Source organism: Anolis sagrei, chromosome 6, assembly GCF_037176765.1.
Source record: "Anolis sagrei isolate rAnoSag1 chromosome 6, rAnoSag1.mat, whole genome shotgun sequence".
Lineage (NCBI taxonomy): Eukaryota > Metazoa > Chordata > Lepidosauria > Squamata > Dactyloidae > Anolis > Anolis sagrei.
Genome location: NC_090026.1, coordinates 25,870,110 through 25,982,281, shown reverse-complemented (window position 1 = coordinate 25,982,281; position 112,172 = coordinate 25,870,110). Strand labels below are relative to the sequence as shown.

Sequence of the window (112,172 nt, the reverse complement as noted above, 5' to 3'; positions counted from 1 at the left end):
TCCAATTACGTGCACTTTGTTTAAGACCATAAAGACTTTTCTTAAGAAGATAAGTCCCTTCAGGAAGGTCAGATTCAAAACCTGGGATAGCAGATATATAAACTTTCTCCTCCAAGTCTGCATGAAGATACGCAGTATTCACATCAAAATGTTTGACTTTTAAATTCCTATTACTGGCAATTGCAAGGGTTATTTTTAGTGCTTCCCCAGACACTGTGGGGCTAAATATCTCATTAAAATTTTCTCCATATATCTGTTCAAAACCTCTAGCAACTAACCTGGCTTTGTACAAAAAACCACCATCCTTTGTTTGTTTACGTCTATAAACCCAACGACAACTTAGAACCTTTACATTGTCAACTGTTTTAGACTTCTCCATGACTTGCAAATCTTTCAAAGAATCAAATTCACTTTGCATTGCTTTTAACCAAAGATTTCTCTCAGTCTCATCTCTTTTCAACATCTCTTTATAACTTTGAGGTTCAGACCAGTCATGTTCTTGTATTTTCACAACTTCACAATGGTATCTCTTTGGAGGAATACCCTTAGTTGTCCTAGAACTGCGCCTAGGAATGGTCCTAGTACTATCTCCTCCATCAGTCTCATCAGTTTCTGAATTACTAGAGCTAGTACTTTCTGAACTAGAAGATTCAGCTTCAGCTTTTCTCTTCTGAGGTTCTGTCCTTTTAATTACAGGACTACTGCCTTGTAACTGACTAGAAACAGATTCTTGCTTCACTTGCACTTGTGTTCCAAACTGTGTATCTTGAGATGTGCTTGGTTGTATATTTTGCTGTGCAGTCTGTTGTGAAACTGATTGCACTTGTGTAGCAGGTCGCTGTGAAACTTGCTGTGTAGTTGGCTGTGTGGTTAGTGGTGTGTGCATTTGAGTAGTATTGAAAGGCAGAAACACTTCCTTATTTGAATGAATCCTTTCCCAACCACTGTGTTGTTGGAACTTCACATTTTTAGAAACTAACACCCTATTATTACCACACCAAAATCTCCAACCTTTTGACTCAGAAGCAGGGCCTAGATATTTCAATTTCTTCCAAATAGAATCCTTTTTATGTCTTTGTTGAGAAGGAATTAAGACATATGAGTCACTTCCAAAAACTCTGATTGAACTCAAATCAGGAGTTTTTCCAAAAAACAACACATAAGGAATACTATTGACACTTTTGCAAAAAGAACGATTGAGCACAAAGGTGGCATTTGCCACGGCTTCAGCCCACAATCCATCAGATAAACTAGCATCTCTTAACATTTTTCTAGCCACAACCTTTACAACACCTATCCACCTTTCTGCAACCCCATTTTCACTGGGTGAGTAAGGATTTGTTAACCTGTGAACTATGCCAAACTTTTCAAGCAAATTTTGCATTTGTTTGGACATAAACTCAGCACCACGATCACTCTGAAAAGCTTGTACTGGGTACTCAGGAAACTGTGTTTGCATTAGCTTCAGCCAAGCAGAAATTTTTTGAAAAACTTCACCTTTAGTTCTTAGAAAGAAGGTGAACTTCAACCGTGAAAAATCATCTACCAAAATCAAAAAATATTTTGACCCGCCTACAGAAGTAGGATGAGGACCAGATACATCAATATGGACAAGCTCTAAGACCCTTTTTGAAACTCTAGCACTGTATTTTGCTATAGGAGCTTTCTTAAGATTTTCTGCTGCACAAATTTCACAATCTAGAAAATTCTTACATCCTTGAATAGGAATCTCACACAACTCAGCTGTCTGTCTTAGATACTGCCATGACAAATGACCCATTTTCCTGTGAAATTCATGAATACATTTGTCGTGTAATGGCCTGGGATTATCAGGTATCTGCTTAATGCAAGCAGACACATTTGTAGCAGACTTTAAAACAAAAAATCCCTTTTCTTGTCTCAGTTGCACTTCATTACCTTGAAGATCAATTAGCATAGACTTTTCTTTCTTTAAAGACACCTCAAAACCTTCATCCAAAAGTTTGTTGACACTGAGAATATTATACATAATTTCTGGTACATAGTACACATTCTCAAGAGTACATTTCAGACTGTCAATATAAAGATCACCACAAGAAAATACTTTAACTTTTCTATCATCTGCCAAAGAAATAAAGTTTATATCAGAGTCTCTCACATTTGTCAACAGTTCTATAGTTTTTACCAAATGCTGAGAACAGCCTGAGTCAATAATGAAAGAGTTCATTGTATCCTTCTTAGAGGTCACCAGGAAAGCATGCTGTAAGTCCTTTGAAGAACTAGGTCTCTCCACTTGCTTGTTTCTCCATTGTCCTGGATTCTGTTTGCAATTCTTAGCATAATGCCCTTTCTTTTTACATTTAAAGCACACAATTTGTGACTTTGGCTTAGCAACACAAGCAGTGTCATTAGAAGCAGTCCCAGAACTTGAACTCTTCTGCATAGGAGCAAAACTTCTCAATTTGCGTTGAGCTTCAAATTCCATAATTTTCCCCGAAATAAAAGGTATCGTGAGATCCCTGTCTGGAATTCCATGAAGAGAGTCCATAAACGCATAAAAAGGGCGAGATAGAGATCCCATCAAGATTAACGCTTGTTGCTCAGGGGGAAAAATAATGTCTCTTGCTCTCAATTCCGAAAAAAGAGCCACAACTTTTGTAACATGAGTTTGAACTGGAGTGCCCTCCTCATGTTTGAGGTTAAACAGCTGTCGCATAAGAATTATCTTTGAACCACTTGATTGTCTTTGAAACATATCTTTAAACAGATTCCACGCAGTTTGTGCATGAGGAATATTATGAAGGTGAACCAACAAAGAATCTGACACAGACAACTGAAGAAGCGCCAAAGCTCTTTCATCTTTTTGTTGATCCGCAGGAGTTAGTTGAGCTGGCAAATTCTCAATTATGTCCCATAAATTCTGGGAAACAAGATAAGCTTTAAATCTGATGCTCCAACTGAGCCAGTTACTATCAGATAGTTTATCAAAAGGGAGTGAACCAACTTGAAGAGGCGGCAAAGCCATTTTGGTATTTCACTTTAAAGTCCCAAAGTTCCAGAAACAAATACTTACTGCACCAAAAAAGAAAGGACCCCCAGTATACCCGGGTTTCAGCCCAGCCAATTTATATTCACTTCTTCAAGTAAAATTGGCTTCTAGCAGTCCAATATCTTTCAAAACTTTGCAGTAATTCTCTGGAATTCAAACACAGGGTCTGACTCACAAACTGTTTGCTTCTTCTTTTGGCTTCAGAAACATTTGCTGAAAAAACCTTTTGTGCAAGGCAAGACAGGAAAACAACATAGTTGGCCCTTGCTGCTCAGGCACGTAGAAGGCAAATTCTCCAACATAGCAAGCCATAAATCTTCTTGATTTCTCTGAAGGCAAATCTTCCAAGGTTTAGTGTTCAGCAGCAAGCTATCACTTTAAACCTCGCTGCTCACCAAAGCAGCCAGGAGCAGAAGACTCAAAAATGCCTTCAAAAAACTTCTTAATGTTCCACCACATATTTCAAAAACAAACATCACCTCAGACACATGGATTATGCAGCGTATCTGGGCCCATAACCTGTCAGCAGAGTTATAATATCAAATAAAAAATAACAATATTACAGCAGAAGCTTACTTTATTATAGCTTCATAGTGGAAACTCAGAAATCAGACATCAGACCCTAAACAAAAACCTCCAACCAAATCCAAGACCAAGACCTAAAGACTGCAGGCAGATGCAAACCATTATAACAGCAGCAATGAGATCCACCTGCACCCAATTGACCAAACCCAAACCACAAGCATTTCAGCAATTAAAGGCACAAACTTACTTACACAAATATAACCAAATACATACAATGAACAATATAATTTTGCACATTTTACAATACTTCTAACATTTTACCCTATTTTAATTGCCATGACTCAATGCTTTTTAATTCTAGGATTTTTATTTTGGTGAGGCATTAGCACTGTTTGGTAAAATTGCAACTGCCATGATTCCATAGCATTAAGCCATGTCAGTTAAAATGCTATCAAACAGCATTATATTTTTCAGTGTGGAGCCAACCATAGGCCCCAAAGCACCAAGAAACCAGCTTGCTTTATCCTCAGTATGAAGTAGCAATGTCCTCAGTTTGCAGCTCTCACCATGACTACATCCTAAAATAAAGGGTTGCTAAAGGAAAAATGCTGCAATATTTCCATAGAAATTACTCTTGTCCTATACTTTATTTATTTATCTATTTAGGGTATTTATTCCCTACTCTTTAGCCAAAAAAGACTCATGGAGAATATTTCCAGCTCTTGATGGGTTCCCATTTAGCAAAGCTTTCAATTTTCTGTTACTATGGAAAAAAACCTCCTGGTATATAAAAAATTAAGTGTTCCTTTTGATCTCTCTATAACAATGACATGTGACAATAGTCCCAATATTGCTTGAAATGTTGATCTGTTAAGCTGTAGAAAATTTGTGGTTGTATGACTGTGTTTGTCATTACATCTTGTTCTCTTTCCCTCCACACATATTAGCTTCATTCTTTCATGAGACAAATCCGATTTAATAATTCTGCAGGTGAAGAAATAGCTTTTGATGAGAATCATAATTTGCAGTCTGGGTTTGACATATTAAACTGGGTCATATTTCCAAACAATTCTGCAATAGCTACACAAGTTGGGAGTGTGGAACTTCAGGCTGCAATGGGTCCCACCATCACCATCAACGACGAATCTCTGGTGTGGAACAACAGAGATAACCAGGTCAATAACCTTGTTTTTCGCATCTATATTTTTAAGTATAAAAAAGTAACATTAAGTTCAGACTGTAAGACGCAAATGGTAAATGGCTTCCTTTGAATTCAACTATTCCATTTATTCTGTGGATTCTGGTATTTCTTTTTCTTTAAAGTAAAGCCCATGCTCTAAACACTGGAAATTTTGCATACCAATTCCCAGAAAAAATTCCCTCCAATGGATAAAACACCTAAACATTAGAAAGAACTTCCTAACTGTGAGAGCTGTTCAGCAGTGGAACTCTCTGCCCCGGAGTGTGGTGGAGGCTTCTTCTTTGGAAACTTTGAAACACAAGCTGGATGGCCATCTGTCAAGGGTGCTTTGAAAGCAATTCTCCTGGTTCTTGGAAGAGGGTTGGACTACATGGCCCACAAGGTCTCTCCCACCTTTATGATTCTATGATTCAGGAGGATTACCTGTGGTAGTCCAACCTTCTTCCATATTATAAAACCTAGAAATAATTAACATTGATGTCTAGTTGCTATTCATTTTTATGGATCAGTGAGGCTGTTTCAGCTGAGACTAGCAATTCAATTTAGACCAGTATGGCAGAACAAATTGATGTGGTTGCAGTTCAATAAATATTTTGCTTTAGTTGCTACTTTTGTGCTGTTAAAAATGAATTTTAATAATTTTAATATAAATAACTGATAGTTGTGTTCTTAGATTCCAAGTTCTGTGTGCAGTGAAAGTTGCCACCCTGGATACAGAAGATCTCTTGTATCTGGGAAGTTATCATGCTGTTTTGATTGCGTTCCATGTACAAAAGGAACAATCTCTAGCCAGAAAGGTACGTGCCCCGATGTAAATCTTTGACTGCCAAGATACATCAAATGTATACTGGAGAGGCCTGGTGAACAATTAAGACATCTAATACAGATAAGAACTGCTATGAAGGATTGGTTGATATACACCATCCCAATTATCTGTATTTTGGGTCTCTGATTAGAAATCAGCACTGAAGTGCATTGTTTACTTTGCAGTGTTACTCTGCTGCTCTACCAAACTGCACATCTATTTTTCTTCTTCAACAGTTTCAGTTCTACAGGATGTATTTCTGACCTTAGTCATTAGGTTAGAACAGTGGCTCTTAACCTGTGGGCCGCAGACCACCAATTGGCTGTGAGGACGAAAATCTGGTCTGCAAGCCTCCTTCCTCTTTATTTTATTTTATTTTATTTTATTTTTGCTCATTTCACACCACCTGTCACTCCTTCCCAGTCGCTGACCATGACATAGTTCTGTATCAGAAACTAGAGCTGATTTGGTCTATCCAATGCAATTTTCTGAATCAGCACCCCAAACTGAATCTAAAATTGACCAAAACTGATTTGTAATCCCTTTGGTACTAATGTTGGAGAGTGGTCCCTGGTCAAAGTGGTCCCTGGTCAAGTTGTTCCTCTTAAAAAAAAATGGGAACCACTGGGTTAGAACTTCACTCTATTTTACCAAAGCTATGATGTATGTGAGACAGCTATGCTTTCAATATGTTCATTATATATTGACTCTACAGGAAAAGATATTATCACAACAATTACCTCAAACTCTCATATAATATTAGTGGCATAAAAGACCCTTTTGTTGGTTTCTTTGTAAGTTTTAAACTGTGTCAGTGTTTTCCTGCCATCTTTTGTTAGTGTCATATTGTGAAACTTCTTTTTTCTTCACACATGGCCATTCATTGCATTTTCTGTATGTATTTTCCAAAAAGTCCACATTTATTTAAGCTGCACTCATTAAAGTATATATCTGCACATTTTTCAGTTGTGTGCATCTCTATCTATTTGTTTTAACCACATTGTATCAATATGAATTTTATCTTTCCAAAAACATAACAAACTCCATGCAAATCTGAATTGAATGCAATTGGATGCAATTTTCCTGCTTCTTGTCAGGGGGTTGGACTGGATGCCCCATGCAGTCTCTTCCAACTCTATGATTCTATGAAATATCATTCCATTACAAAATATGTGACACCTCCCACAAACATTTAAGCAAGATGTGGAGAAGTGAAATGGATAGTTTTGATGAAAATCTCATCTTCACAGAAATGCTTGACCAGAAACCAAAACTAGCAGAAAATGTGTTCATAAATTTGAAGCCTACTTAACTTTATTATGAGCATTCAATTGCATTCTTAATTTTTCTAAGGACATAGATTTTAATGCAGATGAGCAACATTATATTGCTTGGACTGTGATAAAAGTATTTTTTTCTTTTTTTTCTTTTTTAGATATGGATTACTGTGAAAAATGCCCAGAAGATCAGTATCCAAGTGACAGTCATGATAAATGCATTGCAAAGTTGATTGTGTTCCTTTCATATAATGAGCCATTGGGAGCTCTTTTAGCTTTTATATCTGGTTTTCTTTTCCTTGTCACAGTTTTGGTTTTAGGAATATTTATCAAGTACCGGGACACACCCATAGTGAAAGCCAATAATCATGATCTCACATTTATTCTTCTCTTTTCCCTCCTCCTCTGCTTCCTTTGCTCTTTGGCATTCATTGGTCAGCCAAGTAAGGTTTCTTGCCTCCTACGCCAAACATTTTTTGGCATTGTATTCTCAGTGTCTGTTTCATCCATCTTGGCAAAAACCATCACAGTAATCTTAGCTTTTTTGATTAAAAATCCAGGAAGCACTTGGCAACATTGGACAGGGAAAAGGCTGACAAATTCCATAGTTTTCTTCTGCTCTTTTATTCAGGTTGTAATCTGTGGCATTTGGTTGGAAACATCTCCCCCCTTTCCAGATATGGAAAAACCATCAGGGCAAGACTATGTCATTCTACTTTGTAATGAAGGGTCTGTTTCCATGTTTTATCTTGTACTAGGCTACATGGGCTTTCTCGCCAAAGTCAGTTTCATTGTAGCCTTCTTGGCCAGAAAGCTGCCTGGGGTTTTTAATGAAACCAAACTAATCACCTTCAGCATGCTGGTGTTTTGCTCCGTTTGGTTGTCCTTTGTGTCAACTTACATAAGTAATAATGTCAAATTCATGGTGGTAGTGGAAATTTTTGCAATCTTGTGTTCCAGTAGTGCTTTACTGGGCTTTATCTTTTTCCCTAAATGTTACATTATCGTGCTGAGGCCTGAGTGGAACAGAAAGACAAATATACTTGGAAAATCAAATTCCCACTTCAAATTATTATGAAGTGAATGTTTCATTTACCAAACAGATTTTGTTTGAAGTGAAAAATTTAAAAATATACCTTACTTTAGGCAATCTTGCCGGCCAGGAGGTAACAACACAGGCTCCTTGGCTTGAAAATTGAGAAAAAAGCACCTTCCCAGAACTTGACATGAGCACCTCTTCCAAAAGCCAGAAATGAAAGGAGAAGCCTCTGCCTTTGTTTGTGTTTTTCTGTCCCATTGTTTATGATTGTAAAGGCACAGAATGTTTGCCTATGAGTCCTCTAGTGGAGAAGGGAAGAATAAAGTGTATTGTTGTTGTCGTTGTTGTTGTTATTACTATTATTATTATTATTATTATTATTATTATTATTATTATTAGCTGTCTCCTGCCACATGTTGTGGTGGCCCAGTCTGGTGATCTGGAAAATAAAGTAATGAGAAAGTGTTGGTTTCTAATATATGTAATTTTTATGCTTGTGGGTAAACAGTATTTCTTGCTGTTTCTTTGTCAGTGTTGATGACTTGTTTGCCTACTTTGGAACATGCAACATATAATTGTCCTTCTTTAGGGGTCTCTTTCAAATCTATGATACTAAATCTGTGTGTGTGTGAATCATATATATATATATATATATATATATATATATATATATATTAGGGCTGGGCGGTTTCGTTCGTTAATTTCGTAATTCGTTAATAATTCGTTATTTTTTGGGTAAACGAAGCGATAACAAACCATCCAGGAGCAACTAAAAAACGAAATGAATTTTTAAAGCTATTTCATAATTGTTTTGTAATTGTTTCGTTATTATTTCCGTATGTGTCTGGTGCAAGTTTTATAGTTGTTTCCCTCCCCTCTCCCTGGTTGCAAGCGGTCGGCATTTACCCCACTTCCGGGTCCCTGGCCTCTGCTTAAGTGGATCAAATTCTCCTCTCCTCCTGTCGTCACCTCACCTCATTCCTCACTCTGGCCTGCGTGCATTGGGCAAAGAGACACAGCAGTGCACAGCACTCAGAGACCTGCCTGTTGCCTGCCTAACCTCTTTCCTTCTCCAGGTTAAAACTATTATATTAATTATATTAATTATATTTATTATTATTATTAAGAATGGATGGCCATCTTTCAGTACTGCTTTCACTGTCCCTTACATTCACGAAGGCAGAAAGTGGTTTGTTTCACCCCTCCTCTCTCTCTCTTTCCCCCCTCTTTCCTTCTCCGAGGTTAAAACTATTATTTAAAACTATTATTTTCACGTCGTTCAACCGCGTCCACCATTATAACGAATTGATTCGTTAATATTAACGAAATTTTGTAAATACCGAACTTTTTTAAGGGAAAATTTTGTAATTATTTTAAATATCAAAACAAAAAAAACCCCAAATACAAATCGATTTTAGAAACAAATTTTTCCGTTGTTACCCAGGCCTAATATATATATATATATATATATATATATATATATATATATATATATATATATATATATATATATATATATATATATATATATCGGTGGGTGGCTCTTTGTCAGGAGGGCTTTGATTACATTTTCCTGCTCTGGGAGTTGGGGTTGATGGCCATAAGTATATTCTGTGAAGGGAGTTGGACTGGATGGCCATAAGTATATTCTGTTGGTCATGGGGGTTCTGTGTGGGAAGTTTGTCCCAATTCTGATGTTAGTGCGGTTCAGAATCCCAGTAACTACAACTCCCAAATATCAAGGTCATTTTCCCCAAACTCCATCTGTGTTCATATTTGGGCATATGGAATATTTGTGCCAAGTTTGGTTCAGATCCAACATTGTTTGAGTCCACAGTGCTCTCTGGATGTAGATGAACTACAACTCCCAGACTCAAGGTCAATGCCCAACAAACCCTTCTAGTGTTTTCTGTTCATCGTGGGAGTCCTGTGTGCCACGTTTGGTTCAATTCCATCATTGGTGGAGTTCAGAATGCTTTTTGATGGTAGGTTAACTATAAATACCAGCAACTACAACTCCCAAATGACAAAATCAATTTTTTTGAGTGATGGTCACTCCATGGTTTGGTAGGTGTCTTGTGGCCAAATTTGGCAGCAATTTGTCCAATGGTTTTCGAGTTATATTAATCCCACAAACGAACATTACATTTTTAATTTATATAGATTATTAAGTATTATTTAAAAATCTGCTTTTTTTTTTACTTCAAGAGGAACTATTCAAATCATGCTAAAGGTGACTTGACTTTCAAGAAACCGGAATTGTGGTGCAGCTGGCTGAGTGTCAGCTGCATTAAGATAGCTCTGACCAAAAGGTCATGAGTTCGAAGCCAGCCCGGTTTGGAGTGGGTTTCCAACCAATTGTGTAGTCTGTTGTCGACCTTTGCAACCCGAAAGACAGTTGCATCTGCCAAGTAGGAAAATTAGGTACCACCTTAAAGTGTGGGGAGACTAAATTAACTAATTTATGGGGCCATAAAAAAGACTCCAGCAAAGCACTCCAGCAAAAAAGCATGTGGGGAATGCGGAAGTACTTCATCAGTGTCGCAGACGGACGATGAAAGCAACAGCTCCCCTGGTGGCCAGAAAAGTTAGCCTCTGTGTATGTCTGTATATGTTGTATGTCAAAATTGGCATTGAATGTTTGCCATATATGTATACACTGTAATCCGCCCTGAGTCCCCTGCTGGGTGAGAAGGGCGGAATATAAAAGCTGTATATAAATAAATAAATAAACCCACTCTTACTATTAGGATTTTCTTACAAATCATAAATCAGAGGTCACTGCACCATAAAAAATCCTGGTTGTTTGAAGTGGTGGAACCTAAAAAAATTATGAAGTGTTTTGAGACAATTTTAAATTAGCTGTAATTTTAATGTCTTTCAAAATATAACTTTAAGCTCATTCAATCTGCATCTAAGACAATGTATTGTATTATATTTATTGTATTATATTCTGTTGAAGTTTATGCTTACAATTTTGCTCTTTGTTTGGAATAAAGGATTGCTAGCTTCAACACATATTTTAGATATGTATGTAAACTGGATGCAGTCAGCTCTGTAAAAGATGCCAATGGACAGTGTGGGATTTTGAGTTTAAGTGAGTGTTGAGACTTGAGTTGCACAGCACAATACATAGGTTATTCAATTCCACTGATAATCATCTCCAACTAGAGATGTGGGTTCTGACTGGACTTGAAATGTCCAAATGCTTACATGAATTCTATGTAGAAACAAAACAGACTGACGACGAAAGTATATGCATGTTGAAGAAGAAACAAAAAATAAATTTGAAATAAGATGTCAAAGACTGAAAAAAACTTAGTGGATGAAATTAAAAAGAAGTAAAATTGGAATCAGTGCTGAAATATTAATTAATAATGCATAAATAAAACAAAACAATGGGGAAAAAGGTCAGCAGTCCTTTCATATTACAAAATGAAGATGAATGTAGGTGAAGAAGTAATATAATAACATGTATAAGAAATATATCAAGAAGCTTCTTCTGCGTATTGTCGAAGGCTTTCATGGCTGGAATCACTAGGTTCTTGTGGGTTTTTTCGAGCCATAGGGCCATGTTCTAGAGGCATTTCTCCTGAGAAATGCCTCTAGAACATGGCCCTATAGCCTGAAAAAACCCACAAGAACCTAGCTTCTTCTGCATTTGAGATTTAAGCATAATACATTTTCATGCTTTCAGAGCACTTGATGAACCAACTTGGACATAGAATATTATTTGAGAACACAGAAATGCTGGACCACTCTGACAAATATCATGTCAGTCTACACAGATAAGCCATTGATATCCACAGGCATGTGAACAATTTCAACAGAAAGGCAGAAACTATGAAAATGAACAAAACCTGATTACCAGTACTAAAAAAGCACCAGAATCAAGACAGTAAACAAAGAACACCACACATTAAGAGGGGAATTCCAGACAGCAAACATTCAAGTGCCAGTTAAACAAAAGATGCCTCCAGGCAAACAACAGCCAGGCTATCTCTTGGCAAATACCCCCACTGGATGACCTTGCAGCTGCAAAGCTACTCAATGCTAATCAAGCTTGCTAATTGCAACATTCACATTTCAAACAGAGAAGGGTTCTTTCTCCCACCGTGGACATTTCAGATATACATATACTCCAGTGGCCTCATTTCCAACAGACCTCTGAACATACCGGACACACGAAATGCCAAGAGAGAATGTTGTGGAACATGGCCATAGAGTCCAAAAATCTCACAGCAACCCAATATATAGTTTATTCCTAAGACAACTGGCACTTTCATTTGTCACCAGTTATTAACATGGGTATCTCTCAGTTCTTGTGGGTTTTTTCGGGCTATATGGCCATGTTCTAGAGGCATTTCTCCTCTAGAAATGCCTCTAGAACATGGCCATATAGCCCGAAAAACCCCACAAGAATTGAGTGATTCCAGCCATGAAAGCCTTCAACAATACATTGAACATGGGTATCTGTTTAGCCATTGGGAGCCAGTTGCTTGTGGTCAATTTGAGACTATTATCCAAAAACAGATCAAGAAAATAGGCAGCAGCTAATGTGTTTGGAAGGATGGGTCAAATTAATTGCAGATGAGAATACAAGTTCAAATGTTATCCATGAGAGTACTGTGGACTCAAACAATAATGGATCTGGACCAAACTAGGCACGAATATTCCATATGCCCAAATATAAACACAAGTGGAGTTTGAGGGAAATAGACCTTGACATTTGGGAGTTGTAGTTACTGGAATTTATAATTTATCTACAATCCAAGAGCATTCTGAACCCATCCAATGATGGAATTGAACCAAATGTGGCACACAGGATTCCCATGACCAACAGAAAACACGAGAAGGGTTTGGTGGGCACTGACCTTGAGTTTGGGAGTTGTAGTTCACCTACAACCAGAGAGCACTGTGGACTCAAACAAAGAAGCATCCAGACAAAACTTGGCACGAATATTCCATATGCCCCAATATGAACACAGATGAAGTTTGGGGAAAAATAGACCTTGACATTTGGGAGTTGTAGTTACTGGGACTTATAGTTCACCTATAATCAAAGAGCATTCTGAACCCCACTAATGAGAGAATTGGAGCAAACTTCCCACCCAGAACCCCCATGACCAACAGAAAATACTTAAGGCCATCCAGTCCAACTCCCTTTACCAGGGCAAGAAAACATAATAAAAATCCTCCTGACAAAGAGCCATCCAGCCATAGATATAGATAGATATATATGACTCACACACACACACAGATATAATATCATAGATTTGAAAGGGACCCCTAAAGAATGACCATTATATGTTCATGTTCCAGAGTAGGCCAACCCGACAATCTCCACATCAACGCTGACAAAGAAACAGCAAGAAATACTGTTTATCCACAAGCATAAAGAAATTACATATATTAGAAACCAACACTTTCTAATTACTTTATTTTCCAGATCACCAGACTGGGCCACAGCAACGTGTGGCAGGGGATGGCTAGTATTCTTTAAAATTTCCACCCCAGACTCTTATCTCCATCAAATGGTATGCATCTGAAAGAGAAATACTGGTATGTTTTTTAATTGTGTTTGTTGTGGGCATATAAGCACATTTAAAAAACAAATGACCAAGATATTGTTAGCAGAAAGTATAATTACTATACACACGAAATATGTAATCATCCAACTCACCAAAACTTCCTTTTTATATGTTTTATTTAAACTGTATTATTTGTGTCTAGACAGAATAATTTCAAAAATATGATGGTATTATTTGTCAGCACCAGTTTCCCATGTAGGAACATGAGAGAAGCCCCACACAGGATAATAAAGCATTCGGGTGTTCCCTGGGCAATGTCCCTGCCTATGACTAATTCTCTCACACCAGAAGTGACTTGCAATTTCTCAAGTTGCTTCTGACATTTATTTATTTATTTATTTATTTATTTATTTGCTTCATTTGTATACCGCTCTTCTCAGCCCTCAGGCGACTCAGAGCGGTTAACAACCAGTTTCAACAACACAATACAAAATCATTAATCAATTAAAACAGTAGTATCAATTAATTAACACCAAAATATCAATACAACAGTACAGCACTATAACAATCCATCACGTCTCATCAATAGAATCAGCATCCGAACTCATTGTCCATTATTCCATTCCAATAATCAATCAATTGCACTGCTTAGTTGAAAGCCTGTTCGAAAAGCCAGGTCTTCACACTCTTCCGGAATGCCAATAGAGAGGGGCCGATCTGATGTCTGTAAGGAGGGTGTTCCACAGCCGAGGGGCCACCACTGAGAAAGCCCTGTCTCTCGTCCCCACCAGGCATGCTTGTGAAGCCGGCGGGACCGAGAGCAGGGCCTCCCCAGACGATCTTAACGTCCTAACTGGTTCATAGGAGGAGATGCATTCGGATATGAAAAAAAAATCTTACCTTAAATGTATACACCATCACAGCAGTAAAGGAATTGTATCCTCATGCATGCAATCCCAATTTCTACTATCCACATTTTGGCTTGTTTAGATCACAACTTAATGTTATGTCCAAATACAGCTACTGGGTGCCATTTGTTCTTTTCATTGAACCCAATTAATATCCTTATAGTCTTTCTCAAAGATTCCTTCACTTCTTTGTTTCTCAGACTGTATATAAGAGGATTAACCATGGGAGTCAGTATGGTGTATGGGACTGAAAATACCTTTTTAAGTGCAATAGAGTTTGGTAGTAGGTAAACAATCATTAGTGTTCCATAGAAAATGGTGACCACAATAAGATGAGAAGAACAAGTAGCAAATGCTTTTTGTCTTCCAGTAGTGGATGGAATTCTCAAAATAGCACTAATAATGCAAACATAAGACATGATAGTCAATATAAATGGGGGCAGGATATCAAATGACCCAAATATAACAGCTAATAATCTAATGTGGGTTGTGTCACTACAAGAGAGCTGGAGTACTGGACTGAAATCACAAAAGAAATGGTCAATTTCTCTGACACCACAAAAGGATAACTGTGACATCAAAGATATGATGACAATTAAAATGGATGTTGCACAGATCCATGACATTGCCATACATTGAAGAATGACCTTGCCATTCATAATAGTTGCATAGTGAAGCGGTTTACAAATGGCAACATATCTATCATAAGACATCACTGACAGGAGATAACATTCAACAATTACAAGACACCCAAAGCAAAAAAGTTGTGTGAAACAGCCCAAAAGAGAAATGGATTTGTCACCAGTTAGAAGATCTATCAGCACCTTTGGCATGATGGTCGAACTATAACAAACTTCCAAGCAGGATAGATTAGCTAAAAAATAGTACATAGGAGTATGAAGGTGTGGTTCAAATACAACCAGAATGACAATGAGAATGTTTCCAAACATAGTCAGGATATAGATCACAATGAGTGTGAGAAAAAGAAACATCTGAAACTCCATAAGGTTTCCAAATCCCAGCAAGATGAATTCTGTCATATCTGTTTGATTTTTCCATGTTTCATAAATAGTGAACTGCATCTGTTGGAACAAACAATGCAAATGGATTGTGAACAGAAAGATAGGAATACCGTCTAACACTTTTTAAATGTTGCAATACATTTATTATCTGCTTTATTGGACAAATGTAAAACATTTCTGAAATCAGGGAACTCTATATACTACTCTGATCTTTTTGGAGGGAAAGTGGCTTGAACTGTAACATTATAAGGATGACATCATAAGCTAAAAATCCAAAATAAGTGCATGCTGAGGAGGAAACATAATAGATTTAATGACTAAACTTTGTGGAGTGTATAGAAAGAGTTAGTCATGCCCAGTTCTTATTTTAAGCTGTTGAAATGTGCCATTGTACATGCCTTCTATAACTGGGATGTTGTCCTCTTCCACCTAGCGCACAGCTTCTGGGTGCGGGGATACACACATGGAACAGTAAGGGAGGAAGGGGAACACACACCTAGCCTGCCAGATCAGCCAAATCAACCCTGGTAAATCAATGGGGTGACAGATATCACAGCCAGATTGCCCTCACATCCAAAATGTTCCTCTCAATGAGGAGTAGACCTAAAATGTCATTCCATGTATGAAAAAAAATATTTCTTGAACATTTACCTTTTAAACTGTGAATGTGAAAAAATCCAATATCAGAAGCTGGCAATTATATATTACAGGTGGAGAAATGAATTTCACTCAAACAGATATTGCAGATGGGAAAAAAAGTCCACATGAAAGCAAACTGAGCTATTACAAGACTGTTTGTAACACATTTTCCCCTTTTGTCCCTGCTTGCAGAAGAATTCTTTTTATAATATAGTCAGTATCTCAGAAGTGGTATGTTCATATCACAAACCGATGCTAGAAAAATAGACTTCACTCCTGCCTCAGAGTTGCATCAAACTGGAATGACATATTCTGCAACATTACTGAAGTCCCAATGCATAAAAGGCAAAAAAATATTGGACAGATATCCACCAGGAAACAAAAAAAAAATTAAAAATTCGAATGAAGCTGGAACCAGAATATCTACTTGGGATGTTAGATCTAGAAAAAGAGAAAAATAAAGATATTCTTTTTTATTTGTATACAGCAGCAAAGATAGTGTATGTAAAAAACTGGAAGTTAAAAGAAATACCGTCGATAGAAGACTGGCAGCATAAAATATCAGAAATAATGAATATGGATAGACTGACATTGGATAACACCAAATCAAGGTTTACCTAAAAAAACAGACCAATTGGGACTTCGTAATAGACTATTTTAAACAATCAAGATTGAAAAGAACACTGAAGAAAAAGAAATAAGAATCATGAGTGAAAGTTTCTCAAGATATTAACTGGATAGGCGGGTTCTTTTTGTATTTTACTTTTTTCTCTCTTTGAAGTATTAAGAAGATAAAGCAGCAGGAAATTACATGAATACCCTACCACCGACGTCACAAACAAATATTTTATTTATTTTTCTCTCTCCTTTATTCCCTTGCTTTTTCATTTCTTACTTTTCTTATAGATTATTGTTCTCCCACATTCTTTGTACACAAAAATATACTTCCCTGCCCCCTTTTTTTCTTTTTTAATCCCTTTTTAAATTTTAATAAAAATCATTGAACAAAAAAAAAAAACAAACTGTAATGACATATTCTGCTTTATCAAGCAACACTACTGAGGTCCCAATGCATAAAAGTAGTACAGTGAAATTATACCTGATGAGAGGAAGGGCCAAAATGTATTTTGTAGTCTTTTGCATCAAAGAGCCACAGGTGAAAGGCTTCTTGAATCAACCTTCTTTGTTGTTTCTAGAAACATTTAATGTTTAACAGAGGGAACTGATTATCTGTGTTTCTGAGCATACAGGCTCACAATGGCAAATTCTTGTGTAAATACTTCAAATTGTCTTCTTCTCTCCCATGTGACCACCCATCTTCATACCACACTTAAAATTGGCTTCCTACATAATTAGAAACACATCATAACTCAAGGGCATTTCTAAAACTGGGAGGGGAGGCAAGAGGCAAGAGAGAGACTTCCAGGAAGTAATTATAGTACAAAACTGATAGAAGAAATAGAGCAAATCTTGGCTAAATTGGTATTAGGGAAAACTACCCTAAAAAAACAGAGCACCCCCCAAAAAATCAATCAGGCTATACAAAGTTGAGCATCAGCTCATCATCAAGCAAAGCGAGAAATGCCGTGCGATATGTCTATAAATAATTTAGACAGACATAGATGCAGAGTCCAATCTTTAAAAAATAACAAAAGGTTTATTTACAATAATAAAGAAATAATTACATTTCTTCATTGTTAAGATCTGGGTCTGAGCTGCTCTAAATCCTATCTCTTCTAAAATTTCAAGAGAGGGGAAAAACACCAATCACTACATCTCTCTGACTCAAGCACAGAGATCTCAAAGCACACAACACATGCTCTCCATACTAAAGATGTAAGAAGGCAGAAGTCAGATTCAAAAAGCTTGCAGTAGAAAAGTATCAATTTTAAACAACCAATCAAAATGAGAGCAGAAACACACAGAGAGAACAAAATAGATACCTTTCCAACTGAGGGAAGGGAAACCCTTAGTTCAAACTGTTCCTCATTGAGGACTTGAGTCTTGGGCAGTGTGGGGTTGAATTCCAACAACTGGAACCCTCCAGGACTATAACTAAGAGCTGGACAACAACTAAGGATGTACTTACACTGACCACTCTGATGGTTTTTATGTGAATCAACCTCATAGTAACTAATCACCACATAGGGCTGAACCAGCATAACATGGGAAAGGCCACCTTAATGCAGCCTTGCTCCAAGTCAGGCGTAATTCTAATTCAGAATTGAGGCTTTTCCCCATCTTGGGCACTGTAGAGACAATTGGGCCAGTTCTTAACTGGAAAGAGCTGTAGCCTGTTACTGTCTTCATTACCGTCCTGCATTCTCTGGGCTCAGGTAGTCTGGGACATGGGATGGTGGTCCCTTGTCATTACACGCCTCCCTTCATGTATTGACTATTCCCAGCCAGAACAGCCCACCTACCTTGTCCTTGGTGCTTTGGTCAACATCAGCCAGAGTGCCAGGGAGCAGTTATGTGGCATGGCATGGCTTGGAACAGTGGAGACATGAGGGGCAGGAGGGAACTCCTAGGGTAGCTGTCCACTAGTGCTGAACCATGTTTGGTACAGCTAGGCAATTGGAACTCCCTCCAGCCTCTGAAGTGGTTAGGGAGACCCAACCAGAACATTAGGCAGAACTGACATCCCAAGCACCAGGTTGGGCCCGCACTGCCTGCCATAGTAGAAGAGCCCTGAGAGCTAGGGAAATTGATAGTGTAGAAAGCACAAAGTCAGAGATGATTGACCTGGAGCAGGGAGACCTAGCTGGTGTGAGAGACCAGCAGTTATTTTATCCCCAATGTACCAAGGACATTGCAACATTTGTCTTTTTATTCCAGGAAACTCAGCGCCAATTTTGGACAATCGGTGGTCCATGGAACACCATTTTGAATATCACTGAGGCCCTTTCTACACTGCCATATAAAATCCAGATTATTTGCTTTGAACTAGATTATATGGCAATGTAGACTCCTATAATTCAGTTAAAAGCATATAATGTGGAATACTTGCTTTAATTATCTTGATTATATAGAAGTGTAGAATGGGGCCTGAGTAAGCCTTTTAGGATGATTCTGTACAATTAGGCATGGTAAACATCTTCCCAGGCATATGGCCGGGGAGGGGGGCTTGAGGTGCTTCAGACCCCCCCCCCCCCCGAAATTCTCATGGTGGTTCGCGAAAAGGCCTTACTGGTACATTATTTAAACTGTTATGTTTATTCATATCATGATCTGATCACCATACTCAATATATCCCATATGCATGGGGGTATTGGGGTAATGATACAAAAGGTTTGCTAGGCTAGACCCTCTTTCACTCAGACTCAGCCCCCCCCCAAAACTCAGCCCCCCCGAACCCCCCCCCTGAAAATTTTTTAGCCCCCCCCCCCCCCGAAACGAAATCCTGGTTACGGGCCTGCATCTTCCCCATTGTTGAGATTCTACTATAGTTGATTGTGGCCATCCCAATAGAGTGGATAGCATTTTGAATGTTTTCCAACTGCTTTGAGCGATTTCTCTCCAACATGAACTTAGATGTAGTTTTTGTCAACATTTCTGTAATTTGTGCAAAATATATTTAGCAAGAATATCTTACCTTTGGAAAAAAACCTAGAATCTTGGAGATTGTCTTAACATTCTTGTTATTCTTGTTAATGATCTAATGTACTGGATATCTCTTTTAAGTTTCAGATCTCTTCCTGTCAGCACTAAGGAATGGCGATGTGACAGAATCACAGCATCTCTTAATGTATTTTTGAATACATTTTAAATTGGTGTAAGGATTTTAACTGTTCTTTTGAAATTGACGTTTAATTCTATTTTAATGTTTGTATATCTTTGGGTCTTAAATCGTATTGAAATGCTTTTATTATAAGTCACTTTGAGTTTCCTTTGTGGAGAGAAAAATGGGATATAAATAACAACAAGAACGACAAGAATGAATTTTGAAGTTGCCATTTTATCAGTTTGCAAAAGAAAATAAATATGCTTTTAGTTTTGATTTTTCAAAGGATTAATTTGATTTTAATCTGAATATCTCTCCAAAGGACAGAAAAATGTTGTTAAAAGCCTCTCCGAGTTCAAGAACCTACATCCCTTTTCGTTTTAATAAAACAATATTATTACTTTCTCCCAAATGGGAAATGATTTTCATTGAATAGAAATCACATCTCAACGCAATTATTGCTCTTGGGGGACTTCATGGTATTTTAAAAATAAAATTGGATGATGTAGTTTTGTTCAGAATAGGTATGAATATACAAATATAATATGACTGAAAGAACTTTTTGGAATATTCTCTTCTCAATAGAAGATACAGGTACACAGGTAAGGCAAAGATTTTTCAACTGGCCTTTTAGAGATCATGTAACAATGATCCGTCTAGGATCTATATGTGAGTAAATTGATTAAACTAATGTTTTTCAAGGGACAGTATTGAGCTTTTGAAGTAGAATGGTCATTCTTCCAGTACGTTTCTATGCAATTCTCACACACATGAATGCACATTCACAAACACATATTTTCTCTCTCAACCATGGACATCTCTTATATGGGTTTCCTTTTACTTATTTTGATGCAAGTGTTTTCACAGCATTCCATATTAGGGAAATGTACTATTTGAAAATATTGTTTTTCCTAACATTATTTCATCTTGTCGGGAGGATGGATAGCTGCAATGAAAAAGTCTATGTGTTGGATAGAAGGTTTAAGAGTTATGAAAAGATCCCTAACTTTTCATATAATCATAGATTTGGAAGGGACCTTATGGTTCATCAGGTTCAACCTCATGCCTAATTAAGGATTTCCTTGTGTTTTTTATCCATGTCTCTTATCATCCTTCCTCTGAATCTGTTCCAACATACCTATATTCTTCTTTAAAATGAAGCACCCAGAACTGAACACAGACCTCATTTGGATGCCTGACAGTTGCAAAAAATTGTGGGACTATTATTTATTTATTTATTTATTTACGGCATTTATATGCCGCCCTTCTCACCCCGAAGGGGACTCAGAGCGGCTTACAATATATATTTTCATACAATATATTATATTATTAGCATAGTACGATATCAGTATATATTACTATATTGCACTATACCATTATATTGTAATATTATTAGTAATATTACATGTAATGTAAATATATAATTATAATTATAATATTGGATTATTATTACTAGTATTATATTGTATTACATTATAATATTGTAAATATTATATGTATATACAATATACTATATTATATTATTAGTAAAGACAAGATGGAAATGTCTTCTGCTCCCTTCTGTCTTCGCTCTGGCCAGAGCAGCCGTTGGTGCCAGAAGGGCTTCCTTTGGCTTAGAAATTATGCTTCTATTAATTCAGACTAAGATAAGAATTGCAGCAAGATCACACTGCTGGCACATATTCCATTTAGGATCAACAATAATCCCCATTTCTTTTCACATGTAGTATATCTGAAGCAAGCACCCTCCCTCCCTCAAGCCCATCCTCCACATGTGCATTAGGATTATGTGTCCTAAATGTGGAATTTTGCACTGGTCTTATTTTATTTATTTCAGTCAACTTACCTAGTTTATTAAGGTCTTTTTGAATTCTGATCTTATTTTCCAATGTATTAGCTACCCATTCCAGTTTGCTAGGGTTGTGCGAAATGGCAGAAATCCATTTTCAGGTGCCCCCCTCTCCCATTCTGTCTTCAAGAAGATTCTGGGAGATTAGGAGGGGGCTGTTCAGATTTGCAATTCGGGATCTGGAGTTCTGTTTCAGGAATAATCTTCCCGAAAACAGAACTGGGAGGAGGGAGGGGGACAGATCCAAAAACAGAGCAAAACAAAAATAGATTTCTGCAATTTCACATATCCCTAGTTTGTATCATCTGCAAATTTGATAAGGCTATCACCTGCAAATTTGACAGTTTTTTAGATTGTATTTAATTTAAGAAATATGCTTCAAATTCAACTACTATCCAGGATTTGTTCAATAAAGGAAATTAGTCAACATGGTCTATATGCATTTCCATAGGGTAATCCTTGTGTGCCCATTGTAAAGACACCCCCTTTCCTCAAGTCCCCATACAATATTTCTTTTCTCAGATTGAGAGGGGGGGAAAATCCAAAACTTTTTTTGGCAAATTCTATCCTTAAGACAATTGTTTTCACAAGCACATGGTTCTTGATTTTCTTTTCATAAACAGATTATAATGATACCAAATACTGCGTGTGTAAACCAAACTGGTATCTCGGAATTCATCATCCTGGGATTTGGAACACTGAAGGATTTGCATTTGCTGTTTTTCCTCTTTTTTCTGGTGATTTATATGACTACCATGGTTGGAAACCTCACCATTATTCTCCTCGTGGTGTCCAGTCAGCATCTCCACACACCAATGTACTTTTTCCTGGGAAATCTATCTTGCATGGAGACATTTTACAGCTCAACTATCCTACCTAGGATGCTGGTTAGTTTACTAACTGGGGACAGGACCATTTCCGTTACTGGCTGTGTGGTGCAGCTCTACTTTTTTGGATTCCTTGTGTGTACAGAGTGTTACCTTCTGGCAGTGATGTCTTATGATCGATATCTAGCAATTTGTCAACCACTGCATTATGGAACCCTAATGAATGACAAATTTTCTATTCAGCTTGCAGCTGGCTCTTGGATAAGTGCATTTTTACCAATTAGCATCATCATAATCTTAATGTCTTCTTTACTTTACTGTGGCTCTAATGAAATTGACCACTTCTTTTGTGATTTCCCTTCAGTTATAAAACTTGCACATAGTGACACTCAGTTGATTCGGGTTTTAGCTGTCATACTCTCTTCCTTTGATATTTTTCCCCCATTTATTTTAACGCTGACATCATATTTTTATATTATTGCCACAATTCTTAGGATCCCTTCAACTACTGGAAAGAAGAAGGCATTTTCTACTTGCTCATCTCACCTCATGGTGGTTACAATATTTTATGGCACCTTAATAGTTGTATATGTTTTACCCAAAGGTGATGCTCATGGAGATCTGCACAAAATATTTTCCCTCTTTTATACTGTTCTGACTCCCATGGTCAATCCTCTCATCTACAGCCTAAGAAATCAAGAGGTCAAAGAGACTCTGAAAAGAGGAATTAATAAATGGGCAATTTTAAAGAGAGAGAGAATGGGATCCAAAAAGTGAAATTTAGTAACTTTGAGCTGAATTAGGGAACATTTGTCATGTTAGGGAGAAGGTTGCAGGTATCAAGGTGGCATGAACATCTGAAGAGTTATAAACAGAAAGGATATGAATATAAAATGTGTGCATTTATAATGAAAATGTATAACAAATGTAATCATGAAAACAATATGTTGTCAAAATTAACACTACACAATCCACAAGAAGCCAGAAATGTTTTGCTAGCAGTCCACAACAGTGGCCAATATAAATATGAAGTTCTTGAATATTTCTTCCAAACAAAAAGCAACCCCCCTCCCCACCCACGGAACTGATCTCTGCAGTTTAATTTATCCACATCTGACAAAATTGATCCTAAAGGTAAGGTAAAAGTTTTCCCCTGACATTAAGTCTAGTCATGTCCGATTCTGGGGGTGGTGCTCATTTCCATTCCTAAGCTGAAGAGCCGGTGTTGTCCGTAGATGCCTCCAAGGTCATGTGGGCTGCATGATAGCACGGAATGACATTACCTTCCTACTCACATTTGCAAGTTTTCAAACTGCTTGTTTGGTATAAGCTGGAGCTAACAGTGGGAGCTCAGCCTGCTCCCCGGATCTGAACTGCCATTCTTTCAGTTAAGCTAGGCATTTTTAAAAGTTCCTCCTAAGTAAGTTTACAGTATTATTGGGTCCTTCTTTTTAAATAGTTTATTATTATTCATAATTATCCATATCCACACAAATCCCCATGAATATGCAAGTTGATTCAGACCATCTGGGAGAAGAATGTAGAAGATATGGCCTAGAGGGAAGCTATGCATTATTTCATGGCTCAGGTGTTGACCTGAACCAAAGGAAAATTTGGTATACTTAAAGATTTGCTGAAGGTTCCACCTTAGGCACCCGTAAACCTACAACTAGAAAACAACCGACTGCTTAAAACTAGGATAGCTGCATGAATAGTGTCCACATAAATGTCACATTGTCAAAGCTTAATGTTATCATTGTAAACTTGTCCAAAAGCTGGCTCATGTTTAAAATGGTTCTGCAAATATCTAGTTATAGATTTCACCGAAGCCCTAGCTTTGTATACTAAGAACAGCACCTGCATTTTTGTTTATATTAATGTTTTCTTATTTCAGTTGTTATGTTCATGGTAAAGAGTACACAGGTTTTTTGTACTGGTGATGATAGCTGTAACTGTGGGGAATATATTCAAATAATTATCATTAGATATAAATTGAATTAAAATGATTTTTGCACTCCTCGTCATAGCCTTTCTTGCTGTTGTTTGCTATTATATAGGTGTCCTGGAATATGGACCAAGAAATGTTTAACCAGAGAAATCCCCCCATCTTTATCCTTTTGGATTTTGACAATTATAAACTATGTACATTGTTTTTTGGGTTATTCCTGTCTATCTACATTGTTTCTGGGAATGTCCTAATTATTATTCCACTACAAGGCAAGTGGGACCAGACCTCTCAAAGCGGATTTACCTGCAAATGACTTCCCATAATCCTGACCTTTCCCTGGATGTTACTGGATGATCTGAAATTGGTCAAGCTATTTTTTTTTTAAAAAATTGAAACTACATAAATCTACATTTTAATCCACCCATGTATTTCTTATTGGGAAAATTGGCTTTCCTAGAGACTTGCTACAGCTCAGCCATCATGCCATGGTTACTAATCTTTTGAGTGGGAACAAAAATCACATCTTAAGGTTGTTTTGCACAATTGTATTTCTTTGGCTTATTTGCTAGTACAGAATGTTATTTCCATGCAATGATGGCATATGATAGTTATTTAGCAATATGCAAACCTCTCCATTATGGCTCATGAATGCCAAAATCTGCAATGTCCTGACTGCAGGATCATGGGTCACTAGCTATTATTCTCATAATTTTGTTGGTATCTCAGCTACGTTTTTGTGGACTCAACAAATTTTTTCTGTGATTTACCCCTGTGATAAGACTGCTCCACCAAGATACTGTAGTAGTTGAAATAGCAGCCTTTTTAGTCTCCTCTTTAGTCACTTTGTTTCCACTTCTAATAACCCTGGACTCTTACATTTGCATCATCAAGACCATTTCAGGAATGCCACCCACCATTTTCTCTATATTCTATGGTCTATATTGTTTCCTGTCCTGGTAAATCGTCTTCTGTCTCTCACTAGTTTAATCTGGAAGACAAGCCTCCTAAAAACTATTTGACAAGATTTCAAACTACTTGCAGGTCCTTTCTAGATAGATCACCCAGGGTTAATAGTTATTATGTGATTTATATTTCCATCTCTTTAACTTAGTCTGAACCAAGTGAATTCACCAATTAACATTTTACTGGATGTTAATTGGCTCAACTACACTGGCCAGTTACTCCTGAGATAGTTTGAAACAGACATTCTCCAGATTGGCCTTGAATCTACAGATTGATATCTAGCCAGTCTAGCTGGGCCCAAATAACATCAGTTGCCCACTTTGCCACCTATGTGGCCTTAGTTCTTCAGTATGGTCACAAGCTCCATGTGAACTCCTGGTCTCTGCAGGCACTCCTTGCTCACATCAGTTGAGGTGTTCTTACAATCCGGAAAGCTCGTGGGGGGGGGGGGGGGGTATCATATTTAAAGTCATCTATGATAGTGAGAGCCACATGGAAGGTAAGTGATTGCTCATGCTGCCAGTCTATTGTGTGGACTGTAGACTGGTTAAATTCAATCTGCTCCTTCTATCCACACTGCACCAAAACCATGAGATTGTTAAAACTTCAGGGAAAGTCTGTAGTGTTTCCCTACATGTTAATCTGGTTTAATGTCAGGTTAAATCAGATTAACCTGTTTTATCCCATGATTCCTACCAAAAGTGGAAGATCAAACACACACTGAGCAGATTAGTCTCATATAGATGAGCCCATTGAGGTACTTTAGGGTTTTTTTTGTTTTGTTTTTTACAGCCAGTGCTATGTTCTGCATTTCATAAATAAATAAATGCAAAACTGATAAAATAAAGGGAGCACAAGAAGCTAAATAATTTTAGATGAAAAATGGGCAACAGTGACCACATTGTCTGTAGCTTTAAACAGTTCTTCCTCTGTGCATGAGGCAGGACATTATGGGCAAACATACAAATGCTGAGTTGTTTGTTCTACTCCATAATCACACAAGGTAGAGGATTCTTCTAGGTAGTGCCATTTTGCTAGGTTGTCTTTTGACCTGCCCACTCCACTTCTGACTCTATTCAGGGACTTCCAAGTTGCCCATTCTTGGTTTGCTCCTGAAGGAAGACCCTCATAGGGGGGCATCCAGTTGGAATGCCTGATTTTCTCTGCCCATAGGGATATTCCTGCAGTAGCTAAAGCAGGGGTCCTCAAACTAAGGCCCGGGGGCTGGATACGGCCCTCCAAGGTCATTTACCTGGCCCTTGCTCAGGGTCAACCTAAGTCTGAAACAACTTGAAAGCACACAACAACAATCCTATCTCATCAGCTAAAAGCAGGCCCACACTTCCCATTGAAATACTAATAGTTTTATATTTGTTAAAAATGTTCTTCATTTTAATTATTGTATTGTTTTAAAATTTGTTTTGCACTACAAATAAGGTATGTGTGGTGTGCATAGGAATGTATTCATGGGTTTTTTTTCCAAATTATAATCCGGCCCTCCAACAGTTTGAGGGACTGTGACCTGGCCCTCTGTTTAAAAAAGTTTGAGAACCCCTGAGCTAAAGGAACATTAAGAGGAGTGATGGTTCTCATGAAACCTTTCATTGATTTAAGTCTACTGGGAGTAAGCTGATAGCCATACAGTGGGTGGCTTTACTTGCAATTGACAGCAACATCCCAATTACAGCATTTATTTACATTATAGAATATGAGACAGGGTATGTACAATTGACACAACTATAAAATAAACAGATAACAGACCCATTCAAGAATATATTAATCAGGCAAAAAAAAGTTATAATTATTATTACCCTCATCTCCCAACTCTTGTGCTTTCCAAATGCATGAATATGGACTTCCTAGCAAAGCAAGGTCTGAGTATGCGGTATTTTCACAAACAAAATGGTGGATCCAGTAAGACAGGAACAAAGAAGCTCTGTACAAGATTATAAGACAAATAATTGGCCAAGAAGCACATTTAATCACTTGTGAACCTTATGTACCCAACCTTTCTAGCATCTTAGCATCTTTTTTCCAATCATGTTGACAGGATCACGATCACATCAAGTATACATAACATTCGAAGGGCCTGAAGACTGGTGATTATACTGGGTTTTTTTTTCCATGTCAGGTATGGCTTGAGAAACTGCAAGTTGCTTCTGGTGTGAGAAAATTAACCGTCTGCAAGGATGTTGCCCAGGGGACGCCCGGATGTTTTGATGTTTTACCATCCTTGTGGGAGGCTTCTCTCATGTCCCTGCATGGGAAGCTGGAGCTGACAGAGGGAGCTCATCCATGCTCTCCCCGGATTCGAACCTGCAACTTGTCAGTCTCCAGTCCTGCCGGCACAAGGGTTTAACCCATTTCACCACTGAGGGCTCCTTTTCAGTGTTATTATACTTTTATTATACTGGTTAAGAACCTGATAAGTACGTATATGCTGGACCCACATTTTCTATTTACTTATTATCTACTCAACACTGAAAAAGTTTGTTTTTTCCTAAAAGCAATGGGTTCCTTTTGAAAATGAAAGAATGGCATTATCTTCTTTCACCAGAAAGGAAGTTAATTTATTATATTTGGCAAGACAAAAGATCTGCATATTTGCTTCACACTTAAAGGTCAGAATCAAGGAAGACAGGAAACGTTCAGGAAACACTGTTATGCTCTGAGAAGCTTAAGGACGTGGCAAGATGGCATGAGTAGCAGATGAAGTTCTTATATAAATATATTGTCTTTTTCTGTGTGATCATTAATTTGTATAAGATTGAAAGTACAAGAACAATTTCTCTCCTTCAGATTATTTTTGTCTTTCAAGAGCATGTGCATAGATGTTGGAGTTGGCTGGAATAAACACACACAATTGAGGCAACAACTTGAATTCAGTCTCATGATAGTTTCATATTTATTTCTACACTGGGAAAAGAAACATTACATCTTTGAAAGCATTTTTACAAACAACCATAATAATAAAGTAATAAAGACACCCCCCCTTCCCATTACAGTTTATGATGCCATTGAAACATATAATACTAAGAGGAAATTATGTGTATATTAGATCATAATTTATACAATATTTAGTCAATTAAATAATAATTTTATACACTACAGGTATATAGATATAATATCAAGGTAATAATACATGCATTTGAAATACTAACAGACATTTGAATTAACTGTAAACAAAATTCCACATTGACAATTTGGCAAAGATGCTGTCCTAGTAGATGCTGAATGCTATATAGCAAAGTGCTTGTATGACTATAAAGCAATTATTGAAATTGCTCTTTCTGATTCATACACCCTTCAGTTAATCAGTTATGATAGATGCTTCTCTGGACCTCTTCACACAGGCATATTTGCTGTGATGGGTATTTGTAAGTTTGACCACTGAGCCCAATGGCTCCCATCACACCCCAGAGAAGTACTTCAGGGTGGCTTTGTGGCCAAACTGCAAAAAACAAAACAAAAAAACTCTGCTGCTGCCAAAAACAAGCCAGCAGCGGACAACGGGAGGCTCCTTGTTTTTCCATTGGGAAAGATGGGTTGATCCAGCTTAAACAGGCTTACCCTCATGTGATGAGGTGTGGGAGAGGAGCTGGGACAGTGTTGGGCAAGGGACGACAGGTCCCCATGCCCCCTGGGTGGGCTCCACTGAGATTCACGGTGATCCATGGCGATTCCATCACAGCATGTGACAAGGTAGTAGGTCGTTTTCTCTTCCTTATTTTCTATATTTCAGCCATTCTTTCCATTTTCTGTCCAGAACATCTCAGTACAGTGAAAGATGTATTCCCCAAAATGAACATATTTGGAGAAAAATCCTTGAGAACATATTTACATTTTTATAGTTTTGTCATTAGAGAGATGCATGTAAAAAGGCAAACAAATTGAAAAATGTCCATGTTCTTATATCAGGAGAAAAGCAGGCAAAAATAAATAAACACATAAAATTAAAATATAGAAAAATAAGGGGGGGGGGGGGGGTTGGGAAAAAGAGAAGCATATGCAAGTGGTATAACCTGAAAAAAAGATGTGGAAAGAAGGCAGTGGAGAGAAATAGATTACTAGATGTTCTGACTTGGTTCTATTTCACTTTGGCTGATTATTTCACTGAGACAAAAGAAAGAATATGATGCTAAAAAATTAAAGGAAAAAACAAGAAAAATAGATAAATTTAAATATTCTATAAATAAAGAAATGTTCTGACTTGTCTTGGTGTGTTCTTACAATGGCTCAGTTGCCACAACTTTCAAAATACATGTTTTGTATTTATAAGCCTTCTCAAAGCTTCCCGTACTTCCCTGTTCCTTAAGCTATAAATAAGGGGATTAATCATGGGGGTCACAATAGTGTAGAAAATGGAAAAGATCTTGCTTGTATCTATAGAATGTTTTGCAGAAGGAACCACATACATTGTAATTAGTGTTCCATAAAAAGTTGTAACTACAATGAGATGAGAGGAGCAAGTAGAAATAGCCCTTTTAGAGCCAATACCAGAAGATTGTTTAAGAACAGCTGAGAGTATATAAGCATAAGATATTATAGTGAATATAAATGGGATCAAAGTTAAACTTGATGAAAGGATGAAGGAAGTCTTTTCAAAGAGATAGGCATCTGAACAAACAAGCTTCAGCAGTGGAGAAAAATCACAAAAGAAATGATTTATTTCATTGGGGCCACAGAAGGATAAGTGAGTCATAAGCAGCAGTGTAATCAGGGTTATTAGAAAACCAGAGATCCAAGAGCCAGTTGCTAGTAAAAAACACATCTTATCATTCATTATATTTGCATAATGGAGAGGGTTGCATATGGCAATATAGTGGTCAAAAGACATCACTGATAGGAGGAGACATTCAGTACCACCCAGTGACCCAAAGAAATAAAACTGGACCATGCAGCTAATGAATGAAATGGATTTGTCATCAGAGATCAAACCTACCAACATCCTGGGAACTATATTAGATGTATATACAATCTCAAGGAAGGAAAGATTCCCTAGGAAGAAATACATTGGGGTGTGCAGGCTGCGATCCACTGACACAGTGATCAAAAGTAATGAATTTGCAACGAGAGTAACTAAATAGAAACTTAGAAACGTAGCAAACAAGAAATTTTGCATTTCAGGGATATCTGAAAACCCTAGTAAAATAAATTCAGCAACTGGTGTCACATTGCTTGGAACTAGGAATGCCATTTGACTTCAGTCTAGCAGAAACAAGAAGAACAATAAATAACAAATCTTTTTTATGCACAATACAACATTCAGTCCTGTGAAATCAGTCAACTTTACTGCCAGAAAACATTGCAAAAAGAAACACACTGAATTCCATTGGCAGAATGAGGCCTTTCCATCAAAGTTTTGAAGCTGAGGTTTCTGATAAGCCAGTCCTGAAGATTTGGGGTATTTCCAGAACAGCATTTGACATGGTACTGGGTTGGAAGAGAAATGACAGGAATCAGATTTCATTCCTGACCTTACTGGAAATGCAACTAGATCAGTTCAATAGCAATCAATATTCTGGTATGGATTACGATCTGAACTTTTTTTGGGTTGAAACCGGAGATGAGAATGTGAACAGGCACACGTGTACAATATTTCTAAACACCTATAAATAAACTTAATGATCTGAATACAAATATCTGCAGAGTTGGAAACTCAGTAATTTCACGGGATCTCTGAATCTACTCATCTGATTACGACAGCAAAGCTTTCTACACTGCTGTTTGATGCAGTTTGAAATTGCATTATATAGTCAGTAAAGACTCATATAATGCAGTTCAGTGTGGTTAAACCATAGAATCCAGTTTCAACCTGCATTATATGGCAGTGTAGATGACACCTAACTTACATCCAAGTCTAACTGTGCTTAAAGAAAGTTTGACTGGAGCGTATGGGACATCACATCCCCAGTTTTGGTCTTACATGTTTTCAGGAAAATACTTCAACATGCCTAATCTATAAAACATACCATTAATTTAAGGAGTCACCTGTGACATCAAATAACCATTAAACTTAAAGAAATAACAGGCTTGGGGGAAAACCAGGGGTTTCAGAAGTACATAAGTGTTTTAAAGAGAACCCATCACACACATGAACACACCCAATGAGCTTGCTGTGGCATTGTGATGTATAGAAATTAGAAGATGGAAACATGGCCAAGAATGGAAAGCCGTTTGTTGAAAGAAAGCATGTGTTATTCCACACACTGCAATAAGTCTAACAAGACGATAATATAAGATAAAAATTGCTGTTTGACCAAAAAAGACCAACAACAACAACAACAAAAGGATTCTGTGTTGAAGTAGAGAGGAAATTATGAGTTGAAACACAAAACAGGTGCATACTTGTTCTTCTTATTATTTATATTTAAGCCATGCTGAAATGGTTGAGTCATTCAAAACCCATGAAAGTACCCATTCTTATACTGTGTTTTCAATTATGTGGACTCGTCGGCCAATATATGGGTGCAGGAGATGGAAATACTCACAACATTGTCTTCTTTATTCCATATAAGGATAAATAGAGTGGCATTATTATCTTGCAAAGACTCTTTCAGAAGCTGTTATATTAGTTTTAAAACCAAGTGTTTAACACTTTGCCTTTTAAAAGTTTGATGTACTAGTGTATCATCTCCCTTGCTGACTTATATCAAGGGATGATTAGTTAGCTGTGCTGAAAAAATTGATAATCCTTCCTGTCTCTTTGAATTTAATAGACTTCAAAAATAACAATGCCATTATTGGATTATAACTGCTACAAGTCCCTGCCTCCAGGGAACAGGGATCTTGATAATGTCATATGTTGGCATTTATGTGTGTTCTTTAAAAAAAGATACACTTTGATATTTCCTAGGAACATAGAAAGCTGCATTATATTGTGTTAAGTCATTGATTGTCTAGACCAGTGGTGTTCACAATAACTAATAGAAACTTTGCATGGTCTTAGAAGGGAGGTTTCCATTTTCCACATCTCTTTTAAACCAGGATATCAGGGTCTGGACATATGTAAAGGATGCATTCCTCTTTCCCCTAAAATCCTAACCTTACTATTGAAGCACCACCTAATTCCCAGTATCATAATCTAGGGGCTTTTCTACATAAGCATTAAAAACCAGACAAACCCTGAGTTGGCTCCTGACTAACTTCATTGCATTACTCCTCTTCCAATTAAGATCACAGGTTCTGCTTCAGGAAATTTCAGGGGATTGTCAAAGTGTACATAAAATTCTTTGGCATGTAGTGATTTAGGAGCAATGTGGATAACTGGATCTGGCTCATTTTGGACCAGTTCATTGTTCACAGAAGGTACCATTATCAGTTTGAGGGAAAGAGGATGGATCACTCTTGTGATACCTCCATTGTCATTCACAACTGGCTGTAGAATTCACTTGGGCACACCAGCCTCACATCAACAGAGGCACTCGATGACCAGAAAGAAAGTGAAAAGATTGGGTCCCTTCTTCCTCTTGGCCACTCAGATGCCACTGGTGATTTTGGAATAGGTCATCCACAGCAGCCAGGAGCTGACAGGGAGCTTTGTAGTCAGCAGGGTCTGTGTGGACTCCAACCTTAGCATCCCACAGTTGATTTGGAAATGTGTAGATTTGGGAGCATTTTTACTCTGCACTGGTCCAGAATTTATCAGCTAGTGTAGACATAGCATAATTAAAACATGAAAGAACATGGACTGTAAGGGGGGGGGGGGCTGAGTCCAGCTGACACTCCCATAGGCATGTAGGGAATGAACCTTGTCTCTAGTTTCACAGTTTACATTTTAACCATTAGACCACAATGGATCTTCAAAAACAATTCCACTTAGCCCCAAACACTGGTAACTGGATTAAATATCAATACAAAAAAAGAGTGTGAGAGGGTCAGAATAATATGGCATCCAATGGGCATGTGGCAGACTCTGATTGGTTTACTTTCCTTCATATGGGAAAAAGTTACTGAACAACAATTGAATAACAAGATCTGACACAGAGAACTGGATTGAACAAGGGTACTTTATTTAACCTAAAATGTATTCAAGCCATGTTGCAATGAAAAGGAGCAAGAGGGAAGTTGTAAGATCATCTGCCACCCTTGATTTCCTTCCCAGCCTCCCCTGGCAAAACATCTGAACCTTGAGGGCAATCCAATAACTGGGGTGCCCCCCACTGGTCATCTACTGGAAGGCAGACTCAAGACACTTTCCCAAAGTTACAGGATTTAAAGTGTGAGCAAGACCTCCAGGACCACACCTCCAGACTCCTTCTCCACAATAGGGTAACAGAACTTTGCCCTTCATTAAAAGAGTGCCAAGGTATTCAGAAAAAACTCTTATTTTATCTACTCCCATCACTTACCATGACTGCTTAAATCCAGTTTTTGAAGTCCCCTGGAATACGGTGTAAAGTAGGCAAATAAGCCATAACAGGTAAAAAAGAGACCAGTGACACTGCCCTGGAGGATGTCCAAAGAGGCTGCATGGAGGTTGGGGCAGGGAGACAGATTTTAAGAACCTTCCACCTTGAGACACTATTTATCAACATTTTTTTTTAAAAAAACCCACACTTTTGAAAAATTGTATGAAAATAAGTTTTTAACTCTCCTAAACTGACCCTAAGTAACAACAACTTTGTCATATTTTTTTCAGGATAATTGCAGCCATCTTTGTGAAATGAGAATCTTCCAATTGGTGTGGAGGAGATAGTATTTGCATGAAATTGGCACACATCAGACAGTTGACCCCAAAAAGGGATACCTTAAAGTTCATGGAATATAGGTGTAACAGTTAAGCAATTCTGGTTTTTGAAATAACTTTAAGCTGCTTTGAAAAACAATGAAGAAAAAGGAAGGGATAAATTTCTACTACAGAAGTAAAATCCTTAATCATAAAGGGACTGAGTCATTTTGAGTCTCCTTTGTTGCAGAAAAAAATGGAGTATAAAATAAATAAATAAATAAATAAATAAGAAGTAACTGATAAAGTTAATTGGAATGTAGCCCTTTCAGTGATCTCAATTACCATCCTTCCAGGAAAGGGAGGGATCATACTTTGTTCTTCATCTGCCCTTCTTTTCTGAATCTTAACTCCACATGAAGCTTCCTCTGGTATACAACTTCTATTACAGACAGTCCTTGAATTACAAACCTCCAACTTACAAATGACTCATAGTTAAGAACAGGGGTGAGACAACAGAAAGTGAGGGAAATCTACCTCTTGGAAGTGAAATTCACTCATGAAAGATTTATTGTGGGGGAATGGTGTCTCAGCTGAAGCTTTATCACCAATGCTTGTTTCCACAACAAGCCAAATTTTTTGAAATCAAATTATCACAGAGACAGGAAGTGAGGTGAAATCTTCTGAAAATGCGTCCAGACAGCAAAACAAACATTAGAGGGATATTGACCTTTCCCGTTGCTATCCAAAGCTTTAAAAGATCAATTTTTTGGAGTTGCACTTAAAATGCGCTTTCCATACAAATTCATCTGAAGAACAAACCTACAGAGTGTGCCTTGTTTGTAACATGGGGACTGTCTGTATATGAGTCTTCATTGAAAGCCTGCTTCGCTTAGGAAATGACCTGAAAAGGTCAAATGGGGTCTGACTCAGCTTGGGCTTTGTCCAAATTGGGTACAAATTGTAATATCTAATCTGACTGAAGTTTTCTTTTTCTTCATTTATACACTGCTTAAAATTATTTGTGATGTCTGTCTTTAAGTCATTACTGACTTCTGGTGGCACCAAGGTGAACCTATCATAGGGCTATATGACAGTATAGATGGGGTTTCAGTGGCTAAAATCCTGTAGATGTCTTACTCAAGAACTGTATAAGTTTCTTTTGCAGAAACATTCTATCTTTAAAAGGAGTTTCTACACAGGAGGTACCCTTGTGTATCTAGATGTATCTGGTGCTCCTTACAGAGAGAGGTCAACCCTTCTGTTCAAGGAGCTCCACTGACTGCCGTTTATTTTCCAAGCCCAATTTAAGGTGCAGGTGCTTACCTACAAAGCCCTGAACGGTTTGGGACCATCCTACCTGCGTGACCGCATCTCCGTTTACGAACCCACGCGTTCACTTCGTTCATCTGGAGAGGCCCTGCTCGTGATCCCGCCTGCATCGCAAGCGCGTTTGGTGGGGACATGAGACAGGGCCTTTTCTGTGGTGCCCCCCCGACTCTGGAACACCCTCCCCAAAGATCTTAGACAGGCCCCTACATTGGCAGTCTTCAGAAAGAACTTGAAGACCTGGCTGTTCCAATGTGCCTTCCCAGAATAGGAAATCTCCAATACCAAGTCCAAGAAGCACTTTATTAGAACTAAGATTGCCGCACACTGCACACTGCACTTGCCCTATAATGCCTTACATACCACCTGTCACATCAGCACTTTTAATTCTGTACCCATTACTCTGGCCCGGCCCAGTTTTTATTGTGTTTTGATGTATTGTTTATTGTTTGTTATTTTGTTGTTTAATATTGCTTTAATTGTTTTTAATTTGCTTTAGGTTCTGTATTCTTATGTTGTGTATTGAGGCCTTGGCCTTTGTAAGCCACATCGAGTCCTTCGGGAGATGCTAGCGGGGTTAATAAAATTAATAATAGATGTGTGTGCAGAAATGGGATTGTGCATGCTCAAATACCTTCAGGTGTGTATTCAGTTGTGTAATTTCAGCATTAAAGGTTGGATAGAGCAGTCAATGTATTACTTATAAGATGAGATTTACACTACACAATTCCAGTGTAGGATTTCACATAATATCCCACTGTAGAGGCTTGGAAGTGGCAGGTGGACAAAGAGGAGGATTAGACGTTCATGATCTTTTTTTTTGTTGTTGCTAAAATTACTTTTAAATCATGACATTCTAAGCTGTAAAAACACTTTACATTTTCTTGACCTGAATGAACTGATTCTGTATGAAAATAAATACTATTTGACAAATCAAACAATTATCGGCAGTATTTTATTTCTAATTCCATCAGAAGCATTCCTAAATTGATTTTATTGTTTTGAGGCCACATTTACAGTAAAAATTAATCTCTGAATAGTAACAGAAATAGCAATAGAAATGAAAGGATACAAATGTTCACTACCACTATACCTGTTTTTTGAAAAATTCTCAACACAGAGTTATTAAACACACACACACATATTCTGCTTTCCCACAAATTTTCTCAATGCTTCCTTTATATCTTTATTTCTTAGTGTATAGATTAGTGGATTTAACATAGGAGTCACTATTCCATAGAAGAGAGAAATGGACTTGTCTATCTCCCTTGTGCTCTTAGTTTGGGGTTTAACATACGCAAATATAGCAGTACCAAAATATATCAACACAACTGTCAAGTGGCATGCACATGTAGAGAAAGCTTTGAACCTTCCATTTGTTGAGTGGATTCTCAGAATTGTCACAATAATCCTCAGATATGAGAAAAGGATAAAGGCAAAGGGGACAAGCAGTGAAAGGCATGAAGTGAAAAACATAAGTAATTGGCTCAAACTGGTATCTGAGCATACAAGCTTAAGAACAGCAATGAGTTCACAAGTAAAATGATCAATCACATTTTTTCCACAAAAACGAGCTGGGATGGCATAAATGGGAATTACCCCCAAGAGCATGCTACATGTCCATATTCCAGTTGCCAGCTGGATACACAATCTTTTGCTCATAATTAGCATATAATGCAATGGACTGGAAATTGCTATGAATCGATCATAAGCCATAATGGCTAAGAGGAAACATTCAGTTATGCTCAGCCAAACTGAGCTGCTCATTTGAAGGTAACATCTTGCAAATGTCAAGGTGGGTTTGTCCACTAGCAGGTTTGTAATGGATTGTGGGATCACAGCTGATGAATGTCCAATGTCAATAAGGGACAGGTTACCGAGGAAAAAGTACATGGGGTTGTGAAGACGAGGATCAGCTGCAACTAACAGGATGATAAGACTATTTCCCACCACCGTTACACAATATGCAATTGTTAGGAAGACAATTAATCCAATCCTTATCTTTGGCCTACCGGCATATCCAATGAGGATAAATTCAGTGACCGCAGTCTCATTTTCATCTTCCATTTTCACAGTAGGCTGTTCTCTACAGTGGAAATACCAAAGGAATTATAAATCGCATCATAAAACTGAATATAACAGGGATATCACAAGAAAAGAATATAAAGAAATAGTTAAAAAAAACACAATGTGAAATCTAATCCAAATGAGAATAAAATGATAGAAATGCAGAAGAAACTGACAGTTAAAAGTGTTATGTGATAAATGAGAGCTATAATTTCATTTACTTATCTGCAACAATATAGATAAGTGCATATATATTTAATTGTTTGGGGAAACCATTTCAATATATTTACAAGGTTCTTGTGGGTTTTTTCGGGCTATAGGGCCATGTTCTAGAACATGGCCCTATAGCCCGAAAAATCCACAAGAACCTAGTGATTCCAGCCATGAAAGCCTTCGACAATACGATATATTTACAGTCAGTAAAATGTTCGCTAAGAAAAAAGAAAAAGGATGAGAAATTGTCTATTTACCATATTTCTTTAATTCTAAGATACCATCAATTATAAGAAGCACACTAATTTCAGTACTACCAAGAGAAATATGTGTGTGTGTGTCTGTGCATGCACCTGCAATTCTAAGACATGCTCTGTTTTAGAAGATTTATATGGAAAGAAAGTTTATCTTAGAATTGAAAAAGTACAGTATTCATCTTTGTCAATAACTTTAAAATAAAGGTATATGAATGGCAAATACCTTTAAATGTCTCCATCCTTGTGATATTGTAGAATTCATTCATCAGCAGCAACACTTTGAAGCAGTAAAGCATTGTTTTTAATCTGGTGGATCAGGATCAACTGCACTGGCAAAGGCTGAACTGTAAAGGTTTATGAGAGCAGTGGTGCCACCATAAAATACATAGGAAAATATAAACAATGTGTTTCCAAATGGACGATTGAGCTAAAAATAGGATAGTGATCTGAAAATGTTGAGTACTGCTTTAACCTGATAAGATATAGATCTACATAGTAAAACTTTTGTATCAATAAAAAATCAACACATTTCAGACGCAATCATGCTAGTCAATGTAGAAGGCAGATTCAACGTCTTTTATTTTTCCAACATCAAAGCTAGTGAAAGCAAAAATCTAATCGTCTTTATTTTTCAGTGTAGCCAGTCCAACACAAATGCAAATATTTTCTTTGCTACCAGAAATCTCCTTCAGCAAGTGAAAACTGTTCCCTCTTCAAATTGCTAATATACCAACAGAACCATCACCTGGCTAGTTAAATTCTAAAAATCAAAAAAGAGACAAGAGAAGAGAAAGCTTGAGGAGCTAGACTACACTTTCTTTAACCCAAAACTATGATGCCAACACAAATTTAGGCCAAAGTGAAGGCCATCCTCAGTCATTTCTAACAGCCCTAGTCTGTATTATTAGACTTTTGAACATCTTAACGATTTAGAACTGCATCTGTTACATGATTGCTTGGTGCTTTAAATCATATTCGTTCTCTGCAATCTAATTCACACATCATCCCAAAGGAATCCTTGGTTCAATGCCCTCAAGAAGATTCTGCAATGAAAAAAATACACATAGCTTGGTTTTTCAGGTGCAGGCTTGGAAGACGGGACATGGGCTACCACCTCTTTTTTCAAATGTCACAATTGTTGTGTTTCATGGCACATAAACGGAATCAGTTGTCTAACACAAGATACTCAATGCCTCCTTTGAAGAGTGACAGTTTCAGTCATCTTGACAGAGAGTATGTCTATCTATACTGTAAAATTAATGCAATTTGGTACTACTTCAATTCTAGAGTTATCATGGGGGCTGTACTTTGGTGAGGAGTGATACTATTTTCCATATATACAAATCCAAGGATTCTACAGCATTGAATCATGATAGCTAGTGCTGTCAAACTGCATTAATTTAACTGTGTAGATGCACCCCAACTCTTGGACTTATAAAAGTTCTGGCTCCATGCATGGGCCAGACCCTGATCTGACACTGATTTAGGTGTCAGGCCTGGAAGCAATTATCAATTTCCTTATGTATAGGGAGTCAAAGAAAGACATAGTACTTTACATAATTCACCTACACCACCAAATCTCTGTCTGAAAGCCTTTCTCACCTGGATGCTAAGATGTAATTGACAATCTCATGGATATCCCTGTGCCCTACATTATGATCCCAGTGTTTTCAACCAATTGAAATAATTCCTTTCTTGGATAACAGTTAGAAATCCTAAGGTTACCATCCTCCCACAGAATTAGTTCAGCTGAGCAATAAGTATCAATCTCTTCACTCTCAAAGATTGCATCCATGCTACAGAATCATTTGACACCACATTGACCACAATAGCTCAGTGCTATGGAATCCTGGATTGTTTTTTGGGTTTTTTTTAAGGTGATGACCTCATCAGTTGAGGGCAAAATTGGCAACATGCACTGGTTTGCCTTCTCTTTTATGACAGAGCCCACTGACTCCCATTACATGATGCAGTGCAACCTCCGCCGGGTGAACCAGTGCATTCTGCGGCAACATGGGAGACTGGGATCAATATTGGGAAGTGGGCAGCGGAATCTTCCCCTTGTGAGATGGGGATGTTGGTGAGTCGAGCAATGTGAGGCATGGGGCAACAGCTTCCCCATATTCCCAGACAGCCAACATTTGAATTGCCATGATCCCTGGCAATTCCGGTGTTACGTGTGAAGAGGTCCCGAGTAAGATATTTGTCTTCTCTGTCATAAAGTTCTACTAATCCCAGATGTTATGTGTGGAGGTTGGTATTATTGTCCAACTTTTGCAATATTCCAAAACCCTCCCCTAACTCATTATTTAGCTGGTGAATTTCAGTCTCATTTCAGGTGTTGTCTTCAAGTCAGCTATCAATTCATGGTGACTCCATGAATTTCATAGGGCTTTTAAAGAAAGAAATGCTAGCGATGCCAGTTCCTTTCCCTGAAATATAGCCAAGAGTATCTTGATTTCATCGGTTTTCTCCTCCCAGTATTAGCCAAGGGTGATTCAGCTTATTTTTCAAGATCAGATGGGATCTGTTGCAAACCATCTACAACAATTCTGTGGCTGGTGGATGGTGGGGGTAGGATGGGGCAGGACTGGAGAAGTCTTTGAATATATCCTCATAGATAACTCTTTCCCCCTGCCAGGGGAGCTGCCAAGATCCAAGGACCCTGCCATCTGGATGATGCTATAGAGGTCAGAGAACAAAACTGAAATTCTTGACCCAGATCTCAGTGACTCACTGGAGATGTAGAACAGTGGTCTCGTTTTATTTTTCCCAGCTATATAACTGCAGCCACGATAAGCGTTGCTGCCTGATTCCCTCCCTGTTCATTAGGTAAGAGCTAAAGTATCACTTCCAGGGCTTACCAGATATCTGAGAAAGCAGTTGAGTGTTAGACAAAGAATTAGCAAATGGGCTCTAACACAATGTCCCAAATGCTCCAAGTTACCCATGTGTATGTCACTAACAGGATTCCAGCCTTTTTTTTTTTTTTTGCAGTTTTTTTCATGTCAAGTTGCTCCTGACATGAAAAAAAATATCATATTTTTCTTCCTCTTTTTTCTCCTAAGAAATTTAGCTATTACAATTTTCCCCAAGTTGTATACAGTTCTAGGCACTTTGAGTTAGGTTGAGATAAACACTGTCTATGCACATTCGAAAGCAAATCCCACTGTGCTCAGGGGGGCGGGAGTTAAATCACAAAAAAATATTCTCATAGCTAGCCTACTTCAATTAATGTTAATAGAAATTAAGTGCAGCTTTGGGATTGACCATTGCTTATACAATGAGACACACTACTGAAGTCTGAAGGGATTTCTAGTCAGGTTCTCTGAATGTAGCACTCCATTCTACATAACAGTAATCCCTAACATATGTAACGTAGCAGACTTGTTTTCTCCTATGTGTCCAAGGGATCATTATTTTATTTGTATCTAATGATTATAATTCTTCCTTCTTTCCTCTCTTAGAATTATACAGAGACCGGGAACCGATAGTTCCTGGACCTGAACTTTTTGTAGGACTGCTTCACAACAAATTTGATATAAAATATCACTTTAAAAACAATAGCAATCTGCTGCAATTTAATGAAGTACAGTTTATCTGTCACAAAGGAAAGGAATTTAAAATACTTATGCATGTCAACCAACGAGCCAACAAGACAAAATATATGAAGATATGCTTAAAAGTCACAGTACAAAGTTTAAATCAAGTTGCCAGCTGGGTCTAACGTGAATAAAACAGGTAACTATATCATTGGATTGTCTTCAGAATTAAAGAAAGAAAATGCTAATGAAGGTAAGAGTCAATGGGAACATCTTTAATCATAGTGAGTAGAAATTCTAAATTTGTAGACATTGGCATGTGTGTGTATGTGTATAATCTCTCTCAGGTATCTGATATCTGTATAGGTAACAGAAACTACTATACACTTAAACATTCAATATAAAAAAGAGGAGCTGAAACATACATTTTTGAGACCCGTACATATTTTATGTGCTGTAGAAAAAAACAAATTTGTGGATAATTCGTGATTACATAAAATATTAACTTCATAAATATCTCCTTTCCCCCCAAATTAGGACATTTTAAAAGATGGTGTTGTACGTCGAAACAGGACAACAATGACTTTTTTAATACTCCGTGGGTTTGGAAATCTACAAGAACTTCAATTTCTTATCTTTCTGATGTTTTTAGGAATATATGTCTTAACAATAATTGGGAATTCTTTCATTTTAGTAGCTGTCTTCTTTAATAGGAGACTCCACACCCCAATGTATTTTTTTCTCAGCAACTTGTCATTCCTGGACATATGGTATACTTCAAACATCACCCCTAGGATGCTGGCCGATTTATTGAGAAAGGAGAAATCCATTTCAGTTACAGGTTGCATGATACAGTTGTATGTTTTCTGTGCCCTTGGAACTGTTGAATGTTTTCTTCTACTGCTTATGTCCTATGATCGCTATCTTGCCATCTGTAACCCACTTCACTATACCAAGTTGATGAATTGGAACATTTGCTTTAAATTAATTGTCTGTACATGGTTATGGGGCTTCTTCTCAGCTGCTGTTTTGAATTTGATTGTATCCTCATCTTTAACACTTTGTGGTCCTAATCATATTGATCATTTCTTTTGTGACTTGACACCTTTGTTGAAATTGTCTTGTTCTGACATCCACCTGGCAGAAGTAGCCATCTTGGTAGCATGTTTTGCAGTGTCCTTGTGTCCTTTCATCTTGACCATCACATCATATGTCTGTATTATATTGTCTATTTTCAAAATACCATCTTCCTCTGGAAAGAAGAAAGCCTTTTCCACTTGTAGTTCTCATCTTATTGTGGTAAGTACTTTCTATGGAACACTAGGAATTACATATGCAGTCTCTACAGGGACAGAATCAGTAGAATTAAATAAAATACTTTCCTTACTATATACTGTCCTGACTCCCATGTTTAATCCAATCATATATAGCTTGAGGAATAAGGAGGTTAAGGAAACTCTGAGAAAACTACTCAACAATATTTCAGCTACCATACACGAGTCCTATACAATTCCAAATTATTAAATTGCCATCCTGTCTAAAAATTTGTTCAGCTGGAATTTTTTGTGAGCAAGTTTCGACACACAAAAATTAATTCTTCATCAGCAATAAATTCTAATATTGAACCTGACACTCAGAATGGAGGAACTGAAAATGTTCTTTGCTACTACTATACTGAGTTCGGTGAAATAATCAGGAAATTTTTTGTAATAGGAGATTGTTAGAAATAGGTTCAGGCTTCTGATGGAATGCAACAAGTCACATTAGAAGGACGTTTTGTTTTAAATAACCCCAAATTTGCCATTTATTTTATGGTTTACTTATTTTTAATCTCCATGGATATGAAGAATTTGTTGTTTTGCCATATTTAACTATTATAAATATGATTACTTTAATATTTTTAAGTATTGAACATTGTGTTTGTGTTGTTGCTTTTAATTGTGACTATATATATCACTATCCTTTGTATATATCACTGCTTTTTTATTGTTTAATTATTGCATGCTGCTCTGAAAGATTTAGTGATAAAATGACTAATAAGTGGTATGAATGCATTCATTTTATTTTATGGGTATGCTAACTGAAAAATTCCATTATCTCTTACTTTTTTATAATTAGCAGTATGCTACTGAATTTGATTCTTTGTATGATTTATTTTGTTGTTTTAATATCTAAGAAATAAATATCCATGCAATGTTTAATTATGGTTTATATAGACTGGAATTCAGGAGTCTTTTGCTCAATTTGTAGATTCATTAATGATGTTGCTTAAATAAAGGAAGTGGAATTATCGTGCATGCATATGTCTCCCCTGTTGTGTTCTATGGTCTTCATAACATAGACAGAACTGTATTTCATAAAGTTGCTTTCTTCATGAGGAGATCTACAGAAACACATAAATTGGGGATAGGCCCAGCATACTTGTGTGTGCATATGTGCCTTCAATCACCTGTTCATTTATAGTGACTCCATGCATTCTATAAGATTTGCTTATGTAAGGAATACTCAGAGGTAATTTGGTCAGCTCTTTCTTCTTTTTCTCTGTTTTAGACCACTTAAGTAATAAATACTGTCATAGGATTTGGCTTGTGGCAACTGATAACTTCTGTGTCTCTAGATGGTGAATGTAGGACCCTTCCAGACAGGCCTTTAATGCAAGACTTGTCTCATTTTTACCAGAGGCATCCAACTGACACCTCCAGTAAAAGTGAATTAATACGAAGTAAATCAGATTTTACAAGTTTACTCCACATTAATTGAACACCTCGACAAATCTGAATCTTACTGAAAACCCAAGTTTGTTGGGATGTTGGGCTTGTGGGGACCAACTCCTGGGACTGCTTCCTCAATCTTGGAATTCAGTTCCCATTGCTATCATGCTTCTTTGGCCTCCTAAAAGTGCCCACCTCCAGTTCCCCATTTGGGCTCCAAAACTTACCAGAGAACCTTGCTAGCAGCACAGACCTCTCCCTACTCTCCTCCTGGTGTGAGTAAATGGTGCATCAGAAGTTGCGGGGGGTGAGGAGGGATTTCAGGGTGGCTTCATGTCATCCTGATTTGACTCAGGATGGCATGTAGACACCCTCCCCTAGGGAAAGCCAGGGTTTAAGTTGGGAGTAAGGACTAGAACTGACATGGAAGCAAGGTATTTTAACCCATTTCTACATGGGTTTTAGCTACGTCTGGAAGCACCCGTAGTCCACATTTTATTTAATGGAATGTGTCTAGAAGCTGAAGCCATGCAGTCTGATTCCAGACATTAGGCTGTTGAATCCCCCAATGGTCCTCCAGCAAGTTGTGAGACCACTATAGAAGTATGCCTCCTACTCCCCTCCTAGAGAAAAATCCCACAAAAATAAACTTTATAAGGGCATGATTTGAGCCTAATGGCTAGGTTGTTGAAATCTCCCTTAAAATCAGACCATCCTCCATATGTCCACTGGCAAAAAAATAGATTCAGGGTACACCCTGCCTCATATGTTGGAACAATGATGTGTTGAGGCAGTGTCATGTCCTGAGCCAACCCCATAGAAACAGCCTGAGTGTGTATGTTGAAATCCCCCCACCCCAAAAAATTTGCAGTCCTAGGGTTTTTCAACACAACCTCCAAGATCAGCCGAACCAGGGAAGTAGATGGCTGGGCAGCAGGGTGTGCACGATACACTAGCAACATCACTGTTCTGTCTTTCTGGCCCAACACAAGGTACAACCCCCCCCCCCCAACAGATTTCTGGGTGGATGTATTTCCACATATGGAAGATGGAATTCTTATGGATTATGGAAATTTCTTCCTTTGGCCCTCCAAATTCTGTTGATACTGTACTAAATATTCAGGTGGACAAAGCTGAGAGAGATTAATTCCTCCAACCCATCCACCTAGGTCTCTGTATATATAGAAGGTTGGCCCCTTCATTCACAATCATGTCATGAGTCATAGTTGGTTTTCTGTTTTTTTTTAAAGACTCACCTATCATTCAGGAACAACACCAACAGATTAGAAGGTGATCTGATATGACAACCTGAATCTTAAGAGGAAATGAGAGGATGACAGAAATATAGAACATATCTGAAGTATCTTATCTTTCACTTCTCGTATGTCCAGCTCCTGGCAGCATACTTTCATCTGCCCAAGACTGCCTCTCATTCCTCCCCCAATCTGGAGATTCACCAAAATGTAGACAAATTCAAAGTGCTATCTTTAGCCTTTAAAGCCCTAAACGGTTCTAGCCCAGTTTGCCTGTCCGAATGCATCTCTTCCTATGAACTATCTAGGTTTTTAAGATTGTCTGGAGAGGCCTTGCTCTCAGTCCCGCCTTATTAGCAGATTTGATTGGTTGGAATGAGAGACAGGGCCTTCTCAGTGGTGGCCCCCTGGCTATGAACACCCTCTTTTGGGGACATTAGATCAGCCCCCTCCCTCCTGACATTTTGAAAGAGAGTTAAGACCTGGCTGTTCAGGGAGGCATTTGCAGACGCATTATAACTGATTAATTGAGACTCATGGAATGATATGACGATGTGATGGAAAATGATTTTAATGATGAGATGCTGAGAACTGTACTTTATGGTTTTAATAAAGCTACGGTGGTCCACACTCTTGTCACATCCTGAATAGATTACTCCAATGCGCTCTACGTGGGGTTGCATTTGAAGACTGTTTGGAAACTGCAATTGGTCCAACGGGTGGCAGCTAAATTACTCACCAGAGCGTCATACAGGGAGCATACCACCCCCCTGTTGTGTCAGCTCCACTGGCTGCCGATCGAATTCCAAGCTCAATTCAAAGTGCTGGTCTTGACCTATAAAACCCTATACGGCTCCGGTCTAGCATACCTGTCCAAATGTATCTCCTTCTACATCCCACCTCAGAGCTTAAGATCTTCTGGGGAGGCCCTGCTCTCGGCCCCACCTTTGTCTCAAACACGTTTGGCGGGGACGAGGGTCAGGGGCTTTTCGGTGGTAGCCCCCTGCTTGTGGAATTCGCTTCCCGGGGAAATTAGGTCATCATCATCCCTTCTCACCTTTAGAAAGAAGGTAAAAACATGGTTGTAGGACCAGGCCTTTGGGCAATTAGGTTAAAGGACAATTGATAATGTTTGACTATGGCTTGGAAGTGGATTAGATAAGTTAAGCAGCGTAATCATTAGTATATGGCTAGATAAATAGCCACCAGACTGGCAATAGCTAAATGAATCGTAAGTATACTGTTTAATCTTTATTTATTAATGTTCATGTTTTTAATTGTTATATTTGCTATTTTGTATTTTATGATGCAGCATTGAATTATTGCCAATTGGAATCTGCCCTGAGTCCCCCTAGGGGTTGAGAAGGGTGGGGTAAAAATGTTCCAAATAAATAAATAAATAAATAAAATTGTTAATTGTTTATTGCTTTTATGTTGTTTATATTATATGTAATTGTTTTTACTGTATTTTTTCTTGTGGGGCATTGATTGCCAAATGTAAACCGCCTCAAGTCACCTCCGGGCTGAGAGGGGCAGTATACAAGTATAGTAAATAAATAAATAAACACAATATTAAACCACACACACAAGTGTACATACACGTAATAAGGAACAAAGGCTGATAAGTGTGGTATGCCAACTTCTCAATACTTCCCGAAGACAACCAGCAAACAGGAATTGAGAGGAAATCAATAAAACCAATTATCAGGGTATTTCCCTTCCTGGAAACTTCTGCCATATCACCCTGGTGTACACATTTCATTAAGTTGTACACATTGATTTTTTAGTACACCTTTATTTCAAATAATAAAATGGAGTAAAATCATGTTTTATATTTGTGAGTATGTGTGTGTACTTATATGTGGAGAGTGGTTCAACATTCCTGGACTTTCTGTTCCAGCACTGAACAAAATGTATTCAACTGAAAAAGTACTGTTTTTTGTTTGCACACATGTATTATTGCTTCATTGAGTTCTACCCACTCAGCAAAAGCTTTATATATATATTGGCTTGTTGTATCTACAAATATATCAAAGTCAAACATACACAATCTGACTTTTAAAAAGGGATATCCCAGGTTAGCTTGAGCTAGATCCAGTGTGTGGAATTGACTTCCCAAATGCAGAAGTCAGAAATGCTACTTTGGGAGTTAGAATTTTTTTGTGACTAAAAGATACAGAATAAATTGTGAGATGTAAACTTTAATTCATATATTTAGACAAGAGCAGAGCTAGCCAGCAAAAACTTTCTCAGTTCCCTTCTACACTGCCATATAAAATTCAGATTATTTGCTTTGAACTGGATTATATGGCAGTATAGATTCACAGAGCCCCTGGTGGCACAGCAGGTTAAACTGCTGAGCTGCTGAACTTGCTGGTCAAAAGGTTGGTGGTTCAAATCCAGGGAGAGGGGTGAGCTCCTGCTGTTAATCCCAGCTTCTAGCAGTTCAAAAACATACAAATGTAAGTAGATTTGGTGGGAAGATAACAGCACTCCATGTAGTCATACCTGTCACATGACTTTGGACTCCCAGCAAGCGAGAGTCCAAAAGTGGCAGACCCAAACCCAGCACCTCAATCCATGGGTGATACCAGATGAGAGACTCCCCCCTGGGCACACAGAAGACTGGGCGACTTGGAAGGCACTGAACAGACAGCGCTCTAGCACCACGAGATGCAGAGCCAATCTTAAGAAATGGGGCTACAGGGTGGAATCCTCGGCATGCGAGTGCGGAGAAGAACAAACCACTGACCACCTGCTGCAATGCACCCTGAGCCCTGCCACATGCACAATGGAGGACCTTCTTGCGGCAACCCCAGAGGCACTCCAAGTGGCCAGATACTGGTCAAAGGACATCTAACCAACTACCAAATTTGCAAAATCGGTGTGTTTTTTTTCTTTTCCTTTTTAATCTCTGTGTTTGTTTTGCTCTGTTAGAATTGTAATACAATGGTATGGTTGCTGATGACACGATAAATAAATAAATAAAAACATGACTTTGGAGGCATCTATGGACAACGCTGGCTCTTCAGCTTAGAAATGGATATGAGCACCACCCCCCAGAGTTGGATACGACTAAACTTAATGTCAAGGGGAAACCATTACCTTTTTATAGACTCACATAATCCAATTCAAAGCAGAAAATTTGGATTATCTGCTTTGATAAGATGGATTATATGGCAGTGTAGATCCAGCTAAAGTGGCCACTTTTTCTTTGCAACCAAAGAACATATTTGGAAAGGAGTATGTTCCCATATTTAAGTGGTTCTTTAGGATGATGAGGAGGGTAATAAAGAGAGGGTGTGAAAATGAAAGATCAATAGGATATGGAGTTATTGGTACTTGGCTATTTGGTTTATGCCAGTTACTTAGTACTGTAAGCATAGCTGTGGTAAATACTGTCATTCCTCCATTATATTAATATAATCTGCAAGGGCTACATGGACTTCATGTGTTCTGCATGGCTCCAATATGGCAATGCCTACCATATGGGGGCTTTGATGAAGCTGATGGGAGGGTCTGATTTGTATGATTGTGGCCCACTTCCAATTGTGAGCAGCTGGGACAGATTATGACTCCTGCTGAACCACAGTGAATCATTTCATAGTACTACCCATTGCTTTTTAATGGGTCAGGAGGTTTAACTCTATCTCTTATATCGGGAGTTTAGGACTCAGGGCTTTCCATCATTTTTACCACTGTTAGAGTGAGTGTGCCATCCCTTCACAGACTATCCCAAAATAAAGGAACGGGATTGAACAGGTCTTGAAATGTGAAGGCACCGGTGGGTAAAATCCTAGAAAGAGGGGTTGAAATCATTTAAATTGCCAGAATTAGGCACTTGGCTAGCCAATAGGGCAGATACATTTTTAAGATTTACAATCAAATTTCACTATCTATTCGAAGGTGTGACATGCTCCTACAGAGTACAGAACTTGTAATCTATGGATAGGGCAATGTTCTAGAGGCATTATTTCCTGACGTTTCACCTGCATCTAAGGCAAGCACCCTCAGAGGTTGTGAGGTCGCAACCTTTGAGGATGCTTGCCATAGATGCAGGTGAAACATCAGGAGAGAATGCCTCTAGAACATGGCCATATAGCCCGAAAAAACCTACAACAACCCAATGATCCCAGCCATGAAAGCCTTCGACAATACATTGAAGCGGGTACCATTTCATTGCCTGCTTTTCAAGCCACATGGTGCTCCCCCCACAGCCGAGAATTGCTGAGTGTTATTTCCCTCTGAGCCCTGCTTGTTGGGCCAATCGGAGGAGGAGAACAACATTCGCCTCACCTGCTATCTGCTGAGCCTTATCTTCAGCTGCTGGTTTTCTCTGCAGATCGAGGAGAAACCACCGCAGCAATAGTGCTATCTTAAGCCCTGTCTTTAAACCCAGTTCTCTTTTGCACACAGAGGGGAAAGCATCTCAGGAGAAGTGGTATCTTAAGTAAATCTGATGCTTTTAATCCGGGTTATAATGAAGGATATAAGGACAAACCATGCCATTGTCAAAAATGATGGGAAGGGGAAGGGACCCCCCCCTCCCATTGCCACCAGTTAAAGAAGTGAAATAGTTTGACATTTGGTAGGAAGGAATGGTGCCCTGCCCTGCCTCCCTCCTGCTGCTGCTCCTTGAGAAGTTAGGGGTCAGGGCCGGGGGGGGGGGGGGGGGGAGAGGGAATGTTTTTAAGGATATTTTATTTATAGAAAGAAAATAAATCCCTAAAAATCAGGGGATGACTCAAAAGTTATAAAACTTGGTGGGATAAAAGTGGTAGATGTGCCCTCCATGTGTGGCAATTTTCACCTCTCTAACTCTAAAACAGAGGGGAAGAGGAGCCCTAGGAAGCCTGCACATAGTGGCCAATGGGTCAAAATTTTCATTTTTTCAATGTGGAACAAAAACGCCCATTTGGAAAGGCACCTGTTTTCAGGAGGTGTGTGAAAACAAATACGAGGTGCTTACAAATGAAACACAGAAACAGATATCAATTCTATACAAATGTACAAGACTATAAAACAGGGGCACTTTATGATGCTAGTAGTTTAGGTGTTGAAACAGACACAGCTTGAAGGTTTGAAGGGTTATTTAGATGCTTTCACATCTTAATGCAAGATTATGTTTCATGAAGTGTCATAGTTATTCAGTGATCTGAACTTTGTAAACTGCTTGCTCCCAACCAGTCTTTACTGCATTGATGTTACAATGCTTTGCAAAATGTCAGAGTCTTCTGTGTGTAACAGTGGAAATACGATGAAAATGTAGGTCTTTGAAAATGATAAGAAAAAAGTGCTATATTCTTAATGAAAATGATTTTATCATGAATTAAAGTGTTTGGTGTTAACTTTTCATTTTGCATATCCTGATTTTCTCTCCATCTTCTGTTCTTTTCACAACTTCTTATGAAGAGGATATAATCATTATTCTCATTCCATCACTCCTGAGTACTCCGTAGATCATCCAGGCCAGCTGCTTTGCCATTTTTACATTTATTGAGAGCCATGTCCAATTCAGTAGATGTAGAGGGTTCATGAAGGTTGTTCTCAATCTCTGGTTGTCTGGCTATTGGTTTCTTTCCTATTTTGGTGGCAAAGTTGGGTTTCCTATTCTTCAAGAGTTGGTGTGCTATCTGGTCTGCCTTTATGTTGGCATGGGTATTAGTTTGTGAGGGGCCGTTTCTCAACCGTCTCAGCAGCCTCCATGCCTTCTGGCTGCTCCTGCCCATGTCGACCTCTGTGATCAACTTGATCCACTGTTCTTTCTTTGCTTCAGAGATGGAGGACACAATGCTCTGCGCTGCCTGAAGGGTTTGCTCACTAAATGGATCTTCTTGCAGCAACACCAGAAGTACTCCAAGTGGCCAGATATTGGTCAAAGGACATTTAATCAACTACCAAACTCACAAATTTTGTATTCTGTCTGTTTGTTTGCTTTGTTCTGTTAGAAATGTAATATAATCGACTGGTTGCCCTGACACGATAAATAAATAAATCCTGAGTACTCCTTAGTATTTATAAGGGAGGTATAAAAATAAGATAGTCAGAGCAGCCTGATCACAGTTTTCTGTTTTTATTCACATCAGCCTACATGACAGTCCACATTTTGTAATCTTGCACATTTATTCAGTCCCAAATAGAAACACAACAAAGCCGCACTCACAAATTGTAAAGATGGACACTGAGCTGATGATTTTTTGGTACTTGGCCTTAGGCTGGATTTACAGGGCCACATATCCCAGGATTTGATCTTCTTATCCCAGATTATTTGACAGTGTAGACTTATATAATCCAATTCAAATCAGATAATTTGGGATCAAATCTGTAGGGCAGTGTAGATCCAGCCTAAGGCCCCTTCTACACTGGATTATATGGCAGTGTAGACTCCAGTTGAAAGCAGACAATGTGGATTATTTACTTAGATAATCTGGATTATATGGCAGTGTAGAAGGGGCCTTAGAACGCTAAATGGATTAATGTGTGAATAGTTGTATTAAATATCATTGGGAAAATTTATTTAACCTGTTTCTCAACATGGATTTTTCAAACACCAGTAGTAAAAGAATATCTAAAATATTTCACAAAGAGATGAAAACTTGAATTTCCTTAGAGACAGAAAGCCCTGACCAGTGTCCCTTATTCACATCAGCCTACATGACAGACCAGTTTAAGATTTATTGTATAAAGGGAATGCATGTGTGCAATATTTCTTACTTAGGAAAATAATGCATTTCCTCAGAGTAAATGTCATTTTTTTCTGCCTTCCTAAGAACTGCAGGGTTTTATTCTCTCTACTTCAAGACAATCTGCAAAAAATTGCAATTTTTGAGGACTGCCTTGAAGCAGAGAAAAAAAATTAAATTATCTTAATTATGAAAACAAAAACACAGTTTTACATCCCTAAAATGCAAGTCATGCTAGCCTATATGTCTTCCCTTTTTGCAGATATAGTTATAAGCTTGGCCGATCAATCAAGATATTGTCATGGGAAGTTGAATCTGTTGACTGCTGCAGTGTTTTCATACATTTCCTATTTAACCGCACAACTAAAAACAGCATGACTAAGTTTATCTTGGAACTTTTTATTTTCAATACTGATTTTCATGATTGTTTAAAATCATCTGGCACATGTTTTGCGAAAATAAAAATGCAACAAATGTCTCAAGACATCCTTCACTTCTTTGTTTCTTAGTGTATAGATGAAAGGATTCAACAATGGAACCACAATGAGGGTGAAGACGTTCACTATTTTGTTGGTTTCTAAAGACTGGTGTTTAAAAGGTTTGGCAAAAAGAAAGGTGGTGGAGCCATACCAAATAATCAGAACAACAAGATGGGAGGAACATGTGGAAAAGGCCTTTTGTTGACCTTTGGTGTTAGGAATGTGCAGGATAGTAGAGATAATGTACATGTAGGAAATGAAGGATACTGAGCAGGAGCTCAAAATCACAATGAGCGCTATGACAAAAGCTGTCCTCTCAATGACGTAAGTGTCACTGCAGGATAGAACTAACCAGGAGTCAATGTTGCAATAGAAATTATTAATCACATTGGTTCCACAGAAGGACACAGTTGTGACCAAGTAAGTTAGTATAGAAATGGCAAGGAATCCACCCAGCCAAGAGCCAAATGCCAATGTGCTACATAGTTTAGTGTCCATTATGATGTTATAGTGTAGAGGGGAAGATATGGCCAAGTATCGATCATATGCCATGGCAGACAGCATGAAGTGTTCAGTGCTTCCAAGAGAAAAGATAAAATACATCTGCGTAACACATGCAGTGAAAGAGATGCTTCTACTCTTCCCAAGAAAGATGGCAAGAATTTTGGGGATGGAGGCTGTGGTGTACCATATCTCGAGGAAAGAAAGGTTGCAAAGAAAGAAATACATGGGAGTATGGAGACAGCAATTTGTTATTACTAGAAGAATAATGGCCATATTCCCCAAAAGTATCAGAAGATACATGATGAGAAAGAGCATGAAATTGGACATCTGTAAACTTTGAGGTCCAGGGAAGCCGAGAAGAATGAATTCTGTCACTCTTGTGTCATTGTGTTCTTCTTGCTGGTCCTCCCTCATCTGTGTTCTGCTAAAACAAATGCTGCAGTAAGACCAAATAGGTTCCAAACAAAACAAAACAAAACAAAGCCCCTAGCTGAAATTTCACAAATCCTCCCCTTCCCATTATGAACATAGAGTAAAGCAAACATACTAAAACCAACTGGCTTTTTGATATTAGTTTTTTTTCTCAGAAAGACCTATTTTTTGTATAAAAAGAGCTATATTTTGTATTATTTGTGCATAATGAATTCCAAATTGTTAACAGTGGGAAAAAGTACTCAAAATTCAGCTCAAATCAAAGTTGTTCCAAGGTGCACCTACAGTGTAGAAGTAATGCAGTTTAATATCACTTTAATTGCCATGGCCCAATACTATGAAATTATGGGATTTGTAGTTTCATGAAGCATAAAGACTCTGTGGCAAAGAAAACCAAATACCTCATAGAATCAAAATTCTTATGATTCCAAAGCATTGAACCATTTCAGTTAAAGTGGTGTCAAACTGCATTAATTCTATACTGTAGATGGATCCATAAAGTACAATTCAAATTCAGGCTTTTAATAAGCCAGTAACCAGTTCGTCACATATAACAAAGCAGTTACTGTAAGTCCCAAATAACATGTAAATATAAAGACTATAATTCAACATAACATTCAACTTTCTTAGAAGATACACATTTAAAAGAACAAAAACATTTTTTCACAAGTCATGTAAGTTCCATTGAATTAAGTTTGTCTACTCCAGGTTTTTTGATTTAGTCATATTAATCATTTGCATGTACAGTTAAATAAATAAATAGATCTCAAATTATCCAACAGTTTTTGAACTGTTAATTTGATTGTTTCCGATGAGACTGAAGTATAAGTTCAACAGAAAATTTCAAACAACAGCTTAGGTTCTATTCACAGTAATGCAAAAATAAGAGTTCATTTTATGGTTTTTATCAAATTCAGTTTGAACTCAGTATGCCTCTAAAACCACTATTATTTATAAAGTAATACATGCTTGGATCCAGAGTTGGAAGATCAATACCATTCTCTTATCCTGGATTTTCAGTGCAACTGAGGGTCCTTCTACACCAGTCCAAATCCAAAGAGGAACCGGGATTTTATATTTATTTATTGTTTATTTACTTACTTCATTTCTACCCTGCCTTTCTCGACCCTAGAGGGGACTCAAGGCAGCTTACAAATCCGGCAGAAATTCAATGCCACACAAGTAACAATAAAACACATCTCATTAAAATATAAACAATCTAAGCATATAAACAATTAAAATTCATACCAATCTATCAAACAGATTAAAAACCACATATAAAATGCCAAGTCATGGTCTCATATCCAGACTTATATTCCAGTTCCTCTCAGAATTGCAACCACATGGCTGGCTGAAACCCTGTGCTTTTGAAGGGGAGGGATGGCTACATGCCCTCCCAGGTCAACCCAAGAGGGCATCAAGCTAACCCCAACTCCACAATTTGCTCCCTAAACTCATCGGATAAGCCCGGCTGCATACTCAGCCCCCCCTTCAAAGCTTCTGATGTATTAAAATGATGCATTAGAGGTTTGGAGAGGGTAGCCCCCACCCCAATTCTCCTGATGTGTCATTTTGATGTATCAGAAGCTTCCTTGAAGGGTCTGGGCATGCAGCCATTCCCCTCCAGAAGGTTTAGGGGGAAAGTGAGGGCTGGAAGGCTTTGGGTGCCATCCCTCTCCTTCTGGCTTTAAGAGCCCGAATAACCTGGATGGCAATGGGGATTGAGCCCCAGGAACATGGAACACAATCCCAGGAGTCAATCTCCACAAGACCAGCAGCTCAACAGATCCGGACCTTTCTTGAAGATGCTAGCTACAGATGCAGGTGAAACGTTAAGAGAAGATGTTGCTAGAACACGGCCATATAACCACACAACACTCCAGTGAATCTGGCCATGAAAGCCTTTGACAATACAGAAAACAACTTCAATATATGCTTGAGCCCAACAGAGTGTTCTGTGGAATCTGAAATCTGCCAAAGTCATAATTATTATCCTTCATCAGACAAATTGGTCTTAGTAAAAAAAAACTCAGATAAAAATATTGCAATGTTTTTAATCTAATGTTAATAATAAAGTTAAGTCACTTACATGCTATCTGCATTCATTTGGAATCATTTGTTGGCAATACTTTTCCAGTTGACATAGTTATCCTTCCATTTATTCTATTTTATGTGCTCTTTGACTATCTCAGGTTTCAAACATTTTGATTAAAATCTCTTATTTTTTTCATGTTTCATAAAGCCTAATGCAGAAGACTGAAATGGAGGTGCTTGATTTATTTCATAATAACAAATATTCCCTAATGGTATCATCTCTGAAGAATTTCTCTCATGAAGTTATTGTTGTGGTATGCAGAAGTTTCCAAGGGCATTCCTTTTTAAAAAAAAATAGCAACAACTTAGTTATGACCTGAAGTGACCCTATAATAAGACATCTCTAAAGGCTATAGTCATCAAGAGACCTGCATATTCAGGACCATGATTTTCTTTGTTGAGTAAATATTGTCTTCTCTATTTCTTAAATTACATATGATGTCTTGACACCAGTGTTGCAATGGCCTTGAATATGATGATGGATGGATATCTGTCAGCAGTGTTTTGATTATGTTTTCCTTTGTGGCAGGGATTGACTTCTGGTCTCTTTTAACTCTATGTTCCTATGATTCTGTGATGTACATCTAGTTGGAAGATATTATTAACATTTTAGGGCAATCATTACACTGTTTTGGTGTGGATATATTTATTTTAATGAAATAAATGAGGGTCCTTGTTCTCTTTTCTTTCTTTCATTGTAAGGAATCCTTCGTCATCACGTCAAGTAATGTCTTGTTCTGCTCTTGAAGCAGAATTCACATGGGAATGATACAACAGGAACAGAGTTGCATTTTTTCCTGAGTAATATTCTTGGGGGAAATCACAGCTGTCTTCTTAATTATACTAAGAATGCCCCAGGATCAGTGTTATATCATCACTCTATCACTGCACACAAGAGGGCACTAAACACAGGTGAGATTGTTCCAATAATTCCAGAATCATTCTACCCTTATAGTTATTATTAGGTTCTCTCTTCTTGATATCATCAAAAACCCCACCTCCTGGTGAGAACATCAAGTATAAGAAAGCTGTGTATTGTATGTGCTTGTGGATAACAGCATTTGACTGGAATGTCTTATGTATGCATCTTTTGTACAGATGCAAAGATACCTTCTGTAAAGGGGAAGCATAACACTTTTTGCACTTGTGCATCCCGTATTATATTTGTTTCCATGTGTTATCCCACTACTATATTCGTGTATGCTCAATTGAAGGCCACTGGTCTGAATGATTTGCTTCCTTGGGGCACAAACAATTAATTCTGTATGGAAGCAAAAGTAGAAGAGGATGGCAGGGAAGAAGAAGGAGAGCATGTTACTGTCATTACACATTTTTTAGAGTAATCGTTTCTAGAGTTGGAAGAAAGCATGCAGGAATATGCAATTAAAACACTCCTGACTATCAAGTCTCTTTTTTAGCAGCTCCAAAGAAGGTTGGTAGATAGCTTGTAGCCCCGAAAGCTCTTGTGGCTCTCAATTTAATATTAAGTTGTCTATAAATGCCCATTCAAAAGACTTCTAAAGGAAAATCTATTTAGATTTGGTAAAAGCAATCTGTTGCAAGTCATGGGATGGAGAAGTGGGAGAGAGGAAGATAGAGATGAGAGGTGACAGAGGAATGAGATAAAGGAAGGAATATGCAAACCAGCCTCTTATGATAATTTAATATTCTAGTGTTGATTTTCTTTTTTTTAAGAAACATGCTTTGTGTTTTCTTTTTTCCAGAGAAAGCATCAGTGAGCATGCAGGGAAATGTGGAATCAAACATCCCACGTTGAATTCATAATTGTGGGTTTTTCTGAACTTCCACAGCATCAGTTAGTATTGTTTGTCTTATTCTGCTTCATTTACCTCCTGACCCTGCTAGAAAATATCCTTCTCCTTGTGATTATTTTGAGTAACAAAAACCTTCGCACACCCATGTACTTTTTCCTAGGAAATCTTTCTCTTTTAGATGTCTTCTATGTATCAGTGACAATGCCCAAGTTATTTTCCAATTTTTTATTGGGTGAAAAAACTATCACACTGAATGGCTGCATCACACAGTTGTATTTCTTCCAATCCTTGGGGTCCTCTGAATTCTTTCTCTTGGCAGCAATGGCCTATGACAGGTATGTAGCCATTTGTCATCCACTACATTATACCTCATTCCTGACTTATAGAGCTTGCATGATCCTGAGCCTTGGTTCTTGGTTTGGTGGTTTCCTTGCATCATTGCCATCTGTAGTGATGATATCCAACTTAGAGTTCTGCAGACAAAATAACATTAGACACTTCTTCTGTGATATCTCACCATTGCTGCTGTTGTCATGCACTGACACTTCATTCACTGAACGGCTAGACTTTGTGGCAGCACTAGTAGTCTTCATGCCTTCATTGGGGATGACTGGAATGTCTTATGTATGCATCTTCTATACAGTTGCAAAGATACCTTCTGCAAAGGGGAAGCATAAAGCTTTTTGCACCTGTGCATCCCACCTCATAGTTGTTTCTATGCTCTATGCCACTACCATATTTGTGTATGCACAACCAAAGGCCATTGCAACTTTTGATACCATGTTCATGTCCATTTTCTACATAACGGTGATCCCAGTTCTCAACCCAATTATCTACAGTCTTAGGAACAGAGAAGTGAGGCAAACTTTAAGCAGAGCCTTATGTTTTTTGGATGTTTTGAAATTGAAAGACTAATTTAACTAAAACATTGTAAAGATTAGTTCAGAAAACTATCTTTCCTAATGCCAAATGCAGCCTGAGGAGTTGTGAAAAATAAATGTCTCTTAAACTGCATGAAGATGTTTACTTTAAAGTGTGCTGGTATTAGCTATTCCTTAAAGAAAATAATAAATATGGTGTGTTTAAACAAGCCACACTTGGCTGAATTTTCAATAACATTTGGATACCTTTATATAATGTGTTTTGACATATATGTCTCTTAGATGTAGCCTATTTATTTTCCATTACTACAAGCAACAGAGCTTGAGAAATCTTTTCAAATACTCATGAATGCTCTTATATGACTACATGTTTAAAACTAAATTAGGAAAATTATATCTGGAATTTTTTAAATTAATATTATGATGAAGAATGGTGGTGGTTTGACCTAAAAATCCCTATACAGCTTGATAATTTGAAGAATTGAAGCTTTCTTTATGAGACCATTAGAGCTCTAAGATCATCTAGAGAGAATCCTATTTCTGTCCCATCAACATCTCAGCATCATGTGGCATGCCATTTTTAATTTGTATTATTTTATATATGTTTTCAGTCAACTTGACTCCCCATATTGGATGAAAGAAGAATATGAGTGAATGGAATAATAAGAATTTGGTCAGGAGAATTGCAATAGCAATGCATTCCGTAAACAAGCAATGTTTATTGATAGCCAGGTGAACTGTGTTGAATAATATTATGAATGTAATGCAACTATGAATCTATTAGGTGACAATTAATTAATAAGCAAAATTACAGGCAAAAGAAAACTAATGAGATCTCACTAGTCCAGTACCCTATATGATACATTATAGAAACCCATAATGAGCAATTTAGAAAATTGTGTTCCTGTGAAAAATGTACATATATTTTTTGTTTATGAACTCCTTGAAATGTGAATTTACCTTTTACAGAAACAAAAAAGTATTTTCATGAAATGATGTCAAAACTCTGAATGAGTCTATGAAAGCTCATGTCACAAGCAATGTGCTGAGTCCTTAAGATGCCATGAGATTCTGAATTGCTTTTGCTGTTAAAGGATAGGATTGTGTTGTGTTTGTTTTTACAAACAGTTTACTTTTCTTATTGCCAAGCCCAAATATAAGTCTTAAGAAGATTATATTTTCTGTGGAGAAGACATCAGTATTTTCTGTTTGTATATTTTTCCAATTGTGTACATGTTAGCAAATTCAATTTGCTTTGATAGAACAAATCAGAAATCTTTTAGAAATGCTTTTGATTAGGCCTGGGTAACAACGGAAAAATTTGTTTCTAAAATCGATTCGTTTTTTGGGGGGTTTTGCATTTCGTTATTTAAAATAATTACAAAGTTTTCCTTAAAAAAAAGTTTGATATTTACGAAATTTCGTAAATGGTAAAAAAATTACAAAACAATAACGAAACAATAACGAATCGATTCGTTAATGGCGGCCGCGATCGCGCAATACGCTAAAAAAACTTCTGAAGCTTCCCTCTCCCTCTGTTGTTGACTGTTGGTGTGATATTATAATTTTTTTTCACTAATTAAACAAAAAACAACTATAAAACTTGCCCCAGACATGCGGAAATAATAACGAAACGACCTCAAACCAATAACGAAACGAATACATAACGAAATACGAAGCATTTACAAAACGTATTTAAAAATTCGTTTCGTTTTTAAGTTGCTCCAGAATGGTTCGTTATCACTTCGTTATTAAAAAAATAACGAATTTTTAACGAATTACGAATTAACGAAACGAAACCGCCCAGCCCTACTTTTGATGTGATCCTATGTACATAGGTCAGACTTTGGGTCCTCTGATAATGTAACTAGATCCTTGAATTTTTACTTCAGATTCAGATTAAAGAGAGCATCCGGAGGCATGGGGTGGGATGCCATCAGTATGATGATCATATCCAAATATATTTCTCTGTGCCTTCAAAAAATAACCATTGCTAAGGATACTAATGGGTGAGGAGTGAGGATGGTTGGAAGAGGGGAGGAGTTTAGAGACTCCTAGGATTGGCCAGAGCAGTGGGGAGGAGCCAAGTCTGAGGAGGGAAAGAAGGTAGCTTCAGTGAGAGTTGGAGCTGGGAGCTGGTGTGTGAAGGTGTAGAGTTGGAAACTGGGTTTGAGGGAGAGAGCTAGGAGAGAGAGTGTCTGTGTTAGACCGTGCTGTGAGCTGACAGGAAAAAGGTCAGACAGCAGTCTGATCTCTTGTGAGAGTTAGCACAAGAGATTAGCTCACCAGGCTGGGTTAGTTAACAGGAAGAACTCTAGGGTAGAGTTCGTTAATAACCCAGGAGCTACCTAGATAGGCTAGTCAGACTCATCACTATTATCCGAAAGAGAGCAAGGGTTTTGTTACCAACAGTTAGTTCTGTTTGGTTGTCTGGAACAAAGTGAAGAGGACTGTTCAAGCAACCAATCAAGCTGAAGTACTTTTGTAACAAGTCACGCTTTTTGTACCTCTCAGGAGTGGTTAGTTGTCTGTTTTAAAAATAAAACTTATTCTATTTGACTTTCAACGAAGTCTCTATGGTACATCATACCATCATCAAGCCTTTGGGATAGTTCCAGCATTTTTAACGCCCTGTTACTACGGAAAAGCCTCTCAACAAACAGCTGTTTGGGAGCCAGGGATAAAAGCAGGGTTGGCAGGAGTGAGTAAAGTTCACTCAAATATATTGTCGAAGGCTTTCATGGCTGGAATCACTAGGTTCTTGTGGGGTTTTTGGGCTATATGGCCATGTTCTAGAGGCATTTTCTCCTGACGTTTCGCCTGCATCTATGGCAAGCATCCTCAGAGGTAGTGAGGTCTGTTGGAATTAGGAAATGGGTTTATATATCTGTGGAATGACTGGGGTGGGGCAAGGTGCTCTTCTCTGCTGGAGCTAGGTGTGAATGTTTTAACAGAAACATGGCCATATAGCCCTTCACTCAAATAGTTTTTTTTAAAAAATCCTAAAACACCTTAGGTTGGTTTCATCATAACACATATCCATCATCGTCTCGCTATCATATTGGACGCACAGAGGTGGTATTTTTTTTTTTTAGGAAAAGAAAACCTCTGAGACGATCCATCCTGCCCGGCCATAATATTAATAAGCCTCCAGCCTTGCGTCTTTTGTTATAACATGCCTTCCTCTTGGCATATTTCTCCCTTTCTCCCTCCATTCATGCCTCTTTGAGTTCTGTAGCACTGCTAGTCACAGTTGACCTCCAGTTAGAGCGCTCTCGGTGTCTATGCCACAGTTTTTGAGGTTGGCTTTACGCTTATCTTTACATCACTTTTCCTGTCCACCAACATTCGGTTTCCTATTGTTGAGTTTGGAGTAGAGTAACTGCTTTGGGAGACAGTGATTAGGCATTCGGACAACATGGCCAGTTCAGCGGAGTTGATGGCATAGGAGCATATCATAACCATATTAAAGTCACCGCACTGGTTTCCACTTAGTTTCTGGCAAAGTACAAACTATGTAAGGGTTTTTACCAAACCCCTACATAGTTTGGCTCTAGGTTATCTACAGTACAATGAGCCATGGACACTGAGGTCCTCTGTGGGGCATTTACTCCAAACAGTCAGAACCTGAATGGCAAAAGTCATTGAGAGGACCTTTTCATCAGCTGCCTTTAGACTGTGAAATGGCCTGGTGGGGAGATTTGATAACTAAATGAGCTGTCAGATTTAAAACATGACTAAAACCTCATCTCTTCTGGCAGGCCAACCCAGTCAATTTTAAACCATGTATTTAAATTCGAATTCTGTTACTACTATATTTTAATCATTGTACTGTGTGCTTTAATATATGTCATTTATTGTATTTTATGTTGATGTGTTTTGTTTGTGTTGTACCTGCCTCAAGCCATGAGATAACAAATAAAAAATGTTATTTATTTATCATGATGGTTCATACAACACATATGCATTATATATTAAATATATCTAGAATGTAATGTTAAACAGGTCCACTAACTTAATTGGGATTCATGTCAGTGTTAAAGCAGTGCTATGAATTTAGTATAAGAAGTTACATTGAATTTAACTCAATGGTCACATAATTCTGGATATCCCTTAAAAGCCTAAGAAGCATTCAAAGCCCAGAAAACTATGTGGGATAATATGTAAAAGAAGTCCAAAGTTCTGATAAAGCATGTTATAATGGAACAAGCAGGGAAGATGAATGCATATTTGATTTATCTGTTGTTGAACCTATGTTTAACCATACTGGGCAAAATGCTTAACCTAAAGTTTAATTAGATCATTCCAGGTACAAACATTTGTGTTCTCAGAGTGAGATTGTGTGTTAAAAATTAAATAGCTCCCCCTTTCTCTCCATATTTGTATATGATTTTGCTTCCAGTGGTATATAACCATGATAAAAATAAAAGTATCAAACATTAAAATCATTGCATTATGTTTCATTATCAATGAATCTTCAGTTGCAATTGCTTTCTAAAAAAAATGTAACACATGTAATTAAACACAGGGGGCAGCTGCTTTGGGATTGAGAAGATGCGCCTTCCCATTGATTTTTTTTAAAAAAGTTATTGTTCTCTAATAACCCTTCAGAGAATATGCAATTCGAATTGTGATGATTAGGCCCATGGCGATCAATTCAACTTTACCCCTGTGGCCAAGAAACCTGGAGATTTTGATTAATCCCCTGATGTATGAAAGTTTTCATAACTCTAATAGGATCCACAAGGACTTGTTAGCAAACTTTGTTCAATGACAAAATGCTTCTCCAAGCAAAGGGTATATTTTATATGGTTTTAAAAATAGTTCAGTGGAATTATATTAAAATGATTTCTTTATGAAAAAAATGATTACTTGTTTTTGTGTAAGAGTTCCATTTTTAAAAATTCTATTGGGCATTTTTAAAAAGAATTACAAAGCAATATATTGAATACATCATTTTACACACTTATATGGTGGATAGCACCCTCTACACACAACTACCTGAATGGCTAAAATTAACCAAATACCCTTTGTGACCTCAGGTTGAATAGTATATGGTGTCTTCCACTCTCCCAAATGTCAAGGACTTTCAGTTAACTGGAAGTCAAGTAGCCAGAATTCTCATGCAACCAGCAAAAACAAAAAAACAAAAAACCAAATAAATTATTTTTTAAATTTTAAAAGCTGTTTTTATAATAAAGCAAAAACAGTAAAACTGTATCATATTAATTACTGTATTTCAATGATAATGTCAAGTCAATACAGAGTTCTGATATGGTATAGTATATGGAATTTTATTAGGCCTATTTCTAATAGTAGTGTTCAAGCAACCAGAAACTACATTTATCTGGCATCTATCAATCCTCATGGGTGCCGGTTAACTGAGAGGTCTAATAAGGTATTGGGTGTGTAGGGACTGATTTTTGGGGTCACAAAATGTGATCCTAGGGGTATGTCTCCACTGCCATCCCACACCCTTTGGGTTCCTGGAGCCCAAAGTTTCGACAGGATCCCACCCCCTCGCCCAGCCCCCCATTTCCCCCTAAAACTTACTTTAAAAGGTCCCTGGCTGTCATAAAGCCTCTTTTTGTGTCCTCCTGGCACAAGAAAATGATGTGTGAGGGCGGGGGGGGGGGGGGGGGGGGGGAGAGAGAGGATGGATTTTCCTCCTCACTCCTCCCATTTCCTCAGGCATCATTTTTTTGTACCAGAAGGATGTGAGAAGAGGTTTTATGGCACCCAGGGAACTTTTAAAATAAGTTTTACAGGGGCTTTGGGGTGACAATTGTCTTTGTCTAAATTAGTAGTTGTTTCCATGGCTTGGAGAATTTATTTATTATTATTTATTTAAAACATTTATATTTCACCCTTCTCACACCAAAGGGGACTCAGGGCAGAGCGCAACATATATACGGTAAACATTCAATGCCAGGACAAGAATTCATATACGTATACATTAAAACCCAATATTAAAATACACCATTTAAAACCGGAGAAGGCTTAGGTCTGAGAGAAGTTGACTTCATCCTTACTCCAACCCTTCTCTGCCCCCATTTTGGGCTTTTGCTGTTACTGTTGTTGCTGACTAGTCTCTGGGATCACTTAGTAGAAGGGGCTTATACTGACAGAAGGTCAATTTCGTTAACAGAAAGCTATTTCAGCCATCCCAAATAGCTTCTTCCTATGCATAAGCATGGTACAACCAGGTACTATTGACAGTCCTACTATTGTGCTGGTCTCACCTCTATATGATAAAGTCCAAAATTTTGGACTGTCACAAAGTTCATCTGTTCATCCATGTTTTGTCTTATGCTGCTACACTGTACTCTCTTTGGATATTGAAGTGACAATGTGATAGATGGAAGAAGAGTATGTTTTGTAGCAAGGATCATTGCCTGCCCATCCCCGAAATAACAAGACCACACAACAATGTTTGGGTTAAATTGTGGGCAACCTTTATTTAATGTTACCTATTTAATTTTATGCCTTAACCTAAACTAACAGGTGTCATGAACTTGGTGTATCAAAGCAAGGAAGTGTCCCAGCCGGACACACCCCCTAACTGGGGCGAAAGACCTAGGTCTCCTGGTAACCTAACCCGGGCAACCGCTAAGGGAAACGTGAAAGAAGTCTTTCTCAAACTTGTCGAGCCCAGACTCTCCCATTTCTGGGCCATCCAATTTCACCTCACTGAATAACGTAACTTTCAGGTGAGTGTTTTAGCAAATGGCCCACATCCCTAAAAGGTGGGTGCCTTGGTTGAACACAAACTTTTGTATTTCCCTAGCTATTTTTCGCTAAGGCCTATTTATATAAACCCACCATACTATCTAGCCCCTAAACAGTATAAGGTAAGCAAACAATTCTTTGCGGCCACTATTGCGTCTGCAACGAACCGTCCGGCTGAACTGTTCCGAGTTGTCAGAGGCCTGTTAAAACCCACCACTCAGGATGGGTGCCCTGATGACTCGGCAGCTCGCTGTAAACCTTTTGCTCAGTTCTTTGCAGACAAAGTCGCTTTGATCCGCTCTGGACTGGATACCATATTAACGGCAGTCTCTGAGGATGTAACACGAGCATCTGCTTGTCCAGTTTTGATGGATTCATTTCAGTTGGTTCAATCCGAGGATGTGGACAAGGTGCTTGGAGGAATGAGAGCTACCACATGCATCCTAGACCCCTGCCCATCCTGGCTTCTGAAGGAGGCCAGAGGGGGATTGGCCGAGTGGGTGAAGGTGGTGGTTAATGCCTCCCTTCGGGAAGACAAAATTCCAGCCAGCTTAAAGCAAGCTGTGATAAAACCGCTGTTGAAAAAACCATCACTGGACCCCACTCAATTCGTCAACTATCAGCCTGTTTCCAATCTCCCCTTTTTGGGCAAAGTCATGGAACGTGTGGTGGCCTCACAACTCCAGGCATTCTTGGTAGACACGGATTATCTGGACCCGGCACAGTCTGGCTTTAGACCGGGGCATGGTACCGAGACAGCCTTGGTCGCCTTAGTGGATGATCTGCGTCGGGAGCTCGACAGGGGGAGTGTGTCCCTGTTGGTGCTGCTTGACCTCTCAGCGGCCTTCGATACCGTCGACCACGGTATCCTTCTGGGACGCCTCGCGGGGATGGGTCTTGGAGGTACTGTTCTGCAGTGGCTCCGCTCATTCCTCGAGGGTCGGTCTCAGAAGGTGTTACTGGGAGACTCCTGTTCAACCCCACAACCTTTGTCTTGTGGGGTTCCTCAGGGTTCAATACTGTCTCCCATGTTGTTTAACATCTACATGAAGCCGCTGGGCGAGATCATCCGGAGTTTCGGAATGCGATGTCATCTGTACGCAGATGATGTCCAACTCTGTCACTCCTTCCCACCCGCTACTAAGGAGGCTGTTGAGGTCCTGAACCGGTGCTTGGCCGCTGTGACGGTCTGGATGGGGGCGAACAAATTGAAATTGAATCCAGACAAGGCAGAGGTACTCCTGGTTAGTCGCAAGGCCGAATAGGGTATAGGGTTACAGCCTGTGTTAGACGGGGTCGCACTCCCCCTGAAGACGCAGGTTCGCAGTTTGGGTGTGATCCTGGACTCATCGCTGAGCCTGGAACCCCAGGTTTCGGCGGTGACCAGGGGAGCATTCGCACAGTTAAAGCTTGTGCGCCAACTGCGACCGTACCTTGGGAGGTCTGACTTGGCCACGGTAGTCCACGCTCTGGTTACATCCCGTCTTGACTACTGCAACGCTCTCTACGTGGGGTTGCCTTTGAAGACGGCTCGGAAGCTCCAATTAGCCCAACGGGCGGCAGCCATGATACTAACCGGAGCGGGGCGCAGGGAGCATACAACTCCTCTGCTGTACCAGCTCCACTGGCTGCCGATTTGCTACCGGGCCCAATTCAAAGTGCTGGCGCTGGCCTTTAAAGCCCTAAACGGTTCTGGCCCAACTTATCTATCCGAACGTATCTCGGCCTATCAGCCCACCAGGACCCTAAGATCTTCTGGGGAGGCCCTGCTCTCTATCCCGCCTGCTTCACAGGTGCGGCTGGCGGGAACGAGAGACAGGGCCTTTTCTGTGGTGGCCCCTCGGCTTTGGAATGCCCTCCCCATAGAGGTGAGATCAGCCCCTTCGCTGATGGTTTTTCGAAAAAGGTTGAAGACATGGATGTTTAAACAAGCATCGATTAATCTGGTGCAACGAAACTGATGAACAAAGGATTGGTTAATCACAGACGACGAAATTGGATTGCGATTACAATTAAGAGATGCATTGGATTGTTATTGGTGGCCCAATAATATTGTGTATTGTGTATGTGTTTTTATGCTTTTTTAATGGAATATTGCTGCTTGTCGTTGTGTTGTAAACCGCGTTTAGGCTGAGAAACGGCGGTATATAAGCACAGTAATAAATAAATAAATAAATAAATAATAAAAATTCCTTCCAGAACATGGGAGGGGAAAAATTCCTACTCAGTCCCAAAAGGCAACCAATATTATACTGTTAATGGGCGGGTGTGGCGGGCAACATCCAGGTCTTGAATGAGCGCAAGGAGGCTGGCCAGCCTATTAGCTGGGCATGCCCCCTTTTCTGGATGGTTCCATTTGGAACTATCCTTTCTCTGCTTCGGGGGGGGGGGGGGGAGGGAATGCAAATTGCTCTCTCCCCCCAGCTTTGCTAGGGGTAGAAAGTCCCATAGCTCAACTTCTAAACATCCACATGAGGACAGGCCGACTTGAGTGAAGTCTACATTAGGGCCATTCTGGTTAGTTCTTCGGGATTGCACCGGGATTGTGGCGCAGCTGGCTGAGTGTCAGCTGCATTAAGATCACTCTGACCAAAAGGTCATGAGTTCGAAGCCAGCCCGGGCTGGAGTGGGTGTCCAGCCATTGTGTAGCCCATTGTTGACCTTTGCAACCCGAAAGACAGTTGCATTTGTCAAGTAGGAAAATAAGGTACCACCTTGTGTGGGAGGCTAAATTTAACTAATTTATGAGGCCATAAAGAAAAAAGACTCCGGGGAATGTGGAATGCGGAAGAACTTCATCGGTGTCGTTGATGGACGATGAAAAGCAGCAGCTCCCCTGGAGGCCAGAAAAAAAAAGTTAAATAGCCTCGGTGTGACTGGACTGACCTTGAGGGAGCTGGGGGTGGTAACGGCCGACAGGGAGCTCTGGCGTGGGCTGGTCCATGAGGTCACGAAGAGTCGGAGACGACTGAACGAATGAACAACAAAAATTTGTCTGTTAAATGTATTTGTCTGTTAAATGTTATTTGTCAAACTGGCATTGAATGTTTGCAATATATGTGTTTACTGTAATCCGCCCTGAGTCACCTGCGGGGTAAGAAGGGCGGAATATAAGAACTGTAAATAAATAAATAAATAAATAAATAGTTCTCCTAACCCATATCAAACCTAAATTAAAACTCATTGGCTGGTGATTTCTGTTTCCTCTGAAGGCTGGGTAGGGCATGCAGGTTCTTGGGATGAAGGGTCAAGGATGGCCTCATCTGCTTTGTTCCAATGCACAGACTCTCAGCATAGTGAGTCATTCAGTTTTCTTTGTAGCACAGGCATTTATAATACTGAGATATTCTTTCTTATAAAAAGGAGCTAAAGGAATAAGTCCTAATTACTCTTTTTTACAAAGATGACAGTAACAGCTAACTTGAGGAAGATTGCATGTAGAAAGAAACTTTATTACTTCATTGAAAGAAAGTTTCCAAGTTTTCATTGTTGTATTTCCTCAATCAAGCTCCCTTTTAAGATTTGCTATAGGACATGGTGAAGAAGTGTTCGTTATTTACTCAACATTCAAGAGATAACTATGCCCATGAGGTGGAGATAGTACAGATGGGTCTGTGAATGTCAATTGGAAAATATATCAGGAGACACTCTTATATTCTTATGTTATTTTAGTTATGTGCCTTCAAGTAATTTCTGGCTTACAGTGACCCTAAGGCACACATGTCAAACACAAGGCCCATAGCCCACTACATCATTTTATGTGTCTTGCAAGGCTTTCAATGCCAGGATCAACATAGTTACATTTATTGAGTCTTACAATTACAAACAGCTCTTTAAAGGCAACCATAAGCCTGATGTGTCCATCAATGAAAATTAGTTGGACACCTCTGTCCTCAAATCTATCACAAGATTGTTTTTTTTAAGGGGATGGGATACATGCTTACTAGGCTTGGGTAACAACGGAAAAATTTGTTTCTAAATTCGTTTCGTTTTTAGGGGTCCATCGCGTTTCGTTTTTTTAAAGAATTCCGAAATTTTTCTTTTAAAAATTTTGAAATTTATGAAATTTCGTATAATTACGAATCAATTCGTTAATGGCAGACGCGATTGCGCAATATGCTAAAAAAAACCTCCAAATGGGACAGGGGGAACTTCTGAAGCTTCCCTCTCCCTCTGTTGTTGACTGTTGGTGTGATAAAACAAACAACAACTATAAAACTTGCACCAGACATGCAAAAATAATTACGAAATAATTACGAAATAATTACGAAATAATTACGAAATAATTACGAAATAAATTGAAAAAATTGTTTCGAATCTAATTTACTCCTCACACTATTCCTGCATGACTCAATATTGGATCATAAGCTAATTTAAATACAAATTAATAACGAATTACGAAATTAACAAACGGAACTGCCCAAGCCTAATGCTTACTTCTTTGGGTGTTTTTTAATGGAGCTGGATACGTCATGTGCTTTGCTTGTGAATTTGTGCATGGAAGAATTGGGTTAGACTATATGGCCCTTATGGTCTCTTTCAACTCTATGATTCATTAATCTATTATTCTAAGATTTATTCAAAGGGATTTTGCCAGTGTCTACCTCTGAGACTGAGAGAATGTGGCGTCTCCAAGGTCATGCAGTGGTCTTCCAGTATTTGGGTATCATAATTCAATGTTCAAACTACTACAACACACTAATTCAGTACAAAGAGCTTATTTTGGGCTGTGAAACTGTAGATGAATCTGTCAGTGTTTGAAACAGGTAGACCTTGGGGATAATAATGATGCTTACAAAATGCACTTCAGTGAGCATCAGTGGCAAGCAGAGAACATATTTAGAAAATAAAAATAAAACAGCCATCTATTAACAAAGGTGATATAATAACCTGGCCACAATAATCATGATTGTGGCCAGATGGAGACAAAGTTCAGGCAAATGCAAACTTTACTGACAAAATTCTTCTTTCTTTCTTTCCACAATTAGCTGATAAAATAGATTCTACAAATGTACAGTGTTAATTAAGTGAAAGCAAGCAATAACACTTCTAATGACTATCGCTTGGCAGTAAGCCCAGAATACTCCTGGCCCTCTCAAGAAATTAAAGACAAGTTTAAAAACTGTCACATGAACACCAAAATAATAGGTTCCAATGGGAATCATTAGTGGGAAACTACACAGTGATCCCAGTGAGCATGATTAAAAATAAAAATGTGATTCATTAATGGAACATAGAAGAGTAAGGCAAACAAAATATGTGTTGCCACATGAGCATCTAACACTGAGCCGCTTGTGTGTCTCTCCGATCATTTAATTTTCTCTCCTGTGTATAAAAATGCTTCCATTAAAAATGCCATTGGTTGCTCTTACAGTGAAGGAATGTTTGATAGATTTGCCATCAAGAATTATTTGTATTCATAGATGAATAGCTATGGAAGATATATTTATTGCTCTTTATGCTACTGGAAAAGCCAAAATAAGCTAATATTTGCATTCTACATTCAAGACACCACCTGTTTGTTGCACACAAATGAAAAATAAAATAGAATTCACAATTTTATTCTTTATTCCTGGCAATAATTCCAAACATATGATGAATATTAAATACAGAATTGGGTGGGGATACATGTAATCCTTCTTTCTACTTACAAGAATCATTGGAAAAATCAATGTTGTTAAGTGAATATTTGAGATTAAAATAATTCTAAGTTATTACAAGGTTTGTTTTTTTAGTATAATTGAATCAAGTGTAGAAGTAATACTTGTAGTACAAATTAGTTTTTTAGATTAAGATTTGGTGATTTTATAATAAACAATGTAAAATAAGTTCAGGAACTACAATCAGGACCTGGCAAGTAGAAAGTGGCAATGAGAGTGCACCTACACTATAGCATTATTGCAGTTTGACACCACTTTAACTGCTATGTTTCAAGGCTATAGAATCATGAGTCACCAGCACTCTTTAACAGAGAAGGTAAATACTGTTTTCTACTTCCACTACCATATCCCAGATTTCAGACAAACTCCATGAGCCAAAGATAAGTTTTCAAGAACACTCACGAGAATATTGATGTTCAACAAATACACATTTTAAAGAAAAATTAATAATAAAACACACAAAGACACATTTTAGAGCTTATTTACACTGACCCTATGCCAGGCATGGACAAAATTTTTTGCCTTGGGACAGCATTGTGGGCCCAACCAAGAGAGAGTCGGGCCGGGGGGGGGGACGTGGCTGGGCACGTGCTGGGTGGGACAGGTCTAGGAAGGGGCAGGGCTGGGAGGAGGTGGGGCAGGGCCCGGGTCATCCTTAGGTGGTCCTCCTGGCATAAGGATGGGGCAGCTCACCTCATCTTTATGTTGGGAGAAAAACAAGACATGCAGCAACTGCCCCAATCCTCCTCCCTGATCCTCCTCCCCCGATCTTTGGACTGCCAGGAGGAGGATGAGGCAGGTAAAAGTCAAGAGCACTCTGGAGGGCTCTCAGCTGCTGTATGCCTTCCTTGGGCTGTCCTCTCGGCATAAGGACAGGACTATTCAGGACGAGAGCATGACATGTGGTGGCTGAGAACACTTCAGAGGGCACCTGAGAGCATTTCAGAGGCACTTCAGAGGCCTTCCTCTCCTGTCCTCCTGCATAAGAATGCAGTGGACCACCATGTACTTATGCTGAGAGGATACAGAAAATGAGAAGGGCCCAAGGAAAGCATTCAGGAGGTCGCATCTGCCCCCTGGGTCTTAGTTTGCCCATGCCTGCCCTATTCCCTAAAGTGGACCAGACATCACTGCTGGATATCCAAAGGACGTAAAAGGTCTTCTTGTTCTCAATGTAGGGTAAACAAGGTTAAACAAGTTTAACCCAGCATTAACAAATTGGGGAAGGTGTCTGGCCTGCATGACCAAGCAGAAGAAGGCTAATGACTCCAAGAAAAGTAATAATTCAATCCCCGGTGGTGCAGTGGGTTAAACTCCTGTGCCGGCAGGACTGAAGACCGACAGGTCGCAGGTTTGAATTTGGGGAGAGGTGGATGAGCTCCCTCTATCAGCTCCAGCTCCTCATGCAGGGACATGAGAGAAGCCTCCCACAAGGATGATAAAAACATCAAAAAATCATCTGGACGTCCCCTGGGCAACGTCCTTGCAGACGGCCAATTCTCTCACACCAGAAGTGACTTGCAGTTTCTCAAGTCACTCCTGACACGACAAAAAAAACAAACTATTCTGGACACAGGGTGGCAGGAAAGGTATAACAAATGCAAATGCGATGCCTCCACTAAGGCTGACAAATCCACTAATTTGAAGAGCACTGTGAAGTTATTTCATAGATTACAATCGGGTTCTTACTGGGGCCAATATTCAGGCTATTTTCATTTCTTTCTAATCATTGCAAGGAAATTGTCACTTTTTTCACTGGTGTCCTGACATTCCATTGTTTTGTGATTTTTTTTTAAAAAAAACAGACATTGATACTAAAATTTGTTAATATTTTAAAACACATTTTCTTAAAAATATGTATAGATGAATACATTTTATATCAGGCTTTGCATTCATGTATGCTTTTTAGAATAGTTTTTAAGCATCCCGACATTCAAAAACATGTAATCTGAAGCATTTTTAACACAGTATATGAAAATGGATGATGACTGCTTAATAGTCTACACATTTTCTCCTGTATTCCTAGCTATATTACATCTTCTTTTTAAAATTAAAATCTAAACATCCTATATGCAGAAACTTCCAGTTAATTTATTAATAACATGTTTTGTTTCTTCATTTATTTATTTAGATGTAAGGCCTCCACAGCATAGCTTACCCTTACAATATAGACAGAGAAATTGTACAATTAATTAATAAATAATACATTATCAGAATACCATACAAGCAATTCAGTGGTTCCTTAACTAGGATTCAAGTATGTGAGCAAACATATTAGAAACTTTTAAGAACTGACAACTTCTTATTCAAAGGAAAGATTTGGCTGGATTGTCTTTTAAGACTCGCAGAGCAGCTTTCCATAGAATGTTATGATTATATCATTCTTCAGACATCCTCCCTATTCCCTACTATAATGATTAGAAAGATTATGATATGTTTGCTACTCAAATACAATATCTCTCAATGTTGTACTGCCAGTATTTCCAAAAAAGAGGAAACCTTAAAAGACTTCACTGCCATAGCTCCATGTATGAAATCACATGAGTTGTAATCTGGTGAGGCATCAACACTCTTTAGCAGAGAAATCTAAAGCCTTTGTAAAGCTACACCTCCCAGAATAAATAGATAACTCCTGTTCCATGTAATGGCATTGAGCCACAGTAGTGAAGAGATATCAAATTCCATTTATTCTGCAGTGTAGATGTACCCTAAATCATACATTGTATTACCAAATTAATGCCAATGTGAATGTCTAACTATAATTCTGTTTTACTTTTCCAATATACAACATTTCAGAAATATGGCTTTGCTTTCTGAATGGAAATTGAATTGCAATATGTACATGATTCAATCACTATGCATTGTTCAATCAGAGGAAGATAACTAATCTTTCTGGGAGACCCTTTTGACTATCAGCTTTATGAGTACCTCTTTAACATCAGTGTTCCTCAAAGAGTAAATGAATGGGTTGAGGACTGGAGTCAACACCGAATAAATAATAGCAATAACTTTGTCTTCTTCCAGGGAGTAAGATGAAGCAGGCCGGAGGAAAGTATAGATTATTGTCGAATAATAAAAGCTGACTACCAAGAGATGGGAAGAGCATGTTGAAAAAGCTTTTCTCTTACTTTCTGTGGAACGGATTTTTATAATATCTCTCACAATAAAGCAATATGAAGTTAGTGTCACTGCACAGCTACCTATTAAAATGATTACAGAAGCAGTGAAAACCATTGTTTCATTCAAACTTGTGTCTGAACAGGAGATGTTGAACATGGGTGGAAGCTCACAGAAAAAATGGTTGATGATGTTGGAGTCACAGAAGGAAAGCCGTGCCACAAGTCCTGTCTGAATTGCAGAATTAGCCATGCCTATGAGCCACAGACCTGCTATAGTTTCAAGGCAAAACTCCTTCCTCATAATGACCATGTACTGGAAAGGGCGGCAAATAGCAGCATAGCGGTCAAAAGCCATGAATGCCAGGAGCATAAGTTCAGTCCCTAGCATTAAGGTGAAAACATACACCTGTGCAATGCAACCAGGAAAGGTAATGCTTTTTCTTTCAACTAAAATGGTTTGTAACATTTTGGGAACTGTAACAGAAATTGAGCAAATGTTTATTATAGATAAATTGATGAGCAAGAAGTACATTGGTGTGTGGAGTTTGCTGCAAGTGCCAATTGCGAGGATGGTGAGGATGTTACTGATTATAGCCACAGCATAAATGAGAGAGAATAACCAGAAGAGAATCATCTGATGTTCAGGTGAACTGGAAAGTCCTACAAGGATGAACTCTGTAATAACAGAATGATTCTTCATTTCCAATATTATGTGACTGTAGACCTGGACAAACAAAACAAAACAAATATATGTAAAGATAATATCAATTGATAGGAGAAGAATCATCACTCAGTAAATTAATACTGCAACAAGCACTAATTAAGTAATAACGAATAAGGACAAATTTGCATTTGCAGAATAGAATTAACAACTGAATATATGTACTTTTAGAGAAATGTCTCATATCTCTAACCATAAAATCAAATCATTTAGCTCGATGGCCACAGTTTGCTTTTGATTTAACGTATCTTCAAGACTTCATATATTTCATATACTATATCCCATTCTATCACTATAAGTAGACCATAGTTTATGAAAATTCATTTCACCAGTAAGATGTATTCCTTGAAGGTGCCACATGATATAATAAATTGCTTTTGATTCCAGATACATTTAAGACTTCTTCACATGGCCTTTTCAGGCCATGCAGTTTTGCCAGTGCACCCTCCCTCCTTCCCCCATCATATGGTGGGGTGCATTGGCACCCTGTCCCTGTCCCCAGGAGATTAGGAGAAAGGGCAGTAATGCCATCATACAGATGGGAGAAAGGGTGGCAATGCCATGATATAGGGAAAAGGGAGAAAAGGTGGGGGTAGCTCCATTAGAGCTACGAAAAGGACACTTTCTTCTCCATGATGGAGGAAGAAACATCTTCCCCTCCACTTTAGGAGGAATGTGGGTGGGGCCTGCCATGTATCATCTGATGCTGCTTGGCAGGCTCAGTTTGGACTCAGATAACCCAGTTCAAAGCAGATATTGTGGGATTTTCTGCCTTGATATTCTGGGATATAAGACTGACCTTTATTTTGGTCATTAAGTCCTAAGTTATTTGAATACATAGCCCAATTTCTCCCTTGATTAATCTTTTGTTAGTTAATGTCAACATTTTGAGAGGAGCCTGGCTTTTTCCAATATTTGATATGTCTCCACTGTAAGTCTGTACTATAGAATCAATGCAGTTTAAGACCTCTGTAACTGCCATAGATCAATTATAAGGAATCCTGGTATTTGTCTTTTGGTAAGGCACCAGAACTCTTTAACAGAGAAGGTGAAAGAACTTATAAAACTACAACTTACGATTCCATAGCATTGAGCCATGAAAGTTAAAGTGGTGCCAAATTGCATTAATTCTAAAATGTAGATGTATCCCATTATCTGAATAATAATAAAAAGATGTTTATTGATTAGTCCACTGACCATATCAACAGTAAAGACAAAACGAAAAAGTACACAAGTAGACAAAAATATCCATTATCTGAATACTTTTCTGGGAGTCAGTCAACACATTTATCTAGTTTCAAAAGTTGCACTATGTGTCATTTTAAATAGTGTACTGCCCTGTCTTACAAGATACAATTTGAGTAATGCATAAATGAGCTAAGCTTTTTATTGCATTTCAGTTTGCCAATGGGCCAAATAACACTTTAACTGACATTCCACATATTTCCACATATTTCCTTGCAAGGTAACAAAGAGAATAACCAAGTCAAATTCATTTAAAAGAACTTACAAACCCAATTAAATAAGGTCCAAAACATACTTCAAATCTATTAAAATCTAGTAAACCTAATGGCGAAATCTATTAGCAATTTCAGTCCAACAATACATGAAAGACCACAACTAGCTGACCTCTGGTTTTAATCTTTTCATACATCCACTTCATTCTTTGCACTTAGAAATGCTTAAAATCTTGGTTTCTTCATTGAAAGCAAAGGTCTTCTGGCATTTCTGTTCATTCAAAAGAAGGAAATTATTTTGTAGCCCTTTCTTCTCTGATATAGTCAATCAAGTTAGGCATCATACCTGGCTGGTGTTCTTGCTGTTGGCTGTAGTGCTGGTATAGTTGCTTTCCTTTCTCACTGCCTGAAAGCAATTCCTTGTCTGTAGGGAGTTCTAGAATTCTAGTTTACTAGGCAACCCTCCCAACCTTTCATTTACAAATCATTGTTCTTACCTATGTTCCTCTGTTCATGCCTTGTGCTCACTGTCACACTTTCTTTTTTCTTTCCTATACATACACCTTATACCCTACACAGTCAATCTGTTTGGATGTAGAACCAACACATAAAATAATTAGTCTCTCTCCAATCCACTATCATCTTTGGCACATTGCATAAATTGTATGCAAGTGTGAAACATTCTCATTTTTAAAAAGTTCTCCATACAATGTGAAAACCTAGAAAATCAAGGTTCTACATAGTGCTCATGAAGCCATATTTCTAAATTATGGCATCTGCGGTCTTCTTCTTCCTCCTCTTCTTCCTCTTCCTCTTCTTCTTCTTCTTCTTCTTCTTCTTCTTCTTCTTCTTCTTCTTTACTCTGCCACCATCTCCCAAAGAAACTCAGGGCAGCTCACAAAGTGCTCAAAGGTGTGAACACACACAAAATAAAACAAGTGCATAGACAACAACACAAAAGCAATAACAACCAACATAACATCATAACTCACCCCCCCCCCCCGCCTGATTAAGATCAAGAAAATGCAACAATAGCTGAAGATATTCTACACAAATGGAATGCCTGCACAGTGCTCTAAAGTGTCAACTATTTCTATTAATATGCAAAAATTCTTAAATTTCAAATTACTGGTATCATCTCTATCCCTGAGATGCTGTGAATTTTTACCCTCTTTATTTTAAAGACAAGTAATATTTGTGTGTGATATCATATTTTCAAAGTCAGACTGGTCATCTGGTCATTACATTTTTTTCATATTTCCCAGATGTATGTTAGAGGCACTGCATATCTCCCATATGAAAATTCAAGATAAATACATTTAAAAAGAGGTACATGAAAAATAAACTATCATAATCCTACTTGTTGCTATCCTTGTGACCTTAGAGACTAATGATAATACTACTTTTGAGGTGTACAAGATAAACACACAGTATCCTAGGGCAAATATCACTGCTTTCTTGTCATGTTGAATGTCTAAGAGGAGAGAGGCACACTGATAGATAACATGGAAATGTAGACCACTACTGCAGGAGGAAGCTATATGTTGTATAATGCTAGGGGGAGGAAATGCAGAAAATCTACCAGACACAGCTAACTCATACAATCAGTTAAGCACAAACTATTACATGAACTTCCAGTTATCTACCTCATGGCACAAACAAACAAGCAAATATCAATATGAAACAAACAAGGAAGCAGTGATATTTGTTGGTGTTTTTAGAAACATTACAACTGTACCCTCTGTTCGCTTCTGATATGATAAATAAATACCTCATGACAATCCTGTGAATGAACAATCAATAAGAAGAAATGCTACGGTATAAGCATTCATCTTACAGTATATGACTCTCCAAAAATATAGCTGAGGTCCCCAAAAATATATAGTTTTCATAGGATTGATAGTTAGGGACTCTCAGGGTGGAATGTGAAGGAGATAAAGAACATGGCACAACTAACAAAGATTGTCCCCTATGGAAAGCAAGCCAATGAAGCTATCAACAGATTTAATAGAGACCACTCTGTGTATGACAGAGAAAGAGAGAGAGAATTTTGACTGTTCCTCAGTAAGTAGAATTTATGACAGCCTGAAATTATCTATTGATTGAAACTATTTTTTAATATCTAATGAAAAACAGAGATGAGAATGGGAGACATAAGGTTTTGGCTTGATCTCATTATCTTATTGAAAACTTCTCTTCCTTGACTTACTCTCAGTTTTTTCAATAATAACAATACCACATAACCAGAAATCACCCAATATTGAATTCATGGTTAACTGTGTGTGTGTACTATAAAAGATGTTAAAGCAACACAGGAGTGGAAGAGGAACACTGAAATATTTACCTGCATTCCTATTATAATGTGGTGCCTTCTTACTGATTTAATAGATTAGTTCTTGTGGATTAAAATGATTTTCTGCTCTGGCAAATTATAAGAATAATGCTTTCTCATCAGTAAGATAGTTAGGATAATTTCTCTGATCCTTTTGATACACCTTGTTTTGGGGAAATGTACTATACAGTTTAGAAATCTTTCTAAGCTGTTCAGCTGGGAAAAGAACCTCTGAGGTATTGGGAGGAAGATAATGATTCTTCATCATACTGGTGAAGAAAAAGTTTGTACCAGTACAACAACTGGCACATTTTCAAAATTCAAGCTTAATGTTCATTCTTATAAACACCAGACAAAATCCAATGATTTATAAATTATTTTAATTTTCATTGTGTTATCCAAGGGAAAGTTGTGTTTCTACTTAGTTAAACAGCATTCAATAAGAATTATTTCTGGATGTGTGTGGTTCCTAAATTTCAGGCATTCTCAAATGGTTGAAGAGCCATTACAGTTTTTGTGTGACTGTAGGATAACAAGGTTAGAATCCCTGCTCAACCATAGAAACCCACTGGGTGACCTTGAGCCAGTAAAACTTGCTTTGTTTCAGAAGATGGCAATGCCAAGTCTCCCCTGAAGAAACCCTACCAAATAAACCCTATTGTAAGGTTGCCATACAACAGCAGCAGCAGCAGCAGCAACAGCAGCGGCAGCAACAACAACAACCCTAATATACAGAAGATGATAGTTTTCACTATCCTGCCCCAACCCATTTGGGAATTTGTGAGGTCAAAAACAGCACCTTGAATTGAGCTCAGAAGCATATCAAAAGTTCCCAAAGTCTGCCTCTGTCTTGGCTTTAGACACACCGGACAAGAGCCGGACTGTCACTTTTTCAAGCAGTTATCAGTTTCAGACACTTTTCAAGGACAGCCTGATATAGAGGACATTGCAACTATCTAATTAAGAAATAATTAAGCATTGACCAGCAAACACCTATATTTAATTACAAAGTAAAGGATTTCTAGAGTAAAATATATTGTATTGCACATGCATAAAGTTGAAAGTTCTAAAGCAGACTACAGCCCATCCAGACAGGCCCAAAACGTGGAACTTGTCTTGATTTTTTACCAGAGGTGTTCAAATGATGCCTCTGGTAAAAGTAAATTAATATTTAATATACCAAGGTTTCCCTGTTTTATTGTGTATTAATGAAATACCTAATTAGATCTGGGCCTTACTGAAAGGTCTGGGTCTAATGAGGTATTGGGCTTTTGGGGATTGACTTCCTGGGTTGTGTTCTGTGACACTGGGTGTGAGTCATCATGCACCTTTGGGTTCTTGAAGCCCAAAGGTACAGGAGGGTGCCCACCCATACCCCCACCATATCCCCCCCCCCCCAGTTTAGCTTCTAAAACTTCCTGAAAAATTCCCTGGCCACCATGAGGCCTCTCCTCATGAAAAAATGATGAACAAGGAAACCGGGGGGAGGGGGGGTTCTTTCCCAGTTTAAAAATAAGGGCTACACAACAATTGATAAATCCAATAGAATAGTGAGATTTTGAGCAGTATTCTGATGTCCAAAGTCTTCAGGAAGCTTTTTCCTCCCACTTTTATTCCTTGTGTGTGTGTGTGTGCATGTGTGTGCGTGTAAGAAATACAATGAGAAAAAAATCTTCAGAGGCAGCCCCACATAGAGTGCATTGCAGTTATCCATCTGAGATGTAAGACAAGGAATACTGTGGCCAGGTCTGGCTTTTCGAGGTACGGTCGCAGTTGGCCCGTACCTCAAAAGTACATAGTTCTTTGTTTGTTTGTTTCAATGTTCACCAAATCAATGCTTGGTTGTAAGCAGGTGATCATTATAGTTCCTCTAGATGTGTAACTACAATTGTTACAAAAATCAGCAGCCAGACTATTAACAGCAGCCAATTACAGGGAGCACACCTGGAGCTGTTTTAATCCCCCTGTTAAAACAGCTCTACTGGCTATGTGTTTCCGGGGCCAATTCAAAGTGCAAGTTATTACTTCCAAAGCCCTACATGATTCAGGTCCAGCCTATTCATGTGACCACGTCTCCTCCTATAAACCTGTATGAGCCCTGAGATCTGTTTTTTTCCCCTATTATGTTATGTTCTATTTATTATTTGTCTTAATTTTACTGTATTGTGTATTTATTGTTATTTTGTATTGCTTTGCCTTGTTGTAAGTCATTCCGAGTCTCTTAGAGGAGAGAGGCAGGATATAAATAATGATGATGATGATGATGATGATGATGATGATTAAAATATTTACAACTCAAGCTTGAGGCCCTGGAATCAGAACGTTTTTTCCAACAAATGTCTTAAGGGCTTTTTTAACTTCTTTGTTTCTCAGAGAATATATCATTGGATTAAGCACTGGAGTTACAACAGTATATAGGAGAGAAACCCATTTGTCTTTATCTAAAGTGTAGACAGATGAGGGCCTAATATATGTGTAAATGACCGAGGAGAAGTAAAAACTGACAACAACCAGATGTGAGGAACATGTGGAGAAAGCTTTCTTCTTCCCTTCTGTAGAACGAATTCTGAAGATGGTTCTCATGATGAAGAAATATGACATTAGAGTCAAACCACAATTAAATATCCCGAATATGACATCTGCCATAAAAACCATGCTCTCATTGATACTGGTGTCTGAGGATGCAAGCTTTAAAAGTGGTGGAACATCACAAAAGAAATGGTTGATTATATTTGAATCATGGAAGGAAAGCTTCAGCATGAGTCCAGCATGGACTGCAGAGTTAACCATTCCAACAAGCCACGCTCCTGCTGCTATGCAAACACATGCTTCCTTCCGCATGATCAGTGCATATTGCAAAGGATGACAGATAGCAGCATAACGGTCAAAAGCCATGAATGAAAGAAGAGAAAGTTCTGTTCCCAAAGTCCATATAAAAAGAAACACTTGTGTAATGCAGCCATAAAATGATATTATCTTTCTCCGGGTCCAAAGAGCCTGGAGCAGTTTAGGAGTTGTAACTGAAATAGAGAATATATTTACTAAAGACAAGTTGATGAGCAGGAAATACATGGGGGTGTGAAGGTTTCTGCAGTTGCATACGCTAAAGATGAGAAAGCAGTTAACAGTCAAGGCTATAGCATAGATAAATGTAAATATCCAAAAGAGAAGTGTCTGTAGTTCAGCTGAATTTGTTAAACCAACCAGTATAAACTCCATTGTTGTGGACTGATTCTTCATGTAGGTATTTCTTTTGCTGATAGTCTAGAAGACAGATAGATTGGGTTACTTTAGTTACCAAAATATTTCCATTGACCTGAGTACACATGTTAAAATAAATGTCATTATGGGATCAGTTCTGATATTGCTTACTTAGAATTTTTTAATGCTTTCCAGAAACTACCCTTGATTTCAATTGAGGTTTTGTAAATGCCAGCTAGGATAATCTGATGAAATATCTTGTCATATAATCAAGATTATAGGGGCTGGGCTTAGCAGGCTAAACTGCTGTGTTGCAGAAACATCCTTCCAAGTAAGAGGTCAGCAGTTCGATCTTGGTCAGGGTGAACACCCATCATTAGTCCGAGCTCACCTTCCCACCTAGAAGGTCAAAAGCAGAAATGTGAGTAGATATATAGGTACCACTTTTAGCGAGGAGTTAATAAACCTTGATTGTGGATAATGTGATTTCATAGCAGTAAGTGGTAATGTCGAGCCCCCGGTGACACTGTGGGTTAAACCCCTGTGCCGGCAGGACTGGAGACCGACAGGTCGCAGGTTCGAATCTGGGGAGAGGCAGATGAGCTCCCTCTATCAGCTCCAGCTCCTCATGCGGGGACATGAGAGAAGCCTTCCACAAGGATGATAAAACATCAAATCACCCGGGCGTCCCCTTGGCAACGTCCTTGCAGATGGCCAATTCTCTCACACCAGAAGCGACTTGCAGTTTCTCAGGTTGCTACTGACACGACAAAAAAGTGGTAATGTTTATATTTTAATTGCTTTTAATCTTAATGTAACTGCATATTTATTGTTGAATTGTTTTAAGGCCTCTGCTGTAAGCCATCTTGAGTCCCCTTCGGGGTTGAGAAAGGCGGGATATAAATATAGTAAATAAATAAAGTCTTCCTTAAGGACATCAGTTGATCAGAGGTAAGCTCCTTGGCATGAAAGATGGAGCAACAGCACCCTCAGTGGCTGAAGTTGAGTACAGCCTTCAAGATGCTGGAAATACGATAGGAAAAAACTGCCTTTACCTCTGTTTGTATTTTCTGTCCTTGTTAAGTGTATAATTGGCATTGAATGTTTGCTTTATGTGTGTATTCTGTAAAAGTTGCTCTTAGTCCCCTTCGGGGTATATATACTGTAAATAATAATAAAAAATAAAGTCATCCTTGACAATTATTATTGCTTATCTAGAACTTTTGAAAATGTTTAAGGAAAAACTCCTAATTGCCTTCATTTTCATCAGGTGTTGGTACATGTAATAAAATATTTTGCCCAGTTTTTGAAGACCTTCATAATCAATGGCTGTGGTCCTGTCCAGTATTTACAATAGTGTATGACACTGTACATTTTTTGGAATCTGTGTTTATGATCATTTCACCAATGCAACATCATAAAATCCCATTAAAACTTACCTTAGAAATCAAACAGCCTGTCGAAAGAGATTTCTGTGGTACTGTGGATTGCAACAGTGAGTGAAAAACATATTTCCACTTCCTGAAGTAAGGTGTTATTTACCTGGAAAATCCCTATGTTAGTGGGCCTGCTTGAAAGCTAAGGTAAGTTTTTGGGGGACTTAGCTATGACAATAGAGCTCCATCATCACAGCTGTCTCGCACTTCAGTGATGGTACTATATTTTTTGCAGTTCTACAACACACTTTTTTCCTTAAATAACCCTCTCTAAAATGGGGTGAATCTTAGAATCACAAGTGTACCTTATGTTTTTTTTGTTAGTGGAGGTGTTACTGAAATTAGGATGCATCTTACAATCAATGGTGTCTTACAATTGAAAAAATACAGTATTTCTCTAGGTGGTAACTAATCAGTACTAGAACTGACTTCAAATACATTGCTTTTATCATCCTTCCAAAAAACAGCAATAAACAAAACCTACATCCAGGCAAATATCCCAAGCCTGATGGAAAAAGCCATTTTTAATCACATTCACATTAAACTGAAGTGGATAGAAACATCCTTAATTATGGGCAGTAATGCACATCTGAAAACTGAATTCTTTAAACAGATTTCAGTGCACATAATATAAATTCAGTTTTCTATGAAAGATGACTTAACTTTGCCATGAGACCAGATGAAAGACACTATGCATTTTTGTAACCCCTGTATCATGAAACATTGTAAACATAAACAAAAAGGGATGCGGATAGCAAGGCATTGCAATTGCAGCCAGTAGATTATAATAAATCAACGGGAAGATTATTTTTTATTTTATACACATATAGTATGATATATACTCATGTATAAGTTGACCTCATGTATAAATTGAGGGAAGGTTTTGGGGACAAATCACGGATTTCAGTATGACCCATAGATAAATCAAGGGACATTCCTCAGAGGAAAAGCAATTGCTCCTAAACACCACCAATCTTTTTCCACACAGGCATTCAAACAGGCCAGAAGTGGAGGTATGTTAGAGAATAATGTTATTCTTAGTTCTGACCATGGTCCATCCCTAACGTTTTCTGACCAGTTTTTCACAAAGGTGAAAAACAGTGCCAAGACAGAGATAATAAAGGAATCAGAGATTCTTTTAAGTTCTCCTGGAACAGACTAAACACTTTCTTTCCCGGTATTTTACAAAAAAGAAAGATAAATATCCACATAAACCTGTAGAGAAATTGGCCCAGGTTTTTTGGGTTCATTCATTGACTAAAATTTCTAGACTTATACATGAGTATATACAGTATTCAACAAAACAAGAGAGTGTGTAATAGGAAAATAACACACTTAAAAAAGAGGCTTGAGATATTATCAGTTTTGTACATTTTCAAGATCATATGTCAAGTTGAATAGGCTCAACAATCTTATTTTTAAAGTATACATTTTTTTTCTAATGCTTGGGTGGGGTGACTCTGCTGTTATTTTTGAACTTCAGTTCCCAGCTAACTCAATGTGGTCAATACTGTTTGGGGGTCCAGCACTGTTTGAAGATCAAGAATATCCATATCCAAATTTCAAGTTTTACTGCCATCATCTGTTTGTGCTGAGCCTTAGTTGTGTTTTTTTTAAAAAAAATTGTATAATCTCATTATATGGGCAGTGGTTTCTAATGATCTCAGTGATCTTCCAGATAGCTATATCCAATGTGTTAGTGATGGCAGTGGAGATGTCTAGAGCTAAAATTTACTGAGGATGAAGAAACTAAACTGTAACTGAAATCTGGAAAAGGAATGTTTAATCATGGGATCAAACAGGGTTCCCATAGTAATTTTAATACTAATCCGGATCATGGTCCATCCCCAATTTAATGAAGCTCTATATGAATCACTCTTTTATTTGAAAAGAAAAGATACAAAGATGTGCACATATTAAGATTTGTGCTACTATTCTGTCCCTCTTTAGCTCTTCAGTTGTACTCTGCAATGATCATCCAAATAAAAGCTTAATACTCAATAGCTTTGCATGCATCTGAAAATCTAAAGTTATTTTTCATGTGTGATAAATGTAAGATTGGAGATAAAATAATTTGAAACCAAATTGAATATGTACCTTTGATCTTATTTATCTTTGCTTCTTCTTGGTTGTGTTTCTTCTTTCTTCTTATGACATATATGGAATCTTTTTTTCTCTTTCTCATCTGGCAAACATCACTGCCAAATACCTTCTATTAATCTGATCATTAGACACCAAACAGCTGATAGTAAACTAGAAGATATACTTTTCAGACCATAGCAAATAAGCAGCTTTAGAATCTTTCTATAAATACAATGATAGTTCCATTGGGAGAAAGACCTTTGAGGTATCATCTGAAAGATGGTGATTCCTACATAATATTTTTGGAGCTTTTTTGTTTAATTGTATTCATTTATTTCTTTGAAATATTTATGTTTCATTCTAATAGCAATATGCTCAGGACAATTTTGCACATTTACAGAGGAGGAAAACTATTACTAAAATCATGTTTTTGCAATTTAAAAATGTTGATGCAGCATTATAATGCTTTCATTTTCACATTTTGAATAATGTTTTAAATAAGAACGGTAAGAACAAGATCCCCAAAATAACGAGTCCACACAACAGTTATGGGTTGAAAATTTTTATTAGTTTAGAAGTTTTATTAACTGTTACCAATTAAAGTTAGTAACGAAATCTAATTCTATGGGTGGCATGAACTTGGTATGGAAAAAGCCAAGGTAGCGTCCCTGCCTGGCCTACCCTTCGGCTAATTAGGGTGGAACACCTGGGTCCCCTGTTGACCTTAACCGGGCAACTTTTAAGGGAAACGTGCCAGAGAAGACTCCCTCAAAGTTGTTGAGGCCAGACTTTCCCCATTCGTAGGCCATTTGGTTTCACCTCACCTCATCAAAATGAATCACAGGTGAATGTTTTAGTTCATGGCCCTTACCCCAAAGTAGGGTGCCTTGGGTGTACACCAAATTGTAGATTCTCCTAGCTGTTTTCTAGGCCTATTTAAAAACCACACCATCCCAATTTGCCCCTGAGAACAGTATAGGGCAGGCAAAAAACCCTCCTAGAACATAGGAGGGAAAAACATTCCTACCCGGTCCCTTCAGGCAATCAATAAATTATACTGTTAATGGGTAGGCATGGTGTGTCAAAGATCAGAAACACAATGAAGAAAGGGGGCTGGCTGATGCCTTAGGTCAGTTCTGCCCCCTTTAAAATAGTTCCTGATGGAACTACTTCTTGCCTCGGGTTCTGGGGAGGAGGCAAATCTCCTTCCTCCCCCAGCTTTACTTATGCTGGTATGTTGTCCTAACTTATGCTGGTATGTTGTCCTAAGAGTGAAGACCAACATCAAAACAGTAAAAAGAAAACTTTTTTATGTACAGTTACATAGAATAACATTTCACAATAACAAAAATACAAACACAAAAGAAGGAAAAAGAACTACATTAGTCATACTAATGGAATTGTGTAATAGCTGGTCTATTTTAACCTTTATTTTAACCTTCGTTTTTAACTTTTGTGGTATGAAGTTTTTCCTTGGCATTTTAATGATTATCTTTTTAATTATGTTTAACTTAATCAAGTTCTAATGTATGTTAGTTCACTATTACAGGAGTCTTAACACAGTGATTAGTGTCTATTTGTGTACCTTTTTGTTTTGTCTTTATTGTTGATATGGTCAGTGGACTAATCAATAGACTTCGTATCTTTCGTTATCTTACATTTGTCATAATTTTTTGCAAAAGCTGAAGAAATACTGGTATTTAATATGAGATCATTTATAAATTTCATCTATACACCATTCCTTCAACTATTACAGGTATTATTACATCTTCTATCCACTGGGTTGCTGGTAGACAAAAATGCTTTTCCAGTGAAGAAATATATTTTAGCAGTCAAACGGCATGAAAATCTCTTTTATTAACCACCTGTTAATTTTCAAACAAGAGGAATAATTCAAAAGAACATGCATATCCCTGAGCTTTCCAATAGCAAATTTATTCATGCAAGTACTTCCTCCCAAAAAGTCACTACTCCAAAACATATACATTATGGAAATTTTAGCATGATTAAATATCCATCAATTTGCTAATTTAGACAGCCCATTCTTTAATAGACATTGCAATTATGAATATATCCAAAGACAAAATTTTAAAAATGGTGTGGATCATGGAGATACACCCAAGCAAGACACTTTCAGAAAGCCATGTATGGAGATTGTAGAGAATACACCTATACTGTAAAATTAATGAAGTTTGGCAGCACTTTAACTGCCATGGCTCAATGCTATGGAATCTTGGGAGTTGCAATTTGACAAGGCCTTTGGCCTTCTCTGCCAATGAGTGCTGATTATAAAATCATATAATCATAGAGTTGGAAGATACCACATGGGCCATCTAGTCCAATCTCCTGCCATGCAGAAAAAGCACAATCAAAGTACCCCTGACAGATGGCCATCCAACTTCTGTTTAAAAGCTTCCAATGAAGGAGCTTCTACCACACTCCCAGGCAGAAAGTTCCACTGCTAAACAGTTCTTATGGTTAGGAAGTTCTTCCTAATGTTCAGGTGGAATATCCTTTCTTGTAATTTGAACCCATTACACTGAGTCCTGGTTTCCAGGGGGATAATTTAAAAGTTTTGCCACTCTCCCTTTGCAAATTGATTGTGGCTGCTTTTATGATTGCCCCTCCTCCTTTGCAAAGAGAGAAGGATGGCAATTTGACGTTTTTCCTGCTTTGAGGTTAGTCAGTAAGGAATGATAGGCATGTGGTCATACCTGAGAAGATAGCACTTGTCTCTAGTACTGCTTCAACGTGGGGTTTTCTGAAGCATCTACCTTTCCATCCATTTAAATTTCAGCATAGCCTTAATCAGTTGTTATAACCACACAGTTAGCATGTTTATCAAGTTGGTTGTGAAGGCACGAGAAGAGGATCAATAGAGGGAAAGAAAGGTAGCAATGTCAAACAAGTACTTCCCAAAGTTCTCCAGTTCTGTTAAACTATTACACCTGATATCTGGATACAATTCTATTCTTGCAACCAGGATACTGAACAAATTCAATATATTTTTTTAGGTTTTAGAATACCACTTTTTCTTCTCTTCTTGCTCCATTTATGGCAGACATCCTGCAGTAGAAGATCTATCATAAATGGGAAGAACTACAGTATATGTCTTCTACTGCAAGATTCCATTTTCTTCTGCATTGATACAGTATTCTATCTAACCCTTGTTCACTGTACATGTTTAGAACAGAGAGCTTCAATGTGATTTCTTTCTCTTTTTATTTAAATTTATAAATAACATGAGAGAAAAGGGAAAAATTACATTCTGACAGAGGTAAAGATATCGAAAAGTAAATAAGCATCTCGTAGGAAAAGTCAGATCCATGAAAAAGTGAGCTACATTCATTAGCATTTTTGCATGCTGCAAGTCGCTTCTGGTCGCTTCTGGAGTGAGATAATCAGTTGTCTATGAAGACGTTTCCCAGGGGACGCCCGGATGTCTTGTAATCCTGCAAGGAGGCTTCTCTCATGTCATGCCATGTCATGTCATGTGAGTGTGGAGAAGAGCAAACCACAGACCACCTGCTGCAATGCAGCCTGAGCCCTGCCACATGCACAACGGAGGACCTTCTTGCGGCAACACCAGAGGCACTCCAAGTGGCCAGCTACTGGTCAAAGGACATTTAATCAGCTACCAAGCTTGTAAACTTTGTGTTTTGTTTGTTTGTTTGTTAAAAAATGAAATGCAACTGTTTGGTCTGCCCCTGACACGATAAATAAATAAATAGATAAATAAATAAATACACATTTTTCATGAAGATATAAAGGCTGCAGAAATTCATCTTGCATATATAGTAATCAATTCCAATATTAAATATAGATAACATAGATTCTTTTAATTCTTAACTGAACTTAATTAAGCAGTAACAAAGATCTATATAGTTATTATGGACCTCATATAATCTATATTATTTAACTATTTAGTATAAAAAGTCATCCAATTTCAATATATATGTTTCTAGTATTCATAATTAATGTGCTTTATTTTTTCCTTATAAGCATTAGAATACTTGTTTACTCTTCCAATTACTTTCTAATGTTGTCTACAGCTTCTAAATCGAGCCCCTGGTGGTGCAATGGGTTAAACCCTTGTGTTTGCTGGACTGCTGACCAAAAGGTCGGCGGTTCAAATCCGGGGAGCTGGGTGAATTCCTATCTGTCAGTTCCAGCTTCTCATGCAGGGACATGAGGGAAGCCTTCTACAGGATTATTTATTATTATCTATTTAAAACTTTTATATACCGTTCTTCTCTAACCTCTGTAGAGGGACTCAGGATGGTTCACAGCAAGGATTCAATGCTAACAAATAAAACCATTTATACATCATACATAACAATGGATAAAAATACAATAAAATAACATACATATAAAACCAGTTTGCCAAGTTAAAACAATGTCCGACTCAATCAGCACTTTGTGGTCAATACATTAATCAGTTTCAAGTCTCCGCCATTATTCTGGGAATGCCTCGTTCCAAAGCCATTATTTCACCTGTTTCCTAAAGGTCAGGAGGGAGGTGGCAGATCTAATTTCATTTGGGAGAGAGTTCCAAAGCCGGGGGGGCACCACAGAGAAGGCCCTGTCTCTCGTCCCCACCAGACGCGCGATGGTTGCAGGACCGAGAGCAGGGCCTCTCCAGAAGATCTTAACACCCTTGATGGCTTGTAGGGGAGAATATGTTCGGACAGGATGGCAAAACATCCGGGCATCCCCTGGTCAACGTCCTTGCAGACAGTCAATTCTCTCACACCAGAAGCGACTTTCTCAAGTTGCTCCTGACACACAAAAAAAAGCTTCTAAAATCCACAATGAAGTGAGAACTACATTTGGGGAAGGCTTTCCTTTGCTATTTGAATCTTTTGGGGAGTTGATTGCTGCAATACATTGCAAGACTTCCAAATTATATGATATTTCAAAAGACATCATTAAGCAGTTTTATCCATGCTTTCCCAACCTTCTCCAAATAATGGCTTTAATTTCATTATTTTTGAGACAGTATATAATAGGGTTTAAGAGAGGAGTTAAAATAAGATACTGGATAGAGATCACTCTATCCAGATCTGAAGGAGAGAGAGAACTTAGCTTCATATGTCGGAAAAAAGTTGAAAAATAAAACAGACAAACCACAATAAGGTGAGAACTACAGGTGGAGAAGGCTTTGCTCCTGCCTTTGGTAGAGTGAATCTTCAGGATAGTTGAAATTATTCTAACATAGGAGAGAAGAGTTAAGAGGCAAGGAATAACACCAAAGAAAAATCCAGAGACAATGATTACTATATAATTGATGAATGTTTCACTGCAAGACAAATTCAAAATTGCAGGAAGATCACAGGTGAAGTGGTTGATTCTGTTGTGTCCACAGAAGGTCAAGTTCATTAAAGGTGCTGTATTGACCATAGCATCCAAGAAGCCCATAATAAATGTGCCTGCCATCAGCTGACGACACATTTGTTTGTTCATAATTGTCGAGTAATGAAGTGGGTCACAGATAGCAATGTAGCGATCATACGACATGGCAGCAAGCAGAGAAACTTCCGTACAAGCAAAATAGATAAAGAAAAAGATCTGTACAGTACATCCCACTACAGGCATGGATTTTGACCTTCCTACAAAATTTTCTAGCATCTTTGGGACTGTGACAGATGAGTAACAGATATCAACCAAGGCCAGATTTTTGAGAAAGAAGAACATAGGTGTGTGAAAGCTAGGTTCTGTCCTGATTATCAACATAATCATTGAGTTTCCTAATAATGTGGCAGTGTATATTATTAGAAACACAAAGAAGAACAGCAACTGCACTTGTGGATCATTGGAAAGTCCTAAGAGAATAAACTCTGTTATCACAGTTTGATTTTCCATGAAGCCAAATCCCTGCTTGACCATGGAACCCAACTGGGTTGCCTTGGAGAAGTCACACTCTGGCAGGTGCAGAGGAGACAATGGCAACTTCTGAATCAATTCTATCACACACAAAAAAGCTCTCAGGGTCACTAAAAGTAAAATAAAAAACTTAAAGGCATACAGCAAAACCAACTATTTAGAAATATAGTTACATACATTTGGTTTCATTAAATTTATATTTAATGAAATTATATTTGCTTTCTACTATTCAGATGAAATATTTGTCCAATATTACTGTGAAGTTTGCATGGTCCACTGATTTGATCATATTTTTCTTCCTGTCAAGGGAAAAGACACACATATATAGACTCTGTATAATTTTTATATTTGTTTAATGCCTAGAATCATAGAATCGAAGAATTGGAAGAGACCACATGGGCCATCTAGTCTAACCCCCTGCCATGCATGAAAAGCACAGTTAAATTATCCCCAACAGATGACCATTCAGCCTCTATTTTAAAACCTCCAAGGAATAAGCTTCCACCACACTCCAAGACAGAGAGTTCCAATGTTGAACAGCTTTTATATCAGGAAGTTCTTTCTCATGTTCATGTGGAATCTCCTTTCCTGTAATTTGAACCCATTGCTTTGAGTTCTAGTCTCCAGGACAGCAGAAAACAAGCCTGCCCCCTCTTCCTTATGACATCTTTTCAAATATTTGTAAATGGCTCCTCTCAAGCTTCTCTTCTGATGGCTAAACATACCCAACTTTCTTCATAGGGCATAGTCTGTAGACCTTTGATTATTTTAGCCGCTCCCCTCTGGACATTAATAATAATATTAGCAGTAATAATAATAATAATAATTTTATTTGTATTCCGCCCTATCTCCCCAAGGGAATTCAGCTTGTCTATACCTCTTTTGAACTGGGGTTCTCAGAAGTAGACACAGTATTTCAGGTAAGGTTTGACCAAAGAATAGAGAGGCACCATGACTTCCCTTGATCTAGACACTATACTCCATTTGATGCAGCCCCAAATCCCATTGGTTTTTTAGGCTGCTGCATCACATTGCTGACTTATGTTCAACTTATTGTCTAGACTACTATCCCAGAACTGTGACTATATTGAACTCTATAGTTTCACACTGATGTGATAGAACAGGTTGTGCAATGCTGATTAGAATGTGGGAGGATGAGTGTTTTATTTTTATAATTCTATATATACAGTATGGATTGGGGATGGCATTCAATTTTGTTGTATTATGTACAATTACAATAAAGTTACTATATTCTGTTCTAAGACTCCAAGATAGTTTTCACTAGTAATGTCGTCGATCCAGACATCACACTTCCTGTATCTTTGATTTTCATTTTTTCCTGCCTAATTGTAGTATCTTACATTTGTCCTTGTGGAAATACATTTTGTTATTTTTTGCCCAGCTTTCTAATCTGTTAACATCATTTTGAATTCTGACCCTGTCCTCTGGAGTATTAGCTATTCCCCGAATTTGTTGTCCTCTACAAACTTGACAAGCATTTCCTATAAACTTCATGCAAGTCATTAATAAACATATTGACTTGCAAGCCAGAAAGGGTGTTATTTGTGATACATTTCATGGAGGATCCAATTATTAGGAGGCAATACTTAAGAAATATATTGTTCTGGATAAGGAATACTTAACCTGCACAAGATACTTTCAACATATTAATCAGAAAAAAGAGGTAAGAAAGGAGCTAGAGAAAGAATGTCCATGAATTATTATTATTATTATTATTATTATTATTATTAGTAGTAGTAGTAGTAGTAGTAGTAGTAGTATTGCTACTGAGGGGTGGGTTGGAATTTGAGTCTCTCAAACATTCTCTTGGTGTAATCTAAAACAAGGAAAATGTAGCAATACTTTTTCCACTGCTGCAAATTTCACTCTATGTAAGTGTTAAGTCCATGTTCACATATTTCTATTAATCCTACATTTGTCCTTTTCTTTTTAATAGATATGCAAACGTGTGTGCACACACACACACACATCCTATGACATCTAGCAAGAATATGCACCTAATACATCATTCATGGCAGAAGCCCAGAACAGCATTACTGAAACAGACAGAATATAGTGTATGTGTGTTTCTGCTGTATCTATATTTCATATTGTGTTGAAAAATCTGAGTAAATTTGAGCAAATCTGCTTATTTACTCAGAAGAGAGTTCTAATAATGCCAATGAAGCATTCTACTCAGCAAATCAGAATAGAATTGCAGTCTGGGTGCTGTATCATGAGGTGATTATGTCTAGATACATTTCTAGAATACTTGAATGTTGGTGATAGGAATGGTAGTCAAAGATGGACACAGATAGCCAAATAAAGAGAGCTAGAGTTAATCCACTTAAATATTTAGCAATCTAGGATAAATGGAGAAACCCTGTTAGCCACTGTAAATTAGATGATTTAAAATAATTAGTCTTAACATGAAAAATAATAAAAATAAGAAAGCCCAGGTGAGAAAACGGAGAACTAAGAAGAGGAGGCAAGTTTCTGGAGAGTTTTCTGGTTCATATTGGTTCAGTTACACCAATATAAATTTCTGTCCCACTACCTTTTTGTGCAGTATATTAAATTCACCAAATATTAGCCTCCTTTTGAAAAAAGTACAAAGAACCGTTACTACCTGTACTGTTCATGCTGTCTCCATAAGCCTGTCTGTAAAATATTCTTATTAGTCTCTTTACCTGCTATTGAACCATTTCAGCTATTCCGTTGACTTTACAAAATATCAGAAAGCAGTCTCTTCTCAGCCTGGCAAAAGGACTCAGGAAAATTACATATACATGCACCTTCTATAAAATCTCTCAGGATATGTTTTCCTGAATGAATGAAACTCTCAAGAGCTTCCATATGTAACCAAACACATTAACATTCTATGTTTAGAATAACAGAAGTGACTGGGAAAGAAAAAATAAATCAAAGAAAAGCACTCCTCCTTCTCTACTGAAGACCTTTAGGAAGCAAATCAGGTCTCAAAACTGTCTCAATAGCAACTCTGAAGTTTCCTAAACTGTATCCTGCTAATATTTCTTTCCTTAGGCCTTCTGTCTCCCCTTCTACACTGTCATATAAAATCCAGATTATCTGGTTTGGCAATGTAGACTCATATAATCCAGTTCAAAGCAGATAATGTGAATTATCTGCTTTAATAACCTGGATTGTATGGCAGTGTAGAAGGGGCCTGTGAGAGTCTCCCTTAAAATGTACCTATGGCAACTCTCTACTGCCCTCATGTAGTTGGATCTGAGCACTGCAGCGTGAGGCTCATGGGCCAGCAAAGTATGTTGTTTTTAAAGTAAGGCAACAAACAAAGGTAATGGATTTCTCTACTTTAAATCTCACCAGTATGTCAAGTTGGAAAATGAGGGATACATGTACTGAGTTTGGGCTGTATCCATCAAGCTATGTAGAAGCCTTTGTGAAACAACCTTATGTACATAAAACATACATACAAATTTTGAGTTATTTTTTCTTTTTCTTTATCTATAGCCCCTGTTTTCATGTACATGTAGAGACCCAAATTCCAGGCAAACATGTGCACTTTGGGAGTGGGGTAAGAGGAAAGAAGGAACTGACTTTGTATATTTTCAACTTCCTTTTCCCACATTTTCCACTTTTGACATACCCTGCACTGTATCTATGGGGAACTCAGAGACTGCTATAAGCTATTCCCCTTAAAAAGGATATTACTAAGTTAGTAGTGGGGTGGGAGGTAGAATCCCACCTGTTAATCACTCACTGACACCATTTGGTGAAGGCTGGGAAGGGTCTCCTAAATTACCCCTATGGTTCTGGTGCTTAAGATGGATGTGAGTGGCTATTCCTTAGAGCTCCCCTGGGCAATTAAGTGCCAACCACTCTTGTGCTATACTTTTAAACCTGGAAAATATCTGGTCCATCTTCCTACATCTAGTGCATTGCAAATATATCTGCTTACTTCTGACATAGATTTACTCAGTTTTCCTGGAGGTTTTTTTGTGTCTGGGGGGCAGGGTACAGTGTGTGTATTTATTTAAGTGCCTTTAAATAAGATGCCACTAAGCTGGTATCGGGAAAGACAAAGCAGAATGAAGTTTAGTAAGCACTTAGATGGCACTATTTGGTGAAAGATGTAGGAGAGGGTTATATCTTGTTCCTCTCCTGCACACATTTCTTCTTTAAGTACAATTATAGAGTAAAGAAGGCATGCCTGGAAAGGCATTACAAACATTACGAGCTGACTGGGTAAGCAAACAGGGACTCAGGTTCTTTGGCCAAGTGTGGCTGACAAGTTCTGTAGTAGGACACTTGTATTAGCTTGACACAAATTAAGTTCTTTCCCTAATGCCCACTTACATAGTTAAAATAAGATGACTTTTGGTGGCTAATAGTTGAACATTGGAATAGACTCCCTTGGAATACCATGGAATTTCTTCACTGGGGATTTAAAATTAATAGTTGGAAGACCTGATATGAATGATTTGCTTATAGATTACTTCACCTGCAGGTGGATGGGCTGTATGGTTCTGCATTAGTCAGTTCTTTTCAGTTCTGCTTCAGTTCCTTTAAATTTAAGGACCCATCCAGAAAGTACCTTTATTGTGTTATCTACAATAAAGGAGGGGCTGTCCAGACAACATTCTGGAAAGTCCTGAATTAATTCACTACAAACCAGGAAAACACTGGTTTGTAGTTAATTAATTAGTTTATTCCACATCTTCTTGGAAGGTGAGGGATAAACCCACTATTTCCAGTGTCAGTATTTCCAGAGTTTACTGGGCCAATTCCTCCCCCCCCCCCCCCCCCCCCCGGCCACATCATTTCTACATGCCGGGAGAGCTGGTCGAAGTCTGTAATAGAGGCCAGATAAGTTTTCATTACTTTTCTAAGGGGTCTGGGGGCTTGGGGGGGGTAGAACATCTGGACCCCCACTCCAGATAGCACACGCTTTCTGAGGTGGGTGCAGACAAGCCCCCAGGAAAATCTGCATTTTGTCTGGATCTGTCTGGATCTGTCTGGATGTGCCCTAAGGCACAGTATATTATTCCTCCTTTAACAATAACCAACTACAATTTATTCATATGTATCTTATGGGAGTATCATTTATTTCACTACATGCATATAGGTATTGTAGTTTTACATACATTTTACAAACTTTTTCCAAATACCTTTTTTCATTTCACTGTTTTTAAAACTGTATATTAGAGGATTTAACAGAGGAGTTAAAATAAGGTATTGGATAGAGGCCACTCTTTCCAGGTCTGACAGAGACTTTGAACTTGGCTTTAAGTATCGGACAAAAGCAGAAAAATAAAACAGACATATCACAATAAGGTGAGAACTACAAGTGGAGAAGGCTTTGCTCTTTCCTTTTGTGGAGGGTATTTTTAGAATGGTTGAAATGATTCTAATGTAAAAGACAAGAGTTAAGAGGAAAGGTATAAAACCAAAGGGGAAAACAGAGACAGAAATCACTGTAAAATTGATGAAGGTTGCACTGCAAGACAAACTCAAAACTGCAGGAAGGTCACATGTGTAATGGCAAATTGTATTGACTCCACAGAAGGTCACATTTAGTAAAGGCGCTGTGTTGACTGCACCATCCAAGAATCCCATTACAAAGGTTGCAACCACTAGCAGTTGACACATCTGTTTGTTCATAATTGTTGAATAATGAAGAGGGTCACAGATAGCAACATAGCGATCATATGACATGGCAGTGAGCAGAAAAATTTCATCACAAGCAAAATGGATAAAGAAGAAGATCTGTGCATAACATCCCACCAAAGAAATGGATTTCTCCTTTGATACAAAATTTTCCAGCATCTTTGGAACAGTGACAGATGAGTAGCAAATGTCAATCAAGGCTAGTATTTTGAGAAAGAAAAACATGGGGGTTTGAAGGGTTGGCTCTTCTTTTATTACCACTATAATCATAACATTTGCTAACAATGTGGCAGCATATATAACTAGAAACAGAAAAAAGAGAAACAATAGCACTTGCGGATTACTGGAAAGTCCAAAAAGAATAAATTCAGTCATCACTATTTGATTTTCCATGGAAGAGTGATTTAACATCTCTTCAATCTGTGTAAGCAGGACGTTGTACGAGGCAATGCATAATGATAAAAGAAATCAACGTTGTGCCCAACACATCATATCAGGCTGATACCCAGATATCTGAAATCTTTGTCCAAGTATGACATTTTGTATCTATGCATCTACTGGCCCAACCATCGGTTTCTTCATGTGTAAACTTTGCAATGTTGACATTGTTGTTAATTTTCTTGCAGTGCCTGGGAAGAATAGATATGTAGAAATGTCATTAGTGAGGTATGTAAAAGAAAAGTAAATTATCATCAGACAGTACTCATGGGGTAAACAGATATACAGGCAGTCCCCAATTTATAAACACTCAATTTACAAATCACTCATAGTTTAGAAGGAGGGTGAGAAAAATCTATCCCTAGGAAGGGAAATTCACTCCTGGAAGAGTTCTCATGGGGAAAATGTGTCTGAACGGAAGCTTCATCACCAATCCTTGTTTCCACAACAAGTCAATTTTTTTCAAAATCCAGTTTCACATGGACAGAAAGTGAGGTGAAATCTTCTGAAAAGAGACACAGGCGGCAAAACAAACACCACATGGGTATTACTGTTGACCCTTCCCTATGCTATCCAAAGTGTGTGTGCGTGTGTATGGCTGTGATTACACTTAAAAATGTACGTGTTCCAACTTATTGTACATGCAACTTCAACTTAAGAACAAACCTACAGAACCTCTCTTGTTCATAACTTGGGGGCTGCCTGTATACATTTCAGTATCTTTTCTATCTTCATTTTAGTGTTTCATTGTAAAAATATAGAAATCATAATTCTAAATGATTATAGATTGCAATCTAAATTCCTGTTTTATGATCTAATATGTAGTGCTAGTATCTAGTCTTGGATGCTTGATATGAACATAAACTAGAGGTGGATAAACTTTAACTCCTTAATAATTATTTAAAATACTGGGGGGAAATTCAAAGTCATTGATACACTAACAGGATGGTTACTTAACGAAGCGTGTGGGTCAAAGAACATATGAATATTTTTTATTCTCTGGCTAAAAATATGCAAAAACCATATACATAAATATTTACTTGAAATTCAATATCTGAAGGGTTGAAAATTTGGGTTGAATAGGTTTTTAGTGGTATTTCTGCAATATTGAAAAATGTAAATTTGATTTACTAGTTATTGATGTGCATAATATATGTGGCAGGATATGCTGAGAGAAGAGGCAGATGGTTCTATTACTATATCTTAATTTCAGTTTCCACTATTATCTATCTACACTTCAGTATTTTTGGAGCAGATAAATACCTTTAACTTCATTTTTCATCGTGGCTGTATTTCAGTATTTCAGTTGTGGTATCCTATACATGTCTAATCAGAATTTCCTTTTATTGTGAATGAAGTTTTCTGCTGTGTAAGACAATATGGAACTGGAATTAAAGTTCCTGTTTCATGACTTTACTATGTTTAGATATGTATCTTTCACACCTGAATGCTGGTCATAGAAAGGGAGGGATAATAGTTGGATAATAGGAGCAGGAATTCTTTCACTTAAATATCTGCCAAGCTGCAAAAAGCTGAACTGCTGGAACCTTGCTTCTTACTCTAAGAACTTTTCAAGAAACCAACCACAATATTTGTTTAATTTTTTTTAAAAAGGAATTTGCTGACTGGCTAATCTAGATGTTAGAAAAAACTGGTGAGTTATGGAATGTCTACATACTGTTTACCCTCTGGCTACAAGTATGACAACCATCATGTTGCTCTCAACATCAGCAATGCACATGTTTCTGTAACTCTCTCTCTTTGCAAATAGATATCAGTTGGATTCAACTGTCACTCTCAGCCATTTGAAAATAACACATTTAAATATTAATTACATGAAGTAAAAGAGAGGAAGATGAAGTAAAGTAGGAGTAAGAAAAGGAGAAAGACAATTTCCCTGTGGCTTCAAAGTTAATGTTGCCAAATAATGTGACCTACGCTTGATTAAAAAAATTATATTACCAAAACTCCTTATGTTGTCTCCAGTAACCTCCTCTTTCACACTCTCCAGTCCACTTCAGATGATCTGTTTCCTTCATAAAAGGCGGTGGAGACAATGAGATCTGTTAGAAAATAGTTTACTCCAGTTTAGATCATGTGTATAAATAGTCACCTTCTGTAAAACCTTCCATGATATTTTTCTGGGCAAATGAAATTCTCAAAGGTTTTTTATATAATTAAACATGATTAACATTCATGTTTAGAACCACAGAGTTATTGGAAAGGGCGACAGCTGACATAATCAAAAAGAAGTGGCTGCAATGTATTCCACACAGACATTTACTTCTAAAAACCTCCACATGGAATTTACCCTTCCATTCTATATTCCGAAGGGGATTTTATTACGTTGATGACCCATCATACAATAATGAGATGAGACATATAACATTGGGTTAAATCAAGCTGAATACTTTGTTTTGCCTGTATCTTACTTAAGTTAATTGGAACTGAATGGAGCAAGAGGGGAGAGGAATGTGAAGTGGGTTCAGCTGAGCCAGGTGTCTATCCCAAAACCTATGGACCCAGCTGTATCAAAAGACACCTTTAGTGCATTGTAAAGTGCAAATCCCTCTAAAACGAAGGGAGCTCCTACCAAAGCTGCAAATCCCTCCTACTTGTTGCCAACACTGTGAACCACTCTGAGTCCTCTTAGGGGTTGAGAAGGGCAGTATACATATACTGCAAATAAATAAATAAATAAATAAATAAATCTTCTAGTATGCAACAATTTTGAGATGAGGTGGTTGGCTTAATTTCCTATCTCTCTATGAGTTCGCCCTTACAATTAGTACTCCCACCTTATCTCACCCTTTGTTTGTCTGCCATTATGCTTAGTTCTTATGCTGTGTGTATATCGTTTTATATGCTTTGATGTTTTATATTTTACTGTTATGTTGTTTATTTGATTGTAATTTGTATTGTTATATTGTAATTTTTGTTCGGGCTTGGCCCCATGTAAGCCGCTCTGAGTCCCGTTTGGGGAGATGGTGGCGGGATACAAATAACATTATTATTATTATTCAACTGAATTCAATATTTATTAAATTTTCTGTTAGCGTTCTTTTCCCTATGCTTTTTCATGATTGAATACAGAAGGAATTCTAGATTTATTCTAAAGTGTAATGTAATTTAATCAAATCTATTTAAGTATGAGTCAATGTTTGTTTGTTTTAAAAAAAAATCAAATACATAAAAAATTACAATCAAAGTACTATGTATTCAAAAAATAAAGAGACAGAAGAAAAAGAGAAAAAAATAGAGGGGAAAAGAAAGAAATACAGATAACTATCGGTAATGCATCAAAAGACTCTGATCCTATAATCTTGATTGTAATGAAAAGTCAAAATAAAATGCTACAATTACAAATCCAACTAAATAATCCTGCTAAAATTACTCATAATAACCATAGTTGCAGATTATTGCATCATTATATTTCTTATTGTTAAAAAAGGTGTTTTCCAAACTTTCAAATAGTTTTCATTTGGCTTCTTCTTTAAAATAGATCTGATGTCTATTTGGCCACTTGGGCCAATGCAGCAATCATAAGAATCCATTCTTCCATTTTCCATGCTTCATTCCATTGCCAAGACTGAGTACACAATACTCTTTCTGAAGTTGTCATTAATGGGTAGAGGGTGAGGCTGCCTGGAACAGGAATAACATTTTAGGACACATTATGTCATTTTAGGTTACTGTGGTATTAGTGATTTTTCCTAAACAGATAGACACTACCTAGTTGCATACAAAAATACATGTTTAACAGATAACAAACAGGTAATGTATAGATGATACAGTTGGCATTATTAAATTTAAAAAGGCTTTCTGAAATGAGCTGATAATTTTTATCTTAGGAAAGTTTCTTTTTGCACATCTACCGGACACACACACAAAAAGAATTTTTAATACATCGATTTTTAAATTCAATATATTTGTTTTAACTCAGATGGCTATTCTGGAAGAGCTCTTAATCTAGTTTTCATTTGATTTTAACTCCATTGTAATTCTATTATGATTCATAATTCTATAATAATAACTCCTGGAAAGCTAGGAGCACCATGAAAATTATACCACTAACAAAACAATAGACCATCATGACCAGATCATCATATGGATGGGTGAATATTGATTGAAACATTTTTATGTTTTACCAAAATCAACTCAGGAGCCTTTCAAATTACATTATATAATGCACAGCAGGAAGATTCCTTCACATTTGCCTGTAGTTATATTTTAGACTAGATTTCACAAGCAACATATATGCAACTCCTGGCTCTTCGAGAATTAATATTTCACATAACATTGCACTTCATTGTTATAGCAGCTTCATTCCATGGCTCCATAGTAATGGTACTTTGAGATTACATATCTACTATAGTTGAAGGAAGCCTTCAAAATCTAATAGACAACCTTTATAAGGACCCCATCTATACTGACTATTTGGCTTGGTTTAGAACGGAGGTTCTCAATCTGTGGGTCTCCAAGTGTTTTGGTCTACAACTCCCAAAAATCCCAGCCGGATTTCCAGCTGTTTGGATTTCTGGGGGTTGAAGGCCAAAACATCTGGAGACTCAAAGATTGAGAACCACTGGTTTAGAAAGTGCCATGGGACTGAACTGAATTTACCCAGTGTGAAGCTGCTTAATGTGGCTTTATTCTGGGTTAAACTAACTTGGGGGGAAATCTAACTTCTGCTTCAGGAGTCAGATTCTTCCCCAAGTTAGATATAATCTAGAAGTTGCAGGCAGTTTCTAAACAGAAAAGGTACCTGCTGTCTCAATATCTATCACAGGCTTCCAGTGGCCCAGGAGCCCCAGGGACACAGGATGTCCATCCCCTTCCACCTTTGTATTGTTCTTGGCTACAACAATGAGATAGCCTTTTACTTTATACTCAGGGGTCCTCCTTCCTATTAATGGATCCCTTGGATTTGGTGGTAGTGGTGTTCTTTGGTTATAAATTGATCCCTGAAGGATCAAAGGGGGCAAAATAAGCAGAAGGCTCTGCATTCGCTGGGGAGAAGAAAAGATGATAGCATCACACCAGTCCCCTTTTTAACTATTATGTTGAAGAGAAGTCTCTCCAGTGCTTAGTGCAGTTATCGAACAACTGAGAACAACTGACAAATAATTTCTCTGCCTCTCCTACAGTAAGGTAACTGACTAAGTATTTTGCATTGAAAGGAAAATTTAGATTCAACCTAAATATTATTATACAGAGGGTTTTCGTCTATTTTTTTCTCCTATCTACATTTTGGAATAGAACTCCTTGTAGAATCTCTCTCTCAAATTATTGAGTAATTGATGCTAAATTCTCCTCCAGTATTTTTTTTTCCTATCATAAGTGGACCATAAAGAACAGACTATTGAATTTTGACTTTCACGGCCTGTTCCCCTACCACATTATTAATTCCATGTGAACATGAAGTTATGGCCAAAACTATCTTTTTGAAATGACTAGATGGTCTGATTTTTCCAACAATCATTATTTTCTTCTTGAGTTTAGTGTCAAAAACTTGGTTTTCAGGTTCTTTGGTGTCAAAAGGTGGACAAATGTGGGAAAATTTAAAATACATTGTTAGTGTTGACAATGCTTTTTCAAATTTCCCCACACCTGTCCATTAAACATTGCTTCAGAATTTCTGTCTAGGCATGAAACTTTTTGCTCTTATACTAAAGAGGAGTCTTACAACCAGAAAATAATAGTTAACCCATGAAATCCATGAAATCGGTTGTACCTTTATTATGTCTAGAATTGAACTGAGGAAGCATTCGACATATCCTTCACAAACTTATTTTAGTGGAAAATATGTTTTCATTCTGCAAGATGTAAAGCAGTTGCAAATCTTCAAGATCTCAAAGTAAAAAAGATAAATCAATGAGGTCCTGCTGATGTGTCTTTCACAAGTGCATGACAGGCTATCCAATAAGGCTACTTTTTCCTGTTATTGCTCTTCTATGTTTTAAACGACTCCCACTGTTTTATTTCTGTCTTTCACAGAATGGTGTCCATTTAAAGTAGTGAGGCTTTTAAATTTTTAACAGCAATGTTTCTTCATAGAATGTGAAGTTCTGAATTAGTTATTCTTGCATTTGAAGTGGAATTGATTTATTAATATTTATGTTTTCTATAGTATCAGTATATGTACATATTGTTGCATTTCTAGCATTGTGCATTTGGTTCTATTTTCTCTACTGTTGATATGTGCATTCATAAGACACTATTGTAAAATATGGATGTGACTGCACAACTGATGAAAACTACATTCATTTAAAAAAATATTTATGTAGGATAGAGTATTGATGCAAAATGAAAAGTATGTACTGTAAGTATAAAACAGCTATAGTTTTGAACAGTCTGAAGCTATCTAAAAGGCTGTGTTCTGTATGGTCTTGCACATATTCTGTGATCTTTGGAAGAGCATTTTTCTCTCTGTTCTTCCATCCAAACAGACATTTTTGGTGGGGACACAAGACAAGAAATTCTCAGTGACTGCTGAATTCTATAGAAATTTCTTCTAATCAAGGCTACACTTGTTCTCTTAGTATTGTACTTCCAGTGTCTGGAAAATATTTTTTCAGGGGGATTTCAGTAGTTAACTTTGCTTTAATATTATAATTTTCAAAGTATGCATTAACATTTTGAATTTTTGTATTCATAACTGCACTGGTTTAAATTGTGTTTTAAACTGCCTGGAATTCACTGTTTTGAGCAAAGAAGATATCAATAATAAACCATATTAAACTGTATGGAAATTGCTAAATAACCAATGTGGTGTAATGGTTTCAGCACTGAACTTTGGGCACATTTACACCATAGAATTAATGCCATTTAACAACACTTTTTGACACCATGGCTCGATTCTATGGGATAATGGGAATTGTAGTTTAATGAGGCAGCAGCACTATTTTGGAGAGGAGACCTATGAGCTTGTAAAACTTCAACTTTAACTATTCCATAGCATTGAGCCATGGCAGTTAAAGTGATGTCAAGCTGCATTAATTCTACAATAAAGATGCACCTTATGAAATTCCAATCAATCATGAAAACACACTGGATTTCATTTCACCCTCTTAACTTTAGAAAAACTCCATGACAGTTTTACCTTAAAGTGGCCATAAGTCAAACAACACAACAATGGCAATTGTTCATATTTATTCCACGTTAAGTCATTTCTATTTGTTTTCAATTCACAGAAATTTTGACGTTATTGAGCAGCTTGTGATGGAAAATCAAACTCTAACAACTGGGTTTATATTATTGGGAATCTCCAGTGACCCAAATCTACAGGTTTTTCTCTTTTTTATATTTCTACTAATATTTTTAGTGACTATACTAGGAAATATAGCAATTATATTGGTGATCAGGACTGAATCTAGCCTCAAGACCCCCATGTACTTCTTTCTTGGTCATCTAGCCTTTGTTGACATCTGTTGTTCATCTGTCACTGTTCCCAAACTACTGGAAAACTTCACAACAAAGCAGAAAACCATCTCCAGGGAAGGATGCATTGTTCAAATCTTTTTCTTTTTCCAAACGGCTTGTGCTGAAGTCTTCATCCTCTCAGCAATGGCTTTTGACCGATACGTTGCTATATGTGACCCACTGCATTATACCATTGTCATGAAAAAAGAATTTTGCAGGAAACTGGTCTGTGGAGCCTGGTCAATGGGGTCCTTATATGCTGTGATAAATGCAGTGCCCTTGGTGAATTTATATTTTTGCAGGAGCAATACAATTAGCCACTATACCTGTGAACTTCCCTCACTCTTGCTTCTGTCTTGCACATATCCCTTCAGCAATTATATAGTTCTTTTTATCTCTGCAATGGTATTTGGTTTAAGTTCGTTCCTCCCCACCCTCATCTCTTATATTTATATTATATCCGCCATCCTCAGGATTCGCTCATCAGAAGGGAGACATAAAGCATTCTCTACATGCAGCTCTCACCTCATTGTGGTGGGGTTATTTTACATTGCAGGTTTTTCCCGATATACGAGACCAAGTTCAGAATCATTTACATATCTGGACAAATTGGTATCTATCCAGTACAGCATCCTAACTCCCATGTTGAACCCTATTATATATAGCCTGAAAAACAAAGGTATCAAAACTGTTTTGGCAAAAAATCTTTCAAAAGTGTCCTTTTCTCAAGTAAAGCTGCACACAGCCCTGCAGCAAAAGATTTTTAGCACAATGTGATGTGATACTGAAGTAAGTTTATTTGTTTTGTCTTCATAGCTACATGTATTGATGATATTCTCTTATGAATTTCTGAGTTTTTAAAATCTCTGATGGATTTATTTTTGAAATGCTCATTGAAATGCACAATTAAAACTTATGTGCCAGTTGCACCATACCTTAAGAAGTCAGACTTGGATGTGGGGGTCGACAGTCTTGTTACATCCCACGGGATTCCCTTTGAAGACTGTTCAAAAGTTCAAGTGGTCACCAGAGCCAGGCATGTAGCCGGGGGGGGGGGGCTTGTGGGGCTTCACCCCCCCCCCCCCCGAAATTCTCATGGTGGTTCACGAAAAGGCCTTACTGGTGCATTATTTAAACTGTTATGTTTATTTATATCATGATCTGATCACCATACTCAATATATCCCATATGCATGGGGGTATTGAGGTAATGATACAAAAGGTTTGCTAGGGTAGACCCTCTTTCACTCAGACTCAGCCCTCCCCCCGAAACGCAGCCCCCCGAACCCCCCCCCCCCTGAAAAAAACTCAGCCCCCCTGAATCGAAATCCTGGCTACGGGCCTGACCAGAGTAGCATAGAGGGCGCAAACACCCCCCTCCCCAATTGCATCAGCTCCACTGGCTGCCAGTCTACTACCATGTATAATTCCAAGTGCTGGTTTTAGCCTATAAATCCCTAAACAGTTCTAGTCCAGCTTATCTGCCCAAACGTATCTCCCTCTATGATCCACCTTGGAGGATAAGATTGTCGGGGGAGCCCTGCTCTCTGTCCACCCCCCCCCCCCCACTTTAAGTGCGACTGATGGAGACAATAGACAGAGTGACGACTTTCTATGGAACTCCCTCCCCAGTGGAATTTGATTGCCCCCCTCCCTCCTGACCTTCAGGAAAAAACTAAAAACATGGCTTTGGGACAAAGCTTATGCTGAGTAAATGGGAGCACTGCAATAATGTCTTGGATTGGTCTTAGAATATGACCTAGATTGCATGATTTTAATTGATGTTTTAATGTTTATGTTTCAATTTGTTTCGATTTTTATGCATTTGTTTATTTATCAATATGTATGTGTGTGTGTGTGTGTGTGTTTGTGTATACCATCAAACTGTTGCCTTTGTAAGGCCGCCCTGAGTCCCCTTTGGAGTGAGAAGATGGGGTACAAGTGTGATAACTAAATAAATAAATGTTCAAGTGGAAGTTGGTTGAAGAGTTAAAAGAAGAGAAGAAGGGTAAACTGCATTTTTGTGACTGTCAGTGAGTGTCCTGAAGAAAGTGTGTGGTGTAACATATGTGGTGATATAACATCATTTTGGTGTGCATTTTAAAAGTGTTTCGATCATAAGATACAGTGATGGGTGAATAGGTAGATCCAATGTCCAGTAAGAGATCCGACATGTAGACTAATTAACAGATTCATACAAATGAGAATGGTAAGGTAATGAGATGGGGAGGGATTTTTTTTTTTTTGCTGTTATCTTACTGTGGGTGAAAGAGATAGGGCAGAGATAATAATTAGGGAAATACAGCTGACTTTGCATAAGATGAGGGGTAAAATTGTTTTAGAGTGATACACTTCTGGGTGAATGTAGGGTGGATGATATATTACAAGATGAAGAGGCACAATCCGGAGAGTATTACCTGCCCAATTGCTTATAATATGTTTATGTGTTTTTTTTTTTTTTAAAAAAAATCTGTAACCAATTGTTTATGTGCTAGAGTGTTCTAAAGAACTTGAAATCAGCATATCAATATCTTGATCTTTCTTCCTGGAAGAAAGAATTATCCCAGTAATTTTCTCTCAGTTTAAATGTTGGGCAATTTTGTGATTAATATATGATATCTGGTTTGAATGAAACTCTATGAAAGGTTATGGTTGGGACCTATAGAGATGCCATCCTAAGAAATGAGGGCTGGAAAACTGCAAAAAGAGGTGAAGAATTCAAGAACTGTAACTAAAAGTTGCTGATGAAAACTGCTGACATTGATGATCAGACACAATGATTAAATCTTGGTGGAAGACAACATGTTTACATTACCCGAGACAATGGCTCTTTTCAGTTAAGGACACAAACACAATGCACCTTACTTAAGAAGGAAAAACAATATCATTTAAGAAGAAAAGCCAACATCTGTCAAGAACTGATGGAGTCAGCAAGTTTTAGTTAGAAAACAACTTGTCATTCATTTACAACTTTTTAGAGCAACATCAGCAAGGAATATGCAATATAAGAAATACTTTGCTATTCCAAAAGTGTCACAGATAGGAGGAGTCTGGTCACCCACTATCTTCTCCAAGGGATGGAGGAAGATGGGATATTCACAGAATGGCAGATTTGCAGGGAAACAATCTGGCCTATGTTCAGGTTCTTTTTTTCAGGAGAAGGAAGAAGAGATCATAATGTATGTATGGATGAATGAGTGAATGTTTATATGTATATGAATGCTGAGCGAAATGTAATATCCTCTTTGTTTATATACTCTCACTGTGAATGAAATAAAAGAGCCTTTTACATGCTTTTAAAGGAATTTATGACAACTTCATATATTCTTGGAAGAAATAGATTTCAGACAGGATATAATACTGAGACAGCCTTGACTGTTCTGATAACCTACACCAGGGAAAAGATGTGGGGAGATACTACCTTGTTGATCTTCCTGGATCCCTCAGTGGCTTAATCATACAATTGCTCATGTGATCTTGAACCATCAGTTCCATCAGATGGCAAAAGGAAGATTTTTCTTATGGTATCTCTGCTCTTAACAGTGAAGTTACATCCAGAGAATGACACTGGGGCACTCTTGATCAGTCTAATAGGCATTGTGCTATAGAGTGCCGCAGGTTTTCATCTTGTTTACTGTCTAATATCTATATGAAATCAATGGAAGAAGTTGGGGGACATCACTATACTGATGACAGCTATCATCTACTTTCCCTTTTCATCAGTGTTAGCTTTGGCCCTGCAAGCACCAATCACTGTCTGTACAAAGGAATGGAGAATGCATATATAGAAACTTAATCCCAATAAGATAGAAGCTCTTTGATTGATGTTTATTTTATGTCCAGAAAAAATATGAGTTACTTAATTGAAATGAGGTGGCACTCCTTCTGAAGATGTGTAACTTAAGGGCAGACTCAATTCTGCACCTTGCTTTACTGTTTGCAGATCAAAAGCATTGGAAGCTAGGAATGGCAGCCTAGTTTCCAATGCCTATGCATATGAATGCTTGCCTGCTTCCATTTGGAGAAGCATGGATCTGGCTTGTGCTTCCTTTGAATCAAACCATCCAGAGGTGGTGGAGGTCTGGAGTGAAGCACACGACAAAGAGCAAGAGCAAGCAAAGCTGCAGCTTTGGGAGTGTCGCCTTCTCATTCTGCTCCTTTTCCTCCTCCGTTGCCTGGTCTTGTGAGTCTGCTGGGGTCAAGAAGTGGTGGTAGGCTGTATGGGTAGTGACACTCTTCTAGCAGCACTTGCAGCCCACGCTGACCTACTGGAGCATCTTCTTCACTCTCGGCCTCCTCCTTGCCTTCCTGGGGAATATTCAGTTTGCCTTAGCTTTATATGTGAACTGGCATATGTATGAATATAGTAAGTGGGGGGGGGGGCTCTCTCTCACCAGAGGTGAGGGGCCACTGTCCCTCTTTCTCTCTAGGGCCAGACCAGCTGTCAACGCTACAGGGCATGAGGTATGAGGCAAGGCACCTCCCTGGCTCTCCTTCCTTTCCCCACCCCATGTGATGAGGAGAAGCCACGAGTAGGGCATGGAACAACAGGTTCCCCATGCCCCCTGTGTGGGTGCCACCAAGACACGGCGAGATAGTCCAGTTCCAACAGTGTGTGTGATGTGGTCCTAAAGGTTGGGAAGAATCTTCTATCCTTGGGCTGGTTTCTGGGTTTTTGCCATCACCAGGAGCCAAAGCGGCTTGGGGATAACACCCTCTAGCTAGCCTTCCAGTATCTTAGCTTGACCTTTGATTGATCTTGCTGATCAGGGATTGCTCTCAGGGACATTGGTGTTTTGCCCAGGGGAGGCTGGGAGTTCGAGAAGTGAATGACTGATTCTGCCACTCATATATCAAATTTGCTCCCTCAAATTTGACTAACAATAACCAAGAAACATATGAACTGGTAATAACTAATAAAGTCTTCCTTAGTTCATTCCACATACATTGTCTGGTCTCTTTATTCCTCTGGTTTGTCAGCAATATTTTTTGTCACTGGAGGCCAGGTGGACTCCATGTCTTAAAGTACCCGGGAACGCCATTAGTAGATCTGTCAATAATAATAATAATAATAATAATAATAATAATAATAATAATGCTTTATTTAAAGCTCACTCTATCTCCCCAACGGGACTCAGGGCAGCTTACAGCAAAATAAAACACATTGGCAAACTTTCAATGCTGAATGTACAAATAACAAATCAAAAACAACAAGACATATTACAATCACACTTTTAACATATTAAATCCTTAAACACTCTAAAAATTGAGATTTCCTGAATAGGGATAATGTAGCAAAAGTAATCCATGCTCTGGTAACTTCACTATTGAGCTATTGCAATACATTTCACATGTAACTGCCATTGAAGGTGGTTCGGATTCTCATTTTGTTCTCATTTATTCATTTTTGACTATGAACATTTTTTACAAATACCAAATCCGCATAGGAATTTACTGTACATACTTATAAAACTATGCATTGCTAGAACTCTCTTTTGCTCTTTAAGAATTTGATTGCATTTTAGAGCACTTTATTGTATTTAATTGTAGAATGTGTTTCCTACATTAAAAATGAAACAACAATAAATACTCTAACAATGCAAAGTCCAAGTTGGATCCTCATTGCAACTTACACTATATGAAATCCACATAGACTAGAATATCTGAAGGCCAAATTACTAGTTAAGGGTTTAACTAGTACAGAAAATGTTTCATGATGCAGAACTCACAAAGCAATAAGGCTGCTAGAAGTTAAAGACCATTGTCGAAGCAAAATAAATCAAGCTCATTTAATTGTAATTAAAACCAAAATTACTTTTTATTTCTCATGAGGTGACTCTAGACAAAGTGAGTTCCATGAATCAGTGCCATTTACTATCTGAAATTAGCAGTATTGTCAATTTATGTAAATATATTCACTGTGACAAAATACTTTGATTAACTTGGTGCATGGAAAACCTACTATATTAGCTTGTTAACTACATGGTGAGCCAATTCATTGCCAATGATCAAATTACATTATGCTGTAGATAAAATCGATTATTTATACCCCATTAGTTTCTTGATGCCCTCCTTCACTTCTCTAGTCTTCAAGCTGTAGATAATGGGGTTTAACATGGATGTTGTAATGTTATATTGGATAGAAAACAGTGTATCTACAACTACTGAGGAAACTGTTTCAGGCCTCAGGTACCTAAATGACCCCATGCTATAGTACAAAATCACAACAATTAAATGAGAACTACACGTGGAAAAAGTTTTTCTTTTGGCTTCTGCTGAATGTATTTTCAGGATAGTAGAGATAATGTAAATGTAGGACAAAATGATAATAAAGAATGAGGAAACCCCTACTACACCACCAGTTATAAGAAGTATGATTGCATTTAGGGAAGTGTCTGTGCAGGATAGGACCAGGAGAGATGGAAACTCGCAGCTGAAGTGTTTGATAATATTTGACCCACAGAAGGTTAGTTTCAGTACAAACAATGTATTTGCCATAGCATATCCACTCCCAATTGTCCACGCACCACCTACTAGCCACCTACAAAATGCTCTATTCATGATTTGTACATAATATAGAGGCTTGCAAATGGCAACAAATCTGTCATAAGCCATCGCTGCCAGAAGGAATGCTTCAGTGCCCGCTATGAGAAAAAGACAGAACATCTGAATGAGACAGCCATTATATGAAATTGTCTGGCTCACAAAGAAAATCACTAGAAGCTTTGGCACAGTGACAGAAGAAAAACAGATATCAAGAAATGCCAGATGACCAAGGAAAAAATACATTGGAGTATTGAGGTGATTGTTACACTTTATTACTATGATAATTGTAATGTTCCCTAGCAAGGTTATGCCATACACAGAGGAAAACACCAAGAACAGGAAAGCCTGCATTGCTGTGTTATCTGAAAATCTCAAGAGGACAAAATATGTTATAATTGAGGTCTGGTTTTGATTGTCCATTTCTATTTCTAGCAAATGTAGAAGCAGCAATTAAAAACATAAAACCTGTTAAGTGAAGCAAGACAGTTATACATTGCAGTAAGATGAAATCCAATTATATGACTATAGTAACTTGAAGTAGCATGTATTACACAGCTGTGGAGGGTGAGAGGAGATGGAAAGATGTATCACAAGCACTGGTGGCCTCTGAATCCAATGCCAGTGACAAAACATCAATTCTTGGTTTTAGTGCAGGTCCTACCACAGTCCTCTGAATAGTTTAGGAGATGTATTCGGTACAAAACATGTGAAGGGATATAATTCAGCACCTGCAAAAATCACATGGTAGTCGGAGCAGCTGTGGAAGATAAAATCAAAAGTGCACATAAAGTCAAAAGTTGTATTCACTTGTTATTTATTTGCAGTGCAGTTAATCTTGTTGTTTACTGCCTTGAAACAGGGCACATCTACACTAATCATTTAAGCCTTGGTAGATTTAGGTCAGTCCTGTAGTGGCTTCATGCTACCCTGGAGTAATCCAAGGTAAAGTCACCTTAATGCGATCATGCCCCAATTTACCCAGGTCTCCCATATATAATGACAGTGATGACAGCTGGGTTGATTTCCCAACTGAAGCCAAACACAACTGTCATGATTGCCATTGGGTTGATTTCCCAACTGAAGCCAAACACAACTGTCATGATTGCCATTGTGCATACCACAGACTTCTGCAGTGTGGATGCAGCCTAAGTTGGTGTAGGTTGAATGAGAATTGGAAGGAGAAGATAGAGGGGGGGGGGGGGGAGGAAAGACACATATACAAAATATGCATCAGAACAGGATAAAAGTGAAATGATTTGCGATGTAGTGTGCTAGTAAATGAAGCAAAATAATATAAACTACTCTCTAGTACTCTAGTCTA

At 38.0% G+C, this 112,172-nt stretch overlaps 12 protein-coding genes across 12 annotated transcripts; 4 read left to right on the top strand and 8 right to left on the bottom strand.

The window, feature by feature from the left end:
- Positions 1–14,397: 14,397 nt before the first annotated feature.
- LOC137097426 (olfactory receptor 2AP1-like) lies at positions 14,398–15,411 on the bottom strand. The gene has a single exon (XM_067470526.1). The coding sequence runs from the start codon at positions 15,394–15,396 to the stop codon at positions 14,398–14,400; it is 999 nt and encodes a 332-aa protein (XP_067326627.1). The 5' UTR covers positions 15,397–15,411.
- A 4,833-nt stretch (positions 15,412–20,244) lies between these two features.
- On the top strand, positions 20,245–23,152 carry LOC132779575 (olfactory receptor 11A1-like). Its single transcript, XM_060783260.2, has 2 exons — positions 20,245–20,301; positions 22,172–23,152. Exons 1-2 carry the CDS (start codon positions 20,245–20,247, stop codon positions 23,150–23,152), a joined length of 1,038 nt encoding a protein of 345 aa, XP_060639243.2.
- Positions 23,153–29,538: 6,386 nt separating this feature from the next.
- Positions 29,539–30,483, bottom strand: LOC132779574 (olfactory receptor 10A7-like). The gene has a single exon (XM_060783258.2). The coding sequence runs from the start codon at positions 30,481–30,483 to the stop codon at positions 29,539–29,541; it is 945 nt and encodes a 314-aa protein (XP_060639241.2).
- An 11,458-nt stretch (positions 30,484–41,941) lies between these two features.
- LOC132779572 (olfactory receptor 11A1-like) lies at positions 41,942–42,886 on the top strand. The gene has a single exon (XM_067470525.1). The coding sequence runs from the start codon at positions 41,942–41,944 to the stop codon at positions 42,884–42,886; it is 945 nt and encodes a 314-aa protein (XP_067326626.1).
- A 9,557-nt stretch (positions 42,887–52,443) lies between these two features.
- On the bottom strand, positions 52,444–53,406 carry LOC132779570 (olfactory receptor 6F1-like). Its single transcript, XM_060783255.2, has one exon. The coding sequence runs from the start codon at positions 53,404–53,406 to the stop codon at positions 52,444–52,446; it is 963 nt and encodes a 320-aa protein (XP_060639238.2).
- Positions 53,407–57,269: 3,863 nt separating this feature from the next.
- On the top strand, positions 57,270–58,208 carry LOC132779569 (olfactory receptor 226-like). Its single transcript, XM_060783254.2, has one exon. It carries the CDS (start codon positions 57,270–57,272, stop codon positions 58,206–58,208), a length of 939 nt encoding a protein of 312 aa, XP_060639237.2.
- A 15,238-nt stretch (positions 58,209–73,446) lies between these two features.
- LOC132779568 (olfactory receptor 13G1-like) lies at positions 73,447–74,382 on the bottom strand. Its single transcript, XM_067470524.1, has one exon. The coding sequence runs from the start codon at positions 74,380–74,382 to the stop codon at positions 73,447–73,449; it is 936 nt and encodes a 311-aa protein (XP_067326625.1).
- A 6,105-nt stretch (positions 74,383–80,487) lies between these two features.
- Positions 80,488–81,432, bottom strand: LOC132779567 (olfactory receptor 13G1-like). The gene has a single exon (XM_060783252.2). It carries the CDS (start codon positions 81,430–81,432, stop codon positions 80,488–80,490), a length of 945 nt encoding a protein of 314 aa, XP_060639235.2.
- An 8,417-nt stretch (positions 81,433–89,849) lies between these two features.
- LOC132779566 (olfactory receptor 5V1-like) lies at positions 89,850–90,773 on the bottom strand. The gene has a single exon (XM_060783251.2). It carries the CDS (start codon positions 90,771–90,773, stop codon positions 89,850–89,852), a length of 924 nt encoding a protein of 307 aa, XP_060639234.2.
- Positions 90,774–95,915: 5,142 nt separating this feature from the next.
- LOC132779416 (olfactory receptor 8B3-like) lies at positions 95,916–96,857 on the bottom strand. Its single transcript, XM_060783111.2, has one exon. The coding sequence runs from the start codon at positions 96,855–96,857 to the stop codon at positions 95,916–95,918; it is 942 nt and encodes a 313-aa protein (XP_060639094.2).
- Positions 96,858–104,090: 7,233 nt separating this feature from the next.
- Positions 104,091–105,083, top strand: LOC132779565 (olfactory receptor 8S1-like). The gene has a single exon (XM_060783250.2). The coding sequence runs from the start codon at positions 104,106–104,108 to the stop codon at positions 105,081–105,083; it is 978 nt and encodes a 325-aa protein (XP_060639233.2). The 5' UTR covers positions 104,091–104,105.
- Positions 105,084–110,344: 5,261 nt separating this feature from the next.
- Positions 110,345–111,271, bottom strand: LOC132779417 (olfactory receptor 5V1-like). Its single transcript, XM_060783112.2, has one exon. The coding sequence runs from the start codon at positions 111,269–111,271 to the stop codon at positions 110,345–110,347; it is 927 nt and encodes a 308-aa protein (XP_060639095.2).
- Between the last annotated feature and the right edge of the window lie 901 nt (positions 111,272–112,172).

Bases quoted from the DNA above. Each gene is read 5' to 3' on its own strand.
- LOC132779574 (XM_060783258.2), bottom strand. From the start codon at position 30,483: ATGGCATTCCTAGTTCCAAGCAATGTGACACCAGTTGCTGAATTTATT.
- LOC137097426 (XM_067470526.1), bottom strand. From the start codon at position 15,396: ATGCAGTTCACTATTTATGAAACATGGAAAAATCAAACAGATATGACA.
- LOC132779575 (XM_060783260.2), top strand. From the start codon at position 20,245: ATGACTGAAAGAACTTTTTGGAATATTCTCTTCTCAATAGAAGATACA. The intron at 20,302-22,171 runs GTAAGGCAAAGA...TTTCATAAACAG, and splicing joins TAGAAGATACAGGTACACAG to ATTATAATGATACCAAATAC.
- LOC132779565 (XM_060783250.2), top strand. From the start codon at position 104,106: ATGGAAAATCAAACTCTAACAACTGGGTTTATATTATTGGGAATCTCC.
- LOC132779417 (XM_060783112.2), bottom strand. From the start codon at position 111,271: ATGGACAATCAAAACCAGACCTCAATTATAACATATTTTGTCCTCTTG.
- LOC132779567 (XM_060783252.2), bottom strand. From the start codon at position 81,432: ATGAAGAATCAGTCCACAACAATGGAGTTTATACTGGTTGGTTTAACA.
- LOC132779566 (XM_060783251.2), bottom strand. From the start codon at position 90,773: ATGGAAAATCAAACTGTGATAACAGAGTTTATTCTCTTAGGACTTTCC.
- LOC132779570 (XM_060783255.2), bottom strand. From the start codon at position 53,406: ATGAGGGAGGACCAGCAAGAAGAACACAATGACACAAGAGTGACAGAA.
- LOC132779569 (XM_060783254.2), top strand. From the start codon at position 57,270: ATGTGGAATCAAACATCCCACGTTGAATTCATAATTGTGGGTTTTTCT.
- LOC132779416 (XM_060783111.2), bottom strand. From the start codon at position 96,857: ATGTTAAATCACTCTTCCATGGAAAATCAAATAGTGATGACTGAATTT.
- LOC132779572 (XM_067470525.1), top strand. From the start codon at position 41,942: ATGACTTTTTTAATACTCCGTGGGTTTGGAAATCTACAAGAACTTCAA.
- LOC132779568 (XM_067470524.1), bottom strand. From the start codon at position 74,382: ATGAAGAATCATTCTGTTATTACAGAGTTCATCCTTGTAGGACTTTCC.